At 35.0% G+C, this 108,330-nt stretch overlaps 6 protein-coding genes and 1 long non-coding RNA gene across 21 annotated transcripts; 2 read left to right on the top strand and 5 right to left on the bottom strand.

The window, feature by feature from the left end:
* The first annotated feature begins 2,543 nt into the window (after positions 1-2,543).
* On the top strand, positions 2,544-24,475 carry LOC106053479 (alanine--tRNA ligase, cytoplasmic-like). 8 transcript variants are annotated; one of them, XM_013209034.2, is made up of 26 exons: positions 2,544-2,711; positions 3,106-3,342; positions 3,501-3,669; positions 4,315-4,503; positions 5,527-5,672; positions 5,790-5,981; positions 6,600-6,744; positions 7,514-7,644; positions 7,807-7,918; positions 8,597-8,635; positions 9,196-9,307; positions 9,865-10,001; positions 10,616-10,754; positions 10,946-11,121; positions 11,300-11,416; positions 11,657-11,794; positions 12,784-12,924; positions 13,900-13,982; positions 14,247-14,355; positions 16,037-16,150; positions 16,652-16,768; positions 18,079-18,180; positions 20,140-20,259; positions 21,872-21,955; positions 22,990-23,097; positions 24,230-24,475. In XM_013209034.2, the coding sequence occupies exons 2-26, from the start codon at positions 3,293-3,295 to the stop codon at positions 24,401-24,403; spliced, it is 3,144 nt and encodes a 1,047-aa protein (XP_013064488.2). In that variant the 5' UTR covers positions 2,544-2,711; positions 3,106-3,292; the 3' UTR covers positions 24,404-24,475. The 8 variants fall into 8 exon arrangements, with proteins under 8 accessions (XP_013064488.2, XP_055868767.1, XP_055868766.1 ...); XM_056012792.1 differs by having other exon boundaries at positions 3,135-3,342; XM_056012791.1 differs by having other exon boundaries at positions 2,544-2,641.
* Positions 24,476-24,640: 165 nt separating this feature from the next.
* LOC106053480 (uncharacterized) lies at positions 24,641-47,769 on the bottom strand. Its single transcript, XM_056012018.1, has 11 exons — positions 47,630-47,769; positions 46,108-46,317; positions 45,684-45,880; positions 44,014-44,212; positions 42,592-42,762; positions 40,750-40,894; positions 35,552-35,564; positions 33,980-34,141; positions 30,415-30,616; positions 29,447-29,617; positions 24,641-24,998 (listed from the first exon to the last, which is right to left on the bottom strand). Exons 3-11 carry the CDS (start codon positions 45,840-45,842, stop codon positions 24,853-24,855), a joined length of 1,368 nt encoding a protein of 455 aa, XP_055867993.1. The 5' UTR covers positions 45,843-45,880; positions 46,108-46,317; positions 47,630-47,769; the 3' UTR covers positions 24,641-24,852.
* Positions 47,770-50,300: 2,531 nt separating this feature from the next.
* Positions 50,301-67,129, bottom strand: LOC106071549 (uncharacterized). 2 transcript variants are annotated; one of them, XM_056013009.1, is made up of 6 exons: positions 67,054-67,129; positions 58,743-58,795; positions 58,403-58,642; positions 57,273-57,474; positions 55,352-55,525; positions 50,301-53,469 (listed from the first exon to the last, which is right to left on the bottom strand). In XM_056013009.1, the coding sequence occupies exons 3-6, from the start codon at positions 58,535-58,537 to the stop codon at positions 53,315-53,317; spliced, it is 666 nt and encodes a 221-aa protein (XP_055868984.1). In that variant the 5' UTR covers positions 58,538-58,642; positions 58,743-58,795; positions 67,054-67,129; the 3' UTR covers positions 50,301-53,314. The 2 variants fall into 2 exon arrangements, with proteins under 2 accessions (XP_055868984.1, XP_055868985.1); XM_056013010.1 differs by lacking the exon at positions 67,054-67,129 and adding an exon at positions 66,934-66,957.
* A 459-nt stretch (positions 67,130-67,588) lies between these two features.
* On the bottom strand, positions 67,589-77,596 carry LOC106071548 (uncharacterized). Its single transcript, XM_056012743.1, has 7 exons — positions 77,567-77,596; positions 73,714-73,819; positions 72,955-73,037; positions 72,321-72,494; positions 70,755-70,889; positions 70,266-70,354; positions 67,589-69,331 (listed from the first exon to the last, which is right to left on the bottom strand). Exons 2-7 carry the CDS (start codon positions 73,815-73,817, stop codon positions 69,095-69,097), a joined length of 822 nt encoding a protein of 273 aa, XP_055868718.1. The 5' UTR covers positions 73,818-73,819; positions 77,567-77,596; the 3' UTR covers positions 67,589-69,094.
* Positions 77,597-81,517: 3,921 nt separating this feature from the next.
* LOC106055598 (uncharacterized) lies at positions 81,518-92,727 on the bottom strand. The gene is made up of 6 exons (XM_056012742.1): positions 92,330-92,727; positions 91,592-91,737; positions 90,781-90,939; positions 89,322-89,456; positions 88,317-88,429; positions 81,518-83,757 (listed from the first exon to the last, which is right to left on the bottom strand). The coding sequence occupies exons 1-6, from the start codon at positions 92,431-92,433 to the stop codon at positions 83,515-83,517; spliced, it is 900 nt and encodes a 299-aa protein (XP_055868717.1). The 5' UTR covers positions 92,434-92,727; the 3' UTR covers positions 81,518-83,514.
* Positions 83,647-87,000, top strand: LOC129923125 (uncharacterized). The gene is made up of 2 exons (XR_008775055.1): positions 83,647-83,735; positions 86,931-87,000. It is a non-coding gene; the product is annotated as an uncharacterized LOC129923125 (long non-coding RNA).
* A 2,222-nt stretch (positions 92,728-94,949) lies between the features above and the next one.
* On the bottom strand, positions 94,950-106,302 carry LOC106055597 (uncharacterized). 7 transcript variants are annotated; one of them, XM_013211910.2, is made up of 8 exons: positions 106,193-106,290; positions 105,375-105,473; positions 103,508-103,615; positions 102,636-102,781; positions 100,348-100,515; positions 100,091-100,225; positions 98,931-99,034; positions 94,950-98,274 (listed from the first exon to the last, which is right to left on the bottom strand). In XM_013211910.2, exons 2-8 carry the CDS (start codon positions 105,383-105,385, stop codon positions 98,038-98,040), a joined length of 909 nt encoding a protein of 302 aa, XP_013067364.2. In that variant the 5' UTR covers positions 105,386-105,473; positions 106,193-106,290; the 3' UTR covers positions 94,950-98,037. The 7 variants fall into 7 exon arrangements, with proteins under 7 accessions (XP_013067364.2, XP_055868831.1, XP_055868830.1 ...); XM_056012856.1 differs by having other exon boundaries at positions 106,212-106,286; XM_056012855.1 differs by having other exon boundaries at positions 106,172-106,282.
* Positions 106,303-108,330: the final 2,028 nt, after the last annotated feature.

A 108,330-nucleotide genomic window follows, 5' to 3' on the forward strand; every position in this document is an offset into this window, starting at 1 on the left:
AAGACTAAATACCTCTGTAAGATCCCTTCAGGGAGAGGCCTGCTTCCGAGTGTTGTTGACCAATTCATCTTTAAAAAATAAAAGAGACTGAACTTTTGACTTTGATAGTAAACAAGAAATTTAAACTATGAACAGTTTCGGATTTATGTTGTGTTAAAAATCCGAAATCTTGGTTTCATGTGATAAAAATAATAAAATCTGATCTTGTTTTGACTACTTGCTTATGCAGTAAACTGCATAAAGTATATGATTATACAAGGACTCTAGATGGACGTTAAAACTGTATACATGCATACAAGAAAGGTAAAGAAATGGAGTCTAAAAGTCAAGCCATAGAGGGAGTCTGTACTTCCAAGAGTCAAAATTTTAAGCATAGAGTTCTTGTTGATGGTGTGAAATGGAATGGAGTCAAGTTTTTCCAGTTGTCTTCCCAGTGGCAGACGCACATAAAGTATTTTCCTGTGGCAGTTTTCACAACTCTGGATTTGTGATCACCTCAAAAGAAACTGTGAACTAAAAAAAAAAACGTTTCCAAGCTACAACCAGAGAAGACCACATGTCTTTATTGGATCTAAGGATTGTTTGAACTTCTCATTCATGCTAAGAAAGAGTGATGTTAGCAACGACCCCTCGGCAGAGGGTTAAACCTACACCTTACACCTGGAACTGATCTAGTCTGTGATGTACTCATTGTATTGGGGAAAGATATCCTAAAGCAAGTATTGTGTCCCACCCCCCCAAAAAAAAATTGTTGCATTTTTTAAAACTTTGATCATGAAATAAACCATTATTAGTAAATCTATTAAATTGGTCTTGCCCACTATGGCTGTGTTCATCCAATATGTATTTGAAACATTTGTACATGCTCAAACTAGGGACAATGTATTCCTGTACTAGGACTTTGTGTATATTGTACAACAGTTTAAGTTATCCTTATGTTTATGATATGTGACAATATTGAAAGTTCCAGTCACTGCTACAGTTGCTGAGCACTCACGTCACTGCTAGTTGCTGGGTGCTCAGTCATTGCTTCATTTACTTAGAACAAAAATGTTGATCCAAAGCTTGAAAGCGTTCATAGTAATAGAGTTCAGCCTGTATACAATGGCGCGGGACTTAGGACTGAATGATGTACACGAACAATTTTTTGTGTTGATTAGCCCACTTTGTGGTACATAACAACAGTTTCAGGAATTCAATCGCACCAACAAAAACATTTATATTTCTTGGAACCTTTGGAAATAATGACAGATCCTTCCGAAAGAATCCCAATAACTTCGTTCGTCTACAACACAGGACAATGGACAACCCAGTGATCGCCAAGTTTGGACAGTTTATAAACAATTTTAACTTGAACTGTTGTATAAACCCTAAACCTATGTTAGTGTCTTATGTGTTGTTGACAATGTAATCTCTTCAGTACTGAATAAACATGTAAAAAAAAATTAAATGATTGATTCAAACTAATTCTTAGATTTAGGCTACTTTTCATATAAGCTTTGTTGTTTTGTTGTTTTTTAAAAGTATTTTTAATGTTTAAAGATCCTTTTTCTTAAAATGACATAAAAGTTTGGTAAACTTGAATTATATAGTGTTGAACTAAGTCGCCATCAGAAAGTGATTTATTACTTTTAGCAATACGCAACAATAGAACTTACCCATCAAATCCTCACAGAGACACAAAGATTGAGGCACATTTCTTATTCCATATGCTAGAACAAATTCGTACAAGTCATCCTTCGTCTTAAGTGCCTTTAGAGAATGGAATGGGTTGTCTAAATCAATCAGGAAAACCAACGACTAAGCAGAATTTAGGTTAATTGATTAGTATGCATGATTAGGACGTAGCCTAGTTAATTATCTTCTTCTTTTTTTTTTTTTTTGAAGTAACGTCTGTTATTTATAAGATAAGATGTTAACTTACATATATTTTGACTTTCTGAGCACTATACACTTTTGAAAAAAGATTTAGCTGATTCTTTGTATAGAATTTCGACTTTTTGTTTTCTTTCCCCATTGTTCATGGATGCATAAATAGTATTAAATTAATTAAAAGTCAAGCGTGATTGTGTCGGGAAATAGTCTTTATAAACGACATGGTTTTATTGTAATTTTGTTTGTTTAATGTTTGAACTAAAAACTTGATTTTTTGTTTCATTTTAAAGGATATTTTTTTTAATTATTTTTTTTTTATTATTACAAAACATGTGCCTGGCCGAATGAAACTTCACGGGCCGAACTTGGTCCGCGGGATATTGTCTATTTTTTCCATCACTGCTTTGGACCGTCCGTTTCAGCCCTAAAGACAAAAAAAAAATTCGAACGCCCCAGGGCCCTTCACACTGCTAAGGACGTCTCTGATCTGTTGATAAATAATTCAGTGGTATTTTGCGCTTATAATACAGATGCTGGTCATATGATAAAACTGAATGCAAAACTCGTAACCAAATTTGCGAAAGGTTATTTAGAAAAAAAAACAACTGGTCACAGACCTATATCAACTGGTCTTGAAAAACGAAGGGAGAGCACTTCCAACTTAAAATCTATTAACATGGAAGCTTCCTTACACTGATATTGATACATATTTTGATTTTGTTCGTTGTTAGAGGGCATACTAATAGATGTAGATCAAAAGACCATAGTAAATGATAGATGATTATATTATATCTATAACTATTATCTATATAACTTCAGTAAAGTGACAATAGAGAGTGAGAGTCTTTTAGATTTAGAATTTAGATTCTACATATAGTAAAAATAAAAAAAATAGTAATAGTACTATTCTACTATTAGTAGTCTGTAGTGATATACTTGATATAGATCTAAAACACAAAAAATACATGTAACATTACTAATCATAATCACTAATCATTATTAATTACATAAATATACTCACATAAAATTAATAAAAACATAGTCATAGTGTAGTCTTAAAATCTACTCTAGTAAATCTAGTTCTAGTACTACTACTTTAGAGTCTAGACTAGAGAGTAGAAAAAAGTAGAATCCCTGTCAAGTGTCATGCAATAACAATGATAACATTCACATATTGTCTATTTGACAATTATTTTGTCAATGATAATCTACATTCTACATCCCTGTCAGTGTCTTCATAACTGAGTGTATTATGTCAGTCACAGGCTAAGAGTAAGAGTAAAATTCTCATTTTTATGGCAAATTACCAAGATCATTTGAAGATCTAATAAGTCGTCTAGCGAGAGACTCTACTACTCCAATCTAGATCTATATATTATATTCTATATAAGTATATAGATATAAAAATAGTATAATTATGCATTTACTAAAGATCCTGAAGTTGTACAATCAATTAATACTTTATAGGTAAGTTTAAAAGTTACTAAGAACTAATCAGTCTATATTTAGCTATCAAAGTAGGCTTACTTAAATCTGATGATAAAATTATGATTTTTCAACATAATATCAATTGAATGAACATCTATGGTCGCCTTAAATACTAAATCTATTTCCATCATTTGCAGGCCTGGACATTTTAAGTTAACCAGCCGATGGTCATCATGGAGTTCTAAAGATGTCAGATCAACATTTATCAACTATTTCATCAGCGAAGATCACACATTTATCCCCCCTTTGTCCGTTATTCCCAAGAAAAGGGAGGGAACATATTTTATCAATTCGGGCATGAATCAGGTAAACATAATTTTATTTGAATGTCCCCAATTAAATTCACAAAAGACAGACCTTCACCTTCTACAACCCAGCATAACCAACAGTCTGTATGGCAATGCAGAACATAAAAAATAAAACAGAGTGCTACTTTTCCTTGACGCAGACTGCAAAAGAGCTAAACTAAACAGGTTAACAGCAACAAGTTGGCTAGGGGAAGAAGAAAAAATAAATAAAAACTAGAAATTATTTCTGTTATTTTTAGGCCACATCATGGGGAAAAAAACTCTGAATTAATGTAACTAACAAAATGAATGTTTATGTGAAGTGGGTCTCTACTGGAGAAAAATGTGTTTCATTTGATTTGTTCAAATCTTAGCATTGAATCATTGGATTTGTTCAAATCTTGGCAGTGAATCATTTGATTTGTTTGAATCTTGGCGGTGAATCCTTTGATTTGTTCAAATCTTGTCAGTGAATCATTTGATTTGTTCACATCTTGGCAGTGAATCATTTGATTTGTTCACATCTTGGCAGTGAATCATTTGATTTGTTCAAGGTTTTAAAGCTTATGACTGGTTTTAGTTGTGCTATTTTTTTGATGTTATTTCAGAAAATGAAATCACTCACAACAAATCACTCCCAAGTTTTGATGTATTTGTGTTTCAGTTTAAGCCTATTTTTTTGGGTGAGTGTGACCCAACTGATAAATTTGTTCATCTTAAAAGGGCTGTGAACAGTCAGAAATGCATCAGGGTAGGTGGCAAACACAATGACCTGGAGGATGTGGGTCATGACCTAACGCACCACACTTTCTTTGAAATGCTTGGCAACTGGTCCTTTGGAGACTATTTTAAGGTTAGAACTTCTGTCTTAGTCTAGTATATATATAAATAGTAAATGATTATTTTATCTTCAGACCTATATAGTCTTGTTCTAGCATAAAGTACAAGGTTATTTTATTTTCGGACCTATAGTCTTATTCTAGCATAAAGTAAATGGTTATTTTATCTTTAGACCTATAGTCTTATTCTAACATAAAAATTAAAAGATTATTTTATCTTCAGACCTATAGTCTTATTCTAGCATAAAGAAAATGATTATTTTATCTTCAGACCTATAGTCTTATTTTAGCATAAAGTAAATGATTATTTTATCTTCAGATATATATTCTTATTCTAGCATACAGTACAAGATTATTTTATCTTCAGACCTATAGTCTTACAACCATTATTTTTACATCGGCAGATTAACTTACAAATTGATTATAATTATATATCTCTGCAACATGCTTAATAGAGTCCTTAGTTATTAAAATACATTATAACTTTTTAAGACTTTATAAGATTTTTTAGACAAAGTCTTAAGTAATTAGTTTTAATTTAAATATTTAAGATCTAATTAAGCAATGTTTTTAAAGAAAGTTGTTTTTGAATGTTTTGCCTCTTCAAATAAAATTTGTGTCTCAGTTATATTTGACAAAAAATATCTTATGATAAGATTTAAAACAATTAAAGCTGTTAAGTTGTTGTGGCATGCACTTAGGAATGTTGTCACAATGGTCATGATGGTCCCAAGGTCAAACCCTGCCTGCTACCATCATTTGCTCTCCTGCAGGAGGTTTGGGCTATACGTTATAACCTTCATATATGAAGAACAATTTTTAAAATATCAAACTAAAACATAAACGAAATACTTCTTCATTCTCATTTTTCATGTCGGAGAATTCAGAAATCAGTATATCTGAGATTAAACGCGCTGTGGTTTCCAGATCAGGAGTTTCTCCATATAGTACATTACATTTAATACATTTGAGCTTACTAGCATAGTTTCTTCACCAGCCTATATAAATTTACAAAACTTTATTTTATTTACATCTAGGTCAGAGTTTGCCAAATGGCATTTCATCTACTGACTAAAGAATTCAAAGTTCCTGTAGAAAGACTTTATTTTACCTATTTTGGTGGAGACAAATCCCTGAATCTTTCTGCTGATGAAGAATGTAGACAAATATGGCGCTCACTTGGGTACAAATAAAACTTGATGTATTCTTTGTTAGTTTATTTAGAATTTTAAAAAAATTTGGACTGTATTAATATAATTATTATTAGACCAGATAATTAAGTCATTAATTTAATTATCAGTATTCCAGCTGACAGACTTATTCCTTTTGGTTTGAAGGACAACTTTTGGGAAATGGGGTTATCTGGACCATGTGGACCCTGCACAGAAATCCACTATGACCACAGAGGGTCAGTTTGTTCTCCAGCCGAAGTAAATTCAGGATCACCAGATGTAGTGGAGATCTGGAACCTTGTGTTTATGCAGTACAACAGGTATGATTAAAATAGAACTCAGTTACTTCAAAGTTCTTTGTAAGTGTTCGAGTCTAGTGAATTTTTCACGAGGCCTAAACAATTGAATGTACTACCAGCGCTATAGAAAAGTAGTAGATTTAAAATCCTGTAAGCCTTTTATATTGTTTGCCAATTGAAATGTTTGAACTCACTGACATATGTAGTTAAACTTTATTCTTCTGATTCCTTTTATTTTCTTCTGTGGAGTGGTGAGCTGTGCTGAATAGAGTTACCAGATTCAGGTCATTAGTATGTTTCACACTACCTTAGAAGGCTTGGCAGAGATTATAAGTCTTAATATTTTTTAATACCCTCAGTTCAATACTTAAACAATATTCACAATAAATTTGATGTAAATCTATATATGTACTATCAATACTTAAACAATATTCACAATAAATTAGATGTAAATCTATATATGTGCATCAATGTTTTATTTGGCAATTAATAGTTTAGTACACTTTAGATTAAGATTTTTGAACAAATGGAGAGTCTTTTGACTGTATGAAAAAAAAAGGAAAAATAAAACTAATTTTGAAGCCCAAAGTTTATTTTTAATGTGGAATAGAGAGTTTCACCATTTTTTTATTTGTTTAGACTTCCAGACAGCTCTCTGGTACCATTACCTACTCATCATGTGGACACAGGGATGGGGCTGGAGAGAATGGTGGCTGTTCTGAATGGAACTGCTGACAACTACAGCACTGATCTATTTCTACCTTTGTTTAAGGAGATTGAAAAAGTAGGTCATTGACAGGTGTAAACTTTTGAGCTAATGAACTGAGTATTATAGTTCTGTAGTTTTTTTGTTTTTTAATGTGGGTGTTTTATTTACTAAGATAAATACTTAGATGAAGGGCAAGGCTTGAGTTTTTATTTCTTTCATTTGATAATTGCAGCCATACCATTCTGGTTGAAACTTTTATTTTTGTACCGAACGCCTTTTTTGAAATCTATATCTTAACCCATGAATAGACTTACCTGGTTCTGGCTTTTGTGCTGGACACAAGCATACAATTAAATAACTTCAATCAGGTAAACTCTAGGCACCTGAAGGTTTTGAAACGAATATCATTATTTGTCCTTAATACCCAAGATCAGACAGTATGGAGACAGGCTGTGCATGCTGTTATATCCCTTGCAGAGAAGCAAATGGCTTGAGGTGACCTAACAGAAGAAAGCTTTCCAGTTTGATGGTCAGATTCAGATAGATTCATTCTCAGGCACAAAATGTGGCTAAATTTGCTTGCTCCAGAATCGGCATGTCTTGTCACAGCAGAATCTGTTTAACTTAAGAAGATGCACCATCCTGGTGCATCGATTCTCTTTTGAGACAGAAGTCATATGTAGTCTTTTATGTGTAACAATAAATTTGTGCTCCAATGCTTTGTTTTTCTAAAAATACTTTGTTTTGTTTACAGATAGTAGAGTATTAATTACCAGTGTAAATGATAAAGATAAGCATTCGGTTACGTTTTATTTCTTCTTTACTCCTGCTCTTGTTCTTCCAGCTTTCAGGCTGCCCTGAATATAAAGGAAATCTGCTACCTCTTGACACAAGCTATAGGTTATTGGCTGACCACACAAGAATGTTTACTGTTGCCATTAGTGATGGCCTACTGCCAAGTCAGGACAATTTGGGGTAAGGTCAGTTTGACAGTTTCTTTATTTAGCTTAATGTTTTTAAAATAATCAATGACATTAATTTTACATTTGATTACACTTAGATTAGCAATCATGATCTGTGTCAATGATATAGGTTCAAATTGCTTAAATTGTTGTTTTTTAAATTTCATTGTCGCAGCCATAAACTGCGCAGTCTTCTAGTACGATGTGTTGACTTGTGTAGGAAAGTGTTTCATACTGATCCACTCACCACTTTACCATTACTGGTTTCTAGAGTTAGAGAATCTCTGGTAAGTAAACGTCTAATGACTAGTTTTCACTAGATATTTAACCCAGTAGTTGACCCAATACAATTTAAATGCTTCGTTTACATTGAACTCCGAATGTGGTACAAATGTGATAAGAAATTACCCCACACAGTTTTTAAACTTTGTATAAAAAAGCTCTTCTGGCTTAGTTTAGAATGAGAAGATTATGAAATGGGTAATCTCTTTTCATTTTTTCTTTTAATTGTTCAAATTAAAGTACCAATGCCATAGTGTATATTGTCACCCCTAGAATTTGATTGTTGATGAAGATTTTTTCAAGTATATTTATTTATTTATATTTATTCATATAGTCATAAAGTCTTTTTGTTGTTATTGTTTTTCCTTATCTTGTGATTTGTTATTTTTTAAATAAAAAGGTCAACTGGAACTTTTTTTTTTTTTTTTAGTTTTATATCTCATTTTTAGACATGACTTTTTGAAAGGGAAAACAAAGCTATTGAAGTAATATTATAATAACATGCCTAAGATACTCTTACATAGACAGAACTAAGATTATTCATAGGCATAGCTTTTATAAAAATGAAAATGCTTTTAAAAATAATAAAGCCCAATAGCGATTCTATAAAAATAGTTTTTGTTCATTGATTTGAAGTTTTTTAAAAATAAAATTGACTATCAAAATTGTTTGTATTTTTTTAGGGTTCTGTGTATCCAGAGATAGAACAAAGTGAAAAGAAGGTAGGAATAATTTGTTGGTGAAAGAAAGAGTTTGATCTTTAATGAAGGAGAAAAAATTCATCACCTATCACATAAAGCAATGTTTTTTGTTTTATTTTATTTAGATGTCACAGGTTATGCATTTGTAATTGCCAGACCCTTCTCTGTGGTTTCAGCCTGTTGTCTACTTCTGTTGTGTTCACCATCTGTGATCCTCAACCCCCCTCTCCTTTATGTTTGTACTCAATGTAGACCTATCAGGGCATTTCTTCCTTGAACTTTAGGTGCTGATCTTGAAGAGCTTCATGTCAAGTTTACATATATCAGTGCGTCTTGAGACTGAATGATCTGAAGCTGTTTTTCCCTCTCTCTTTTTACATGACATACATACATCCCACAAAGTATTTGATCTCATTTCAAAGTTAACGTTCAAATTATTGTTTAGTGGCTTTCTATTGTCTGTTTTACAATTTGACTTTATCTAGGAACTGTAGGAACTGTATCTTATTCATGTGAGAACAGATAAGTGGCTTAATTGTAGTGGATACTTTTATTCTTTTCACGTGTCCTTTCCTACATAGGTCTGTGATATAGTTCAAGCAACGATCCACCACTATGATAAGCACAAAGAACAAGCCATGAAATCTTTCAATAAAATGTTGTCCAAACATGGAAATATAAAGGTGTTGCCAGGTAAGCTGAACTTATTTTTATGCAGTTAACACACAGGCTATAAGATTTTGTTTTTTGCTTTGCTAAACGTATACATGATTTTAGTTATTTCTGTTACTTTGTGTGCTGAAGGAATTTCAGTTTCACTGCAAGCTTTATAAAATCAGCTTTTTAAAAAATATTGGTCTATTATTGTCTCATTTTCTGTTAAAGTATTTGATATATATGTAGAATAAATAAATAGTGTTATGCACACAAAATAATATGTATATATATCGCAAAATTTTTTTTTCACAAATATTGGAATGGGAAAGTAAAGCCACTTGCCTCCAAAACTGCAATGTTCTAAATGATATTATTAAAACAAAGGATTTGGGCAGTTGTGATCATGGCTGGTGTTAACACTATCAGATTGGTAAACTTGTTTTTGTGTAATTTCCAAAATGGCAGATATGCTGCTAATGCAGGTTGACTGCATTTTCTGCCAGGCACAGGGCCCAATTTGGAGCAGTCTGTCAAATTTGTACATCTTGTTTTTTCCTCCTCACATTTGTCATAAATATTTATTTTCCCTCAAGGGGACATAATGCTTCAGTTGGAACATGGTGGTTACTTTGGTAAACCTATGGCCGTCGAGATGATCTCTGAGTTGGCATCAACCCTTGGGATTAGTTTAGACATGGATGGCTACACAAAGCTTTGCCAGAGCACAAAAGTTGGTACAAAATGTTTTGTTAGAAAATGTATAGACTGTGTGGTATTTGTTTAAAAAAAAACAGCTTTGTAAAAGTTAATTCTCTCTTTTTGTTTATGGCCTGCATTATTTTATCTCCTAGCCTGGAGAGAAGATAACTTAAATAGACCTATGGCAGGCTTTTGTTTTGTCTGCATTAGAAGTGACAAAATATAATTGGTCACTTCTGGGTCTAAATAAAAGACTCCTCTTGAAATGTTAGACTGGAAAACATTTCTCTATTTTTTTGTTTTCATTATTTGATATTAGTATACTTTCATTTGTTGTTAGATTACGGATGGCTGACCTCTGACCTAAGTAACAATCTGTTAATCCTCTAGCTGAGCATGTCTTAAAAGTTGTTTATTTTTAAAAAATACAAATTCTTTGCATACCTAACAGAATCAAGTAATCTGTCCTTTATTTGATATTAGTATACTTTCATTTGTTGTTAGATTACAGATGGCTGACCTCTGACCTAAGTAAGAATCTGTTAATCCTCTAGCTGAGCATGTCTTAAAAGTTGTTTATTTTTAAAAAATACAAATTCTTTGCATACCTAACAGAATCAAGTAATCTGTCCTTTATACATTTAGGCTGACATCTCTACATTGCCACTGACATCATTGCCAGACAGGGCCAGTTCTTTGGTGAATCAGATGCTGCAACTGGGTGTAGCTCCAACTGATGACAGTTATAAATATAGTCACTGTTCCTTAGGAGACGGTGTCTTTGGTGAGTATACAGAAAAAACTGACACACATTTTGTTTTTGTTTAACTTCAAAAGGACAAAGTTTCAAGTCTAAGCAATATTTTGGGGGGTAAGAATGTATGTGATACTTGGAACAAATAAAATCTACTACAGTTTTTACTTTAGTGTAACATACTTTAAAATTATTTTTTAAAGAAACTGATTTTTTGACAGATTTCACACAAATGTTGGAAGTGATTAGCCCTGTGCATGTACGAGGTATCAGTAAAGACAATTGTTTGCACAGAGAACTGCTTGAATCAGACGTTGGTGAGGTTGTCCTGGACAAAACATGTTTTTACAGTGAAGCTGGGGGCCAGGAGGCAGACCAAGGAGAACTAGTGTCAGAGGTAAGGGCTAAGATTATGAATAGGGGAAACATTTTGCTGAGGGAGATTGAAAAATTTAATTTCCTCTTCAGATTTTAATAATAATCTCGTAATGTTTTGTTGTTTTAATATAAAGCTATTAGAATTTAAAATACTTCTTCATTTATTTTGAAGTCAAAAAAAAATTATTCTCTTCCAGACTGGCACATTTCAAGTCACTGATGTCCAAAGGAAATCTGGTTATATTGTCCACTATGGTCACATGAGACAAGGCACACTGCAGATTGGCCAGCAGATAGAGCCCAGAATTTACCAGGTTTGGGTTTTGGTCATGATTACTGAAGCATTCGCTAAACTAAAAGCTTTCTTATATTTTTAGAATTTTTTAATAAATGTATCATATAAGCATTAGTTATTAAATTATGAATACATCTACATTTTTTCCACATTATAAGCATAGATGTTTATAAGAATATGTTAACACAAACTTTCTCATGAAATAGTCTTACTAATTCGTTATTTGTGTCAAACTCTAAACACTTGTTTACATGTAAAGGAAATTCGAGAGGGATGCATGCGTAATCACACGGCCACACATCTCCTTCAGTCTGCACTGACAGACCTTCTCCCTTCAACTCAACAGCAGGGCTCAAGTATCACTTCTCACAAACTGACGTTTAATTTCCTGGCGCTTGTAAGTTTGATTCTTTTTGGTTCAAAGAGTTTTAAAAAAGTAAACTTAAGAATAGTTTACTGAAAACTTTTAGATATTAATATTTTTTAGTGGCCCCCGAAAGGGGAAAAGATGCTATTAGTTTTGTGTGGAATGTCTGTCCGTCCGTCCCGTTTAGATCTCGTAAACTAGAAAAGATGGTGAAAATCCAACATCATAATATTTTAGACCACTTAAAGTTCTGATGCAACGGCTACTTTTTTCTTTTCTGAAACTGAAAAATCTAATTTCTTAAATCACTTATGCAAGCATTTTTTTCATAAAATACACCACTTTTACAACTATTCACTATTAATAGTAACAAACTTTGGAGGCTAGGGAAGGTGACCATTCACCATATTTTTGAACACAAAAACGGTTTTAGATTTTTGTCAACAAAAAGAAATTTTTTTTACATTTGTATTGCTAAGTTATATAAGTTCTATCATACTTACTACTACATTTACGAAAAAAAAAATGTTTACTTTTTTTTAAAGAGAAAGAATCTATTTAGTGTGCATATAAGTTGGACATAATTTAAAACATTTAATAAGTAGTTTTTCATATTACCACGTGAACTGTAGTGCTGCAGTATAGATATTAAACACTTAACTAATGGATTTTTTATATTTTTTATGGAAATTTTTTTTCTTGAGGAATAAGAGATGGACCCTTTTCAAAACAATTAGATCAATTAGATATTCATTATAAGACATCAGTTAGGCTCTTCTCTGTTATTTGCCTTTGATAGAATTTCATTCTGATGTTCTTTCTGAAAATATTGAAACCTGCCTTTTTACCTGCCTGGGTGGACCACTTCGGGGGATCGATTTTGAGTTTATGTTTCCACACAAACTGTCTTTGTAACCTTGTTTGTAAATAAGTTTTTTTTTGTTTTTTTTTTTAACTTTCAATACTGTTATGTTAAGTCTCATCAGAGCTCGTATGCTCAATATTTTTTTATCTATTAGTCTGCGTTAGATAGTAAGAGTATTCAACAAACACAAGCAGCAGTGCAGAGCTTCATTAAAAAGGAATATTTGGTGTCCAGGACAACACTTCCATTGGAGGTAGCTTTGAAAATTCCGAATGTGAAAGTTTTACAAAATGAGGTAAGTCAGAGTCAATTAAAAAAGTTTTTTGTATTGCACTTAATTTTGTTCAGCACTTGTGGAAACTTGAAAACCAATACTCTTTTCATTTCAGTGACTGCATTTATTCCCTAACGAGTGCTTGAGGCAGTCTAGTATAGTTTCTGGGTGTGGATTCAGCTCTAAAACGAAATTTTCATTTTACTGATTTTGTTTTAATAAAATGTTTAATTTATACATGCAAGGCATTTTTTTTTAGTACCAGTGTTAATGAAGAGTGCTGTATTCATGTGGCTAAATGACCCAGCTGTGACTTAACAAATTTTTTACAAATGTAATAATAAGTCATTGTCTCATGGTTCGTCAGTTGCAGTCCTCTTTCAGACATCAAAATCTCTTCACAAGCTGGAGGCTCTGTAGCATTGTACATAATATATTTGTAAGGTTTATTCAAGCAAAGGGCAGATAATAATTTAAAAGACTAATGCTACTTTGACTTAAAATACAAAATGTCAAACATTTTAGAATATGAAGCTGTTTTGTTCTAACATGAGACTTAAAATCTTGTAATGTCTAAACCTGCTAATAGGAAGAAATGTTTGTCATTTAGAACTTTAGACCATTGCCCTGATTTAACCACAAACATCTGTGCCACTCAGATATTAAACTAGTTTGTGTAAGCATGAAATATATATATATATATATATATTATAGCTTTTATATAGCACTACTTTCATGCTTATAGCATGCTCAGAGCGCTTTTGGTCCAATCTCATTTGTGGACCAGTGGGGGGGAGGGGTATCTAGGAGTTGATTTTCCATGCTCTCTTTAGGCGCTCAGTAAACACAACTCTGCCTGAGTCTGGTGTCGAACCTTGAGCCCCCTTCTAGGTAGCCAAGCCAAGTTCAAGCGCACTTGGCCTCTCGACCACACTTTCCATCATTAGTGAAACATCTTATTAGATCATACATAATTCTTCTTCATTACTTCTTTAGAAATATCCAGAAGAAGTGTCTGTCATTTCAATTGGACCAGAGAATGGTAGTTTTTACAGCTCAGTTGAACTTTGTGGAGGAACGTAAGTTACATTGTACAAAAATAAGTTTTGCCTGCAACAGTATGTAATAATATCAAATTAGTGTTGACAATATTTATGTTATTGAAAGGATCATATTAATGTTGGCATTATTTACTTGTGACACAGGATAAATACATAAATATTGTTATGGTCTTCTTAATAAAAATGAACCAAATTTCTTTAAATATTTTAGTGAAAATTATTATCCATTTATAACTAGTAGTTTTGGATAATGATCACAATAACATTTACAATTTTCCATAGCCATGTACTTAACACCTCAGACCTGGAAGACTTCTGCATCACTCAGATGACCAGTAAAGCTCAAAATGTGAAGAGGGTGACCTGTGTTACTGGATCACAGGCTCAACTGGTAAACATATATAGAAGATTCTTCTTCTTCTAGCCAGCTTTATTGCTGCTAAGCTGTGAGCTGTGTCCTGTTCTTAGTTGGAAAATTCTAGATTGTTCTTTGTGGGGGAGGAAGTTAATACTGTCCAGTTTGTTAGGCATAGTCATTTCTTTGTACATAGCTCTGCCTGTGTTTCCTGATGCCCGTTGGTTGAGCCACTCGTCTTTGTGATTGTTGATTAACAAGGGTGAGGTAGTTTACTCGTTGTTCCATAGATAAACCTGCCTTTGATAATATATTTGCCTTTTCATATCCCATGATGCCAATGTGCCCAGGGATCCACTGCAGTGTGATATTGATATTTGATATCATCTGGTGGATTATCACAATTAGTGTTGTCAACTCTCTTGGGCTGTTTGAGGTGCTGCTGTTAAGTGCTTGCAGAGTTGTCTGTAAAGACAACAATATCTGATGGTGATTGCACTCCTTCATATAATTTGTTTTCCACTGTCTGTAGTGCCTCAATTTCGGCTTGAAAGTTTGAGCAGTAATCGACAGAGGGTGCACTTATTTCAAATTGTTTATTTTTAGGGAAGACCAGGTGGTGATGGTGGCTTTGAAAGCCGATTCGTCGGTATATATGGATAGCTGTTTTTGGAAAGCTTTCAATTGTTTTGAGCGTGCCTACTTTGAGCTCCAGTGGGTTTGATTCTTTTGTTAAGATGTTATTTAGTAATGTGTTTTAATGGTTGGTTGTTTGTAGTTTAGTCCAGGCGTTATGTATGAAAATTTGGTAATTATATATTGAAGATAAACATTCATAGAAATTGTTATTGTGTGGGAAATTTTTATATCAAATCAAATGTAGTCCATACATCAGTTCCCCCCTCTCCATGCAGCCAATGTTTCAGAGGAAAGCAAATACTCAATAAAGTTTCAGATTAACTGCATTGTATCGTCTGCCAGGATGTAGCACTGTCATCTTGCAGCTCATAATTTATCCTCAGAGTTGAATTTTGGTTATAGCTCCAATGCAGCATGTGTTTGGATTCAGAGTTGTGCTCCTAAGTTGCTAACCAACCTAGGCTTAAAAGCCACTCCTGTCTGAACCAAGTATAATATAGTACTACTTTTTGTCCATGTGTCTAGTTGTGTATGAACCCTTAACTTAGTTATAACCTTATGAAATAAATTATAAAAGGAAATTTATGTAAATTATACTTACCCATTTCAAGTATAGAAGTGATTCTTGGCACTACAGCTCTCTTCAGACCTAGATTTTTCTTATTAACAATAGTCCCTTTGAGACCTAAAAGTCTAATGTATAACAGATACAAAGTTTACCTATTTTTATAGCCAACCTTTATTATGAACTTTTTTTATTGAGTGCAGTGACTAAGCATTTGTCAGATACCTTAGATTTGGTCCAACTAGCAAAAATTCTAAAAATAAATTTTAACCTTCATGAATATTCTTAATTGAGAGGCTCGAGCCAGAATGTTCTAGACTTCACTCAAAAACAAGTCTTTTTTAGTAAACAAGTCAGTTCTATAGTTTTATAATGTTAGGCTAAATCTTTCTTTTTATATATCAGTCATTATATTCACATTATATTATCCTTTCTATAATATTTTGGACACATCATAAAAATAATTATCTAAAAAATTGCATATATTCATATATTTTTCTGCAATCATTAAAGGCTCACCTCAATGGCAGTGTTCTCAGGTCAATGTGCCAGCTGCTAGAAGACTTAATCAAACATCAGCCTGGACAGAATCATAGTGTTAAACAAAGCCTCAAATATGCACAACAGGTACATTGTGTTCTGGGATTACTTTTTAGCTAGGTTTGGCTATATCTTTCAGTTTCAAATAAAATTGCCAATGAGTATGTAGCAGCAGAGATGATATAATTAATGAAAATTTGTTAAACACAACTTTGCTCGAGTTGGGTGTTGAACCTTGAGCCCCCATAAAAAAAGTTCCCCTTTCAGACTTTGTGGTCTATAGGGCAGATGATGTAAAGGTCATCTGTTTCTGTGGCCTACGGTTAACAAGGGTGTCATGTGGCCAGCACAACCGCCTTTACTTTTCCCTAACTAATGTCAGGTACCCATTAGAGTTGGATGGACTCAGAGGTGCCCGAAGATCCCGAAATTAAAAATCCCAGTCTTCACCAGGATTTGAACCCCGGTCCCTAAGCGCTTTACCGCTCAGCCACCGCGCCCCCATGATAGGTAGCAAAGCCAAGCCCAAGTGTACTTAGCCTCTCTGTCACATTCCCACTTGATTTTTTTTCTTTTTCTCGCTCCAAGGTTCTACATGCACTGGGTGCTCAGCAAGAAAGACTTGAACACAGCCTACACTTGCTGGCACAGAATGTTTCTGATTATTATGCAAGACTGAAGAATCTTAATGAAGAAAACCAAAAGGTACACTAATGAAAACTACAAACAAACAGTGCTGAATCTTAATGTTTAATTTACTGGCATTAGTTTTGTTTAAATTATTATTTTAAAGTATAGGACTGTTCAAGATCAGGTTAATCACATTTATCTGCCCTTTTTAGTAAATGAAGACACATTTTTGAAGATAAAATCCAAGTAAAGAAGGCAGTTATTCAACTTTGAACAAGAAGGGTGAAATATATTCTATGAAAACATAAAAAAAAATAACTGAAAGAGAAAGGCAGAGAGTAATATGGGATGAAAAGTCATTAGAATGTTGTCTAGTAAAAAAGAAAATAGACACACACAAAAAAACAGAATTATTGTCAAAGCATTATATCTTGTGACTGCTGGATTTTGTAGGTTTTTTTTTTTCCTTTTCTTTTAAATAAGAGTTTTATAATACATAGATATTTTAGCATTGGACATTTGGTCCAGCCAAAGAGACTATGAGTTCTGTTATTTATGAGTCAGCTTTAACTACATTTGGAAGAGATGATTAGTTTAATGGATTTACATATTTATGGTTTATATTCTATTCATATTATGCAGCATCGGGGGCCATTTCTAACTTTTAATTAAAATATTTTTAAAATTCTTGTACTTGCCTATCCTTTGATCTGAGTTTGAGTTACAAAACTATGCATCCAAATAGCTGAATCTTGACCTTAATGCGATATGTTTGTCTTCATGCACAACTTCTTTCATCTACATTTTGAATGCATCAAAAAACATATTGTGAGATGGATTCAACGAAGAAACCATTGTATCATGTATTGATCCCAATAATTTTGTAATATGATAAGATCTTAATCATCATACTGTAAATGTAGAAATAAACAAAAACATAAAAATACCTTTTAAAAAAAAAAGCTTATATTAATTGTAATTGTTTCAATTAGTTGAGATCAGTCATGTAATTAAATTTGTAATACATCTAGACTAACAATTATAAATCTTTGCGATTAGAAATATTTTTACCAATAGTTTTTGTTTAGCGCCATTTCATGCTTTTAGCTTTCTACATACTTTATGATCCTGTGACTTCCAGTTGGGAAAAAGAAAGGGGGAGGGGGAGAATATCAAACAAAAATTATAACCAGTATAACTAATTGGTTAATTTTTTAAATTGATTCTTGTTTTGTCAAGTACAAGAAATAATTGTGCAAAACTTCAACTTGATCGTATATTGGGTGAAGGAGAAATAATGTGTACACATTTTTTATCAGACAGAGTAAGTTGCTATAAGCTTTGTAACGATTACATTGTGATTACAAGATTGTTTTGTCCTTCAGACAAGATCTCTTATGCAATCTTATATTGACATCCTGAAAAAGATTGCTACAGTGGGTCATGAAGAGCAGGATATAAAACAGCTTTTTACCCTCATCCGAAAGGTAATTTTAAAAATAATTACAGGTAATCATGATTATCTGAATCCAAATGAACAATGTAAATCAGATGGGTTAAATATTAACTGAAACATTTGGAAATGTTAAAAAGTAGTCTATTTATGAAACATCATCACAATTTCACTTTGCACCATAATGTCTACATGTGTGTGTGTTTGGACCATGAGGTCTATATGTGTGTGTGTTTGGATCTTCTTCTTATCTTATATAGTAGTTTCATCAATATGTGGATTCCATGACAGTTTTTCATTTATTATAACACAAAAAGGGCGGTAAGGGGGCGCTGGGCATCAAGACGAAAAAAGAAACTAAAGGTGCACTGAAACAAAACAAATTACAAAATTCTTCAAAATGAAAGCTGGCAAACTAAATATAAATAAATTATAATCAACTTGCTTCTAAGTTAAGAACAGAAACAGCTTTAGAAATAGAGTTCAGGAATCCCCTTTTCTATTTTTAAATTCTTTTATTTCTACTGTAATTGGAGGGCATCTAGTGTCCTTAGATCTTGTGCACATAAACATTTAAGATTTGGTAAACAAAGTAGGTAATACACCCTTTAGATTATAGTTTATTTTATTTACATATGTTAATATATTGATATGTAAATGTTAATTGAAAAAAAAAAGTTAAAACTAACATTCAAATAGAATAATTTAACTTTTTTTTTAAACAAAAAACATTGACAAAGTGTTGTTTCGAAAACTCACTGGGTATGTAAGGGAATATTGTTAAGAGTTTTAGTGAATTGCCACTAGGTAAAAAGTATGTTCTTCTTTGAATGACTGCATTTTCAGATGAGGTTATGAAACCAAGTCGGCTTCACAAACATATAGCAATATCCAAAAATAATTTAAGAATATTAATGAACAATTATAAAAATCTACTATTCAAACAATATTAATATTAAAAAAACGGCAAAGCAAGATATGTTTTGGGGACCTCTTAGAAAAATGAATGGCTTTTTTTTCAAGTCCTACTACATTGTTTGAAAATTGATTAAAACAAATTTTCATTGTTTGAAAATTGATTAAAACAAATTTTCATTGTTTGAAAATTGATTAAAACAAATTTTCATTGTTTGAAAATTGATTAAAACAAATTTTTTTAGGGAACCATTAGTGGTTGGACGCTACAATAACTTCATAAGATCTATTCACTTTTCACATTGTGAGTTATGATACACAAGAAAAGTTTAGCCCGCAATTTTATTTCTATTTGAATCTAATTATAAAATTGTAAATAAAATAGAAACCCATGCCGAAAATAACCTCATATTTCACAGTTTTGTGAAATAAATAATGAAAAGATGTTAGACTCTTGTTGTAAACTGAAGTTTGATGGATTTTGAAAGGGGTTTGTTATTTTTCGTTTTGTTAAGCTCTTAAATAAAATTTTTATTTTTGAGAAAAAGGAAAATTCAACATTTGGGGATGACTTAAAGCAGGCTAAAAATATTGTTTTACATAGTAGGCATCCAACGCAAATGAATGAAACGAACCTCCGACTGCCAGGAAAGAAATGTACTTTCATTGATTACATATTTTTTTCTTTTATCGAAATATTAAATCTATTTTAAAGAGTTTTACAATCTCACATAACTTGTTTGTTAAATATATTACTGCCTAAGTACACTGATATCTATGCAATTCACCTAATAATGCTCTACGAAGAAATTACGATTCGCCTGTAGAATGTAAATAAAAAAAATAAATGTAAATTATTAAACATCTGTTACTGATGTTCAAATTGAGTTGCAGGAAAAAATAAATTTACAAAATTATATCTTCTGTAAAAAAGAATGTAAACATAGGAGGCACACTGTGGTGTAGCTAAGGTGGGGAGGGCAGAATTTTAAAATTCCCACGGGCCCCCACTTGAGGGGGGCCCCAAATGAGTGTTTTATAAGTAAAAGTAAAAACGAAACCAAACTCTTTGCTTCAGATTCAACAGGTTGAGTTGGTGCCTAAAGTAGTCAGAGAAGAGGTTCATAGCTGCTTGGTCAAGAATGAACAGAAAGTCACAGAAATGATCAACAAAAAGAATATTTCTCACATAAACCAGGTAAAACTTGTTTATCTTTCACATAAACCAGGTAAAACTTGTTTATCTTTCATATAAACCAGGTTAAATATGTCTATACCTTGTTTAGTTAATTTTTCATATAAACAAGGTTGAATATGTTTATACCTCATCTAGTTTATCTGTCATATAAAGCAGGTTAAATATGTTTATACCTTGTCTAGTTTATCTGTCAAATAAACCAGGTTAAATATGTTTATACCTTGTTTAGTTCATTTTTCATATAAACCAGGTTAAATATGTTTACACCTCACTTAATACAGCCCCACAAACATCAGATTCCCTAATTTATACCTCACGTTTTCTTATTTTGTAGCTGAAAGATATTCTACATCTTTCATCTTTTCTGTGGTAGTTTTATCTCAGCCATTATGTCTTGCATCTCTTATTTCTATAGTAAATTCCATTCAAACAGCATTTCTTTTTACAAGTAACATGTAAAGTCTGTCTAGTTATTAATACTGGAATGTAAAAGAGCTAGCAGCAAAATTCTGGCTATATGCAGAAGAATTTACACTTGATCACTATGTGTCTCAAACAAGGTGTTATATTTACTTTATGTTTTTGAAATGTTGGATACCAAGGAGATGCAATTTATTTTTGCTTCAACTTAAAAAAGTTTTTTTTTAACTCTGCTTTAATGATTTAGTTTGTCATAAGTGGCCAGGATCTGCAGAGACTCTAGAAAATGTGTTTTTGAATCAAGAGGTAGGGTTAAACTCCTAATTCAATCAAGAATTAGTGCATTGGCTGCATTTGTGGATAACAATTGACTGAAATCAAGGCCATCAAAATTATCAAATGGAGCTGATTGAACTGAATTTGGAGAGTATATAATTTACTTCTCAAATGGTGAACATCTAATAGTCATACTTTTTTCCCCCTGTACATAAATGTAGTCTATGACATAATAAAGAATATTATTTAATTATTAGACACTAGGCCTACTGGGTTTATATATATATAAAACAGTTTATGGAGAACATTCTGCATCCTTCCTTTGAATATGAGCTTTGAAATGATAACCTCCCTTCGTATATTCAACTAAGTAATACCTACAAGTTTCATTCACTTCATGGTCTAAATTCTAAATAAAGAAAAATAAAGATGGGGATAAAGGTGTAACTTTATATTAAGATACAAGAATTACAAAAAAAAGGGACACCTATTATAAGCTATCTCGACATGACCAACGCATAATTTTACGACTCAGAACCAGACACAACAGAATGAGACAACATATGATCCAGAAGCTTAAAGTCGGGACAAGTGAAACCTGCCCTTTTGGAGCATAACCAGAGAATGCTGACCATGTCCTTCAAAGCTGCATACTATAACAAGAGGCCTGAACAAGACTCTGGCCCCAATACCCTCCTATGGAAGAAAAACTATATGGAGAACTACCTGATTCGGAAACCACTGCAGGGTTCATCTCAGACATAGGATTACTGATCTGAACCCTCGACCTGGAAAATGAGAAAGAAGAAGAAATAAATAAGATAAAAGGTTATAAGATTGTGACTTGTAAACCAAACAACAAGGAACTTCACTTTAACATTATTACTAACATTTTAATCTTTTTTTTTCCTCACAGTTGATTGAAGATCAGTTTAAGAGGTTTCCTGACTCTTCTGTTGTTTCACTGACTGTGAATGACATTGATATTAATCATAGACAGGTGGGAACTAACTTCAAATGTATTTGTGCTAAGAATTTGATTTAGTTTTTCCCAGCTCAAATCTCTGTTATATTATAAATTATTACTTGGGATTTTCAGCATTCCAGAATCTACCCAGCTCCTAGGCTACAAAAGCAGTTGTTTGTTGTGCTAGCCTTGTGATATTCTTGTAAACAGAAATGACGTTAACATCATTAGCTCCCTAGACTGATAAGACTTCTATGTTAGCAGTTTTGATTCTGAGGCCATGGCAGTCAGTGAAGCCTAAAAGTCATTGACTCAACTCAGTGAGGGACATTTAAGGGCAACACAGATTGTTGTGGTCACTTACTCAAAACCTGTACTACCAGCTTTGCAAAACACTGGACCATGGCCCCCCAATATCGACACTGTCATCATGGCTTCACACAACTTAAAGCATTGCTATGGCACCCCTGTAATAATTCCCTGGCCCACCATGGAGGGCAAACACCACCCACCAAACAGGCTTTGAGTTTTCATCATGCTCTGGCTCTGGGAGCGCATGAGACACCCTGACTGCACTTCCCCATGCTGGAATCTTTTCAGGCCTGAGCAAGCTATTGTACCACTGTCCTGTTGGCTCATATTTCTCACGGCTCTGGCCAAATTTTGATTCACTGTGCCTTTGCTGTGGGGAAGAAGAGGAAATCATGTCTCATATTCTTTTTGACTGCCCCATACTTTCTGATCTCTGTCTAGACAGGTCTGGGAAACCAAAAATTCTCGACCTGTATGGTGACATGTATACACTACCAAAGATAGCAGGGTTTCTGTCCAGGGCTTTTGCAAGAGAGGATTTGAGCCTCTAAAGCCCTCACTCAAATGGAGTTTGATGATGTTGATAACATTCACTTACTTTACTAATAATATGAGTTGGTTTCGGTTTGGCCAGTTCTTTAGATCATCCCCCCCCCCCTCTCTTTTCTAGTTTGATGGAGAGTTTTTAGAGTAAAAAGTATAATATTTTTTTGGTTTTAATCATTTCTCTTTTTTTCATTACTTTTGTTTTCTAGATAACTAAATCATTATCCAAACAAATGCTGAGCAAATGTGTCATTTTACTGAACCAATGTCACAAAACTACAGATCTGTTTATAAGTCTTCCACTGTCTTCTTTCCAAGTAAGTTTTCTTTTTTTTTCTAGTCTTTCTTTTTTATTTTTGATTATTGATAACATATACCATACTTAGTGCTAAAGCAGAAAAAATGTTTACATTTAAAGCAAGTATACTGAGCACAGTGTACGGCTGCACAGCAACACCCAAATAATTCAAAACAAATCTTAAACAAATGCATCACATAACAGAAACTTCAAATGCACTCAATAAATCCAAAAGTTGATCTAGAATCTAGATTATAATAAATGTAAAAATTATTTCAAAGATTAAATTCAGGGGAATGTTAGAACAATGGTGTGTCCATATTTATCAAGTGTTTCAAATTTAGTTCTGCAACAGATTTTACATGCATGTAAAGCTAAATTTAAACCTGGCAAAGCTACAGCTCAGCCAATGCAAGCCCTGTTGACTGGTTAGGAAAGGTGAGCTGCGGGGTAGTTTGTCTGCAGAGTCACTTGACCTGTATGGGAGCTTGAAGGCACTACGCCTAACAGCAGAGTTTCTCGCCAAGACTCTCTGGGAGGACTGATCCTTCCATCCTTGCCACCAATTGGAGTTCATCTAAGGTTAGCAAAGGTCACATGGCAGGGAAAAAATAAAGAATTAACAATGTTCACCTCAAGATGATAGTAAAAAGAAAGTGAATTCAATAAAAAAGAATTTAAAAAAAAATCATTTTAAATTTGAAAGAAAAATAAAAACTTTAATCTAAAAATTGATGGCCAGAATTTTGGATGACAAGATGCTGGAGGTTACAATACTCAGAGGAGGAGGATGTTGGTGAGCAGAAACACACACACATTTTAGCCCACTGCTAGTGGCTGGTCTGGTTAAACTGCTAGTGGCTGGTCTGGTTAAACTGCTAGTGGCTGGTCTGGTTAAACTGCTAGTGGCTGGTCTGGTTAAACTGCTAGTGGCTGGTCTGGTTAAACTGCTAGTGGCTGGTCTGGTTAAACTGCTAGTGGCTGGTCTGGTTAAACTGCGAGTGGCTGGTCTGGTTAAACTGCGAGTGGCTGGTCTGGTTAAACTGCTAGTGGCTGGTCTGTTTAAACTGCTAGCTAATAGGTCTGCTCTCCCTCCCCATTGAACTAAAACCTATTATAGTATCAAAATAATACATCTTTTTTTTTTTCAGCCTCTAGTTGATGAAGATTTGGACGAACTCAAAGCTCTCCTGAAAGTTGAAGCTAAGGGGAAGTTATCTGCACAAAACAGCACTGTAGCTATTTATACATTTCATCTCCAAGGGGAAATAAATCACACTAACTCATTAATATCTTATATAGAAAACTTAAAACCAAAGCAGTAATGTGAAATTTTATGATTGTAATATTTGTTTTGTTATATTTCAGTTTTTGTATTAAATTTACTAGATATTGCACTTCTTTGGTGTATTTTACTATAATGGCAAAGATGTCAATAGTGTTGTCAATAAACAGTGTTTATTTAGCAGTGTGCAAATATTTCTCTAAATATCATTCCATTTAATGGCAAAGCATTACATTTCAAAAGTCAACATTGTACAACAGCTGCCAACTTCAAAATATATTTTGTTTTGAAAACATTTTATTGCTGTAACAATGTTGATCGTAAACAAAATGACAGATGGAAAAAGTCATATTACAATACAAATATTACTGATGTTCCAGTCAGCTCTATAATGTACAGCTGAGACCCAAATGCACTATAATATGCAGAAAATACCAGCATTTAGTTTTTTTTCATTTGGAAGTTCACAGGATAGATGTGTTGTTGTTTTCAGTAGGGATGTCCTACACAGAGAAATTTTTTATAATGAGCTTGCTGAGCTATATTGTTTAACATGAACTTGGCAAGATCCTGTCTACAGATTTGAGGTTGTATATCCCAACAGAACTGACCATCTCTAGCTATGATTTGGAGACCTAAAGACAAAATTTAAAAAATAACAAGCTTAATTGTATAACACACAAGTATTAATGTATTTATTTAAAGCTTAGGAAAATGTGCCAAAGTATATTTCATCTGAACTATTGTTAGACGCGGTGGCTGAGTGGTAAAGTTCTTAGCTTCTGAACAGAGAGGTCCCAGATTAAAATCCTGGTGAAGACTAGGATTTTTAATTTCAGGATGTTTATGGCGCGTCTAAGTCCACCCAACTTCAATGCCACAAGTCTGGGAAAAGAAACAGATGATCTTTACATCATCTACCCATTAGATCACAAGGTCTGAAAGGGTTAACTTTAATTTTACTTGTCACACCAAAAGAAGTGTTGGATACAATTGTAGAGCACATTGCTTTGAATAGTTGTCTATGCTTGATTTTCCATAAAACCAGTTTAGTATTTTTCATATAAATTTTAAATTTCACAATGCATAAATATTGAGACTCTTCTATAAATATATATATGTAATATTTTATTTACTATTTGCATTTAAAATGTATAAATCAGCAATATATCACTTCTAATTATACTGTGTAGATCAGGAATGCAGTGGAATGTGCACAAATTAAAGTGATAGGGAACTGGAAGTGATTACAAATTAAAAGAGCTGGAATTACAAGGAAACTAACTAAATAGGGAGCGTTACTGGTTACTTCCCTTGATAGTGAAGTCTTGGAAGGTGATGGTCTATTGTATGTGAAAACTGGCCCACAGGTTGCTGAGGAAAAGAGAACAACGCTGGCAGAATAAAAACGCCAGAGAAGAAAAGCAAGGCCAATGACACTAGCTCCAGCTGGAATAACCTGCCCAGTGTGCAGCCGAACATTCCGGGCTCACATAGGTCTCACCAGCCACACGAGGAGGCATAAAACCCAAGTGCAAAGCCCTCAGCCCCCTGGATGACAAAGTGGTCTTCATTGAACCGCAATGGACGAACTATATATATATATATTGTATTTTATATTAACTGATGGTTCTGCAATATCACTGATGAAGTTTCACAGGAATCTATATATTTACAAGGGCCCCTGACTGATTCACCACTCATCATTAATTATCCATCCCACTTTGGATGAATGAAAAAAAAAATGAAAATTTAACCTGTTATTCTTTACCTTGTGTTTAGAATAACTTTCAAGATCATAACAACAGTGGTTAAGTTTCCCCAAAACAAACTTTTTTTTCACAAATTTGATGCAAAGTATAGAGTTTTTGCAGCTATTAATTTACTTATGTTTCATTTGATACATTGTAGGCCTAGTTCATCATTGTAAGCTTTTGTCCTCCTTGCAAGGCTTTGTCCTCATTTTTAAAGCTTCTTCACTCTATCTCTCCGTAATTATTTACCACATTCTGGTGTAATCAACGCTGGCATCGTCAGTTAGGAGAGAAAGAGTTAATCCTTTTTGTCCTCTTCTTGGCCTACATGTGTCTGGTAAGTCTCTTAAGTCCCTACCCAGACAATGTCACGCTTATACATGATGTCTCACACCATGATACACCACACACACTTAGCGATACTAAAGATTGATTCTTCTTCCTTACCCAGACAATGTCACGCTCATACATGATGTCTCACACCATGATACACCACACACACTTAGCGATACTAAAGATTGATTCTTCTTCCTTACCCAGACAATGTCACGCTCATACATGATGTCTCACACCATGATACACCACACACACTTAGCGATACTAAAGATTGATTCTTCTTCCTTACCCAGACAATGTCACGCTCATACATGATGTCTCACACCATGATACACCACACACACTTAGCGATACTAAAGATTGATTCTTCTTCCTTGTTCTCATGTTAGAGTGCACAGATGACTAGACCAATATATGAGATGAACTGCGTAGTGGTTTCCAAATCAGGGAGCTCTCCATAGAGTTTTCTTTCTATTGGGGTGATTTGGGGCCAGTGTCTTATACGGGCCTCTTGGTAAAGAATGCAGTTTTGAATGACATGATCAGCATTCTCTGGTGACACTCCACATGGGCAGATTTTACTGGTTCCAATTTTGAGTTTCGGAATATACTTTGTCTCATTTTGTTGTGTCCGGTTGATCTTTCTTGTGATTCCGATGAGAGCTTGTTCATTTCTCATTCATTTTATTCACTATTAGTTTCTTCATTTCTTCTGGATAGAGTGCAATGCTTAATTGTGTGTGTGATTGATTGATAGCAACACATTGAAGGATTGGTGAATACCACAGACAAGCTCCAGGCATTCACCGACAAATGCTTACGACTTAAAATGGATATTAGGCTACATGGCTGAACAAAAACTCAAAAACTACAATCTTCAGACAACCCAGCAAACACCAACAGAGCAGTGAATCAAAAGACGCAAATGATCTTATAGTATCAAAATGTGCTGCAGTTAGAGTCTTTTAACTTGTGATAAGTTTGTACTGCCGTACCTAAGTGCATCTTATTCAAGGGTTAGTACGGATACACTCAAACAGCAGCCAGACAAAAACACTACACCGCGCGTAACTGACTTTGAATGAACCTTTTTTTTTAGCGCCCCCGAAAGGGGAAAAGACACTATTAGTTTTGTGTGGAATGTCTGTCCGTCCGTCCCGTTTAGATCTCGTAAACTAGAAAAGATAGTGAAAATCCGACATCGTAATATTTTAGACCATTCAAAGTTCTGACGCAACGGCTACTTTTTTTTCTTTTCTGAAAACGATAATCTTATCACTTATGCAAGCAAGTTGTTTTTTTTTTTTCATAAAAATACAACACTTTTACAACTATTCACTATTAATAGTAACAAACACGGGAGGCTCTTTAATAGTAATACTCTTTTGAGTTAATTAAATAGTACTTTACATTTATCGTCAAGAGAACAGCTTGTCGATTTAATTAAATAGTACTTTACATTTATCTTCAAAGGACCAGCTTGTCCAAACGTTGTTTTAGCTTTAAGCTCAATAGGTAAATTAAATATAAAGAAATAAGACAGTGCACTGATCAAGGCTGGAACCAGTGACCCTTCCATAAACAAATTCGTCTAGAAGCAACCATTAGATCAGTGTTTCCCAAACTATGTTCCGCGGAACCCTAGTGCTCTGCAAGGCCTGGATTGGTGTTTCACGAACTTCTGGATTAATTAATTAGTACGCCCCCCATCAATAAATCTTTAAAAAAAAAAAAAAAAAAAGCAAAGTGTTCCGTTAAATACTCAGAATTAGCGAAAAAAAATTTGAAAAACACGGCTTTTTCTTTAAAAAAAAATTCTTTCTGATCTGTTGCATTCACAAGCATGCAGTTTCCACCTAGGGATCAACGGTCACATGACCGGCCCCACCTCGCCACACCGGTCTTCACCAACAATGTTAACAAAGCCGACACCTGCCTTTACAGGTCTATATATAACATGAATGCATCATCCATTGTTCCAGCACATGACTTCACATTTGTATTTAATAAATAAAATGAAATGGACTTGTATAATGTGTCAAAACGATCATGGCGTCTAAGCGCGTATTCAAACGACCACGGCGCCAAAACTGCGTAGTCAAATCGGCCACGGCGCCAAAACAGCGTAGTCAAATCGGCCACGGCGCCAAAACGGCGTTCTCCAAAATGTCCTGCTTCGGCCCTCTTGTCATGTTGCTTTAGCGGGAATTCCCGCCCTCGACTCAAATGTTTGTATTCAGTAAATGAGCTGAATGAATAAAAAAAGACACATATGAACATTTTGCTACTTAGTTGGTAGACTGTTAGTAGAAAAACTACATTGTGCTAAGCTCACTGGGAAGACTCCTTGCAATATTGAAGAATTGCTTACTTATATCCTCCCGCGCGTTGGGCGTCAAGCTGTCTCCATAAAGATCTGTCCCTGGCAAAGTTATCTCTAAAATAAAACCCTCTAGCATGGCATCAAATATATAAAGGTTCAAGACCTTTGTTAACAGTTGCCTACGCCGGATATTAGGAATTAGGTGGCCAGAAAAGATAACTACTATCGATTTGTGGGAGAGAACAAGACAAAAGCCCATAGCCCAAGACATCACAAAACGAAAATGGAGCTGGATAGGACACACCCTGCGAAAACCAGCTACCAATGTTGCAAGGCAGGCACTTGACCCACAAGGAAAGAGGAAAGTAGGCAGACCCAAGCAAACCTGGAAGAGGTCAGTCATCAGTGAAGCTGAGGGTACTGGAATGAATGGGAGCAGATGAAGAAAGCTGCTCAGAACCGAGTTCGGTGGAGAGGTGTGGTTGCGGCCCCAGCTTACCTGGGAGTGCACAGGATTAAGTCAAGTAAGTCACTTATATCCTCCCGCGCGTTGGGCGTCAAGCTGTCTCCATAAAAATCTGTCACTGGCAAAATTATCTCTAAAAAAAAAAACCTCTAGCATGGCATCAAGGACTAACTAACACAGTTTGAATAAGTGTTGTGCGTTTACCCTGGGATGGTGAGTTTGTCAAATGAAAAGGTTTGACCACAGTGTAGTGAAGATCACGGCCATGCTCGTCCAGGTAGTATTCACATTCGCTCATGTCCTCGAAAATATCCTTCATAAAAAACAAAAATGTTTTCACAGCCCACTTCCACAAATAGGGCACTTTGCGATCCTCTGTGGACAAATGTTGTGTAAGCGTAGCAGTTCATTGTGTAGTTTTTATTAAGGCAGATTCACAACGCCGGGTCATCTACGTAAACATATAGTTTGTATATACCGTCACTTTTTTTTAATTAGATGTCAGTCACAAATAAAATTGAGTAAATGTGTTTGATATTTTCAAATTTACTTAATTTTTAACTTTGTCAAAACAGAAAATAATTTTAACAGATCTAAGGTGTAATGTTTTGGTTATTATTATTAATGTTTTTTTTTTTTTTGCATAGAGCGTTATCTAATGCTGAACATAAAATATGATTAGTGTGCAATCTCATTTGGTCGAATCTCCTTTGTCACCTAACATATGATAAGTGTACAATCTCATTTGGTCCAATTTCTTTTGTGAACATGTTTGTAAAATGTTTTACATGTTTCTGATGTTCCTTCATTGTCCAAACCTCCCGCAGGACGACTGGGGATGGAACGGGCAGGGTTTGAACCCTGAACCATCGATAAGTCTGAATGACAGTCCAGCGAGGGAGAAGGCTATCTGAAAAGAAGGTTTTCACTGTACCCTTAAACGCGTATCAAATCTTGAATAAGAAAATCCCTAGTCAGGATTCAACCCCCATTAGCTTAAGCTAATTTTTTTTCATATTTTTATGATAAGAAAAACAGGATATTTCTCCAATCGTTTATAAATTTTAAAAAAAATATTTAGTAATCTTGCTAAGATGTTGTTATAAAATATTTTGTCCATTGTTTAATTCCAAGTTAATTGACTGTCAAAACGTAGTCTTCTCCATACTAACCTCGAACTGACCAAGATGTGATGAGAATGAATCTCTTGACTCCTTTTGCCCTCATGGCTTTCACCACTGCCTCACAGCTCTTGGAGTACACATTGCAAGGGGTTATTAGTTTAGGCATAACTTCCACGCCTGAGAGAACCGCTTTACAGCCTTGTAAGTGCTGGGCAATGCTTTCGGGGTCGAAGATATCAGCTTCAAAAACCTTAACAAGCAAAATATTTTTTTTTAAAACCTTATCTAAGGGAAAGAACTCCACACATCTATATCTCTCAGTAATGTAGAAGTTTTTTCCCTTTCTCGATATCAACCAAAATAGTTATTTACCAATAATTAATTGATTAATGGGTTAATTTTTAAAAAAGGACTTGTTTTGTCAGGTACATTAAATAATTGTTTATAGCTTCCACTTGATCCGTGAAAGGAAGTGGTAGAAATATCTTATGCAAACGTACGGCGGGAAAAGTATAAATAGGTTATCTTTTCGGTGCATAGTGAGAACAGGGGGAAAGAGTTGATAAACAATATCATTTAGAAGTTTAATAATACCTTAGTTTTACACTTGTTTTAAAATACTGTTAATGTGGAGGAATCACCTGACTCTCATCCATTTACATGCCTCAAAACGAATAGACTACTGAAGAAAAGTTGATAACCAAACCAACAGTCCCGCATTCTTAAATATTCCCAATCGTAGCTAAAGTTTTTTTTTTTTATTAAGTTGGTAACGGTGAAGTTTTATTTAGTGTGACAGACATTGTTTAGTTTATCCTGAAAATCTCGAATAGTATATACTAAAGCTTGTCTTGAGTTCGAACATTAATGAGGAATGCAATATTTTCCGTGGCTACGCAGCCCCAGCTGCGACCTACATATTTTGTCACATCTAGCCCAGGCATAACCATTGTCCGCCGGTGGTCGATTTAGATTTTTTTTTCGCCGTCTACGTCTGTTCTCGGCAGCGGATTTTCTTTTGGTCACAAATGTGTATACCGCGGCCTTTGTAAGTGACCTGCAGCTGTCTCGTTCTTAAGCCGCCTGCAACCAGGTGCTCTATTCTATGTCTGCGTAGCCACGGGAAATACAGCATTCTTCATTAATCTTCGGACTCTAAGACAAGCTTTATCATTATTATATATGTATACATTTTCGGTCTAATACAAAGGCCTATCTGGAAGAGTATATTCCAGGCACTGAGGTGGAAGCGTCCATGAGAAGAAATGGAAACGCTAACTACAACCTGTTCGTCGACTTTCACTTAACAAAGTAGGCTACATTGCACTGCGCATGATGAGAATGAAAGAATGGCTCGATAAAATCTTGTTCTATTCGCCACTCTCATCTTCACTGTGATGTCGGCCTTCTCATGGTTAATGTGGCATTACCATGGAAGAAAACATACCATGAATATGAGGGAAATCCTTGTGGGGCTCGACCCGGGTCCGGATAAGTGGAACCGGGTTATGGCTTAAGGAACTGTGGCCCCACGAAATAGATGTGACTAAATGATCATCAAATTGATGGGCTGAACATGCTCTTAGCCCTGGCCTTTACTTTTGTCATAGAGTTAGTTTGTCACAGTCTAAGTTGACATTGCATGATTTAATATTCACGTCATGTTAAGAGCTTAAAAGACATGTGGAATCCTGATGTAGGAAACAGGAAGTAGAATGAATAAAGTTGACTTTGTCAGTCAAGTGGTATTCTTTGGACCGGGTGGTCAAGTAATATTTTAGTCCGCAACGGACAGTAGCGACTTATAAAAGTCTGTAGTAATTTCAGTTAGATAGTAACTTGTGGGCAGTTGTTGCCAGTGGTCTTTTGAGACATGTATTAGTTAATCTGTATTATTCTGTACAGTGTTACCCGCTGAGATGCGGACGTGATTTGTAATCTAGAGAGTTTAACGTGTTGGATATATTTGATACCGCTGTTATGCGGATAAGATTGTTTATTATATCTTGACTTGTAGCACTAACAAGGAGTGCAGTATTATTATGTTGTAAAATAAACTTTATATTTGTCTGCTAAAACGGACTTAAGTCAGTTTGTAGTTTCTATAATTGCCATGTGTCAAGAGTACTCCAAGAAGCACGAACACAGCATTCCACGACATTCGCATTCTTCAACATTACACCATTTAACATCATTTACATAGTTTTACAAGCCATTACCCTTGCAAAACCGGTACACCCTTTTCAAAAAGAGCACTGTTCCAGAAAATGGTACTTTAAGTAAAAAGTTAAATATAATACACACATCCACAGGCACTGGTTTAAAAAATGTTAAAAACACATTTACTTAGACTTATATTCTCCCGCGCCGATTGGCGCATTGGGCGGTTAGCTGTATCCACAAAAATCTGTCACTGGCGATGTCTAAAGCCTCTTCCCCTCTACTGCTCTGAGGTCCTCCATGAAATTGCGGCGCCAAGTTATACGAGGACGTCCTTGTTTGCGCGCTTTTCTCGTATTGGCCTCCATATCATCGCAACTCTAAGCATGCGTATCTCATTAGTCGAAGATCATGTCCCGCAAAAACGCACGCGACGCTCTGTCACAACCTCACTAAGTGGTCGACTCACAGTTGGGCATAGGATTTCCTTGTTTGAGACCCGATCTCTATAACTGACATCTTAAATCCGTCTTTAAAACACATGAAGCAAAGTAAAAATTTGTCTCACCCCCCCCTTCTCATTAGAATTTTCGAGAAAATGTAATGGAGGGGGGGGGGGGAATAACAGATACTAGGGGGTCAAGGGGGTGGGTGTGGGTGATAAAAAGTAATATGGGAGTGTCAACAGGTACTAGAGGGCTGTTAACAGTTATTACTGTGTACAAAACTATATACTAGGAGGGTGTTTACTCGTAGAAGAGCTTTGTTAACAGGTAAAGGGCGGTGTTAGCAGGTCCTGAGGTGGATTAACATATACTAGGACGGTATTAGCAGGTCCTGAGGGGATTAACATATACTAGGACAATGTTAACGGGTACTACAGTGGTGTTAACATATACTAGGGGGTGTTAGCAGGTACTAGGTGGTGTTAACATATACTAGGGGGTGTTACCAGGTACTAGGTGGTGTTAACATATACTAGGGGGTGTTAGCAGGTACTAGGTGGTGTTAACATATACTAGGGGGTGTTACCAGGTACTAGGTGGTGTTAACATATACTAGGGGAGTGTTAACAGGTACTAGGTGGTGTTAACATATACTAGGGGAGTGTTACCAGGTAGGCCTACTAGGTGGTATTAACATATACTAGGGGAGTGTTAACAGGTACTAGGTGGTGTTAACATATACTAGGGGAGTGTTAACAGGTACTAGGTGGTGTTAACATACACTAGGGGAGTGTTAACAGGTACTAGGTGGTGTTAACATACACTAGGGGAGTGTTACCAGGTACTAGGTGGTGTTAACATATACTAGGGGAGTGTTAACAGGTACTAGGTGGTGTTAACATACACTAGGGGAGTGTTACCAGGTACTAGGTGGTGTTAACATACACTAGGGGAGTGTTACCAGGTACTAGGTGGTGTTAACAGCTATTACTATGTACGAAACTTACTTGTAATCTCGGATTCAAAACTGTTATTTTCTCTGGATTCCTCGCCAGTGCTATCACCTCATAGCCCCTGGTCAAAGCTTCTGTAATGATAAGGAGCCCCATCGGGCTAGTGGCCCCAATGACCAAAATCTTCATTCGGGTCCGAGATACTTCTTCCATTTCCTAATATTCCGAGAGAAAACAAAGCATATTAGTAAAACCTAGACAGAATTTGTATTACTGGTAAGGACTTCCTTAACCTTGGTGTTTTGAAGGATAGTCTAATTGCAACTCTGATTATAATATATGAAATCATCCTATATAGGCGGCATTAATAAGCCTACTAGATTCTTGAATGGCCAATGTTTCTCGTCTATTGATAATGAATATTTAGATCTGAGTTTATGTCATCTACTAAATTTATATTGTAACATAAATAACAAAATATAGTACAATTAAATATACATACCATTAAATATACATACCATTAAATATACATACCATTAAATATACATACCATTTTAAGCATAAACGGGACTTGTGTCAATATTGATTATGAGATATAGCATAGAACTCTTTAACAGTAAAAATGTCACAGATGACGGAAGGGAAGTAATAGAGATATATAGATTCAGTACGTGAGAGTAGTGCTTTTGGGGTCACTTATATGATGGTTGTACTCTGTGTTTTAGCTGCACCTATAGAAGCCGAACACATTAGGTTCTTCATGGCTGCTCAGATGTCTCCTCAGATGTTTGGGCGAAATAGTACCCGCTGTAGAAGTTACATATTCCACACAAAATGTGTTGCCCTGTGTGGCCCCTGTAAGATAATATTGAGAAAGTGATTGGAAATTGTTCATTAAAGACTTTTTAAATATCCTGCTATAATCTTTTTTAATAGCCCCTAGTAAGAACAAATAAGATTAATTAAATTTTCTGATTTTGAAAGCAACTTCCCACCCGATGTTCTAGTAGGTACAAAACGTAATATAGATTAAACAGGAAAGATTCTAAAAATTAATCTAGCAAATCTATTAGTAGGCTATATTTAACCAGACTTTAATTATAATTTAATCAATGTAGATTTCAACTAAATCTAAAGATTTTTTATCTATAAAGCATGGTACATCTGTTCCCTGAGAACACCTCCAAGCCTCAGCGTGGTATCTGGGTGGTAACGTTCGTGGGAGGCCGATTGAAAATCTAAACAGAACTTCCGGTGGGGCGCCATGTTTATTGCAGGAGCCACACACAGGTCCTAAAAGAAGCCATTTTCCCCATTGGCGCACACTTTCACGGCTGCTTCGGTATAAAAAAAAAGAAGGAAAATGAAATAGTTTCTGTCTTTACACTTTTTTCAGCCTCACTCCCTCGACTTGAAATTCTTAAATTGCAGAGGCCTTGAAAACATGTTTTACGATTTAAATTTGCATCTGTTTGGACTTGGAACCAGCCTTTCCAGGCCAGTGGAAATGTATCTTATTATCTGCCCTGTCTCTCTCGACGACAATCAATAATCTGGTAGATCTACCGTCGATTTGAAGTTCTAGATTTGGTTATGATTCATTGATTAGATATAAAGTTCAGCTACCTTAACTGAATAACTGATTAAATTATATATAATGTAATTTTAGATAGAAGCTTGATTAGATCTAGATCCTTATCCCGCTTTAAAAAAATGACACAAGATCTAGATCTAAACAAGATTATAGATCTAATTAGATCTCTAAACCTAGACTGGATTCCAAAAAAGATCAAAGCAGCCAATCATTAACTTCATAAAAAATTTACATTTATTGTAAAAGATGTTAGTTTACGTTAAGAGGCCATTATCCACAATGTTGATGTCTGGTCAGTATAGGTTCGTAAATCTATTTCCACCACATGAAACCATCAAAACTTGGAGCGACATGCAATAAAACAATCATAAACATTTCAAATTATTTTTGGCTCATTGGAAAATAAGGGTTGCTGTGACAGTTCGTGTAAAAATCCTTTTACTTTTTCCGGTCAGAGGCTGATCTTAGCAGAGAGGCTGGTCTTAGCAGAGAGGCTGTTCTTAGCAGAGAGGCTGGTCAATTCTTTTACGTTGTCCAGCCAGCTTGTCTTTGAACGACGCTTCCTTCAATCCCCCTCTGCGGTACCTTGAAAAATGACTTTAGACAGTGAGCCAGTCTTACAAAATGACCGAAACAGCTCAGCTTTCGTCCCTTTAAAGAAATGAGGAATCACTCCCTTTTGCCAGCCAGCCAGAGTAAAAGTTAAATTACAAACTTAGTTATCTTTTCCAGGTATCTGATACCGTAGAGATGTCCATTTATGGTTCGAGATAATCCCCATCCCTTTATGAACCATGTGACCCGGGAGAGAATTTTGTCCCGTGGCCAGCAGGAGGAATAGGCTCTTCACCAACCCCTCTGTTAGGAGTCCCTTCCCCCCCCCCCCAGCAACTAGATGATCATTTAATCACATCCGTTTGGTCATGAGACACGGCCCCTTAAGCCAACGCCATGGGTTCCTCCTCCCATACGAGGCCGGGGGGGGGGGGCTCCATATGCCTATATAGCTACCAGCATTGGCGAAGAGGGGGCGTTGGGGTGTGCGGTTAAGCGCTTGGCTTCCGAACCAGGGGTCCTGGGTTCTAATCTCTGTGTAAACTAGGTTTTTGAATTTCAGGATTTTCAGGGCGCCCCTGATTCCACCCAAATCTAAGACCACCTGACTTTAGTTGGCTAATGTAAAGGCGCCCTGCTCGTTAACCGTTGGCCAAAGAAACAGATAACCTTAACATCATCTGCCCTATAGATTGCAAGGTCTGAAAGGAGGACTTTACTTTGGCGAAGAGGGATCACTTTTTAGACATAAGCACCTCACTAGCTGAGTGGTTAGTATGTCGGCTAGAGAGCTATGAGTTCGAATTAAGGTCTTTCTCCCATTTTGTTTTCTGTAAATGCTTCTAAAAACTGATTATGTAAAAATTCACCCAGATGTTTCAAGATGTATATAACTGGATATCTTTAGATTTTCTGTTAAGTATGGTAACATTTTACTAACAATATTTTACTTTCAAAATGGTTTGAAATTTGTTAGGATTTAGAGTTATGAGAAACGTCCGGCCGGGGATGCGGATAGGCTAAGAATGAGAGCGAACACAGTCTGCAGTTGTTGTTTTTTTAAGTTTAACAATTGAGCACTTGGACTTACAGGCAATCACGCGTTACACACAGGATGATGACGTAGAGCACTTGACAGTCTATTTTTGCAGGGTATAATGACTCATTATGACTGCATGCTAGTAGTGAATTCATCTCTAGGATAGATTAGGTAGAATGACTGCATACTAGCAGTGAAGTCATCTCTAGGATAGATTAGGTAGCATGACTGCATGCTAGTAGTGAATTCATCTCTAGGATAGATTAGGTAGAATGACTGCATGCTAGTAGTGAATTCATCTCTAGGATAGATTAGGTAGAATGACTGCATGCTAGCAGTGAAGTCATCTCTAGGATAGATTAGGTAGAATGACTGCATGCTAGTATTGAAGTCATCTCTAGGATAGATTAGGTAGAATGACTGCATGCTAGCAGTGAAGTCATCTCTATGATAGATTAGGTAGAATGACTGCATGCTAGCAGTGAAGTCATCTCTAGGATAGATTAGGTAGAATGACTGCATGCTAGCAGTGAAGTCATCTCTAGGATAGATTAGGTAGCATGACTGCATGCTAGTACTGAAGTCATTGCTAGTGGTACAAAGTTATTTGCTATTTTATCCTCCCTCAGTTGTAAAAGGAAGTCTATCAAGTAAATGAAATCTGCTATGTTCCTTGTTTCATTTCGCGTAGATTTGAAAGTAGTCCTATTTGTAAAACATATATACAGCATCCAGTACTATAATCAAAGGACATGACACATTATTTGATGTGAGAACACTTTATTTTTCTACAGAATGTGGGTACATACTTTGATCAAACAAGATGTTGAATATCAGGTGACCGAGCCTCGCTCGGATGAATAATTTGTTAAGGAAGGATATTTACCCGAAGTTATTTTGGGAATATTGTTGTAATTACGAAAATGAACTATCGGGTAAAGACTATCAATCCGAAGAGTTGCTTTTTAGTTCTTTCAGTTCTCAATGTTATTGTACATGGCGATTAGAATAGAAAGTCCCTCCAATAGTAGGCCTATAGAAAACCACAGCTCACGTCTTAACGTTTTACATTGCTTCTTTCATGTAGAACTATTGGGCTATTATAGGCTTGTAAGAAAGTCTTTGCAGTATAACTTCTAAAATGGTTACTTCATGACATTTAATACTGCAATTTAGTATATTTATTATGGCTCTGAGACATGGACACTTTACACAGAAAAAACTAAGACTTCTTGAGTGCTTTCACCAAAGATGCTTGCGCTCCATCATGGACATACGGTGGCAGGACAGCACTACATACAGCGATGTCCTTGCCAACGCCGGTATGGACAGTATAGTGGGACTTCTTATGGTCCGACAGTTGCACTGGGTAGGGCACGTATCCCGTATGGGAGACGAACGAATGCCAAAGGCAGTCTTTTTTTGTGAGCTAAAATGTGGTCGACGTAACAGAGGCGCTCCACGGAAATTCTTCAAAGACCAGCCTAGTCGTCAACTTTCCTTGGCTGACATAGAAGAGAGCACCTGGTTGCATGCGGCCTCAGAACGAGACAGCTGGAGGTCTCTCACGAAGGCCGCGAGATACACATTTGAGACCAAAAGAAAATCTGCTGCCGAGAACAAACGCAGACGGCGAAAAGAAAATCTAAATCGGCCACCTGCGGACAATGGTTATGCTTGCCCTGGATGTGGCAAAATATGTAGGTCACAGTTGGGGCTGCACAGCAAAGGGAAATACTGCATTCCTCACTTATCTTCGGACTCGAATTTCATACCATTTTGCAAGAATATTGCTGTTTGTATTGTGGTCTTTGGTAAAGTTGTTCAAGAAGTCTTAGTTGCTTTCTATAAGTACTCATGTCTCAGATTCACATAGAGGGGTTGAGAGAATACTGGTTGACACTGATTTTTGTAGACAGGCGGAGCGATTTATTTCGCCACACTCTCGCTTGGAGGCGTCCAAAAGCACGACTATCCATGATCACATATCAACCTCTCTTTAAAGCAATGCGTCAATTGATAAAATGCTTCCCAGATAATGTGAAGTTATCTACCACTTTAAGGGATGTCTATGCGCAGTGATCTTTGGGCTGAGTAGGTTTTATTGGATGACTTTTGTAACATGACTTCTGTTTTACCGAGGTTTATAGGTTAACAAATAAAAAAAAGGCAGCAGCGTGATGAAAATTCGTTGACCGCGAGCTGGATATCATCAGGGCCAGCCCTAGGCCTATGCTGTCACAGTGGTGGACTCCGAAGGTTCAAAAGCCCCGCGCTAATTCTAGGTGTAAATTATTAAATTAAACCATTATAATTTATAATAGGGTTCCCGTGGTCTCCTTGTTTTCAAGGAGCTCCTGGAAATCTCCTGAAACTCATAAAAATGTCCTTAAAAAGACAAAATTGTCACTTTGGGGTGTCAATCAATATGGTAAATGCCAATCCTACGCGTGATATAAAAAAACGGCATCGTCAGCTTTCATTTAATAAAAATGTAATGCAAATACGAATTTATTTTCTAATACAAAATCTTTATTTTCACTTATTATCTTTATCTCTACCCTTACTGGTCCGCGCGCAATTCTCACATTTCACATAGGGCCCCGCAAATGTTAGGGCCGGCCCTGATTGTGCAAGTAAGGCATAGATATGCTGTGTTATGACCATTTCCTATGTTTTGGTATTGGACAGCAGACTTCGAAGCTTAAACACATTGCAATAATTCACCAGCAAAATAATAACAAAGTAAAAGCTACCTACGGGTGTAAGCAATTAAAGTGTAAACAACTTATAAAGCCTTTAAAACACAATAACTAATCTTACATTAAGATATTTAATTTCATTATTTTTCTTCCATAAATTCCTAATGGATCAATGTACAATAAGATGGTGCGCAAATGTTTAATTACGCCAATTGAATCATTAAAACTTTTTCTTGTTTGCGAAGAAAAGTCTAAGTGTACTGCTGTGAGGCTAGTGACGTAAGCGGTGTCAAGTTTTTTTTCCCATTGACGTCATACAGAAAATTTCATTCATAAAACATTCTAGCCAAAATAAAATTTTCGATAATGAGCCATTTTCAAACCGATATAACGGTCGACCTCGAGTTTTCCCGATGTGGCCAGTGAGTTGAGAATTTTTTTCTCACTATTATGCACATACCGTGAACTTTTAAAGAAAATCGTTAGAGCCGTTTTCGAAATAAAATTTATATATATATATATATATATATATATATATATATATATATATATATATATATATATATATATATATATACATACAAGAATTGCTCGTTTAAGAGTATAGGATTATCATCGAAATTACAGATCACGATGGTCAAATGTAATAAGTCAAATTAAAATGTTCCAGTTAGCAATAGAATGTTCTACTGAGACCCTAGTGTACTATAAAAGAATAAAATAAATAAACCAGCAATTACCTTTTTTTTTCATTTTGATGTTCCAAAGAAAAAATAATAATATCAATAACTTTTGATTGAAACAAAGCGAATAAAAAAGGATGAAAGATATTTTCTTTACAAGGGAGTATTATATCTCAGCATAAAGAAAACAGGAGGTCTAAGTCAGGGCTTATATTAACCTAAGTCTGTGTTTATATTAACATCAGTTTTACTATCTGGAATAACGCACATAGATAAATTTTCTATAATATTCTTTCTGGGCAAGATTATTCAACATAAACTTGGCAAGGTCCTGTCTACCGATCCGATTATCCATGTCTAAAGGAGACTGACTCTCACTGGCTAATATCTGGATACCTAATAAATAGAAAGAATTAAAAAATTTAAATAAAAGGTTAATGAAAAAAAAGTATTAAGGCTTATTGGTATGTTCATTAGGGTCTATATGGAAATCTAGATCTAACTCTTGACCTAAAGTTCTGATTTAGAACTCTTAAGATCAAGTCTAGATCTACTTCTAGATCCATAATCTAGTTGGGATCTACATTATATTTACGTAAAAAAATAAGCAACGATTATTAACTTTAGGCCTAATAACATTGATGATCGCATAATTATCACCATGTTGGCTCTAGATCTAGATAAAGTTTTCAGCCAAATTTGCATTTATTTATTTATTTATTTTTAATTATAGCGGTCAAACTAGAGTTTGCTCCATGTGGCCAACGAGATAGTAATTCTTTTCTCAGCGATAGATCTATGCACCAACTGTTTAATTTTTAGGAAAATCGTTGGAGCCGTTTTTGAGATCAGATTGTCCACCTACCAACCCAGAAAGTGGGAATTGAATAGAGGTATTGTAATAAAAGGTTTATGACATAAGTATAAGCTAAAACGAACTTGTCACAAGAGTTTCATCAGAATGGCAGCTTTAACAAGTAACATAAGCCAAGAAAAACAGTAAAAATACTTGTTTAAAAAAAAAAAGACGAGATCTCCTTTATGTAACTTAGAGCGCGATTGTTTGTCTCTTAAAAACTAATGAAGGTTAGATTTCAAAGCAACGGAAATTCCCGAAAGCGATAGTCCTTTCTAGCAGGGCCGGCCTTAGGGCACTGCAACCTTTGCGGCAGCAGTGGGCCCCACACTTTCATAGGCCCCGCGCTAACAATAATTGTAAATTATTAAATTAATCCATTTTAACTTAACAGGGTTTTCGCTGCCTCCTTATTTTCCAGGAGATCATGGAAATCTCCTGAAATTATTAAAATATCCTGAAAACTCATAAAAATGTCATAAAGAATAGACAAATTTATCATTTTGGGGTGCCATTCAATATGGAAAACGCCAATCTTACCCGCGATTAAAAAAAACGGCAATGTCAGCTTTCATTTAATAAAAATAATAAGGCGAATTTTAACCAAAACTTTATTTACTGTAATATTCAGTGGCATGTAAATATAGATATTCATCTATCTCGATCGCTTTAAAAAATCATAAAGCGACATTTTGCTAGTCGATAGTAAATCTGAAAGGCAGATCTGAATGTTTAACGCCTTATTGTAGATATCTCGTAATTTAATCTGACCGTGATTTTGTACTTAGTAAAGTATGAACAAAGAACAATGACGTAGGCTATTTATCTTAAAAAATGAAATCTTTATTTTCACTATTTTCCTTATCCCTATCCAGACTAGGTCCCGCGCAATCCGTTTCGCATAGGGCCCCGCAATCTGTAGCCCTGCTTTCCAGAACGCGATAGTCGTTTCAAAACCGATGTTGAAAATGGACCTAGGCCTATGTGCTACCTAAAGCTCCAGCCAAATTTAAATTTATTTAATTTTTTACTTTAAAAAATGATGACGGTCAAACTAGAGTTTTCTCTGTGTGGCCAACGAGCTAGTCACTCTTTTCTCAGATCTTTTTCTAATACAGTATCCACCGAAAACAAAATTACACATGTGCCACAGTATCCACCGAAAAAAAATTACACATGTGCTACAGTATCCACCAAAACAAAATTACACATGTGCCACTTAAGTGGTTATATATACCCTCAGACGGCTGGTTTGTGAAATCAAAAAGTTTGACCACAGTAAACTGAATATCACGGCATTGATAGTCCAGATAACGTTCACATATCGCCATGTCTTCGTAAATATGTTTCCTTAAGAACAGAAGTTTATTCATAGCCCACGTCAACCAAGAAGGCAATAATGGATCTTCTGTGGAAAAATATATATCGGTAGTACTTTATTTAATAGTACCATTAATGAAAAATTAGTATGCTTTAAGTGAAATAATCCTATCTTGTATTGTTTTGTTTTTTTTAAAGAAGATGGCAAGCGCAAAGAAAACATAGGAATTATATTCGGTTACTTAAATTTACATAATTTCCAATTTTGACAAAATAGACAATGAGTTCTATGAACTAATTTTATTATTATTATTATTATCTCTTTTGTGTATAAAAATCTTCCATACTAGACCTAGAGCATAAACAGTGTGCTATCTCATCTTGCCCTATCTCTTTACTTAATATGTGAAAGGGTACCGGAGAAAGTTATAAGTTAGAAGAAGGTTTCCATGCTGGCCTTAGACGCTCCGCAAACACAACTCAGCTTGAGTCAAATCACGAAAAAGAAAATCTTTAGTTTAAATCGGGATTGCATTAGAGCTCCCCTCCCCCCCCCCCCAAAGTAAACGGTTTATGCCAAATGGCTACGACGAAGTGGGGCGTCAAAGCAAGCGTGCTGAGGACGCTCTACATTTGTGCGGTAAGGGTATAGTCTCGAGTATAGTCTCCTAGCACAAGTTTACGCCTCGCAAACTTCTCTAGTGGGCTTAGACTCTGTGCAGAACCAAGCAATACGGCTAATCTGTGATACATTTCGGACAACCCCTATTGTTGCTGGCGAGATCATGGCAGATCACTGGCCTTGCATAGGGAACGAGCTGTTTTGTTAGCGTACGAAAAATACAAACAGCTGTAGGACAGCAGCCCACTCAGACGCCTAGTCGACGACTGGATGGGTAGGGGTCGACTCAAAAGGACATCCTTTATGCAGACAGCACTAGGACTGTCCCAAGTGCTTGCCCCTCTCTTCGATAGGAAAACCCTACTTACTCTAACAACTCTAGGCTAACTTTCAAACTCCGCCTCTGACTCTCTCTTTCCCTCTATCTCTCATAGCCCAGTCACCAACTAAATCTTGCACACCCCATCCACCCTTACACAGTTTACGTGGATCTGTTGACCAGGATCTCGTAATCGAAGACTCTAAAATATCTAAATAACAAACTGCGAAAACGCAAACTGTATTTTAATAAACATTTTATTTCAGTGGTTATGATAACCAGTACATTGAATATGTTACGAATCATTCACATTTAAAAACACAATATCACTAGTGGAGTTGTCAAATACGAAGAGAACTTACTGTCAAAAACACAATCTGTATGTCATCAAAACTTACTTTCAATGGTCAAAAACGTGATGACCATTAATCTCTTGATATCTTTTTGTCTCATTGCTTTAACCACAGCCTCGCAGCTCTTGGCGTAAATATTGCACGGGGTTAGCCTAGGCCAAGCTTCAATACCCGAGAGGACTGCTTTACAGCCATCTAAATGCTCAGCGATGTCATCGGGGTTGAAGAAATCAGCTTCAACAACCTTTTAGTAATACAAAAAGTATTTTAAAACTCTGCATGTCTATTTGAGAACCCGTTGCTGCTCTATTATACGCTTGTTTATATATACGATCTTCTCTACCAGGCCTTCTGCAAACACTGCTAAACACAACACAGCACATCTATTACTAGAACTTGACAACAAGAGCTTCAAATACATCGAGAGCCAATTCAACACAATTGGCTACACTAAATTCAAATGCTTTGCTACACTACAGAACTGCCTAACTAATAACTACAAGTCTCTCTAGCTCGTACAGTTACATTTTTGAAGACTCACAAGATACAGCACAGTCCTTCTCTTGCTGTCCTGGACTGGACTGTCCTTTTTAACACGCTCGACCGTGAAGGCTCTTGATCACATGACCACAACACAGGTCATATGACGGTTATTAGCAGTACTGTCCCTTGTCTACCGACAGCCGTTGACCCCTTGACCTGTGTTATTGGCCTGAATCGTGTGTATCAGTAGGCCGCACACACATTAACCCTTTCAGTCCGCCACTGGAGTTACAACAATATTCTGGGCTAAACCAGAGACATATCTGGAAGGATCTTTTCACTGTATAGTCCAGACACATGAAAAGAGATGAATAGGCTAACTTGTAATAAGACTAAAACCCTAAGTGGGTTTTCGCAGTACCGAGTACATTACCCTTGGAAAGGCCAATCTTCATAGAAAGCCTGAACACTGACCTGCGTGCGATCTCTTTAAGGTGTCGGATATAACCGACAACAATCGTCATAGAAAGCTTGAGCACTGACCTGCAACGTCGTAACCACTGGGCATTAGAGCGAGACCTTACGATTAGAGACCAATAGCTCATTTCCACGTCACACGTCAGTACCACGCGGAAACGAGCCATTGGTTTAAACTGCCCAAATGTTACAACGTAGCAGGACAGTGTTGAGGCCTTCTATGACGAATGGTCTGGGCTAGATCCGCCCCCTCAAAAGGGATCGCACACTATGATGACCACTTTCTCACAGTTCATGAGACAGTACCAAAGAGGAATACAGTCAATGAATATGAAGAAATCCATTGTGGGGCTCAGCTCGGGGACGAGGAATCGGACAGCAGCTTATTAAGGAAATGTGACTCCGCGCAACATATGTGACTAAATGATCATCTAATTATAGACCCGGGACTTTACAAATAATGGGGCCTAATTTCTGAACACTGGGAGAAATTCTTTTCTTTTGTCATGGTTCTATGCTATAATAATAAGTCCATGCTCTTCAAAAAAGGTTACTGTCCCAGGAAATGGGATTCATAGCAATATACTCATTCAAAAGTATTTTTTTTTTAAATACAAAAGACACAAAAAAAGGAAATATCTCTTTCTAGTCTTCTTCCCCCCCCCCTTTTTTGATTTCTAGAATTTTCCAATAGATATATACTTTTTTTAGGGGGAGGGGGAAATTGGGGTAATGTTAATTTGTACACAACTTACTTGTAGTCTTGGAGTCAAGCTTATCATTTTTTCTGGATTCCTCACCAATGCTATCACCTCATATCCCCTTGTCAGAGCCTCTGAAATGATAGAGATCCCCATCGGACTAGTGGCCCCAATGACCAAAATCTTCATTCTGGTCCAAGACACTTGCTCCATTGTCTAATGTGTCGAGAGAGAAAATATATCGGCAAAAGCTGGAGAAAGAGATAAGTTTTTTTCTTTACTTGGAAAAACTTTCTTAACATTGATGTTCTGGAGGATATTCAAACTGTACTGCTGATTCTAGTATATAAAACGAGCCGACCTGCGGCGTAGCATACGCCCCCACCCTATGTTTCCCGTTTCTGATACTAAATATTTGGATCTGAGAGTCTGTTGTTCACTAAATTTATATTGTAATAAAATAACAAGAAATACATACCATTAAACAAGAAAAGGACCTCTGTTAATGTTTTGATTGTGAGGCGAAGAATACTATTGGAACTAACAGATGTTTCAAGATTCAGTTTGCAGATTTGAATAATCCTTTTGAGGTCACTTATATGATGGTTGTCACTTTGTGCTTTGTGGGTAGCCCAAGAAGGCAAACACATTTGGTCCTTGATGGTTCCTCGGATGTTTGGACCAAATCCTAATAAATTAAATATTCCACAAGAAATTTGATGTCTGGTGTGAACACGGTAAGATGACATTTAGAAACGGATTAGAAATATTAAATGTGAGTTTAATAATTGTTTAATTTCAAATATATTTAAGCAAATCATTTTCTAATATTGATTTATTCTTAAAATATTCGTATAAATTATATATTATATGGATGTCGACTTTTAAAGCACATTCCTCGTTTCATATGCTAGGACAAATTTGTACAAAGCTCATTCTTCCCTAATGCTATTAGAGCATGGAATGGATTGCCTGAGCCAGCCAGGAAAACCAATGACCTGGCAGAATTTAAGTCATTGGTTAACATGCATGACTAGATTCATATCGCGTAGGACGTAATCATCTTCTTTTTTGAAGTAACGCCTGTATTTTATAAGAAAAGAAGATAAAAACCAACAAGATTATATCACTACAATGATTTTGATATCGATTCCACATTAATTCCCCACTCCAGTACAAAAAATGCACAGACAAATCTAGATAGAATCTTAATAATAACAATAATCAATCTGGTTCTTAACTAAATTTAGTGAGCTAGGATCTGGTAGAACAGGGGTTCTCAACCTGTGGGTCGCGACCCCCTTGGGGGTCGATTGACGATTTGCCAGGGGTCGCCTAAGCCCATCGAAAAAATGAATTGTTTTTGTCTATTCTTTTATTGCTCTGTGTGTGTGCGGAGGGAGGGGGTCGCGGCAGAGTGGGGGGTTGTAAAAAGGGGTCGCCGAGATTAAAAGGTTGAGAACCGCTGTGGTAGAACTGTCCCCTGTCAACAGTGACCATTTGTTAGAGTAGGCCTCAACGATGATCTGTAACGTCACAACCTCTGAGCAGTAGAGACCAATTGCTCATTGTGACGTGGCAATGAACTGTTGGTCTCCACTGCCTACAGGCTGCGACATTGCCGATCAGTGCTAAGGCCTTCTATGTCGATCTGTCACGTGTCAACGCTTTCCAGCTCAGACAATCCAGTTGAAGGTTGTCTTTTCATTGACCTAGATAGACTGCCAAGACTCAAGCGACAATCAATAATCCGGTAGATCTATCTTCGTGCTACAGGTTCTTGATTAGAATATTGTTATCTAAAGCTAAGATCTGCTAGATTAAATTATAAATTTACAATTTAATTTTACCTCTAGTCCCGATTCAAACAATCAAACAAATCGTATCTATCTTATCTTATAAAATATAGACGTTACTTGAAAATGATACAAGATATTGATCTTAAGTTCAAGAACCAGACTACAGTCCAAACAGATCAATGCAGACTATCTTTAACTTACTCAAAATTTATAATTATTTGAAACGATGTTAAATCTATGGATAGAGCTAGATCTATACTGTTCAGAAGTTATAATCTAGATTCCTAAAGTTTATTTTTTACAAAAATAGAGAAAAACAACAACAACAACAAAAACAAACAAACAAACAAAATAATTGCAAAACTTGGAGCGAAATGGCCATAAAACAATCAATACAATCTAAATTATTTTAGTGGCATGGAATTTTAATATACAAATTTAGACCTACATCTAATGCTAATTATTCTTTTCTTCTTTAATGAATGTTTTTGATCTGTGAGATTACAAGAATTATATTATTAGGCCTATATGTGGTCGGAGATTAGCACAATATCATTTCCTATATTGAAATGTTGGCCCGATGTTTGAAAAAGCTTGATTCCATAGATCGGATTGTATCGATTACTGCATTTTCTACTTTTGTTCTGATTTTGTTTTCCTTTAGCAGTCGGCTATGATAATGAATCGTTTTTTTTTTTTAGTTAGCTGAAACACTACCAATGATGTCGACTCTTCGGTCATGGTTTAGTTTTTACAGTTTCCCCTTACTTGGGTTTTAATTCCGCTTTTCTTGTGGTAGCCAGAGATGGTACATTTATATCAGTTGTATTGACATCCTATAGTGATGGTATATTAATATCTGCTGTATTCGACAAATTTGAGATGGTATATTTATATTTGTTTTAATGGCACCCTTGAGATGGTATATTTATATCTGCTGTTTTGACGCCATTGAGATGTATGCTATATTTATATCTGCTGTTTTGACACCCTTGAGATGGTATATTTATATCTGTTGTACTGACACCCTTGAGATGTTATAATTATATCTGTTATAACGACACCATTGTGATGGTATATTTATATTTGCTGTTTTGACGCCATTGAGATGTATGCTATATTTATATCTGTTGTACTGACACCCTTGAGATGTTGTAATTATATCTGTTGTACTGACACCCTTGAGATGTTGTAATTATATCTGTTGTACTGACACCCTTGATATGTAGTAATTATATCTGTTGTACTGACACCCTTGAGATGTTGTAATTATATCTGTTGTACTGACACCCTTGAGATGTTGTAATTATATCTGTTGTACTGACACCCTTGAGATGTTGTAATTATATCTGTTGTACTGACACCCTTGAGATGTTGTAATTATATCTGTTGTACTGACACCCTTGAGATGTTGTAATTATATCTGTTGTACTGACACCCTTGAGATGTTGTAATTATATCTGTTGTACTGACACCCTTGAGATGTTGTAATTATATCTGTTGTACTGACACCCTTGAGATGTTGTAATTATATCTGTTGTAGTGACACCCTTGAGATAGTATATTTATATCTTTTGTAATGACACCCTTGATATGGTAAATATATATTGTTGTACTGACACCCTTGAGATGGTATATTTATATCTTAGACACCTTTGAGATATAGATGATTCAACCGTTTGATATGACAGAAAAATTTCAAAATGCGTGGAAAAATGTAAAAAGTTGGTCGTTTGGTGTATCCATTGTGCAGAATATAGGAAATGTGGATAATTTTATCTTATCAATTACAGACTTATCTTCTTTTTTTTTTTTTTTTGTTATTTACCTCACTATCACAGTTTGAACTTGATACGAGAGTGGAAAGTGGAGGAAATAACGTGTAAAAGATTGCAGCTAGACAGAGAGATGGGGGAGTGAGTTAACCCTTAAAACGCGTGTGGTACTTTAGCCTCTAATCATCAGAATTGCAATTCCATTTTGTATACACTCATTGTATAACAGCTCAGCACTCTAAGGGTTAAGACTTCTTCCAGTCTTACGTCACAGAGACCAACTGAATCTCTACTACAGCTGCACCGAGAAACGTAATCTTTTTATTTTTAAGATACGAGCAAAATCTGCACCCATAAGACAGTGACCGATTTCAAAAGCAGCCTGTATGACCACTGCTATAATTTGAAGGGACCTGCATGGCCACCGCTATGATTAGTTGAGACCTGTATGGCCACCGCTATGATTAGTTGTGACCTGTATGGCCACCGCTATGATTAGTTGTGACCTGTATGGCCACCGCTATGATTTGAAGGGACCTGCATGGCTACCGCTATGATTTGACAGGACCGGCATGGCCACCGCTATGATTAGTTGTGACCTGTATGGCCACCGCTATGATTTGAAGGGACCTGCATGGCTACCGCTATGATTAGTTGTGACCTGTATGGCCACCGCTATGATTTGAAGGGACCTGTATGGCCACCGCTATGATTTGAAGGGACCTGTATGGCCACCGCTATGATTAGTTGTGACCAGTAGGCCACCACTATGATTAGTTGTGACCTGTATGGCCACCGCTATGATTAGTTGTGACCTGTATGGCCACCGCTATGATTTGAAGGGACCTGCATGGCTACCGCTATGATTAGTTGTGACCTGTATGGCCACCGCTATGATTTGAAGGGACCTGTATGGCCACCGCTATGATTTGAAGGGACCTGTATGGCCACCGCTATGATTAGTTGTGACCAGTAGGCCACCACTATGATTATTGGGACATGTTTGGCCACCGCTATGATTTTTAGGACCTGTATGGCCACCACTATGTGTGGTCTCGTTCTCTCCCAATACCAGGCAGTAATACATTTTGCTTTGTCAGAAAAAACTTTATTGATCCAAGGTATTTACAATACTTTCCACATTGCTTCAAATATACAGTAAAATTACTATATTAATTATCCTGTAATAAATAAACTAATCTAGAAATAAATTCTACAATACTATAAATATCTATAGGCCTATAGTCCGCAATACAATATACTTCTGATCTATATATTTAATACAAGCGGGAAATTCAAATTAAGTTATGTAACTTTTTGTTTGTGTTTGTTCGTAAACAAATTTATAAAAGGTTGTGTACGATTTTATTGTTACAATTCCTCTATTCAGCTCGCTAACTCCTCAAGGAAACTGGAATCTGGACACGGATCTCAAAAACAGTTCTAATAATTTTCCTAGACATTTAACAGTTGTTGTATACCTTTGGGAAAAGATTTACTAGTTAATTGGTCACAATGGGAAAACTCTAGCTTGAACGTTATAATTTTTTGAAATACTATCTTTTAAAATTAAATTTGGTCTGCACAATCATTATCTTAAACAGACAGTACCAGGTGACCGAGCTTCACTTGGTTGAATACTTTCATAAGGAGGGTAAATACCCTAAGTCATTTTGGAAATATTTTTGTAAGTACGAAAATGAACGATCGGATAAAGAACCAATCTGAAGAGCTGCTCTTGTTTTCTCTTAGTTTTGACCCTACATGTCATTGTACATGGCGATTAGAATAGATAGTCTCTTAAGTCCTACAACAGTGTAGAAATACCACAGCTCACGTCGTGTCGTATAATCATTTTGCGTAAAACTATTGACCTGTTATTGGCTTGGAAGAAGGTCTTTGCAGTGAAACTTCTCAAATGGTTACGTTCAGACATTTAATATTGCAATTAGTATATTAATTATGGCTTTAGTACGAAACATCAAGTGATGCAACATCTCTACGATATTGGGTCAAACATACACTTCGTAACAACTTAAATGGGGGATTTTTTCCTTATAGACTTAAAAGCATTGCGTTTCCCATGGAGCACCTCTGTTATGTGTCGAACACCTTTAAGCTCACTAAAAAGCCTTTGGCAGATGTTAGAGCTCCATACAGTATACGTACTCTTCCCAGCGTGACTGTTGGGAAGTTCATACCGGCGTTCGCTAAAACATCGCGGTCTTGCCACAGTATGTCCACGATGGTGTGCAAACATCTTTGGTGAAAGCGTTCAAGAAGTCTTAGTTGCTTTCTATCAAGTACCCATGTCTCAGATCCACATAGAGAAGTAAAGAGAACCACTGCTTGGTAGACACTGATCTTGTAGTCAGGCGTAACAATTTATTTCGCCTAACTCTTGCTTGGAGGCGTCCAAAAGTACTACTGGCCCTGATCAGACGCTTATCAACCTCCCTTAAAAGCAATGTGTCATATGAAACTATGCTTTCCAGATTTGTGAAGTTGTCTACCACGCGTGTCCATTCACGATGATCTTTGGGGCTGAGTTGATTTTATTGGGTGAATTCCGGAACATGACTTCCGTTTTTCCGAGGTTATGGTTAAACCAAAAGAGGCACAACGTTGACCGCGAGCTGGAGATCATGTCAGTGTGAGAAGCTGTGTTATGACCATTTCCTTTGTTTCGGTATGGGTCAGTAGACTTCGAAGATTAAACATATTGTAATAATTCACCAGTTCAATAACAACAAAGTAAAACCTACCTACATATCTCCACGGAACGTGTGAACAATGTATAAAGCACCCAAAAAATACAATAATTAATCAAATGTAATTCCATGATTTCTCTTCCATGGTTCCATAATATATCAATCAACAGTAAGATGATGCGCAAATGTTTAATTAGCCCGACTGATTCATTAAAAGTTGTTCATGTTGGCAAAGACATATATTAATTTACTGATATAAGCCTAGTGACGTAAGCGGTGTTTTCCCTGTTTGGCGTCATGGAAAATTTTCATTCATAAAACATTCTAGCCAAAATTAATTTTTCCTTAATGAAATATTTTCAAACCGATATAACGGTCGACCTCGAGTTTTCCCCTTGTGGCCAATGAGTTTAGAATTTTTTTCTCCTTTACATACATAACCTTGAAGTTTTAAAGAAAATCATTAGAGCCGTTTTCGAAATAAAATTTATATATATACATATCAGAATTGCTCGCCTAAGAGTATAGGATTGGTCAGTGGGTATTCCGCGTGTTTTCATTAAAGAGTTCAATAAATCATTAGACGTTGGGAAACAGTCTGCACACCGCCTTCTAAGTCTGGATCTATATATAGGCCTAGCATTAGATTTGTAAATACTTTGAGTACATTTATACATTCGCTTCACCAGGATTTGTTTTTTATCGCGGGGAGGGGAAATAGCTGTGGGGTTAAAAATATACCTTTTTTTTTAAATCTATAATTCTTTAGTTTTATTTACGGTCATGATCTCATTTGGTAAGCGGATCCAAGCATTGGGACCAAGATGCTACAAAAAGATCGTAGGTGTCACTTACAAAGACCGCATCAAGAATGAAGAGATAGGAAACAGGATTAATACAGCAATTAGACCCCACGATGACCTGCTAAACACTGTAGAAAACTTAAACTTAAACTCTATGGCCACATCACAAGGTCCTCAGGGCTCGCACAGACCTTCCTTCATGGAGCAGAACCAGGAAAAAGAAGAAAAAGAAGACAGAGAACGCGATGTGAAGACAATATCAAAGAATGGACACAGAGGAATGGAGAAAGACGGTTGACAGTACTTGTATGGTGCCCCAACGGTCCAACAGACTAAGGGATAGGTGAAGGTGACTTCATTAGTTAAGCTTAACTAATCACTCTTACGAAAAGTCATCAGCTTCATAAAGGAGGAATTGTCTTTAAAAACAACTTCTTTTATATTGCTTGTTCATTTGAATCACTCATGAATCACTCATGAATCACTCATCTTCCCAACGAAATTTAGTGTCATGATTAAAAAACATATTTATAACTTAGGTAGAAATAAAGCACGTGACAAAGTTGGCACTTTGCGATGACATTTCGTATTTCTGTTTCAGTTCTTCTCATTGGATATTGCAATAGAGATTAATTTCTGGAAAGAACCTTGGTGAGTGATGTGATCTAACATGAACTTGGCGACATCCTGTCTAGAGATTGCACTTTGTCCACTGGAAATGTATTGACCTTCTTTGGCAATGATTTTGTTACCTTAGAAAAAAAAAGTGAAAGATTGAGGAGAAGATTTTATTAGAGCTTCAGCTTAAGGGAGGGGGGGTGCGGGACCCTAGGTAAATTAGAATAGCTAATCCTTACGAAGCAATTTATTTTAATCTTTTGAATAGCTCATAGCGCCTCATACGCAAGGAGCGGCATGAAGCTTGAATTTAACTGTAAAAATGCAAAATCTATATGGTTCTGTTGTAATAGGTATTTAAAATCAATCATCTGGGCAAAAGAAACAGATTCTCAAGACAGAAGGCGACAGACTTTTAAGAAAGGATAGATTGAAGACAGGCTTTTAAGAAAGAAGGAGAGCTTGGAGACGGACTTTTAAGACAGAAGACAGACTTTTAAGACAGGAGACAGACTTTTGAAACAGAGGAAGAGTTTGGAAACAGACATTTAAGACAGGAGACAGACGTTTAAGACAGGAGACAGACTTTTGAGACAGAAGGGGGCAATCGGGGGCATAATCTTTTTAAACCAAAGCCGATACACAGTTTCCTAATGTCTCTTTTGCAAGAAGTGTACATTCACAGATGCATACTCCTCATTGGCGGCAAGCTACTTTAAACATATACGATCTTTGGGGGGAAAAAAAGTTTTACAAATTAACTAGGTGAAATGCTACTTGAAAACAAAAGCTTTTTTTTTTCAAATCTTACTAGCAGTAAACTCCTGATACTAGTATGGTTATTTGATCAAATCTTACTAGCAGTAAACTCCTGATACTAGTATGGTTATTTGATCAAATCTTACTAGCAGTAAACTCCTGATACTAGTATGGTTATTTGATCAAATCTTACTAGCAGTAAACTCCTGATACTAGTATGGTTATTTGATCAAATCTTACTAGCAGTAAACTCCTGATACTAGTATGGTTATTTGATCAAATCTTACTAGCAGTAAACTCCTGATACTAGTATGGTTATTTGATCAAATCTTACTAGCAGTAAACTCCTGATACTAGTATGGTTATTTGATCAAATCTTACTAGCAGTAAACTCCTGATACTAGTATGGTTATTTGATCAAATCTTACTAGCAGTAAACTCCTGATACTAGTATGGTTATTTGATCAAATCTTACTAGCAGTAAACTCCTGATACTAGTATGGTTATTTGATCAAATCTTACTAGCAGTAAACTCCTGATACTAGTATGGTTATTTGATCAAATCTTACTAGCAGTAAACTCCTGATACTAGTATGGTTATTTGATCAAATCTTACTAGCAGTAAACTCCTGATACTAGTATGGTTATTTGATCAAATCTTACTAGCAGTAAACTCCTGATACTAGTATGGTTATTTGATCAAATCTTACTAGCAGTAAACTCCTGATACTAGTATGGTTATTTGATCAAATCTTACTAGCAGTAAACTCCTGATACTAGTATGGTTATTTGATCAAATCTTACTAGCAGTAAACCCCTGATACTAGTATGGTTATTTGATCAAATCTTACTAGCAGTAAACTCCTGATACTAGCATGGTTATTTGATCAAATCTACAACTCTACTATAACAGATGCATGATCTTAGCTGTTTTTACAGAAGGGTGACCAAATCTATAATGAATAAGATAAATGATCAGGATATTAGTGTCCATTACACACAGACATCCAGAAAACAGTACATTTCTAGTTATGATTTGATGGATTTTTGCGATATACCAATTTTGATCCACGTATGTCGTTATTAGTAAAAAATAAATTAAACAATAATAATTGGTGTACACATCACTAAGTGAATTCAACCCATGTGCCTTATTTGTCTGATATTGTACTTTATTTTAAACTTAGTAATATTCTGCTTTTTATAGACACTAATGTTAAAGTTATATGCACAACACTGATAGGATCCTAGGATTACCTTTAGAAGTGTTGTTGGTCAAACTTGGAGGTTTGACCACCGTGTAGTCAATGTCACTGCACTCCTTCTGTAAGTAATCTTCCAACATCCTCATATCATTCAAAACATTTTTCATAAAAAATAGCAATACTGGTTTCACAACCCATCTCCAAATGAAAGGCACGTCCGAGGAATCTAAAAACAAAATGTAAATCTTATATTAATAGTAATGAAAGATGGATCATGTGATTTAGTGTAGAATTTAACTCAAGTTTGAACACAGTTTATGTGAAAAGATAAGTGCATACTTTTGTTAATCTTGTGTAATGACTCAATTGTAAGACGCGTAGATGTGGGGATTAATCGGGAATTTCCTTAGTGACGCAACGGTACGTTAAAAACTTGGAAAGGAAATAGCTAGGAGACAGAGTAACTGACGAGAGAGACCTCTTGTAGTAAGTAATACGTAGGGAAGGACTATTTTCTTCTAGCTGACGATGTGGACCATGGGCGTAGCCAGGTGGGGAGGTGTTTGGGGTTCAACCCCCCCCCCAATGTAATCCCCCCCCCCGCTAACAAAAAAATCCTAGCTACGCCCATGATGTGGACTGTGCCATTAATTTTTTAAATATAAATTGTTGTGTTCCTAAAAGGCCGGATTAACTTATTCTGTTTAATCTGTTTATGAGTGTGTTTATACTTAGGACTCGCGACTTAAGATATTTAAAAATTAACAGTAACTCAAGTCACATTAGATTCACAACCTTCTCAACAGAAATAATAACACCTCCTTAAGACTTGTGATTAATAATAATTCTATATTGGTGGCTTGGGGAGGGTGTTCATGAATATGGTCTCCCAAGTACCTAGCAACCACCCCCCCCTCGAAAAAAATCCTGGCTACGCCCATGGTACCTAGTATACATAATACGGAAGTATTGACGAGCTACATATTTTAAAAGCTTAAATTATCTTTTTTTTTTGACTTTTAGCCATTTTTTTAATTTTACTTGACAACAATGATCTTTAAACATAAACTCTTTGGCAATGCCCATCTTGTCTGTGTTTTTCATAATCTTCCACAATCTTCCGCTTTTCATTTGCTCACGTTTTCTTTAAAGCTCCATAATATCCACGCCACATTTCTTCATATCACTTTCTCTTCTTTTTCTCAGTTTTTTTTTAAAGATATGATAAGATCAGATAATTTTATTGGTCCAAACAAATGGAATTGCAGAACATTTGTCCACCTCACCATTACTACTATAAAAATAACAATAAAGATGCAACACGAACAACATTCACATACGCGCGCATACACACACACACACACACACGACCAGCGCTTTAGGAATTAGGCTTCTACATATTTCCAGGTGACGACAAGTGACATTGAAACACCTTGACTGAAAGTGGGATAAAGGAGTTTCAAAATATTTCTGTTCTAGCCTTAATGGAGAGGAGCCGACCACCCCATCCTGATCTTATGTAACTGTGCTTTAATGTGTGCAAACTGTCTAAGAATTTGTGTATGTTTTGAAAAGACATCTTGCATGAAAAAGATTCTAGTACTTTAGAACGTAAACCGAATGGGAAGAAATCAAAATGTAACAGAGAGTTTGAAAATGAAAATCCCCTATTTATATATATAAAAAAAGTGTTTCATCTTATCTTATATAATAGAGACGTTACTTCAAAAAAGAAGATGATTACGTCCTACGCGTCATGCATTTAGTCATGCATATTAACCAATGACTTAAATTCTGCCAAGTCACTGGTTTTCCTGGCTAGCTCAGGCAACCCATTCCATGCTCTAATAGCACTAGGGAAGAAGGAGTATTTGTACAAATTTGTCCTAGCATATGGTACGAGGAATGTGCCTCAATACAAGAGAGCTCAGAGATGTTCATAGACTAAAAAAAGAATGTGTGTCATTGCCTACCTCTAGTTGCCCAAGATGTGATGGCAATAAACCTCTTGACTCCTGCTTGCCTCATTGCATTGACCACCGCCTCGCCGCTTTTGGAGTAAACATCGCAGTGGGACATCATGCCAGCACGACTTCCTACTGCTGACAGCACTGCATCACAGCCTTTTAGATTCTCAGCGACGTCTTCGGACTTGAGTATGTCAGCCTGAACAACCTTTCAGCAAAATAAGCGGTTTGTAATATGAAGGTTCTCTTTCTGAACACATATCAGCTTTGATAATTTAGAAAGGTGACCAGACTTTAGTGGACTTTTCATGGATGTGCGAAATGGAACTAAAGTAGTATATCTATCTATATATATATATATATAATACTCTTCGTCGCAAAACTATGTGGGACACACACAGGCTAAGTTATGCCATGGTCTTAACCAGTTTTGTTTAATTTAACGTTGTGAAGTACCCTTAATAATCATAGCTTTTCTATGGCGCTACTTTCATGCTTATATCATGCTCAGAGCGCTTTGGTCCAATCTCATTTGTGGAGATTATAAGGGTATCTGGGAGAAGGTTTGGGCCTTTAGGCGCTAAGTAAACATAAATCTGCCCAAGTCGAGTGTCAAACCTCGAGCCTCCTTCATAAGTAGACAAGACAAGCCAAGTTCAAGCGTACTTAGCCTCTCGACCACGCTTCCCACCCTTCCTGCATTAAGTATTTTTATAGTGGAAATTGGTTGCGCAGACCAAAACACTCTTTAGACCAAAATGTCGACCACAGTGTCTAAGTACACTGATATGGCTGCAGGTTTTATTTTGGAATTTCCATCAAGGCTATGAAGTCCAGCCTGACTCTCGACCTCGATTATAGTTTCTTACGACATTTTCTACCCATTTACATTGTCTACAAGAGCTCAGAACCAAATTACGTTTGATGTCGTAAACAAAACGTGTAAATATTGTGTACAATACAGAGTGCGCCTCCTCTATTTGCTCTCTCTCTCTCATTTTCCCTTCCTTCATTTGTTCTTTCTCTCTCTCTTCTTCCTCAAATGTCTCTTTTTCTCTCTCAGTGGAGTTTTCACGATTACATACATTCTTTGCTATATAATAAAACATATATAGATTGTTTCAGTCAAAACTTACTTTTAATTTTGGATGCATCATGGTCATCTTTTCCGGACTCCTAACCAGTGCTGTCACATCATAGCCTCGAGCAAGAGCTTCAGAAATGATTAAAAGTCCGGTTGGGCCGGTGGCCCCTATCACCATGATCTTCATTTTGATCACAGAGGCAATCTTGATTTTTCTGAGAGGTGGGGGTCTTAATTGTCAATGACAAGTTCAGGGGGTCATGTAGCTTACTTTTGGCGTTATAAGCTTATCCTGTAATAAAACAAATAACGTTATATATTATTTAAAAAAAAATTATTTCTACTTTAAATATAAAATAAGGTAAAAATTATTATTAAAAAATGTATCATACCTTAACATAAGGGAGGCCATATGCGAAATGAATCTCACTGCTACTCTTGAGTCCTGTAGATAGAACATCGGGCTTGAATGGTGAATTTTTTTTAAAAAAATTCAACTAAATGTTTTATGAAATGAGCTTTCTGATTTATTTTAATGTGTTTGTCTCTCAGCTCGAGTTTATTTGCGAAATATCAGTTCTATGGGATGACGATAAGTTGTCAAAATAAAGGATTCAACTTATTTGTTTAGTGTGTCGATATTGTGAGTAAATCTTTGGAACTAGAGTCTTAGCATGAAAAACATCGATCAGTTGCAAAGTGTTTTGGCGCTCGGTGAATGAAAAAAAACAAAAACAACAACAACAATTTAGCAACATTGTAACAACTCTCCCCTGATCAGGCTCTCGTAAAACACTGCACAGCGCGACTCAGGTTCCAAATAGACATATATTACCCGCGGCCCGCGTGTATTAATTCGCGTATCACTGTCGATAAAGTCACTGAAAGTGTTTTGGAAACAATTAAACGATATAATAATGTTATAAGTAAAGTGAATGCGGATTTCGTAAATGTAAAAATAATATGAATGGAGCCATCAAAATAGCTAATCGACTTCAATCCATTTTTTGAAATAAAAACATTTGCTTGTAGGCCTACATATAGATCTATTTGATTAAAATTTGAAACGAAAATACTTAATTTTGTATGTTCATGTTTTAAAGTATAAAGTAGATCTTGGGTTAGACATAATCTAGATCTACACTAATCTAGAGTTAAATATTAGCTTGGAAAGATTTCATTCTGCGCGTGCGTGAAGGCTTCGCTCTGCGCATGCGTGACTTTTTTTTTTTTAGATGTACGCGATTAATGAAAGAAACTTCAAATATATCTCAACACGGCTTCGCAGCTTTAGCGAACGAATGTATAAAAAATGCTTTACAAAAACAAATTTGAATGTTAATTTGATTAAAATATGAAATGAATGGACTATATTAGTATGTTCATGTGTTAAAGTATAAAACTATATTTGCGAAGAGAAGTTCTATCTTCTTAGATTTGAATTAGAGTTTTAGATCTTGGAAAAGAAAGATGTGTAACATTACGGTAATGTCTAATGAAAGAATGTACGTCAGAAATTCTAAATTCGCAGATATAAGGAACGAATTTATGTAAAAAAATGCTTTTGAAACACAAATTTGAAGGTTAATTATATTAAATAATGAAATCAATGGACTATATTTTGTATTTTCATGTGCGCAAAGTGTAGTTCTTAAAATGAAATCTAGATCTAGATCCTTTCGATCTTTTCTCTTGTAAACATGGCAAACATATGGCATAGATCGCTGAAGTTGTAATGCTTTCATAGAGTTGGTCAACTTTTTTTTAAGGGTCTTAAATTTGTTTTAGGGCTACAATACATACACTTCGGTCTAAGTTAGTACCTAAGAAACATTTATGTCAAGTTTTATCAAGATTGGTCAAACGGTTTTGATTTCTATTCGGCGCATACATCCATCCATACGCCTTACATTCTACTTTATAGTATGGTTCGATGAGGACCACTCTTGTCATCCAGTGGGCTGAGGGCTTTGCACTGGGGATTTGTGCCTCCTCATGTCGCTGGCCCAAAATGTTCGGCTGGAGATAGTGTCATTGGCCTTGCTTTTCTTCTCTGGCGCTTTTCTTCTGCCAGTTCTGCTCTCTTTTCATCGGCAATTTGTGCACCAGTTTTTACAGAGCGACGCCATGATGCGCTGTCATATGCTTCTGTCTCCCAGGAGGCTGGGTTTATGCTGAACGCTTTCAGAGAAGCTTTGATGATGTCTTTAATGCGTTTTATTTGTCCTCGTTGTGAGCGCTTTTCTTCCCTTAATTGGCCATACAGGGGTTGTTTATAGATGCAGCGGTCTTCCATTCTGCAGACGTGTCCTGCCCATCGTAGCTGGGACTGCATCAGTCTTAAATGTCTGATAAATTTACAGCCAATACTGTACAGTTGGCAGCACGTAACAGTGATTGTACAAATGCTTCACCATAGATGGCCGCACTGCCGTATCGGCTCTATACTGCTGTACCAAACTCTACTGGCCTCTCCGTTTCGTCCTGGACTCTTACTGGATTCAACAGTTCCGGACCGACTTTACTCTGGACTCACTGTACCGGACTGAGTCGTAAATGGTAAATCGACTTGACACTAAAACCTTCACCCTTAACGCAGCCCGAAATCTTTTTCAAAAGCGATAGAACATCGCCCGTCCCATCTGGATGATCACATGACCTTATTACCCGTGAATTGCATGAGTAGTGTTCAGAACACAGATCATTCCTAAAGCGTCGTCCCTTGTTATGGTTAATCGCTCGCCTAGAGCTGGCCTGTGCTTTCTATTGTCAGCTGATAACTGCACGATTACCTCTATCTGGGTCGCGAACACATTTATAACAATATGTTAAATGCTTTTTTTTGTTCCTATAATTGGGTGATAGGTGATACAAAACATGTCGCTAATTAAAAAAGCATCGCATATCACTCGAATACAGCTACCATCTCTTGAAGAGCTTTAAAACACTCACGATTCTTAAAGACAACCTGCACCCATTAAACCACTGTTACATCAGATCTGAACGAAGTGGTCGTCTCCTTTCCATTAGGACTAAAACTGAAAGATTTAAAAACTCCTTCGGTCAGAGTGTTACAAACTGAGTTTCCATTTGATTGGATCAATAAAATTATCTTATCTAATTGAATTGAATTAAAAATGAGTACAAAATTAGATTAACTAAGAATTTAAAATGTTTCATATTACAAAATTTGTCTTAGCCTCTATTGTATACTTATGGTTATCAAATTACATTTCTGACATAAATATTTTGAAAATGTAAACTAACAAATCAAAGAAAAATGTATTCCTGTATACTAGGGGTGGGCAAATTACGGCCCGCGGGCCACATGCGGCCCGCCGGAGTGTTTTATCCGGCCCGCGCACACCTACAGAAATAAGGTATGCCCACAGCATATACATATAAAAATGAAAATATATTAAAAATAATTCTAAATATCTATATAAATTATTGAATCTGTCTCATAAAAAGTATCTAGTAAACAAAGATTAAGCTAATAGACTGTACTTTAATATACTAAATCTAAGACACAATCTCAAGCCAGTATTTATTCAATGCCATGAAAAACTGTGTTGAGTGTTGGGTATGCTTGGAACAAGATGGCAAGTGTAACAATTGATGGAGTGCGATCTTTGACTGAGAAAAACTGTTTGTTTGTTGTTTTGTTGTTTTAAAGAATATCTCAACCATAAACTGTAAACAAGAAAGTTTGCAAAATAACATATTTTGGATCCACTGCAACCCACGACAAATATTGACAGAGCTAGGGTCCCAATTTTGATCATTTGTGTTTCACTACTCTGTTCTGATTAAACTTCAATAACTTTTTTTTATGTTATCAGGAAATGCTTTATTAGGTCGTAGAATTATAGAAGAATGCATTTTCTCTTTTTATATAATACTTATTAAAGTTTATAAACCAAAACTTTAATTAATTTAATGAGGTCAAATCAACGTTGGTATCGTCAGTTGGGAAAGAAAGCATTCACCATATGCAGTTCCGACAAGTACTTGAAGATTTATGTTCCTTGAAGGACATTGACTGTGACTCTGTTACTAATATTTCTAATGAAGAGTGGAAGACAGATTTCATGGTCATTCATAGCACTTACTGCAATGGGTTGCTTGCATATGAAATGTAAGTGCAATTTCTCCAGGCCAACAAGTGAAAACATTTTTTATCATTTTCCTTTGCTGACAGGTTAAACTATTTCTAGTGAAATGGTTAAAAGTTCAAGACTTATTTTAGATTCATTAATTATGGAATTTATAAAAGCAAATTTTAATATGCCAAGAACCAGTTCTCAATACCATTAGATCACCATTTAGCGTAGATACTGATTAGGCTCCAAAGAACATAATTCCATGCAAATTATGACCTGAATGAGAAGTTCCAGTCAGTTCTTCCACGGGAGTTTAATGGGTGTCATAAGCTGTATTTCCACACTTTAAAAAAAACTTTGCTGCTAAACTTTCAAATTATTTGGGTAAACATATATTTATGAACAAACATTTTGTTCGTAGAAACTAAACAAGTGTCATCAAATATTGATGTTGACTGACTGTAAGTTGACAGCAGTCACAAGGATAACAGCAAGTAAACTAGTTCCACAGTTCCGGTACATTAGGAACGAGTTTGAACACATATACTTCAAATTAAGTACAACTGTACATTTGGGGTTAAAGGTTGTGATGTAAAATGACAATAGCAAATTTGTTTAAAAAAAAAAAGTAAAATTAGTTTTAGAAATTTGCTTCCTCAATTAGGGTGTGAAAAAAAAAAGCATAATACAGTATAAATATGAATTAAAAGACATTATACAGAGTTAGCTAACGTATTTCTAAGTTGTAAGTGCATATATATATATGTGTGTGTGTGTGTGTGTGTGTGTGTGCGGCCCCTCATCCCCAAAATATTTCAATGCGGCCCTCGATGCTAAAAGGTTGCCCACCCCTGCTGTATACTATCTATTGATGGGAGATTACTCCAAAAATGTCAATACATCGTTGTACTAAATACGAACTTGTCAGATTTTTACAGAAAAAAAAATGTAATAAAATAAATAAGGGAAATAAATAAATAAATAATTTAAAAGTCATTACAGAGATAAAATTAGCTTATCTTTTTGAAAATAATTGCTATTTCTTTGTTTAATATTAGCGTATCCTATTACATGATAAAATACATGAATTAATAATATGAGTTGTCATTTCACTAACGTTTATTGTTTTTGAATTGTTTCATTGGTTGTTATAATAAGTTATTACGCAAAATTTTCTAGTGATCTTGTATGTTTTTATGAAGTTAGCAGGCTATACACTGATGACCAAATACAAAATTTTTGGGCGCCATCAAGTTGTTTACATAATCACTAGAAAATTTATATTCAGAAACACATTGGCCAAAATCAAACACAACACACTAATACAGGTTAAAAAAAGAAAGGGGGATTAGCGTACAAGATACCGAAACAAATATTAAAGCACTTTGTTTTAAATTTTCCAATAACCTTATACTATTTCGGTTTAAGACTCAACAAAATTCTCCCCATCCAAAACAACACACCCCACTATTTTGGCACCCACGTCAACCCCTTTTACAGATCACTAACCAGACACCTACAAAACAATGATAATCAAATACATCACAAAACTAAAAACATTTACACAGCACTTAGAGACAAACTTAAAGAAAATTTAAATATTAGAATAAAATGGGGGAGGGATTTAGGAATAGTGGTCAATACACACACAGACACATTCACGCAATTACACAATATTTTTTCTCCCCCCGCCCCCCACTCGCCCCCCACCCGCGAAAAAAAAATTATATGTATGTATATGTGTGTGTGTATACATAATCTTTATTACATTCTGACCCTTCATTCTTTCGGAAGACGTTTATTGTGCCCTAGAATAGGTTCTTCCTGGAGTTAGTGGAAACATTGTAGACTCCCCGTCATTGACAGCGAGGGGGTCTGGGGGAGCGCTAGGAGCCCCGCCGCCAAGCACTATTTTTGGTATTGAAAGCCAACAAAATGCATATTCTGAGGTATCTACTGTGCATTTTCCTACTATTAAAAAGTTTTATTTCAAAAACCTAATGTGCTATTCTTACTGACTTAGACACCCCCCCCCCGCGCCTTTCGGCGCATTTGCCTTCAAGCTGCTTCCACAAAAATCTGTCATTGATTTCATTTGGGGGGGGGGAGGGTGTTGAACACCCTTTCCCCCCCGGCTACGCCCATGATGTAAATGTATACAAAATAGAAGACATTCACACACACACAAACAGCGCTACGGCTAGGCTCTGAACAGGCATTTCCCCTCTGAATAATACAGTCTACGTAGATCTAGCATCTAGCGTCCTGCGACGGGGAAAGTTGAGACACCTTCAACAACCAAGTCACCTTGATGAGTCTCCCAGCGCCAGTGCACCCAACAAACGAACTCGCAAGTGCTTACGTTCCTCTTCTATAAGAGGAAGTACATCGATGTACTGATCAGTAGCACACCGTTGCCGGAAGTCGGAGTCCTACAACACCGACAAGAAATTCGTTTGGTCGAAGAAACTCACACCACTACAACCTTGAAATAATGAAGGAGAAACTCAGACAACGCCAGTGCTTCGTCCCAAGGGAGATGACAAGAATATACAAATCACCGAAAGATGTTGATCCATCAATTGTTTCATAAACAAGGAACTCCAATGATATTCTCAACATTAAAGATCAGAAAAAAGACCCAAAAACTACTTAAGGAGATCTTCATCCGTGCCACCCTTGAGTAGTTAGAACAACAACGCTGGACAGCTCCATAAGTGACGGAAATAACAGAGAAATTCAACACAAAGGGTTTGACATAGTTTGGCGTAGTGCTTTTGCAGTCCAGGTAGCGTTCTTTGTCAATAATTGTATATGTAGGCTACGTCTGTGTTCATTAGGTGGACTCTATGCTTTGCATATTACAAAAACAATACATTATCTTAAAACAAGTAAAATATATTTTAAAACAAAACTTAACGAAAGAAAAAAAAAGATAATATAAAAAGGGAAAAACTGCACATTTGCATATAATGTGTATCCGTACTGTAAGATTTATTTTCTTTTTCCTATATCAAACAAATTTTATAAAATACAACTAATTAATGAATTAGTTAATTTTTTAGCTTATCTAAGGGAAAGAGCTCCGCACCTACAACTAAATCTTTCAATAATGCAGAAGCTATTTCCCTTATTTGTTATACCTTGGTTAATTTTTTTAATTGATGTTAATGTTTTAAAGTTTCAACTTGAAATAATGCAAAACGTTTTTTCCAGACAGACAGGCAGAGTGAGATGATACAAGCTTTGTAAAACTAACGACAAATAGTACGATGTATTGTGATTTTTTTTTTTAAAGTTGTGATGGTGGTGGTGTCATCATTAACTAATCATAATCGCACTACGTCAAACTAATGCCACTGCTTATAGTAAACAGCCTATAGCGTTTACCCCACTACATAGGCCTATTTCATATCTAGATAGGATAGCAATAAGGCAGACAATGCAGGTGATTGCCTCAAACTGATATGAAGTCTTAAATGGCATCAAAGAAGTCTAAATCTAGGGATGTAGCCTAAGCCACGTGAACATAGCACACCGTGAGGTTTTGGGCCAATGTTCTATTTGAGGTCTGTTTCACACAAAAAGAAAGTGTACTTCATTTCCTTTGGTGAAATCTTTAAACTTCCTCAACCAAATGCTTCTTCTTCCATAGTGCTATTAGAGCATGGAATGGGTTGGTTGTATCAGCCAGGAAAACCAATCACTAGGCAAAGTTCAAGTCATTTTACCATCACAGAAGAGATACAAGACACCGATAGCAAAGACAAACAGACACAAACACTCTTTTGTTCCCCTGGCGATCAAATCATTAAATAAGAACAATCTTGTATAAACTTTGTCACATGTAAATTATGAGTGAGTCTGGTGTGAATGTACACTTTGGTTTCTTATAGTTATAATTTTTTTTTGTTTGGTGTAATGCACAAATTGTAAGACAAATTTCCATACGGATAATAAAGATTATTATTATTATTATTAGGCCTATTGATTATAATGCATGACTATACTGACATAGGGACACGCGGAGGACGTAATCATCTTTTTATTTTTTTTTAAGTAGCCTCTGTATTTTATAAGATAAGATTAATCATTCTACAAACTCTGTCGTGTAGGCCTATTTATTAAGTGGGAGACATAGTCCATTGTGAAACACTAAGACCTTTCAATACTTATGTAATGCCAACTTTTTAATGCCCAGTTAAGTTTGAGAGTCTTGGATCGGGAAAACCCAAAAGATCTACAGCTATATTGTTATTTATAGAATGCTTTTCTTTTAGTTATAATTAACCCAGACGAAGAAATAGAAGCCCTGTTCTCTCGATATAACCGGCTTTGAACCCACACCCGCCTCCATCAGGCTTGATCTAGGGTGCTAACAATCTTTATTTCTGACGGAATACCCAAAAACAAACCGGCTCCGATACTGTCCTAAAGGAAAAAAGCTTGTTGATGCTTTATAAGTTTTGTGAAAACTGACTTTATAAACATAAACGTCTATCTTGTTAAAACACTATCTACACTTGATAAATGTTGCATCCGAATGAATGATTCAAGCGAAATAAATATTCGTTTAAAAAATGTTCATGTATGATCTTACTTTTGAACGTTCCTTGTATTAACGATGTTACCGCCTCTTGAAAAAGTTGTCAACAAATCCGATGTAACGGACTTTGGACACACTTTGCAACGTTGCCAACTGCGTATATTTTCTCATATTATAAAAAAGATCAAATTATGATTAAACAATGTAATTCAGAAATGGTCTTTAATAGGATCTATTCATAGACAAATATATGTCTATGGATCTATTTTGTGTGTGTGTCTTGACTGCTAAACTACTTTTTTTTTTTTTACAAAATCCTTTATCACAATGCAAAATTAGAACAGTATTAATCTAGAGGTAGGGGGCTTTCATTTAAATAAATGTAAATATTTCTTGTGCAATAAGTGACTATAGATCTAGAAGTATTTCACTAATTACTTTTAAAGTTGATAAATGTTTATTGTGTAGTGTGTATTTTAAAAAAAACAATTGTATTTATATAATTTATCCTAGAAAAGTTAAAACACTAAATACCAAGCAACAAATAAGAAACAAAGCATTAATCTTTATTTTTAAAAGTTTTTTTTGGAATATCAATAATCAATATAAAATAATGATAATAAATGCAAATGTTCAAAACTTAGTTTGGTTTTACTTCTGTAGTTCATTAAATGAGCAGACACTTCAAAGAATATATTATTTTCTCTTATTTCCTTTGTCCATGGTAAAAGTTGATATATTTGTATTTGGAGAACTAAAAAAAAAGATCCTATTTGAAAACTATTTCATCCTTTAGGAATCTCTCATGGAAACTACTATGCATCATCAATATATCTATGATTCAATATATCAGTTGGAGGCGTGGTGGCTGAACGGTAAAGCACTTGGCTTCCGAACTGGGGTCCTGGGATCAAATTGTGGTGAAGACTGGCATTTTTAATTTCTGGATATTTGGGTGCCTCTTTGTCTACCTAGCTCTAACGGGTACCTGACATTAGTTGAGGAAAAGTAAAGATGGTTAGTCCTTGTGCTGGCAAATGACACCCTTGTAAACAGTGGACCTTTACATCATCTGCCCTATAGATCGCAAGGTCTGAAAGGGGAACTTTTTTTTTTAACAATATGTCAGTATTGGCAAACAATTTTCATACTGAAAATAAGGTAAAAAAAAAAAAAAACTTGAATCAAAACAATTCTAAATGCTTGTTTAGTTTTAAAATAATCTTTTAAAAACTCTATCAATCAATTTTCTGTTTATATATTTTGAAATTTAACAATAATTTTTATTTATTCAAAATTGATTATCTTTCACAGCTAGCAAAGTGATCAGCCAAACTACAAAATCATTACCTATGCCATGCGTGGCACTATTTTATGTAATAATTTACAAATGCACAATCCTTCACACCTTTTGGTAAAAAATATCATTCATTTTTCCTTTCTGCTACCACAAAAAATAATAATAAACTCATTAATGGTGACTAAAAAAACAAACATTTTTATCACAAAATATATGGAAAAGAACATTTTTTAATCATAAAATTTATTAAAAAAAAACAAATTCCTAGTAATACATTTGTGGAAAACTGCAATAACAAGCCAATAGGAAAACGACAAGGCAACTTGCCTCATTAAGTATAATTAAAACAACATGGTAGATAATGGGAACAGATCTGTGTTGGTTAGAAATATGAGTCCCATCAATAGATGAGTTTAATATCAATGTAGAATAATACGACAGAACTTAGAAAAAAACAACAACAGGATAAGAACATTGATTGAAAGACATTTGGTTGATTGTGAAATCTAAAATGTTGTAGTTTATGAATTATTCCCACAATGAGAATTAGAATGTACATAAAAGGAATTAGGTTATTGTTGAGACCTACTTGACAATGAACAAACAGCATATTATAATACCATTAATTAGGTAATGACCATAGTCATCACAGTCCATTATAAGCTAAACTAGTTATACAAAGTCAAATCTTATTATACTCTCACCACTTTTCTCTTAAAAAACAAAGCCCAAATTGAATACAACTATAGTGATCTGATTACTAACTGAGGACTCGGCTATGTGCTACAATCTCTCCTAATCCCTCCAAACAAAATGAACCAGTTCCAGATTGTCTATTCGAATGCCAGTGGTGCGGTCTAGAAAAATGTGCCACCAAGCATCCATTAAGATGATGAAGTTGCCAGGCTTCAAGCAGGAAGACAAAGGTGCCATGCTAAGAGCATGTCTATCCAGATTCGGACAGCCAGTGATTGCAGCATGAGTCCTTTTATCATCATGAAAAATGATGTGAGTTTCCTCTCCAGTATAGTCCTACATACAATACAAATAATTACAAACTAGCTTTTATCAATATATTTGTTGCATTTAATTTCATAACAAATATTTTTTAATTCTATGGTTTAGGGGGGCTTGACTTCAAAACCTGACTTGAGCAGAGATGTGTTTGCTGGGCACCTAGAGCAGCATGGAAATGTTCTTCCAGACCACCCTACCCAAAAGAGATTGGACTTTAGCGCACTAAGGCAGTGATAGGGCCATTTAAAATTTTTGACATGTATATAATGGGATGCCGCAACAAAAAGGATATTGTCGAGTTCAATGGAACCAATAAATCTGCAGCTTCATTATGCAGAAATGTCAAGGCCGGACTGTATTGCTTTACAGCCAGACTGTGTTGCTTTACAATCATACTGTGTTGCTTTACAGGCCACAATAGCTTCAAGCTTAAGTTTGGGCATCACTGGTCTAGGGCATCGGAAAGTGTTTCTGTTGCCAACAATTATGAAGATGTTAAGGCAACATTTACTATCATAACACAAATGGTAAGAGACCTTGAAAGTTTTGCAATGATTTGTAAACTTAACAAATCAACATAGTGTTAGTCACTGGGCTCATTGCCATCACTGACAGTTTTAACAGTATTTTTTTATAAGCCTAATTTAAAGCTATTTTATATTAGTAGTTATTAGATTTTTTTTTAAAGACAATAATGAGGGGGAAAAAATAAATGAGATGGACTAGCCTTAATAGTTCTGATAAACATTATTCTGAAATTCTAACATATCTATACAGCATTCAAAATGATTCTTATTGGATTAAATGTGTTCAATGGTGTAACTACATTCACAACAGATTACAGTTCCCTGGAGTGATTCAATTTCAACTTTGTAAAATATCTCATAAATTAAAGGCATTAAAATGTGAAGACAAACCTTATCACTTTCATTGGAAAAAAAAAACTTACCTTCACCAAAATAGCATACTGCCAATTCTGTGGGTATGGACTTACTATCTGTACAATTACCCAAGGTCTTATGTAATTTACACTGGCACCTGATGAGCAAATACAATTATTAGCACTAAAAATCTGCTATCTGAAATCACAATTTCAATAATGGGTAAAAGAAGTAGTCTAGTCAAAATATTATAGGCATTGTTTCATTCAGAAATATTTTTTCTTTTAAAGATACCACTTTAAAATTATTAATAGATAAAGGCTGTACAAGCATCCATCTGTTGTTTTGTTTGCTTTACATGCTTTGTATTGTTACATTCTAGCCAAACCTCACAAAGGGCAGCGGGGAATAGCAGCAAGCAGGGTTGGAACTAGGGACCATAAAGATGACAGCCCAGAGCGCATACCACATGAGCATGCAGCCATCAAAACAAATAGATATGGGTAATAATTCACAGTATAGAAATTAAAATATGCTGAGAAATATATAGCACTTACGAGACATTTCATGGACAATGCTAAGCAGAACTGGAGTCGTCCTGCTTTCAGATGTTAGTCCTTTCTTTTCAAGATACCGAAAAGTTTCACCATTGAAAATAATATGATTGATGTAGGTAAAAGAAACAGTCTTACCTATTGAAACAAAACAAAAATAACATTAGCTTGAATCTCAGGTATATGGCAAGATTTCAACAGTATTCAAGTTCAATTTTCTAATAAAGGAAGGCAGTGTGAGACATTTGCAGTGTGAAATGAAGTGATGAAACAGACACCTAATTTCAGACCACATTTTAATACTGCATTACTGCTTACAAAAACATAAACAAACAAAATAATTGTTTAACATAGTTTACAATGAGATGTGTGGTGATCTAATAGAGTAGAGCCGCTGGTCATCCACTTTTAAGGTATACTTATGTAGCCAAACAAAAGGACATGAAGCTCTTCAAAATTGACACTAACAGTTGGGAAAAAGAGGTACTGGATAGATCCACATGGAGAGCAGAAATAAAGGAACGATCTCTGATTGCAGACAGCATACACAACATCGGTAGAAAGAAGGATGAAAGTGCAACGGCGCCTGGTGATTAAATATGCCCAACTGTGACCACAGCTGTGTATCAAGGATTGGCCTCTTTAGTCACACAAGAAGTTGCAAAGGGAAAGAGCCTCTCTGAAGATGTAAAATGCCACAGAATGAGAACATACAACATAATCAATGATAACATTAAATAAAAAAAAGTTAGTGGTCCACAACCAGGGACAAACAAGATTATGAAGAGATCTTTTTACAAAGCTTATATCAACTCACTCTGTCTGTCTGTGTGTACACATTATTTCTCCCACACCCAATCTCGGATTAAGCTGAAATTTTGCACAATTCTTTTACCTGACAACACAAGTATCAATAAAAAAAAATTAACCAATTAGTTAATTAACTATTAGTAATTAATTATTTTGTTTGGTATCTTGACCAAGGGAAGGAATCATACTTGACAGATGTGGTATAAGTTGAATTAGTCCCCTTGAGGACTCTTGCACCCTTAGTGAACATTTTTTTTATGCATTTAAAAAACAATCATGTAAACATTCACCAAGATATCCCCTTTCTTCCCTCCCCTTTTCCCAACTGGTCCAGACAAATGATAGGATCCTAGCACATTGAGAAAGCTAAAACCTTAAACAAAACTATTGGTAAAAATATTTCTTATCACACAGATTTATTATGTCTCAGTCACTATGTATAATTACATGACTGATCCAAACCAAACTAATTGATACAATTACACTTAACATAAGCTTTAATTTTTTTAAAAGTATTTTTTATTTTTTTCTTGGTAATTTACTTGATAACATTATTTTTTGAAGCTGAAAGCTATTTATTGGAAACAATGGAAATATCTGTTCTATTTTATTTCTTAAAAACAAATATTTATTTGTTTCAATTGTAAATTAAAATTATGTTGTTTAAATTAATTGTCATCCGTTATTAATCCAATCTAAATAAGTTCAATTTTAAAAAAATGATAACATGGCAACAACAATTATCTCAGTATATTATACCACAATAAGTTGAATGTATTGCATTGTCTTTCTGCTTGCAAACTGAACTGCAATAAAAAACATTTCTGCAGTTCCAACAAGATAACTCATCACCACAACTCCGTTCACAACAAAAGCAAGTCTTCTCTGGAGTGTTTGGTTTGCCATCGAGGTCAATTGATTTCTGGAAGGAGTCTGTAATATAAGTGTGATAATAATAAAAAAAACTGCAAGGAATTTTCAATAAATATATAAGCTTTTTTATATACATTTTAGGTGAAGAAAAGAATAGATACTCTGGATAAGTCTTTCTTTGAAAATGCACAAACTATAATAATGAATCTATGTCTCTGCGGAATACACATTTTGATTCAGTTATAAAGTGACTTTAATTATTTTTCAAAAACTATATCAATTAGGTCTAAAAGCGTAAAAAAAAATTTTGTTGCCTTGTTAATTGTAAATCAAAGTTAAGGTTAAGTTTTCAGACTCATTCAAACTACTTTTAATAAATTTACAAAATTTGGAAGTGACATTAATAGTAATTTGTCATTGTGCTGCACCTGTACATTAAACCCTAAGCCTTGGTCATAAAAACATGAGATAAAGAATTTTAAAAAAAGGATACATCTTCCTAATTAAGAAAAGTGATCACCTTGATCTAAGGCTTGGGATGCTTGTAAGCAATGATTCTTGTGTGAATCTAGATCTTCAAACCAACATATAGAGCTGCAATAGCTGTGGAGTAAACAATAATTGTACGAAGTTAATATTCACACTTATCTCTCAATTAACAATGAGTGTGAATTGTATAGCAAAACCTATACAACAAGTACCTGGCTTTTTGAATGTTTGAATATTTTTCTTGAGAGATCGTAAAGAAAAAGAGTTGACTGTAGAGATTTCTTGGGAAAATACGACAAACTATTAGAGCCTACTAATAACAGCTGCTGACAGGGAAAAATGGAGGGATTCGGTTATGCAAACTGTCAAAGCACACCTACGACAAAAGTTAAGGGACAGATGATGGTGATGATTGAATATACCTAGCTACACTCAGTAGCTTATTATTTATGATTGGATATATCTAGCTACACTAAAACTAAATCAGTAACTAAAATGTGGCAATCATACCAATAAGGTTTTACTGCTTTAATCCCTTTTTTTTGTCAAATGTATGACTTATGTTTGAGATTCTTGACACACAATGATTTGGCAATTAAACATTAGTCTTAGCATAAAAAAGTTAAAATACAGAAAGATACTTTTTTCTGAGCTTATGTTAATGTTAGTCTGATTAAGATATGTATGTATATTTTAGAATGCTACTACAAACTAAGTCAGTATAGTATTTTTGATACAGACCTTTAGTTATATCTAGTAGCCTAAACTATTGCATGTGTTTGAAACTTACTGGGCTTTTTTACATTGATCACAGCTAACTCTATATTTGTAGAGAAATTTTGTACAGCACTTTTGACATGGTGTAAATACTCTGATCCAAATTATCTTCTCCATGACTAGAAAAGAAATTAAATTTAAAAAATTACCATATCTATATTTGATACTACTAGAATTTCTATTTATATATCAAAACAACTTAACCTAACCCTAACTTCATTAAAAAAAGATGTTGAAATAGACCTTGTCTAGTCTTCAAGAAATAATAGATCTACTTCAGTAGTGCCCAACATTTTTTGACATAGGAGTTGTAAATCTTCTTACAGGCATGTCACAGCTAAGAAGCATATTTTTAAAAAATCACCATCCAATGGAATTCATTATATAAATGCACTCTGAAGAGAAGTTTTGAAGGTAGGATTACCAGAGGTCTGGCAATATGAGCTCATGTTCTCCGACCAGAGGCATGTGTGGGGTACCCACCCAAGGCCCTACTATAAAGAGAATCTTTATTCACCGCCAGCCCAAAGTACAAATATTCATGGCTCTGATACGACACTCGCCCAGGCCCTGCTAAAACCGTCTCCAGTCCAGCCTAAATAGGTTTTTATCTATCTTTTACACTTATGGCGAATTATCCATCAATCAAATTCAATCCTTAATATCTTCTGGTTTAAACACAATAACTCACTAAGGACTGGGGTTTTGATGTTAATCACTTTCAGTTTTTTGTCATGTTTTTTTTACACCCTCCTTTGTGAGCAGTGGTGTTAGTGATGTTCTAATATTCAAACCTGTACATACAAACCTGTTGCTCAGAACATATATCTATATTATAAAGTAGAAAGTAAGGGGTATGTATGTATGTATGTATGTCTCGCATAGAAATAAAAGCCATTTGACCAATCTAAATAAAACTTGGCATAAATGTTCCTTAGATCATGGCGGAGGCCGTAGTGTATGTTTAATGTCCCTATCACTACCAGAGGTCCCTAAAATAGACAAAAAGTACCCAATTGTATCTCTATTAAAAAACAAAACTTTTTAACAAATTGGGTAAGCCCGTTTTCACAGTATTTTATATTTGATATAAATATGTTGGCTGAATGAGTAAATCCATTTTCACGATGTGCTTTTATTTTCGAGGCAAAATAGAAGAGAATGTAAAGAAACATTCACCATGTTTAACATAGATGTAAATTCAAACCAGTAGATCGGTAATACCCAAACTGAGGCAGGGGGGTCCTATACAGCTTGTTATATTATAAAATACAGATGTTACTTCAAAAAAGAAGATGATTACATACTACATTATTATAAGCTATCCTGACAAGATCAACATCTAATCTTTCGAATCAGGACTGGACACAACAGAATGAGACAACATATGTACTGGAAGCTCAAAATTGGAACCAGTGAAATCTGCCCATGTGGAGTGTCACCAGATAATGCTGACCATGTCCTGCAAAACTGCTCTTTTTACCAAGAGGCCTGTACAAGACACTGGCCCCAAAACACCCCAATAGAAAGAAAACTATATGGAGATCTCCCTGATTTGGAAACACACTGCACAGTTCATCTCATATATTGGTCTAGTCATCTGAACACTCCAGCATAAAAATGAGAACGAAGAAGACATACTTCATGTGTCCTTAGGCAATCTAGTCATGCATGTTAATCAATGACTTAAATTCTGCTAAGTCATTGGTTTTCCTGGATGACTCAGGCAACCCATTCCATGCTTTAATAGCACTAGGGAAGAAGAGTATTTGTACAAATTTGTCCTAGTATATGGAATGAGGAATATGTGTCTTTATCTTTGTGTCTTTCTGAGTATTTCATTAAATTTTTTTTTTGTATTTGAAGATTATGGTTCAGTGTTTTATGTATAATTGCTACTTTACTTTTGAGTCTACTATCCTGAAGGCTTTCTAAATTTAATGATTTTACTAAAGGTGTTACTCTAATCAAATGTGAATATTCATTTGTTATGAATCTCACTGCTCTATTTTGTGTCTGTTCCAGTTTTTTAATGATTTTTTGCCAATAAGAGGATGGATATTCTATTATTGCCCCAACCAAGGTTAAATAAAATTTTAGCTTTATGTTTTTATTACATTTGTAGAAATTTCTTTTAGTAAACCCTTATGTTTTTGTTAGATTTTTAAATAATTTCATCTATATAAGGATTCCATGATAGTTTTTCATTTATTATAGCACCTAAGTATTTTGAGTTTTTAGTCTGAATAAGATAAGTGGTATTTATTTGTCCAGATGCTTTATTTTGGGTTTATGTTCGCGTATAGTTTTTGGATTCCTTTTTGGTACTTCTATACCTCCTATGTTGTCCATTTGGTTCAATATCTGTAATTTTTTCCATTGAAAAAGTGTTTTTGCTGATCAATGTACAGTTGTGGGACAGAGGAGAAGAGAGAAAAAATAGACTTTCCATTGACTCAGTGAGGAGGCACGGTGGCTGAAAGGTAAAGCCATTGGCTTCTGAACCTGGGGTCACAGATTCAAATCCTGGTGAAGTCTGGGATTTTTAATTTCAGGATCTTTAGGGCGCCTCTGAGTCCACCCAGCTCTAATGGATACCTGACATTAGTTGGGGAAAAGTAAAGGTGGTTGGTCATAGTGCTAGCCACATGACACCCTCATTAAGCATGGGCCACAGAAACAGATGACTTTACATCATCTGCCCAATATACCACATGGTCTGAAAGGGGAACTTTATACTATTGATTCAGTGAGATACATTCTTCACAAAGTGAAATCCCAAGTAAATATTGTCTCACAAGTATGTCAGAGTGAATGATGAGTCTCCTTTTTGTCTGGAAAACTGCTACTTAGATATAGTACAGCTATTGGGGGGGGGGGGGAGACGTTTTTTAAAAACTAGAATGCCAGTTAAATGCACTTTTGAAGCTAATGATGGAGGAAAACAGGCCAATAGATCTCTGCCCTGGACCCCACTGCAAAAACTCATAGGGCTCCTTCACAATCCTAAGATGCTTATAAAATATGGAGGCGTCAGAAAATACTTTAGCTTTCCATTCGGGGGGGGGGGGGGAGGTGGGGAGGAAACCTTTGATTTATCAATTTAATTCCTTTTTGTTTTGTTCTCAATATGGTTTTGTCTTAGTCTAGTGTCTAGTAACCCTACTTGAAGCTAAATCTAGGTATAATCTTATTATCTAGAGCAGGGGTTCTTAACCTGTGGGTCACAACCCCTTTGGGGTCGAATGACGATTTGTCAGGGGTCGCCTAAGACCATCGAAAATATGGATTGTTTTTGTCTATTCTTCTATTGCTGTGTGTGGGTGTGGAGGGGGTCACGACAGAGTGGGGGATTGTAAAAAGGGGTCGCTGGGCTTAAAAGGTTGAGAACCGCTGTTCTAGAGCCTACAGTACACTAATACCAATATTAGTAGTAGATCTATACTATATACTAGACTTCTAGATCTAAGTTACAAAATGTTAGTTTTACATGTTACTGATGTTCCTTCAGAGTTGAACTACTGAAGATAATGAGTCATGACTTCCTTTGATTCAACAAGAGTCTACTAGTCTAGTAGACTCTACTAACTGTATAGATTATAATTAGACTCTAGTTAAAGTAGTTATTAGATAGTACATCAAATAGATCTAGAATAATCTAGATAAGATTAGATCTACACTAGATTCTAGATCTGAAGTAGATCGATCTATACTTGATACTACAGGACTATAGCCCATGAGTATACTATGGCTGTATAGGCCTACTATGCTGATTTAGGCTAAGTCTACTAAGTAACTAATCTTGGGTTAATCTAGAATCTAATCTTTTTAATCTAGATCTAGTCTAGTATATTATTACAATCTACCTTCGATTTCGTCTTCGCAACATACCCCTTTTTTTTTTACTGGCAAAATTAACTTTTCGCATTTTTAACAATAATATACCCTTTTCTTGTGTTACCAATAATACCTCCCCCTTTTTTTTTTTTAATTCATCTTCTGAATCAAGAGTTTAAAGTAAAAAAAAATATGTTCCATGTCTAGATCCAGGGGCGGACTGGGTGTCAAGATCGGCCCAGGCATTTCTATACCATCCAGCCCATAAATTGTATATTATACGATGGGCACACAATTCTAGGTCTACCTGTCCTCAAAATGATTCTATTTATTTAGAAAATGTATCGATACAGTTGCATGCATACAGTTATTTAATACGTGCCTTAGAGACACCAATGAGGCCCATGTCTTATAAAATACAGACGTAATTTAAAACAAAAAGTTTATTGTTGTGGTAATACCGGCCCATTTGGGGACCGGCCCACAGAGCATTTGCCCGAACGTCCATATAGCCAGTCCGCCCATGTCTAGATCTATATATAAAACACTTGTTTTGTTGTTGTTGTTTTTTCTAATAATATTTTTTTTAATTATTGTTATTGTATTATTATCTAGATCTAATTGTTATCTTATCTAATAAAATACAAACGTTACTTCGAAAAAAAAAAAGAGTACGTCCTACGCGTGCTCCTATGTCAATCCCTAGTAAAGTGTTTTTTAAGATCCAAATCAGCCTAATTCAATATTGTCTTCATTCATTTTACTTTACGTATACGCTCTTTAAGCAACCTAGGATGCCTATAGGCCTATACTACAAGGGGTAAAAAAAGAAAACAAAACAATATGGACAAATGTGGTTGGGATATGATGGAACCTAAAGAATGTGTAAGTAAATAAAAAGAGAAAGTCTGTTGGATGTTGGGGCACCACACACGATTTGTCCACTGTCTTTCTCCACTCCTTTCTGTCTTTTGCCATGGATAGAACATCTTTCTTTGGCAGGCCCACCCATTCTATTATGTGGTCTTCCCATAGCTTTCCTGGTACTGTTCCTTCAATGAAGGTCTTTGCAAGCCCCGAAGACCTTGTAATATGGCCACAGAGTTTTAGTGTTTTTTTTTGTTTTTTTTTTTGTTGCAATAGTTAGCCGGTCATCGTGATCGAGTCTAATCACTATATATAGTAACACTCTCTCTCTAATCTCTTCGTTTCCACCTGTAGCTAGTTTTCCTTCTGTCCCTGATAGGCCATCTATGTCTTCAGCGAAGCTCGAGTTAGTAATACTTCTTCCTCTAATAATGTCTAGGACTCCACACTGAAAGATCGCTGTTATTAATTAAATAATTTAGAAAATGACTTTGTGCTGCAAGCGAGAGAGATCAATAATTAGGACAGCCGTAGTCTTACTCTGTTAGCGTCTGTTTTGACTCTTGTTAGAGCTGAGACGTTATTTCTTTTGTTTCGTTTTATACGTGGAAGTTTTAGAACTCTTTTATTTCTTACGGTGCTAGTTTAGGGGCTGGTGTGTGACAGATATTGTAGATGTGAGGTGCTATTGCAAGTGCTGAGGTTCTTGCGTCGGGAAAAACTTATGCAACTGTGGCATTATACCGAGATATTCACTGTGTTATGGTATGAATTATTCAGGGACAATTATTCCTTATCCTTAAGTGTACCATCATCTATGGCAACATTTATTTCTCCTTCTTCCCCAGTGCCACTATAGCATGGAATGAGTTACCTGAAACAGCCAGGAAAACTAACAAATTAGCAGAGTTTAAGTCACTGATTAACAAGCATAACTAGATTGACATATGGATTCTCGGTCGTAATTATCTCCCCTTTTGAAGTAACGTCTGTAACTTATAAGATAACATATATGATTATGTAGATATTGCATGTTTTGAAAAATATGTAATTTTACATCTACATTCTAACAGTGTATTATATATTTGCGAAATGCCATTCATTCATCTCTTAAGAGATCTCCGGAACCGCCGAATGGATTTGTATGAAACTTTGTACAAAGATCCCTTTTTTTTTTCTCCTAGGTGCTCGCTAAGAAACTATTTTGACTAATTAGCAGTTTAAACGAGGCTTTTCGAAAAAAAACAAAAGCTTTATGTTAAACTTTTGTATTTAAGTTTAGGTGTTTCATCAAAATGGCCGAAAGTTTCTGAACAAAAGGAACAGCATACGGAAAATCAATAATTCAACGCAACTAAGCTCGAATTCACTAGCTCATACTGGAATCTTAGTTAAAGAAATCGGTCATGAGGCATTTTGGAAGTGATACTGTGCAAAGCGTCTTTTGAGATTGTATTATTGAAATTTGTTCTCTATTGTTCAGGTCCGATGTCATTATCTGTGACGTGGCAACGAGCATTTGATCATGTAGCTGGCTGATCTTGTGGTATTCACTCTGGACTGAAGTCTCGATGGTCCCGGGTTTGAACCCTACCCGACGCCGTCCAGCAGGAGGTTTGGGGGCCAATAATGGGCTAGAATGTAATAGTCGATAGTTCTGAAGGAACATCCAAAACATGCAACACAAGAAGCAACAAAAAGAAGAACCTGGTCCTGCGGGGTCTAATCAGAGAGCTAGACTTTGACATTCTTTGTAAGGTGTGGTGCAATGGAACGACAGACTAGAAACTGAGACACTAGATGAGAAGCCTATCCATGCGTGGATGATGGGGTATGTTCAACAAACATTTCAGAAACTGGCGACTTTTTCTATAAAAAAAATGAAATCCTATTTCATTTCTCACTTGTATTAAGCTCACAACGTATTGAAACTTTTAAGGACGTGGTCGGCTTTCTATGGTGATTCTCCACGTTTCTCTTAGTCTTGGAGTGTTGGAAGAAAACCACCAGCTCCCTTGTGTGGACTCCTTCAAAGCGGACAGCCCGTCCGCTACCTGCACATCCGGATTCCTCAAGCAGGACGCCACATCTATAAGAATCATTTCTGAACTCCAGCATATTAAGGTTGCGTGTCAATGTGTTATGCGCCGGATAGCAAATTGACCCCGACTTCAGCCTGCTTTTCTTTCTGGGTGTGCTCCCATAGCCTTTGATCATCCAAGATCATCTGCAAGGCAGCAGGTGTTTATTTTTGGAGTTTTCTCTCCTAGATGAATTGCTATCCCTAGCTAACGAGCTTCACCTACCCGGGTTTAGAGTTAGAGCGCTCTATACTCGCTTTTTGCAATCATTTCCCTGGAAATTTTAGATGTTTTTATTGAATATCCTAACAACTGGAATACTCCAACTCATCCTCCATGACTGCAAACCAGTTGGTCAGCGGTGGCTGTTTTATATTCGCAGCTAACCCTTATATCTACGTTGTTGTTTTTTTTACAAAGCTTTTATATCAACTCACTCTGTTAGTCTGGTAAAATGTTTGTACACGTTATTTCTCCCACACTCAATCTCAGATCAAGCTGAAATTTTGCACAATTATTTCTTTTACCTGACAACACAAAAGTCAATATAAAAATTAACCAATTATTTTGTTTGATATCTCAAACAAGGGAAAGAAATTATAATTGACTGAAAGGGTAGTATAAGCTGAATTAGTCCCCTTTGTAGGTCGTCGTCTGAGTCTTAGTGAGCACAAATCTGAAAAAATAGGACAAGGCTATAGAAAGGCTATAGAAACAATTAGATAACTATAAAATCTTCCATGTTCATAAGCTCTCCACTAGCAGAGTGGTTACCGTGTTGGCTTGAGAAGGTTTCAGCCATGAGTTCACATTCAGGTCATACCCTCTTTTTTAATTTTATAAATGTTTTTTTTTATTGTAAATGTAGATCTTTTACAAATTTAATTACATCACTAATCCAAACTAATTGATACAAGTATGCTTAATATAAGCTTTGTTTTTTATTAAAGTATTTTTTTCCCTTATCAGCAAACCTGGGAGCAAGCTTGGTAGAAGACGGTAGCTTCCCAATGCTGGCCTTTCTGATATTAGTACTTACTAAGTAAGCAAGTAATATTTCAATTTCTTAAAAAAATGATTAAAAATCAACTTTAATGATTAAAATTCATTATTTAAAAAAAAAAAGTTGTTAAAAAATTGGATTACAAAAAAAAAATTACATAAACATTTTCAATGTCAGTCTTTTCTAACACTCAAAAAAGCCTTTATATAAATGGAGCATATTAATTTACAAAAACAGTTGTTTAAAAATGTTAAATAATAATAATACAAACATTTATTTGTATCACAAATATTGTAATGATGAGCATCTTTTTATAACTCTAGATAGATAAAACAATAATGTTAAAGGTAGTTCAATAAAAGGGAGCAATACTTCACACAAAAAGAAAAGTTGTAAGAAATGTTTTGTCAATATGGTACATCAGTTGAAAATCATAATTGGTATAAAGCAAACCAATCAGCAATTCTAAGTTAACCTTACAGCTTCATGGGTCCTGTTGGTATAAAGCAGTGATGCCCAACCTAATTCAATCTGTGGGCCATTTTAATTTTCAACACTAGTGTCGCGGGTCACATGATCGAAAAGATATAAAAACAATAAAATTGAAAAGAAACTATCTTTATTTCAAACCCGAGGATCTAGTACTTACATTGAATTATTGGGATATTTGAATTTTCTTTTTACACTTAAAAAAATGGCTTAGTTCTGTTGATATTTTTTTGTTCTTGTTTTTTTAAAAACAGCCACACTTTCTTTATAAAAACAAACATGTTGCCTAGCAATGATATTATGTTAGTATCATGTTGTACAAAAAACTACAGATCCGTTCACTTTTCCTAGTAGATTCTATACTCCTATTTCATAAACGCACAAATGTTAAATGCCTTGGATCCATTAGAAAAAAGTGAGGGCCCTATCGTAGGTAAAGATACATTTTGAACATTTTTTAAGGGAGGGGGGGGGAAAGAAATTTTTGGTGGGCCGGTTGGAAGCACGTCATCTGGCCTGAGGGCCATATTTTGGGCATCACTGGTATATGGCATAGTCTAAACAATATACCGAAGATAAAACAGATGTTTAGAATTTCTCCTCAAATTAATGGAAAATGTAATGATGAAGTAAAAGGGCAATGATGAAGTGAATATTAAGCTTGATGATAAATTTCAAAAGGCATCTAAAAACAAAACTTTTATGACTCAATTGCTAGTCAGCTTTTTGCTGCTGAGTTGACAACACTATCACTATTTGTGTTCAACTTAAAAAGATAATATACAACAGGGGTTCCCAACCTGTGAGTCACAACCCCCTTGGAGGGTTGATTGATGATTTGTCAGGGGTCGCCTAAGACCATCGATAAATGGATTGTTTTTGTCAATTCTTCTATTGCTGTGTGTAAGTGTGGGTGGGTGGGGGTCACGGAAGAGTGGGGGGTTGTAAAAAGGGATTGCCGAGCTTAAAAGGTTGAGAACTCTGATATACAAGGAAGAACCATTATGTTTATTTAAAAGGATTGAACGACCTGTATTCAATGTGGTTTGAAGCGGTGTAGCAGCCATGGCATCAAGGGAAAAAATCAGTGGAAGAGCTTCATATGTGCTGCCCAAGTCCTCCCATCTATTAAATTTTGTTTTAAAATTATGTATAAAAATGTGGTTACAATGTGTATTCTTATTTCTCTAAAACAAAGAACAAAACATTTTCAGTTTACCATTACAATTTATAAATAGTAATACAAATATTTTTTATACATAATTTATATATATAACAGCACTTTGGTTTAATATGAACAAACAGAATTATACTGTTTTTTTTTCCTCCTTCGAGGGGTCCGCAAATAATGTGTATTTAATGAAAATCAATGTTTATGACTTTGTGTTTAGTTATCAGAACAAAAAATACTTTGTTTTTATAGCTAGTGTTTTTAGAAATAAAGAAGCTGTAAATGTTTTGTTGAAATCCAGTTATACAGCTAAAAATGCACACTTTCATAACAAGTTTTACATTATAAGGGATATTCAGGCATGTATTATTTTAATTCTGACCAGAAAAAGTGTACTTTCTCCAGGTCATCTATTCGGACCCCAACTGTGGCATCACGAAAATTATGCAACCAGGCATCCAGTAAGATGATGAAGTTGCCTGGTTTTAAACAGGAAGACAAAGGAGCCTTGGTAACAGCAAGATGATCAATATTTGGACCACCTGTGATATTTGCTTCAGTCCTTTGCTCATCATGAAAAATAATGGGTATTGTATTCAACATTACATCCTAAAAAGAAATTAATAAATTTCATTAAATTCCAACTTATAACTCACACTTTTGTCACTGTCAAACAAAAATTTGAACCATTTACTTTGACAACTTATTTGAGCTACAATTTCTCACAGAAACTCATGCAAGATGGCAACACATTTTATTAATATTTCAGAAAGATTATTTCATTAATTATTGAATTCATTAAAAAAAATGTAGTAACCCTCATAGCTCTGTGTTTCATTCATGGGACTCAATTATATTGTATGTTTCTTATAACAAAGTATCAGTAATATCCCTTATGCATATTAATATTTAAAGAATGGTGGCAATTTGGTCACATGTGCTATATAATTATTATTATAGCAATGTATTGATGTACTGACTGCTTTTCAGAAAATAAAATGAGTAAGATCCTAGATAAAATCTCCACCAGGAAATGACACTCCAAAGCCTATTCTTATCTTCTTATCTTATATAATACAGACGTTACTTCAAAAAAGAAGATGATTACGTCCTACGCGTCATGCATTTAGTCATGCATATTAACCAATGACTTAAATTCTGCCAAGTCATTGGTTTTCCTGGCTAGCTCAGGCAACCCATTCCATGCTCTAATAGCACTAGGGAAGAAGGAGTATTTGTACAAATTTGTCCTAGCATATGGGACGAGGAATGTGCCTTTATTTTTGTGTCTTTCAGAGTATTTTATTAAATTTTGTTTTTGTATTTGAAGATTATGGTTCAGTGTTTTATGTATAATTGCTACTTTACTTTTGAGTCTTCTGTCCTGAAGGCTTTCTAAGTTTAGTGATTTTACTAATGGTGTTACTCTAGTCAAATGTGAATATTCCTTTGTTATGAATCTCACTGCTCTATTTTGTGTTTGTTCCAGTTTCTTAATGTTTTCTTGAGTTGAGGGGTCCCAAACGAAGGATGCATATTCTATTATTGGCCTAACCAAGGTTAAATAACATTTTAGTTTTATGTTCTTATTTGATTTATAGAAATTTCTTTTAATAAACCCTAATGCTTTGTTGGATTTTTTTATAGTTTCATCAATATGTGGATTTCATGACAGTTTTTCATTTATTATAACACCTAGGTATTTGGCGTTTTTAGTCTGTGTTACTGGTTTGCCATGAATAAGATAACTGGAATTAATTTGTTTTAGTTTTTTTGTTACTCTTAACAACTGACATTTTTCTGGGTGGAAAGACATGCTCCAATTTGATTCCCATTTCTGTAATTCATCTAATTCTCTTTGTAAAATATCTGTGTCTTGTGTTGTTTTTATTGTTCTATATATTATGCAATCGTCTGCAAATAGTCTGACTTTTGTTCCTGAACTAATGCAATTTGGTAAATCATTTATGTAAATTAAATTAGTAGTGGACCCAAGACTGTTCCTTGAGGTACACCTGAGTTAACTGTTATCGGTTTTGATTTAGAGCCATTTATTATTACAGTTTGTTCTCTCCCTATCAGAAAATCTTTAATCCACTGATGCAGTGGACCATTAATGCCTAAATATTTTATTTTTTTAAGCAAACTATGGTGGTGAACTTTGTCAAAAGCCTTAGAAAAATCTAGTAAGATAGCATCTATTTGTTCACTATTATCTAAACCTTTTGAAAAATCATCAATTAGTCCTATTAGTTGTGTTTCACATGATCTATATTTCCTAAAGCCATGTTGGTATGAGGTGAGGATATTATGTTTGTCTAAGTGGTTTATGATGTTGCTACATATTATGTGTTCTAGGATTTTACATGTGATGCTGGTAAGTGATACTGGTCTGTAGTTTCCTGGGTCAGATTTTTCTCCTTTTTTAAATAGGGGGGTGACATTAGCTTCTTTCCAGTCCTTTGGTACTCTGCCCTGGTTAAGCGATGCCTGAAAGAGTATTTTGAACACTGGGGCTAGCTCATTGCTTAGTTCTTTGAGTAATCTAGCTGGAATACCATCAGGTCCAGACGCTTTATTTGGTTTGGTGTTGGCTAATAGTTTTTGAATTCCATTTTCTTGTACTACTAAATCTTCTATGTTGTCTACTTGGTTCAAATTAAGTAACATGTCTTTGTCTCCTGGGGCTGAGAATGCTGATGCAAAGTATTTGTTTAGGATGTTTGCTTTAGTTTCATTATCATTATGTATTATATTATGTTCATCTTTTAATGGTGCTATGCCTGTTGTTTCCATTTTCTTAGACTTAATGTATAACCATAGGTTTTTGTTGTTATCTTTAGATATTACATTGTTTATGTATTCACTCTGCAGCTGTCTGCTTACTTTTTGGGTTAGGTGTTTAATTTTTATATACTTTTTGTAAACTCTTTCTGCCTTGGTTTCTTTAAATTTTCTATATAGGTTTTCCTTCTGTTTACAAAGCTTCTTTAGTCTATTATTAAACCAGCATTTATTTATTTTGTTTGATGTGTATTTAGTTGGTATATGATTTTCTATAATGCTTTTAAGATGGTTTTTAATGAAATTCCAGAGATCATCGACTGGTTGGTTAATGTCTTTTTCTAATAAGAATGTTTGTTGAAAGTTTAATGCAGCTTGGTGAAGTTGTGTTAGGTTACATTTATTCCAGAGTAAGATTTTTCTTTTGGGTTTTGTATTGGCTACTGCTTTTATCTGACTGTGTATTTTTATGATCTCATGGTCTAATAGACCAGGGATAATATCATAATCAACTACTAGTCCAGGTCTGTTGGTTAAGAAGAGATCTAATGTGTTGTTTAATCTAGTTGGCTTTTTAATGATTTGATCTAAACTTAGGTTGTGTAAAGTTTCTATGAAAAGGTCATTTATGTCCTTAAGGTTTTGGTGTTTATCTATGGTTAGTGTTTTCCAATTTATATCAGGTAGGTTGAAATCACCCATAATCCAAAAAACTGCATTTTCATTTGTCTCTTTAAGTGTAGTAATCTGATTACATAGTTCCTGCATGTATTCTAAACTAGAATTTGGTGGTCTGTAAATGCTGCCTATTATTAGGGATGTTGAGGTGGTATTAATTTTACAAAATGTAGATTCTATATTTTTTGAGTTAGGTAAGGTAATTTCTTCTGCTATAAGAGTGTTTTTTATTGCTAAGAGAACTCCTCCATGATTATCAGCCCTATTTTTTCTAAAAATTTCATAATTACTATTGAAAATTTCTGCATTATAAATTTCAGGATGTAGCCAAGTTTCTGTTCCTGCAATTATGTCTGGTTTCTCACATTCTAATAAAATTTCTAAGTCTGCTGTTTTGTTCGTAATGCTTTGAAAATTTATTACTAAGGTTTTAAGGTATTTTGGTATTACTTCTTTAGTATTCCATTAGCAGGTACACACATTTGTACATTATAGACTTACTATTAATTATTATTCATTGAGCTTGAGCTTGCAAGAATAATCTATTTTTTTTATGGAGAATTAAAATGTATATTTTATTTTTACTCTATGTCAAAAAAGGTAATTTCATTAAATATTGTATTAGGAATTGAATGTTATGCAGGGGACACTAACACTGTGCAATTGAAAAATTCTAAAATTTGACTTTGATGCAGATGAGTTTGACGATTATTAAATTTCATCATAATAACCTAAATAACAAGCAACAGTAATTTGAAGCAAAATTAATCTTCTTGCACTAAGATACTATAGGGGGCGTGTTACCTCAGTTTCTCACCTGGTACATCAAGAAAAAGAGGCACAGTGGCTGAGTGGTAGAGCCCTTGGCTTCCAAACCTAGGGTCCTGGGTTTGAATCTCAGTGAAGATTTGGATTTTTAATTTCTGGATTTTTAGGGAACCTCTTAGTCTACCCAGCTCTACCTTAATTGGGTGAGGAAAAGTAAATGCGGTCTGTCATTGTGCTGGCCACATGACACCCTTATTAACCATGTGCCACAGAAACAGATGACCTTTACATCTTTCTGCAAATGGCAGCTAAAACATCAAGAACAAGTGTGTCACAGTCTTAGTTGACATTGCATGATCTAAAGTTCACGTCATGTTAATAGTTTAAAAGAATTCCTGGAATTCCTGATGTAGAAAACAGGAAGTAGAGTGAATAAAGTTGACTTTGAGTTCAGTCAAGTCAAGTTAGTAAGGTCTTGCTCCCGGTACAGGAAGGTTGGACTTTTCTTCCTGGACTGGTGTATATATATGTATATAGCATGAAAGTCGATGGACTAATGATTGTTGATTAATTATATTTGAGAGTTGATTTCATTATGTGCTTATTGAATATTAATTTCAATGGATATCTACAGTTGAAGCTCTAGTGTCACTAGTAGTAATTGTTCTTATTGTTACCCGCTGAGATGCGGATGTGATTGATACATTTGATACCGCTGCTATGCGGATAGGATTATTATTTCTAGACTTGTAGCACTAACAAGGAGTGCAGTATATTATTATTATTATAGTAAAATAAACTTCATGTTGTCTGCTGAACGGACTTGAGTCAGTCGTACAGTGTCTGTCTTGTCACGTGTCTAGAGTACTTCAGGAAGCAAGAACTCAGTATTACACCATTCAACGTTCATTTACAAAGAGAACGGTAAATTAGCTTACCATTGCAATAACTGCATAGCGCCAACTGTGAGGATATGGACTAACAATTTGAGCATATATCACTGGCCTAGCAGTGTAGTGAGCAGAAAAAAAAGGGCCAGGGAAAAACATTGCTGTGGAAAACAAAACAATAATAATCAGCTTTTAAGTTACTATTGTTTTTGTTTTTTTAATATAGCCATTTCACTGAACAGTTCCATAATTTATAAAGTGTATTGAACAAAGATTAAACTTTAACAAGTTATAAAATCACAAAAAAAAAATTAGTAAAATATTTTTAAACAATCTATTTTTGAAGGGAACAAAGTTCTTTTCTTTGTTATAATAAAAAGTAATAAAAAGACAAACTATAGTTATAGAAATGTTAGTGTACTAGTATTTGTAAAATTATAATACTGCATTTGGTTTTCCTTAACGTTAAAAGGGTGATAATGGGAGATTTTGTGCTGTACAAACTCAACAGCCATTGAGTCATTTGTACTCACACAAACACACACTAAAGTCACATGCACAACAGGAACTATAAAATTGACCAACAACAGCCCATGATTATCATTTACAGACATAAAACTTATAGATATGAAATTACTGATGTTACTTAATAATGTGGAGGTGTAGTAGCTGAGTGGTAAAGCGCTTGGCTCTTGAACTGGGGGTCCCTGTGAGTCCACCCAACTCTAATGGGTAGCCTACCTAAAATTAGTTGGGGAAAGTAAAGGCGGTTAGTTGTTGTGCTGGCCACATGACACCCTCCTTAACTGTAGGCCACAGAAACAGATGACCTTTACAGTATCTGCCCTATAGACCACAGCGTCTGAAAGGGGAAATACTTAACGATGTAAAAAATTCTTACATGCTAAGTGATTAACTAGGTTGCCAAATAATAGTTATAATGACAATGTCTTCAATTCCAAAGTTAAAGGATGAATGCAGTGTTTCACATCGACTACACTAACCCAAATAGTAGGCAATGTAAAAACAAATATGAAAAAAATAAATTCTTACGTGCTAATTCATGAACGAGGTTGCCAAATAAAGGGCTTGCTTTTTTCTTTTCAGTTAGTCCTTTAGTCTTAAGCATCTGAAAAGTCTGGCCAGAGAAGAGAATCTCTTCTAGGTAGCTGAACAATGCCATTAAGGCTAAAAAAATTTTAGAAAACAAAAACATTTAAATATAGATGTAATTTTCACACTAACTTCTATGAATTTATTAAAAAGAATGGTACTGGTAATAAAAAAACAATATAAAAAGAGTTTGACTACAAACTCATGTTATCTTATAAAATACAGACTTTAGTTCAAAAAAGATGATTATGTCCCACACGTCATGCATCTAGTCATGCATGTTAACCAATGACTTAAATTCTGCCAAGTCATTGGTTTTCCTGGCTGGCTAAGGCAACCTATTCCATGCTCTAATAGCACAAGGGAAGAAGGAGCATTTGTACCCCTGTGTGTCAGTTCAATCACACATTATGACATTATGGTGCACATGCACACAAACATCAATCTTGTAAGATGGAGAGTAATAAAGAACAAGCTAGTCTCTGTTTTTAAATGTTTATTATATGTATGGACATACAATAGGCATACTTAGTTTTTAAAAGAGTGCCTACTTTTAGAAGACCAGGATTAGCTGTAGCAAACACAAAAATATGTTACATTTTTACTTCTTTGTAAACTTAAATTCTTTGACAAACTCCAAAATATATATTAATATATATTACAAACAACAAATCTGTTGGATTATTTTCATTGTTGTCAATAGGGCAGATGATGCCAGGGTCATCCGTTTCTGTGGCCTATGGTTAACGAGGGTCTCATGTGGCCAGCACAATGACCAACCACCTTTACTTTACCCCAACCTATGTTAGGTAACCATTACTGATGGATGGACACAGAGGCATCCAAAGATCCTGAAATTAAAAATCCCAGTCTTCATTAGGATTCGAAACACGAACCCCTGGTTTGGAAGCCAAGCACTTTACTACTCAACAACGTGCCTCCTACATTTTGACAGTACATATAATTTTTTTGTCTGACTAGTAATATAATTGAAAAGTACTGATAAAACCAGTGATCTATGTTGTTGATGAATGAGCTGATGAAAGTTGCAAAGGTTAGTTAGTTAGTTGACAGAAGGAATATTGAAATATAGTGCTCATTAGTGTGTACTTGTCTACTATTACATGGACCTATTTTGAGCTCAATACAGGCAATGGTGCATTCTGATTTTTTATGCACGCTGGACTGTTGTTTGGATTGTCGATGGTCCCAGGTTCATACCCTCCCCGCTGCCATTCAACATCGTCCTGCAGGAGATTTGGACTAGGTAGTAAATTATCTTCAACTCTGAAGGAACATCCAAAACATGTAAAAAATTTAAAAAACATCCAAAACATGTAGAACATTTGACAAAAATTAAAAAATTAGCAGCTTTTCCCTATTAATAAAAAACACTTACCACAAGATGACTTGTGTAGATGTATGGACTGTTCCTGACATAAATTACTGCAGTAGTAACATACTCCACAATGGACACATGATATGCTTTTATCACATTTCTTTTTGCATTTGAAGCATTCTTGGTCAGAAATTTGATAAGCCTTTGATTTCCGTACATCTATTATGATCAAATATATTTTTTTTAATGCAAGTTATTTCCAAAGAGGCAAAACCATAGTTTTGTAATAAGTAATAGTCATTTAAAAACTTTGCAAGCTTTCGTCATGAAAGTGAAAAAAATATCAATATATAATACATGAATTAAGTAGCCATAATCAAATATAATAATGTTAATGGTAAGCCTCAAACAAATAAACCAGGTCACGACCTATACAGGTACTGAACTGTTTGAAGGAAACATATCAGGCATGTGTATATTAATAAAAATACGTATCTAGTTCTTGTTATCTACCACATAAACATTCAATAACCAGTATAGACCAAGAATTTCTTGGCCACATGACACCCTCGTTAACAGTTATCTGCCCTATAGACAACAAGGTCTAAAGGGGAACTTTACTTTTTACTTTACTCTGCTTCAAAAAGTAAATCTAATGTTTCAGGATTATGAAAATATGAAACCTAGAAATGTTTTCCTTTACTAATGACCACAATGAAGTCCTGTCATTGAGCTTAAATTTTACAAAACAAATTTAGAACATTTCCCAAACCTTAAAAAAAAATTAAACATTTCATCTTAAATTCATTTATTTTACCACTAACAATTATGGCTTAAAAATGTTAACAAAAAAAAAAAGGGATTTCTCTACTTTTGTGTAATAAAAGTTCGTTTAAAGTTCGACTTTGAACACTTGCATCATCTGTAGATATCTGACGAGTATCTGCTCTGATGAATGGTGAACAGATATTTTGATGAACATTTTGGTCCTCTTGTAAACACTTTGTACTGCAGTAACTGAAAAATGAACACACAAAAAAACACGAGAGAATGATGTTTACAGGAAAAGCAAAACATTTTAATCATCATACAAAACATCTTAATCATGCTACTAAACATTCTTCAAACACAGGTTTCTGTATGTCTGTAATATATAATCCAACATCAATGCATATATATATATTGTAGTAGTTGTAAATTAGTGTTATGTTTGTATTAGTATTTTATATAGGTCTGCATAATACATGATTTTTACCAGCTATCTAATCTTGATTCTAGTGGACATATCAAGATCAATATCTAATTTTACAAAACAAAAATTACATAACCCAGAATTTTTTTTTAAAAAAAAAGCTACATCTTCATGGCTCAATATGAAAACAATCTCATTTACAATGAACTCAAAGATAGCTGTGGATTTAGACTATTATTAAATTAAAAAAAGATTTATTTGTCTTTTAGAAGAAAAAAAATCCTCTCATTCAAGTTATTGCAATATGACCTCATTGGCTCTTTTGTCAGCACATCACAATCAACACAGGTGGCACAAACCACAGGCCTGAGAAATACTGATCAACTAAAATCTTTAAAATTTAAACAAATATCTTACTGAGCTTCTTGACAATGCTCGCAGGAAATCCTCTGTTTATAAACAAATACTGCACCACAATTTCTGCAGGCTATGTAGACTCGTACCCATTTTACCTTTTCCATTTTGATTTTCCTCTTTGATTTGGATTATGCTGATAATATAAAGATCTATTCTATACTAGATTCTAGATCTATATTCTAGGCCTAGAGTCTAGATCTATCTCTATAATTCTATATATATTAAGATTTGGCATTTCTTAATCTAGAAATGTTCATCATTCTAGTCAAGACTATAATATAGGCCTATTGTCAATATGCATTTAGGTAGGCCTAATATCTAGATTACTAGTAGTGAGTAAAATCAGTAGATTAGATACTATATCTAGATCTAGCGCTATCTCCAACTTCAAGGCGCAAGCCTCAGCAAGAGAATCGGAAATTTCAATAGATTTTTTGTTTCACTTTTACTTAGAACTTAGGTACTTCCGCAAAGGCGTTATGACTATCATACTATGAATACCCCAGTAATATTAGAGATTTAAATTTTAAATTAAAAGTAGCATAAGGGGTACGGGTTATCTTTGTAAAGTTTATGTAAAACTCTGGGTGGGCGATAGATAAAGAATAGTCTAGATCTAGCTGATTAACAAGCATGACTAGAATGACACATGAAATGCCAAGCGTAGGACGTAATTAATATTAATTATCTTCTTTTTTAACAAATCAATATTAACATGCACTATTTCTAAAGCCTAAAACGTTATTATAATTTACAAAAATATCATTGATCTGTATCTTTAAATATTAGTATACATATTTAAGTCTACACACAGGGCAGCCTCAACCTATTGTGCAATGTGTGTAATACGCACAAGCAGGCGGCCGACTTTAGAATTAGCCTACTTTCTAAAACAATTTTGTTGTTTTATAAAAATTCAAATTATGTTATTATCTTTTGAAAATATAAACGATATTCTTACATAAGAAATTATTTTGGAAACTAGAACAAAAAAAAAAGGCAACGTGCGAGGCGGGATACCCACGGGTTTTCCATAAAAGCACCTAGGCCTACTCATTTCTGGCCTTGAATTTTCGCGGGTCGTTTGTAGGCCTAATAATATATTATTTTTTTTTTGAGTCGAACATATATAGCTCGCCCCGTAAGTAGATATCTCGTATTACAGGTAATTAAAAAGTCAATTTTAAAAACAGTTTTCCTCTCATATGGAAGGGAGAGGGCGCAACGTCCTGATAAAAAGGGTTGTTATGGAGTATGTGTGTTTCCTAAGCGGCGGTGAGAAGAGGTTAAGCGACTGATTGGTGGTTATGTTCTTACCCTGGTCCCTTAGAATTAATTCCTACTTGTTGTCTCTGGCAAACAGCTCACACCTCTTGGAGCCAAGATCGCGAGCCAGTCTCGGCGACTTGCTCCCAATGTTTGTATGTGTCGTTCACCAGAAAACGTTTAGCACACGACACACGCCCCGCTAACACTACATGGCGCTGTGTCCCGACTGCCCCAAAACTCTACTCTATAAAGGCGGAGACCCTAACCCAAACCTAAACTAACGCTACTAAATCTTCTGTGTCTGTCCCACTTACGGGTATCGAGTCGCCCTACAAACTATACATCTAAGTGTCACACTATTCGTACCCTTTGTCTGTACTCTGTCAAGTCTGTCGGTGAGCCGTGAAAATACCTTACAAAATAATTAACATTGCTCACACATATCTGTGACACCTATCTATGTCAGCTACAAAATTGATTCGAAAGTTTCTTTTGAAGACAAACTTTCAAAGCCTCTTCACCAAAGCGATGAGTCAATCTTACAGCGGAAGGGCCACATTTCTCCCCACAACAACACAACTTTCTAAACACAGGGCCGGCCTTAGGCATTGGCAAACTAGGCAATACCCCGGTAATAAAGCAACTAAGAGTACTTGAGCGCTTTCACCAAAGATGCTTGCGCTCCATCCTGGAAATACGGTGGCAAGACCCCACTAATAAAAAGCGATGTCCTTGCAAACGCCAGTATGGTCCGACAGTTACACTGGGCAGGGCACATATCCCGTATAGGAGATGAACGTATGCTAAAGGCAGTCTTTTTTGGTGAGCTTACATGTGGTTGATGTAACAGAGGTGCCCCACGGAAACGCTTTAAAGACCAGCTTAGGCGCCAACTTGCCTTGCCTGACATAGAAATGAGATCACAGGTGGACAATACTTACGTTGCCCTGGATCTGGCAAAATATGTAGGTCACAGCTGGGGCTGCATAGCCTTGTGAAATACTGCATTCCTCATTAATCTTCGGACTCAAAGACAAGCCTTATTATTATTATAAACTAATGAAAGTTGTTTTTTTTTAAAAGAAGCATTATATAGGCCCACAATTCTGAAAACAAATTGAGAACAGATGACTTAAAAAAAAAAGTATTTGGGGTAAAGTTTACTAAAATATTTATGTTTCTTAAGAATTCAAAATTTTCAAAAATGACATTCATGCCTGAAAATAAAAATTGTAGAACCTTAGGAATTACATAAAAACTGTCGTCATATTTGACTTTATTGTCTAAAAATCCATGCTTTCGGCATTAATAAAGGGGGGAGTGGAAACAATTAATTGAATAAAATCAAGAGTTCTTTTCTCCACTTCATATTTTATTGACAGATCATAAACTAGATAGTGCATGACAAGGCTGGTGGTGTACCACTTGCTAAGAAGTCAGTTTAATGACAGAAATGTAATACTGGCAGTCTAAAAAGAATTTATTTTAAATGTCTAGATGTTCCTTCGAATCAGAATTAAATATTACATCCTAACCTTAACCTCCCATTGGGTGACAGCATGTGAACCCAGTACCATTGAGACGATGTGCATACCAGACAATTAGGAAGTCATCCATGCATACCACTATAATTTTTAAAAAAATTATTAAATAAAATATTTTGTTTTCTGAGTTGACATAAGTCTGGTGCCATAACGTCTCTAACTGAATCTCAATATCCTTAATACCTAGTAATATCAACAGTATTTACAGACCACTAATTTAATGTATATATAAGACTTTTCATATAATCAGTTATTAGTAGCTAGGCCTACCCCTATTAAGAGAAAAACAAAAAAAAAAAGCATTTTTTTAATGATTTTTTATATTCATGACATTAAATTAGAAAAAGGAAATGATAATAGACCTACATCAGAAATTTTCAGAAGGATATAAAGCAATTAACTATTTGTAAAAACATTACCAAATTCAAGTTTAAAGCAAATATTGTTTTTAAATGGTATATTCAGCAACTATTAGTATTTCTAAATTAACAGATCAGGACTAGTGTTAGGATTTTGATATTATTCCAGACTATGTTATTAAAATAAACAGTACAAATACAAAAATGTATCAATGAAACACTTAAAATAAAATTATTGACTCTGGAGTAAATGAATCACATCAAGCTTTAAATGGTTCTTCACATGTACAAAAACATGATTGAATTTGTCATTGCCTGTTTCATTAATCACAGACTGATTGCATGTGCTTAACATTTTAGCACACCAAAAATCATTTCAAGCAGAAGAGGACATTGACCAACCAATCTCAAAAACAATATGAAAAATGCAAAAAAAAAAAAATATTATTCATCCAACAAATGACATAAATTCTGGTTTAATATCACATCAAAGAAACAATGCAAACAAAAGAAAACTCTTTAAAAAAGTTTAAGAAGCTGCAACAAAAAGTAAGAGTTAAAAGTATCTTAAAATTATAACACCTCACTTAAAAATTCATCAGACAGGTGCATAGTAAATAGTATAATGTGGAGGTGTTGTTTTTTTTTAACAGATTTGACCATTACGCTTTACACCTTCCATATAGCAGCCATTTTATTCTTTGTATGAACTACACCACATCCTTACGAAAAATATTATCTTCTTACACGTTCAATAACATAGAATGTTGGCATTTAATTGAGAAAATTTATTTTTTTAAACTTAAATAACAATGACCCATATAATGCTGTGTTGTAAAAAAAAAAAAAAAAAGACCCAACAAGCCATTGAATTATATTCTCACAATGTCGCACTAAATTAAAGGGCCCTGAAAAATACAATAAAAAAAATAGGACTTATGTCAGCATTAGGTTTCCAGGAAAAAATAAAATCAATGCTGCTAAATACTGACTCAATGTAATAGCACCATGAAATAGTTAAAGCTACATTATAAACATGTAGTAAACTTATAAATAATTTCAAATGTGGTCACTGCATGAATGGTTGTGTATAAAACCCCCAGCCCAATAGTAATAAGTTTCATGCCTTGCTAAAACAAAACAGGATTGTGCTAAGTCCTCAGAGTTCTAATGTATGCAATGTACGCTCCTGAAAATACTGCACAAAACCCATAACATGAATATATAGCCACTGGGTACAAATAAATTATGAAACAATTAGTATTAAACTACTGCACAAAACCCATAACATGAATATATAGCCACTGGGTACAAATAAATTATGAAACAATTAGTATTAAACATTCTAAAAAGGCACCCTAAGATTATTTATTATAATCAATAAAAATTCAATACTAATGTGAAAGACAGGAAGTCAACTTTTTAAAACTGAGATGTTATGTATTTAACAACCACCTACCCTCTAAAAAAAAAGTTACACACAATAAAAGCAGTTTTTTTTTTGTTTTGTCTTTTTAACACAGTGTAACAAACAATAAATAAAAAAATATATAATCCAAGACAACAAAAATAATGCTAAGATTATATACACAGTCAACCCTTGATAGTCCCATGCACTCAGTAATCCGACACATGACACCAACTTGGTGACAATGGAAACTTCAGTTGCACATGTCCTTTGACATGCAAATCTTGCAGCTTCTTATGTGTTTCTTACTGTATTAAGTGGGTGATACATTCTTGATTGTCTTTCTGTGATTACTTTTAGCCAGTTTATCTGCCGTATATTTTAGTGCTGAAGTTTTTATTACGTCTTGTATGATGGCAAATGGCAAGCAAAGTTGGCAAACCTAAGCATAAAACATTATCTCTTACTGGAACATGGGAAATGATTGAAAGGTATTAACCTGGTGAAACTCCCAATGCTATTTCTTTAATTTATGTAAAAAAAGCGTTTGTAAATTTTTTTTACATTTTCCAAGTTCCATCAGAGTTGAAGATAATTTACTTCATAATCCAAACCTCCTGCAGGATGATGTGGGATGGCAGGGGACAGGGTATGAACCTGGGATAATCAAGAAGTCCAAACAACAGTCAAGTGTGCATACCATACAACCAGGCATGGGGCTACCTACCCTTTATGACATTATGAAAAATAGGGAGAAAGTAGAGCATATTGTGAAATCCAATGAGGAAGAAACAAACAGAAAAACATTTAAATCGAGCAAATATTCCCAAGCTGAGGAAATTTTATTTACTTTTTTTTTTAGATCAATACATTTTTCTTTTTCATCTATTTTTTATTCCATCGGAAGTCAAGAGAATATTTTACTACAGTATAGTATAATTTTCTAGACATACAGCTTAATTCTTTAAAGTATAGCTAACCTTTGCTAATATGACACGACCCCAGTCCCATAAATGTCAGACTATCAAGGGTCAACTCTAGGAGTTAAATTATAAAATCTACAGGGTTAAATTATACAGTTAGTGGTGTGTTTTTTTTGTTGTTTGTTTAAAATATTAGTTTCCTTGTTTATTCAGCCCAAACAAAATGAACTTTTCGAAGGTCATCTATTCGCACTCCAGTTGTTAAATCTTTAAACGTGTGCAGCCATGCATCTAGTAAGATGATGAAGTTTCCTGGTCTTAAACAAGATAATAGAGGTTCCATGGTTACAGCCAGTCTGTCAGCATCTGGGTAGCCAGTTATGGCAGCCTCAGTCCTCTGCTCATCATGAAAGATTATGTGTAGTTTCATTTGATGAACATCCTTGAAAAGATTAAAAAGAAAGGCTTTCAAAAGATTATAAATTTTTGTTAATTTAATATCTTCAAGGAAAGTACAAGATATGTTTTTAAACATAAAAATAATATAAATATATAAAAAATCTAAGATTTATAAAATGAAATTGAAAATTGATATGCTAAGATTATACATGTTAGAAACTAGAGGATGAATAAAGTGACACATTGTTTTTAATGGTGGCATATCTGGTATGCAGATCTATATGATATACTGTGTTAATGTCTAATTCTGGAGATTATACATTATAAAAGCTGGATGTCAATTACTAAAGATTGAAGTAGAAAAAAAAACATTACAAATGTTAACAAGAAATTAAAAAAAAGAACAAGAAAAATAAAAAAAAAAACAACTTTAAAATAAAACAAAATTAAACTATGTTAAGTGTAATTGTATCCCAAAGTCTAACAAGAAAACCAGGAGCTTCGAAGTTATAATTGAAAATATAAAATACTAAAGAAAATCCCAAGTTTCAAGTTCTGTCGAAATTTTAAATCCATTGAAAAAGTTTAAAAAAAGTGTATCACTAGTTAAAATATTTTCTTCAATTTAGAACTATTCAAAGTCTGTCAATAATTAATAAAAATTTGTTAAGCTCTTCAAGAAAATAAGCTTTGACTTACACTAACAACAACTGCAGAACGCCACATGTGTGGATAAGGGGAAACAATCTGTGCAATTATGACTGGTCTTTTTAACTGTATGTATAAAGTTGCAGCAATAGTAGCTGGGGAGATGAGATAAATTTAATGACTTTATCTTACATATACTTGATTTCACCATGCAATATATATATGTATGTTCTCCATCAGTCGTGAACCTCATCACTGCCTGGGCAGAGAGCAGCGCTGGAAGAAGAAAAGCAAATAACACTAGCTCCAGCTGGACATTCCAGGATCACCAGCAACATGAGGAGGCACAAAACTCCAGTGCATGCCCTCAGCCCCCTGGATGACATAAATGTGGTCATCATCGAACCACTATGGATGAACTATATATACTGGTATATATATATATATATATATATATATATATATGATATACATATGATATATATGATATACATATATATATAGTTCCATAAATGTAAATGTTGTCTTCAGAAAATAAGATTATATGGTCCTATCCTAAACCTCCTGCAGAAAAAGTGAATATTGATCCACATGTTAAACACTTATTACTAAAAAAATTATTTGAAAACCAATTTTGTGATAGCGCTATTTTTTTAAATATATTTTTTACATATATTTATTGACATAATTTAAAATTCTTGATATTACTGGGGATAAGTTCTGTCTTTCTTCTAGCCAGGCTATTTCTGCTGACCAGTAGGCTTTTTTTTTTTTTGCTATGGAAAAATAGCGCACTGTTTTGCTCTGCATTCCATATATTGTCTTGGTTATGCTGGGTTGTTGAGGTAATTGAGTCTGAGATGGAATAAGTTGGAAAATTTTGCAAGGGAGGGAGCAATCCCTGCAGTATTGTAGGTGTATATTCTGCTTACATAATTAAAGGAAAAACATAATTGGAAACATAACATATTAAATTACTACTTGTATTATTATTCTTTATTGCAGGCAATCTTAAGAAATACTTTGATGAAAATTAGGAATAAATGCTTGGTATATACAATTTTAATTGCAGATATAGGGCTCTGATAGAAATGTTAGAGTGCAGCAAATCTTTTAACCTTCATTACTTTGTGGTATTTTTGTCTACCATCCACTAATAAGTAAGCTATATATCAACTAGTGTGCTAGAGTGAAAATATATTAACTCATACGTGCTAATTCATGAACCAGGTTTCCAAGAAGTGCACTGGTTTTGGTATTTTCTGTTAGCCCTTTAGTTTGAAGCAGTTGAAAAGTCTGGCCATCTATCAGGACTTGGTCTACAAAGGTGTATAATGCTATCAAGGCTGTAAAAAAATTGAGAAAATTGAAAAGGACATTCTGACCCATAAGTGGCTGTTAATATGCTCACATAAATCAAAGAGCTTGTTTTATACATGAGAATATAAGAACTACAGCATCAACTTACCACAGGATGGTTTATGCTGAGCTTTGTATTTACTCTGACATGAAATACTACAATAGTAGCCACCTCTGCAAATAGCACATGATATACTTTTGTCACACATTTTATGACACACAAGGCAATTACTTTTTTCTTTCTCAAACATCTTTGGACAATTCGCTTTTATCGCATCTGAAATAATAATTAATAGACAATTTACTTATTAGAAAATCACCATTACTTATCCTTGATAATATAAATTGACAAGAACTTGTATGGATTAATTTTTTTTTTTTACTATTATCATCATACTGAGTGTAGCCTTTACTACTGCTGACTGGTGTGCTGCCTGTTTGTTCAGTCACATGCCATCTTCACTGGCATGGGTGATGTGAGTTCAATTATTTGATAGCCCTGATATTAATTATTAGTATGATTACATTTCTATAGAGAAAGCTTGCTGTCCAATGTGCCAATCGTCTGGCCCACTTACAGTATCACCAAATGTCACCAGCATTTATTTTGTTAATTCCCCATAAATTATAAATTTTCCAATCCAAACTTAAAATCTCTACTAGTAAAAATGACCTCCCCTTGAAAGACGACATACAAGGAAGCTTGACTTTTGCTTCCTTATTTTTTCCACTCCACCCCTCTTAGCACAGGTGAGGAATATCATACAGGAAAAATGCTGACTGTGAGAAAAAAGAATGCTGCTGACTGTGAAGACATGACAGGGCCAGTTTCTGGTAGAAAGTTTCTTGATATCTAACAACCTTTTCAGATGTTTTGCTCTCCTGGAGTTCCTTCACACTGACAGCTCCATGGTCCATTGTGGCAATACCTCTCCCAGTAGAGTTTCCACTGGACTCTCTGATTGTGTAATGCATGAGTTATCTGTTTCTCTAAGGTTCACATCTGGACACAATATCTTATACTGGTCACTCTTGTTTCCTAAATCATACAGGCTTCTTTATTATGTCATGAGAATGTCTATATGGACATCTTTATTATGTCATGAGAATGTCTATATGGACATCTTTATTATGTCATGAGAATGTCTGTTCCTTACAACTATTTCCCTCTACAATATTGGTGAAATAATAACATTTCACTTTCTATATATTTTCTAGACATTTCTCCCTGATAAATAAATGTACATATTAATTGTTTATCCACCCCCCAATAGTACTCTCTTTAAGTATTATTGATGTTAAAATTCACTGTGACTAGCAAACATTTACTTTATGGTAGTTACTTTGTCCTAATATCAGGATATTAACTTATCATCTTAGCTATTCCACTTGTCAATTTAATAATCTGATTTGGAGAAATTTTTTGTTGTTCACTGGATCACATTTATTACAGGAGCACAAATTAACATCCAACGACCATATCCTTTTGATGTTTATTATGATATTTCCCTTGATACCAATCTCCTACTTTTGTAGTTATTATTATTGTTACTATATATATATATATGGAGGCACAGTGGCTGAGCGGTAAAGCACTTGCAGCTTCCAAACCGGGAGTCCCAGGTTCGAATCCTGGTGAAGACATTTGCAATTGTTTTAAAGCTTCAGCTATCTTAAAAAAATATTTGTATCAAAACCTGCAACTTTCTGGCTCTAATTTATTAAGTCAACTTTAGTATCCACACACCAAATCTATCTAAAAGAAAGTTTAGAATGAGCAAAAATAAAAATCTGGGATGAATAAACATTGCATCAATTAACTTTACTCTAAACCTCTAATGAATATTGATAGGTGTCAATCGAGGCAACAAGCATAGCAAACAATAGCTGGAAAGATCTGGCATAAATTGTAGCTACTGCTAGACAAAATAAGCAGCTTCCCTTAAAGCACCATAGAGTGGAAGAATCCAAAAGAAAACTGCATTTATGTTAATTATAAACTATATATATGTGCTTTCCTTGAGTGCAGGGAAGAATTTAGCCTGCTCAAATGACCAAACTATGGGTTAAGTATGCAGTCAGAGGCGTAGCTAGGATGGAGGGAGGGAGGGAGGGGAAGTATTTGAAAATCCCCCTTCCCCCCCCCCCCCCCCCCCCCGAGTGTTTTATACATAAAATTTAAGCAAAATGATAAAAATTCCAAGCTAAGCCACTGTATGCAGTAGATACATAGCTAAAATAGTACATTAAGGTGTTCAGTCACAAAGCTACACTAAAAAATAGGCGACAGTACCAAAGGTGTGTGTTGAGGGGCATTAATTGCAATAATTTTTTTTTCTTTCAGTTTAATAACAAAAATTTTTGTACAAATGTTTTCATAGCCTACTATAAAATTACCTCTATGAAGGAAAAGTTCATTCAATGATTTAAGATCTTCCCCAAATGCAGAGCCTGTGGATATCCTGGAAGCATCTGGATAAATTGCTTCACAGTATTTCTTATGTACATTGTAGTCCTCTCTACGGCAGGTTGTACTACAATAGCTGCAACATGGGAAAAATGTTGTTTTTTTTTAAGTATACATAAATATCAAGCTTATCAATGATTTAAATTGTAGATAAACATGATAAAGGTTTTATAACTATCAAATTGAGGTGTTGAATTCATTCATTGAATTTTGATGGTATAAAAACATTTATTCTATAAACTGTGAAAGCAAAAACCAACTTCAAAGTGCTATTGTCAGAAAGATACTTTCAAAATATGTGCTTCAAATTAAGTACTGGTAAAAACCAGATTGAAAACATTTTAAGCATACAGATGAAAAACTCAAAATGTTGTCACAATACTACATCTATAAATATTAATTAAAACCTTGTATTATCAAAGTTTAATGGACAAGTTGACCCATAAGTTTAAAACCTTGTATTATAAAACTTCAATGGACTAGTTGACCCATAAGTTAAAACCTTGTATTATCAAAGTTTAATGGACTAGTTGACCAGTCCATAAGTCTAAGTTAAAACCTTGTATTATAAAACTTCAATGGACTAGTTGACCCATAAATTAAGTTAAAACCTTGTATTATCAAACTTCAATAGACTAGTTGAACCATAAGTTAAAACTTTGTATTATCAAAGTTCAATGGACTAGTTGACCCATAAGTTAAAACTAGCTTGTATTATCAAACTTCAATTGACTAGTTGAACCATAAGTTGCAAATGTCCAAAAGAAAACAAATTATATAATTGATTTTATTAAAATCTTACTAAGCTTCTTTACAGTGCTCACAGATAATCCTGTATCTATAAATGAATATTGAACCACATTTCCTACAATTGATGTAGACTCTCAGCCATTTAGTTTTCTCCATAAACCTATTTATATATAAAAATGACATTAACATAATACAGTTTAAACTATTATAAAATTATTAATTATTATAAAATGACTTACTCTTGCTTATCAATAACAACAACATGGTCAAAAATCATTATTAAATGTTTGAAAGCTATAATTGAAACTGATTTCTAGATATCTATAATATATAATCATAATATAAATAAATATCATCAATATTAAATATCTAAATGTAGAAGTATGTATAATGTAGTAAAACTATAATATATATGGTCATCATACTATTCATAGATGTTGAACCTAGATCTACACTTAAAATTAGTTGTATTAGTAAGTTGGAAAGGGGAATGGCCGCTTTTAGTTTTGTGTGGTCTGTCTGTCCGTCGCAATTAGATCTCATAAAGTAGAAAAGTTCTGATGCAACAATGCTTTTTTATTTTTTCTTATTTATCAAATTTATGCAAACGGTTTTACTTTTTTTTTTTAAAACTTTAAAAAAAAATGTGTATTACTAAATGGGGGCACAATGGTTGAATGATTAAGCGCTTGGATTCCAAACCTGAAATCCTCAGTTTGATTCTCTGTGAAGACTGGGATTTTGAATTTCAGGATTTTTAGGGCACCCCTGAGTCCACCCTAACTCAAATGGGTACCTGAATTAAATAGTTAGGGAAAGTAAAGGCGTTTGGTTATTGCGCTGGCCACATAACCCGGAACTGCTCGATAATTGTTGGCCAAAGAAATAGGATGACCTTATATCTGCCCAATATAGATTGCAGGTCTGGAAGGGGAGCATTAAAATTACTTTTTTTTTTACTATTACTAAATATTAAGAACTTTCTGTCAACTAGTTCCTTACAATTAGAACAAAATGTTTACTAACCTTTTTTTTAAAGGGAAAAAATCTATTTAGTATGCTTATTTACTTATATTATAGGTTGAATATAATTTAAAACAACAATAAATAAGTATAGTTTTTCATCTTATACATCTGAAATGTAATGAGCACATAAGCCTATAATATAGTGCCCTCAAACACAAAACTAAAAGGAAAAGTTTCTAAGTCTGGATATATACATATATAGATCTTGTCTTGATTCACAACTAGATCTACTCGATTGACTATAGATCTCATTCAAGTATCTAGATATGTTTTTTTAAAATAATAATAATAATAAAGGTGCCATAAAATTAAAGCTGTATTATTGTACTTCTATTGGTTGTGAAAGTTGGACACTGAATGCTGAAAGAAGAATCCAAGCCTTTGGAAGTAAATGCTGCAGAAATATGTTAGGTTCAGATACCAGGAGAAGAATAATGAAATAAGTTTGTGCTGTTACAAGTCAACACTCTGAAAAAAGGAGGTACTCCTCAATATATTATACTAAAAAGAGACAAAAGCTGAGCTGGTTTGGTCATATTGTAAGACATGTATATATATTATTACTATAGTCGACCCACTGCGTAGCATACGCTGTTATTTTGCAGGGCCGGCCTTAATGGGCCAATGCAACCAATGCGACCTCAGTGGGCCCCGCACTTTCAAAAGGACCCGCACTAATTCTAGGTGTAAATTATTAAATGAAACCACTTTGTGATGGGTGAATACTACTTGTTCTCCCCCCCCCTCTTTTTTTTTTTTTGTAGGGTAACTCTAGTCTGACTTGCAAACATAAAAAAGTGATATCTCTCCTTTACTTCTTGTCCAAACTCTTGAGTTGAACCATGAAGAGAAATATATATAATAATATATATATATATTAATATATGACTCACTGTCTATACATAAGTCATCCTTCAAAGTGCAGTAGTGGAGGGAGCACAAAGAAAGGGTTGTCCGAAGAAAAGCTAGATATCCTAAGAACAGCTGCTGAGCTGGAAATGAAGGGATTTGGTTAAGCAAAAAAAGTGTTGCTACACCTCAAGGCCAAAGAAAGATAATTAAAGGCGTACAGATGATGATGATATTATGAGTGCCATCGCAGAATTAAAGATAATGAGTAGAATTCAGTAGAATCTAAACTTAAAAGGCTACATGTTAGCCCAGACAGAGACTTCAAGCCACTCCTGCAGACAGTGGGCATGCGCAGGGTTCAAACCCCAGACCATCTATAGTTAGACAATAATTAATAGTCCAGAACGCATAGACCATATATATATGTCGAGTCATAGAAGTGATCTATGATAAAATAATAATTAATTAATTATAGGCCTATGATAGTATGATACAGACGTTACTTCAAAAAAGAAGCATTAGGCCTATATCCTATAATATGCGTCATGCATTTAGTCATGCATATTAACTAATCTAATGACCTAAGCTAAATTCTGCCAAGTCACTGACTGATGGTTTTTCTGGCTAGCTCAGGCAATAACCCATTTCATGCTCTTATAGACTATTATAGAGCTATAGCTATAGGGAAGAAAGAGCATTTAATTTGTACAGATTTTTCCTAGCATACGTAACGATTCGAAATACGACTTAGACTTATATATTATAATATACTAAGCAAGTACTAGAGTCTAGTGACTTATAATACAGATTAATATCTAGACTATAGAGAGACTACTACCGCTATAGCTTAGGCCTATACCTGGACCTAGTTAACTAACTTTAAATGCGATTATAATTCTAGATCTATATAGATCTAGATTCTATAAGATCTCTTTTTTTTTTCGTACTTCCATGAAGTGTAGCTTTGGGAAATACCCGTTACCCGTTTTCTTTAAAAATAGCTAAGCATAAGTTATAGCAGCGGTTCCCAACCTTTTGTTCTCGGCGACCCCCTTTCACAATCCTCCAGTCTGCCGCGACCCCCCCCCCTTTCGCATACACACACAGCAATAGAAGAGTAGACAAAAACAATCCATTTTTTCAATGGTTTTGGGCGACCCCTAGGGGGTCGAAACCACTAGCGGATCCAGAACTTTGGAGTGGGGGGAGGGCGATTTTTTCCCCAACCCTAACCCTAACGCCCAGTAAACCCTAACCCTATGCATAAACGTGTGTACATTGTGGGAAATGGGAGGGGCGGTAGAGTGAAAACGATTAATCCTCGCTCCTTTAATAATTTCTGCTAAAGATTGCATTTGGCATTAAAGAATAGGGGTGGGACGACTCGATATAAGAATTTGTTTTTTTTTTTTAATTTTTTAATTTCTTAACTATACTACAAAAAGAAAAAGTATTGATTTTTCCGATGGGGGAAATGCGATTGCATGTCTCGTCCCTCCCACCTGGTACAACCCTTTTTCATTTAAATTTACTAATGATACAATTTGAGATTAGAGTATTGTACGACATAATATACAATGGGTCACATATCAATACGTAGTTTATATTATATAGATATTCAACTAATTTTGTTCACAAACTATGATTCTCCACAAAAATAGGACCGCCCCCCCACTACTCAGAGGGCTAGAGTGGGGAGGGCATTACATGCAATCGCCCCCCCACCCCACCGAATCGGCCAAGATACCAGAAAGGGAGCGACATAATATATAATTTATATATTAATTCAACTAATTTTGTTCACAAACTATGATTTCTCCATAAAAATGGACCGCTCACCCACTCAAAGGGTTTAGGTGGGAAAGGCAGTATTAGAGGTATTCGCCCCCCCCCCCCCCCACCACCGATCGGCCAACAGGGAACGACATAATATAAAGATCAGTTAAAACATCAATAACAAGTTTTAAAGATAGAGATATTTAATTGATTTTGTTAGCAAGCTGTGATTTCTACAAACAAATTGGACCGCCCCCCCCACTCCAAAGTGTTATGGGGGGGGGGGCGGGATTGATACCAGCGAAATAATCTAAAAATAGGTTGAAATATAAATAATTAGTCTATATTTTTAACATAAGTAATAAATTCGTATACAAATTGTGGGAATCCTATACTAAAGTTCGTCCGCCACCCCCCTTCGGGGGGGGGGGTCGGTCGAGTGGGGGGCGATCGCCCCTACCGCCCCCCCGGATCCGCCAGTGGTCGAATCACGATCCTCAGGCTGAGAACCCCTGAGTTATATAGTATAAGACTAGTTCTCTTGGACACCTGACCACTTCTCCAAATTTGTGGACAAACACAAGATGAGTTTTAAGTCTCTTATATAAATATCTAGAAAAAAATATATACTAGAAAAGACGTCACTATTTACTATATAGACCTATATTATAGATCTTGATTTTTTATATAGATTCTTTTTCGTTTGAGCATGACTAGATGCATAACTATAACGCGTAGCCGTAGGACGTATAATCGATCATTATCTTCTTTTTCGAAGTAACGTCTGTATTTTGTAAGATAAGATAATAAGATGTAGGCATATGCCATTGTGACTTAAAACGTATAGTTTTACTTTTACCCTTTTTGTTTTGCCAATTTTAGGATGACCCCGGTGTGCGGGGGGATTTGAATTAGCGGACCATCATCGTTGCATCCTGACGTACCCTCACCCTCAAACGGCAGGCCGCATAGCTAATATAGGGCCTATATATATATATATAACACACACACACACACACACACACACATATATATATATATATATATATATATATATATATATATATATATATATATATATATATATATATATATATATATACATAGATCTATAATCTATATATACCTCACGACCAAGTGTATGCAGGTCGCGTAGATACTTTTCACTGTTTATTTTTTTTTTTTAATTTCATTTGGGGCCACCAAATTCACTTCGTAACG

The sequence above is a fragment of the Biomphalaria glabrata genome, chromosome 15 (assembly GCF_947242115.1).
Source record: "Biomphalaria glabrata chromosome 15, xgBioGlab47.1, whole genome shotgun sequence".
Classification (NCBI taxonomy): Eukaryota; Metazoa; Mollusca; class Gastropoda; family Planorbidae; genus Biomphalaria; species Biomphalaria glabrata.

Bases quoted from the DNA above. Each gene is read 5' to 3' on its own strand.
- LOC106055597 (XM_013211910.2), bottom strand. The intron at 100,516-102,635 runs GTAATTTTATAG...TTATTATTTCAG, and splicing joins TGAACTTTTCCTTCATAGAG to ATGCGATAAAAGCGAATTGT. The intron at 100,226-100,347 runs GTAAGTTGATGC...ATTTTTTTACAG, and splicing joins TCAGCATAAACCATCCTGTG to CCTTGATAGCATTATACACC.
- LOC106071548 (XM_056012743.1), bottom strand. From the start codon at position 73,817: ATGGAGAAGATAATTTGGATCAGAGTATTTACACCATGTCAAAAGTGC. The intron at 73,038-73,713 runs GTAAGTTTCAAA...TTTACTCCACAG, and splicing joins GATCAATGTAAAAAAGCCCA to CTATTGCAGCTCTATATGTT. The intron at 69,332-70,265 runs GTAAGTTTTTTT...TATTGTATGTAG, and splicing joins AGTATGCTATTTTGGTGAAG to GACTATACTGGAGAGGAAAC.
- LOC106055598 (XM_056012742.1), bottom strand. From the start codon at position 92,433: ATGGAAAAGGTAAAATGGGTACGAGTCTACATAGCCTGCAGAAATTGT. The intron at 88,430-89,321 runs GTAAGAATTTAT...TGTTTTCCACAG, and splicing joins CCTCGTTCATGAATTAGCAC to CAATGTTTTTCCCTGGCCCT. The intron at 83,758-88,316 runs GTAAGCTAATTT...ATTTCTTTTTAG, and splicing joins GCTATGCAGTTATTGCAATG to GATGTAATGTTGAATACAAT.
- LOC106053480 (XM_056012018.1), bottom strand. From the start codon at position 45,842: ATGGAGCAAGTGTCTTGGACCAGAATGAAGATTTTGGTCATTGGGGCC. The intron at 40,895-42,591 runs GTATATATAACC...TCTATTTATTAG, and splicing joins CACAAACCAGCCGTCTGAGG to GTATCCAGATATTAGCCAGT. The intron at 30,617-33,979 runs GTAAGTTTCGTA...TTGCTTGTTAAG, and splicing joins TTTTGAATCCGAGATTACAA to GTTTTTGAAGCTGATATCTT.
- LOC106071549 (XM_056013009.1), bottom strand. From the start codon at position 58,537: ATGAAGATCATGGTGATAGGGGCCACCGGCCCAACCGGACTTTTAATC. The intron at 57,475-58,402 runs GTAAGTTTTGAC...TTTTGCTGAAAG, and splicing joins TGATGCATCCAAAATTAAAA to GTTGTTCAGGCTGACATACT. The intron at 55,526-57,272 runs GTAGGCAATGAC...TTTTGTTTTTAG, and splicing joins CACATCTTGGGCAACTAGAG to ATTCCTCGGACGTGCCTTTC.
- LOC106053479 (XM_013209034.2), top strand. From the start codon at position 3,293: ATGCATTTACTAAAGATCCTGAAGTTGTACAATCAATTAATACTTTAT. The intron at 3,343-3,500 runs GTAAGTTTAAAA...CATCATTTGCAG, and splicing joins AATCAATTAATACTTTATAG to GCCTGGACATTTTAAGTTAA. The intron at 5,982-6,599 runs GTATGATTAAAA...TTATTTGTTTAG, and splicing joins GTGTTTATGCAGTACAACAG to ACTTCCAGACAGCTCTCTGG.